This window comes from Taudactylus pleione, unplaced genomic scaffold (genome assembly GCF_031769625.1).
Source record: "Taudactylus pleione unplaced genomic scaffold, aTauple2 ptg000462l, whole genome shotgun sequence".
NCBI lineage: Eukaryota > Metazoa > Chordata > Amphibia > Anura > Myobatrachidae > Taudactylus > Taudactylus pleione.
The window spans coordinates 1,798,690-1,942,868 of NW_028284864.1; the positions used below are offsets into that span (position 1 = coordinate 1,798,690).

Genomic DNA, 144,179 nt, shown 5'->3' on the forward strand with positions numbered 1-144,179 from the left:
ACGCTAAATATATAACTTATACGCACTAGTAAGCACAGCAATCCTCACTAATCACAGTACGCTAAATATATAACTTATACGCATTAGTAAGCAAAGCAATCCTCACTAATCACAGTACGCTAAATATATAACTTATACGCACTAGTAAGCACAGCAATCCTCACTAATCACAGTACGCTAAATATATAACTTATACACACTAGTAAGCACAGCAATCCTCACTAATCACAGTACGCTAAATATATAACTTATACACACTAGTAAGCACAGCAATCCTCACTAATCACAGTACGCTAAATATATAACTTATATTACACACTAGTAAGCACAGCAATCCTCACTAATCACAGTACGCTAAATATATAACTTATACGCACTAGTAAGCACAGCAATCCTCACTAATCACAGTACGCTAAATATATAACTTATACACACTAGTAAGCACAGCAATCCTCACTAATCACAGTACGCTAAATATATAACTTATACACACTAGTAAGCACAGCAATCCTCACTATTCACAGTACGCTAAATATATAACTTATACACACTAGTAAGCACAGCAATCCTCACTAATCACAGTACGCTAAATATATAACTTATACACACTAGTGAGCACAGCAATCCTCACTAATCACAGTACGCTAAATATATAACTTATAGGCCCTCATTCAGAGCCGTACGCTCTGAGCAGAGCGCACGCTCTGAATGAGGGCCGGGCTCCATTTTCATGGAGCGTCCTCCTGGACGCTCGTATAGCTGTGGGTCACCACCCACAGGCTATACGAGCGTGCATTGTGATGGTCGCGATGGTCGAGACCATCGCGACCATCGAATTTGCGAGCCGGAGCCTGCGGTTGAGGTTTTCAATCGCAAGCTCCGGAGTGATTTTGGCTCTATCAGAGCCAAAATCACTCCCACTGACATCACTAGTGATGTCAGTGGGCCGGTTTCTGACGGGAGGCGTTCCCTTAGGAACGCCCCCGTCAAGGGAGGCACGCCCCCGGCACGCCCACCAAAGGGGGCGTGCTGTCAAGCAACATTGACAGCACGCCCCCTTTGATCGGACACAACGAGCGAAGGACTTTCCTTCGCTCGTCGCGTCTGGCGCATGCGCACGACGGAGCTCCCTCCGTCGTGCGCATGCTCAGTCCATAACATCGACCCACTTGCGAGCGGACAGCCGCTCGCGAGTGGGTCTGAATCAGGCCCATACACACTACTAAGCACAGCAATCCTCACTAATCACAGTACGCTAAATATATAACTTATACACACTAGTAAGCACAGCAATCCTCACTAATCACAGTACGCTAAATATATAACTTATACACACTAGTAAGCACAGCAATCCTCACTAATCACAGTACGCTAAATATATAACTTATACACACTAGTAAGCACAGCAATCCTCACTAATCACAGTACGCTAAATATATAACTTATACACACTAGTAAGCACAGCAATCCTCACTAATCACAGTACGCTAAATATATAACTTATACGCACTAGTGAGCACAGCAATCCTCACTAATCACAGTACGCTAAATATATAACTTATACACACTAGTAAGCACAGCAATCCTCACTAATCACAGTACGCTAAATATATAACTTATACACACTAGTGAGCACAGCAATCCTCACTAATCACAGTACGCTAAATATATAACTTATACACACTAGTAAGCACAGCAATCCTCACTAATCACAGTACGCTAAATATATAACTTATACACACTAGTAAGCACAGCAATCCTCACTAATCACAGTACGCTAAATATATAACTTATACACACTAGTGAGCACAGCAATCCTCACTAATCACAGTACGCTAAATATATAACTTATACACACTAGTAAGCACAGCAATCCTCACTAATCGCAGTACGCTAAATATATAACTTATACACACTAGTAAGCACAGCAATCCTCACTAATCGCAGTACGCTAAATATATAACTTATACACACTAGTAAGCACAGCAATCCTCACTAATCACAGTACGCTAAATATATAACTTATACACACTAGTAAGCACAGCAATCCTCACTAATCACAGTACGCTAAATATATAACTTATACGCACTAGTAAGCACAGCAATCCTCACTAATCACAGTACGCTAAATATATAACTTATACACACTAGTAAGCACAGCAATCCTCACTAATCACAGTACGCTAAATATATAACTTATACACACTAGTAAGCACAGCAATCCTCACTAATCACAGTACGCTAAATATATAACTTATACACACTAGTGAGCACAGCAATCCTCACTAATCACAGTACGCTAAATATATAACTTATACACACTAGTGAGCACAGCAATCCTCACTAATCACAGTACGCTAAATATATAACTTATACACACTAGTGAGCACAGCAATCCTCACTAATCACAGTACGCTAAATATATAACTTATACACACTAGTAAGCACAGCAATCCTCACTAATCGCAGTACGCTAAATATATAGCTTATACACACTAGTAAGCACAGCAATCCTCACTAATCGCAGTACGCTAAATATATAGCTTATACACACTAGTAAGCACAGCAATCCTCACTAATCGCAGTACGCTAAATATATAACTTATACACACTAGTAAGCACAGCAATCCTCACTAATCACAGTACGCTAAATTTATAACTTATACGCACTAGTAAGCACAACAATCCTCACTAATCACAGTACGCTAAATATATAACTTATACGCACTAGTAAGCACAACAATCCTCACTAATCACAGTACGCTAAATATATAACTTATACGCACTAGTAAGCACAGCAATCCTCACTAATCACAGTACGCTAAATATATAACTTATACGCACTAGTAAGCACAGCAATCCTCACTAATCACAGTACGCTAAATATATAACTTATACGCATTAGTAAGCAAAGCAATCCTCACTAATCACAGTACGCTAAATATATAACTTATACGCACTAGTAAGCACAGCAATCCTCACTAATCACAGTACGCTAAATATATAACTTATACACACTAGTAAGCACAGCAATCCTCACTAATCACAGTACGCTAAATATATAACTTATACACACTAGTAAGCACAGCAATCCTCACTAATCACAGTACGCTAAATATATAACTTATATTACACACTAGTAAGCACAGCAATCCTCACTAATCACAGTACGCTAAATATATAACTTATACGCACTAGTAAGCACAGCAATCCTCACTAATCACAGTACGCTAAATATATAACTTATACACACTAGTAAGCACAGCAATCCTCACTAATCACAGTACGCTAAATATATAACTTATACACACTAGTAAGCACAGCAATCCTCACTATTCACAGTACGCTAAATATATAACTTATACACACTAGTAAGCACAGCAATCCTCACTAATCACAGTACGCTAAATATATAACTTATACACACTAGTGAGCACAGCAATCCTCACTAATCACAGTACGCTAAATATATAACTTATAGGCCCTCATTCAGAGCCGTACGCTCTGAGCAGAGCGCACGCTCTGAATGAGGGCCGGGCTCCATTTTCATGGAGCGTCCTCCTGGACGCTCGTATAGCTGTGGGTCACCACCCACAGGCTATACGAGCGTGCATTGTGATGGTCGCGATGGTCGAGACCATCGCGACCATCGAATTTGCGAGCCGGAGCCTGCGGTTGAGGTTTTCAACCGCAAGCTCCGGAGTGATTTTGGCTCTATCAGAGCCAAAATCACTCCCACTGACATCACTAGTGATGTCAGTGGGCCGGTTTCTGACGGGAGGCGTTCCCTTAGGAACGCCCCCGTCAAGGGAGGCACGCCCCCGGCACGCCCACCAAAGGGGGCGTGCTGTCAAGCAACATTGACAGCACGCCCCCTTTGATCGGACACAACGAGCGAAGGACTTTCCTTCGCTCGTCGCGTCTGGCGCATGCGCACGACGGAGCTCCCTCCGTCGTGCGCATGCTCAGTCCATAACATCGACCCACTTGCGAGCGGACAGCCGCTCGCGAGTGGGTCTGAATCAGGCCCATACACACTACTAAGCACAGCAATCCTCACTAATCACAGTACGCTAAATATATAACTTATACACACTAGTAAGCACAGCAATCCTCACTAATCACAGTACGCTAAATATATAACTTATACACACTAGTAAGCACAGCAATCCTCACTAATCACAGTACGCTAAATATATAACTTATACACACTAGTAAGCACAGCAATCCTCACTAATCACAGTACGCTAAATATATAACTTATACACACTAGTAAGCACAGCAATCCTCACTAATCACAGTACGCTAAATATATAACTTATACGCACTAGTGAGCACAGCAATCCTCACTAATCACAGTACGCTAAATATATAACTTATACACACTAGTAAGCACAGCAATCCTCACTAATCACAGTACGCTAAATATATAACTTATACACACTAGTGAGCACAGCAATCCTCACTAATCACAGTACGCTAAATATATAACTTATACACACTAGTAAGCACAGCAATCCTCACTAATCACAGTACGCTAAATATATAACTTATACACACTAGTAAGCACAGCAATCCTCACTAATCACAGTACGCTAAATATATAACTTATACACACTAGTAAGCACAGCAATCCTCACTAATCACAGTACGCTAAATATATAACTTATACACACTAGTAAGCACAGCAATCCTCACTAATCACAGTACGCTAAATATATAACTTATACACACTAGTAAGCACAGCAATCCTCACTAATCACAGTACGCTAAATATATAACTTATACGCACTAGTGAGCACAGCAATCCTCACTAATCACAGTACGCTAAATATATAACTTATACGCACTAGTAAGCACAGCAATCCTCACTAATCACAGTACGCTAAATATATAACTTATACGCACTAGTAAGCACAGCAATCCTCACTAATCACAGTACGCTAAATATATAACTTGTACACACTAGTAAGCACAGCAATCCTCACTAATCACAGTACGCTAAATATATAACTTATACACACTAGTGAGCACAGCAATCCTCACTAATCACAGTACGCTAAATATATAACTTATACACACTAGTAAGCACAGCAATCCTCACTAATCACAGTACGCTAAATATATAACTTATACACACTAGTGAGCACAGCAATCCTCACTAATCACAGTTCGCTAAATATATAACTTATACACACTAGTAAGCACAGCAATCCTCACTAATCACAGTACGCTAAATATATAACTTATACACACTAGTAAGCACAGCAATCCTCACTAATCACAGTACGCTAAATATATAACTTATACACACTAGTAAGCACAGCAATCCTCACTAATCACAGTACGCTAAATATATAACTTATACACACTAGTGAGCACAGCAATCCTCACTAATCACAGTACGCTAAATATATAACTTATACACACTAGTAAGCACAGCAATCCTCACTAATCACAGTACGCTAAATATATAACTTATACACACTAGTGAGCACAGCAATCCTCACTAATCACAGTACGCTAAATATATAACTTATACACACTAGTGAGCACAGCAATCCTCACTAATCACAGTACGCTAAATATATAACTTATACGCACTAGTAAGCACAGCAATCCTCACTAATCACAGTACGCTAAATATATAACTTATACGCACTAGTAAGCACAACAATCCTCACTAATCACAGTACGCTAAATATATAACTTATACGCACTAGTATGCACAACAATCCTCACTAATCACAGTACGCTAAATATATAACTTATACACACTAGTAAGCACAGCAATCCTCACTAATCACAGTACGCTAAATATATAACTTATACACACTAGTAAGCACAGCAATCCTCACTAATCACAGTACGCTAAATATATAACTTATACGCACTAGTAAGCACAGCAATCCTCACTAATCACAGTACGCTAAATATATAACTTATACGCACTAGTAAGCACAGCAATCCTCACTAATCACAGTACGCTAAATATATAACTTATACACACTAGTAAGCACAGCAATCCTCACTAATCACAGTACGCTAAATATATAACTTATACACACTAGTAAGCACAGCAATCCTCACTAATCACAGTAAGCTAAATATATAACTTATACACACTAGTGAGCACAGCAATCCTCACTATTCACAGTACGCTAAATATATAACTTATACACACTAGTAAGCACAGCAATCCTCACTAATCACAGTACGCTAAATATATAACTTATACACACTAGTAAGCACAGCAATCCTCACTAATCACAGTACGCTAAATATATAACTTATACGCACTAGTAAGCACAACAATCCTCACAAATCACAGTACGCTAAATATATAACTTATACGCACTAGTAAGCACAGCAATCCTCACTAATCACAGTACGCTAAATATATAACTTATACACACTAGTAAGCACAACAATCCTCACTAATCACAGTACGCTAAATATATAACTTATACACACTAGTGAGCACAGCAATCCTCACTAATCACAGTACGCTAAATATATAACTTATACACACTAGTAAGCACAGCAATCCTCACTAATCACAGTACGCTAAATATATAACTTATACACACTAGTAAGCACAGCAATCCTCACTAATCACAGTACGCTAAATATATAACTTATACACACTAGTAAGCACAGCAATCCTCACTAATCACAGTACGCTAAATATATAACTTATACGCACTAGTAAGCACAGCAGTCCTCACTAATCACAGTACGCTCAAGTTCACACCATTTGCCAGGCCAGGAATACAGGAAACTTCTCCATCTCAAACCTGCTGCTCCCGGTATGCAGTCAGGAAGCTGACGGTCGAAATGCCGACCGCCGGCTTCCCGGCTGTCATATCCCGGCAAGGTACTAATGATATGCGTCGAAATCCCGACGCCTATCATTAGCACTAAGCTGCGAGACCGACGCCCGGCATACCGAACGAAATGTAAGCCGGGCGGCGGCAGCGGACAGCCGCGGGGGGAGGGTTAGGTTAAGGGCTCCTGGGGGGTTAGCCTAGGGGAAGGGGGGTTAGGTTTAGGCACCCTTTGGGGCAGGGGCATTTTAAGAAGAGGGGGCCCGTGTGCAGCCTCCGTTTGGGCCCCCTCCTCTTTGACGGCGGTTCAGCGACACTGAGCGCTGTAGATGCTGGCTTCATGCCAGAATCTACAGCGCATGTGCGGGTCTCCGGGAAAATGGTGCCTGCGCCCACTTTCCCGGGGACATCTATTCTGCACATGCGCAGACCACTGAGAAAATGCCTGTCGCCATTTTCCCAGTGAGTGTTTGCTGCTCTACAGTGCCGGTCCGGTCCGGAATCGGCGGAGAGGTTAGTATAATTACCTATGGGTGCAGAGTGTGCGGTGTGGGCCCTCCTGGACCCGTGTGCTCCGCACACCCTGCTCCCATTATAGATATGCCCCTGCCTGGGGGGAGGTTAGGTTTAGGCAACCTTAAAGAAGGGTTAGGGGGGGGGGAGGGGAACGTTAGGGATAGATACTTACCGTGTCGGGGTCTAGTCCTGTCTAGCTTCCAGTGTCGGTATTACATCCGCCGGGCTGACGTCCGGCGGGATTTAATACCGATCCCCTGCTCCCAACCTGGAAACCACTGTGGTCGCTCTCACCCCTTTTTTTTATTTGAAACCATACATCTTTATTTTAAGAGCCCCACTTTAGTTGCACAAGAGGAACCATATAATTAAGTCTACAATATACAAAGACACTCCAGTTCTTGGGGACATACTGCCACCTAGTGTCCATAAAAACAATTTACAGGATATCAACCCAAAAGTGATGTATTCTTAAAGACGTAGCACTCATTTTCCCGTGAGACTAAGGGGTCTATGTACTAATAATCGTGGACCAGCCGCGATTATTATCTATCCATTTCTCCGGGAATATTTTAATTTTTAAAGAAAATATCCTGGCTATGTACAAATGGGAACTCGCAAGGACAGCGGTTATGGTTGTGCTCAGCAGAGGATAACAAGACTTAAAAATCTGAAATGAAGATCTTGAAATATTGACAATTGCGCAGCAACAAGAATAAGAAACTTACCAGAGACTGTAACCAAGGACAGCTTAGAAATGCATCTACAAGGACTGTTTGCAGCCATGGTCCTTGATCTGAGTTGACGTTTGAGGCCACTTGAGAGAGCTCATAGGTCCCTCAGCCTTAAACCAAGGGAAAATAAACCATCAATTATCGTTCACTCCCTGAGCTTTTGGGATAAATAACAAATCACGAGAGCAGCCCCAAGTAAAGCCCCCCATACATCTGCGATTAATTGGGGTAGTTTGGCGTTTTGCAGACGAATGTCTGCCCCATAAAATCGCCAATGTATGAGGTTCACTGATTCCGATCAAAAAGTGATTGGAATCGCTAAATCAGGTTGTCCAATTGAATTTCAGCGATAAATCGGGGCTGTAGATTGGTAGTGTATGGTAACAATCAGCCATTTGCCGAACGTTACTGGTAAAATTATGGGCCTTTCCTGATTGAGATCTGTGATTTGTGAAAATGATCTGCCAATCACTGAAAAATATCGGTAATGTACGGTGCAGATTGGTGGATTGGGGAATCTTAAAATCTGTGAATTGTTTTTTAAAATTGATGTATGGGCCCCTTAAGTCAGACATATTACACAAAAATGTTTTTTTCAGTTCAATCAGGACCAGCAGCGGCTCCTGCCCTCTTACCTGAGAGGGGCTGCCGCTGCTGCTGGTTTGCCCGTGGCCTGCCAGGTCCCGGCGTCTGCGCAATGAATCTGACAGACGCCGGGACTATCGGTGTTGCCGTGCATGAGCATAACACTGGCTTCTGGGAACTGCATTGGTTGCAGCCCAAAGAAACCCTGCAGGGCTGCTAATCGCGTCCCCTCTCCCTGGGGCTGCCTGTCCTTTGCGTGACTGGCAGATGGGGCTTCCAATGGGAAGCCACCTCCAGTCACAATGAAGCCAGTGCAGTCGCAGACTGCAACTGACTCACTGAAGTAGCGGATTTTACTGGGGGGAGCTGCAGCCACTAGGTAAAATCTTCCACTGATCAGGACCTATCCCCAATAACTATTACTGCGAGGAGTGAACTAAGGCAGGCTTGCCTACCCTACCGATTTGGTTGGGAGCCTCCCGAATATCGGGCGCCACTCCCGACCCCCCCGGAAAGGAAGGCAAGCCTCCCGGCTGCCGCCTACCACCCGGACTACTAGTAAAAACCCCCGCAGCGGGGGGGAGGGGGGGCCCGATGACGCGATTCGCGCTGAATCACGTCATCGTGGCTCCGCCCCCTGCTTCACAATGCCTTTTTTCGGCATTGTGAATAGGGGGCGGGGCCATGATGACGCGATCGTGTGGTCACGCCTCCCAAAACGGCATCATAGCCTGGTCACGTCCCCCGCAGAATGCAGGCATTCAGCTCCCTCCCCGAAGGAGGGAGCTGAATGTCGGCAAGTATGAACTAAGGGAATCTACAAGAGCTAATTGTTATAGGATAATCCGCTAGTGGGATCGTAGCTAGGGTAGTGCGGCCGGTGCCATCGCACAGGGCACCACAGGTCAGGGGGCGCTGTTTGGGCCTGTCAAATTTCTGTTTATTATCATTCTCACTTATAACCTCCTCTTATTTCATCCCCAGCATCTCCTGGCCTCCCCTATCTCTTCCCCATGAGACCATTACCCTTTTTTGGGGTGCATTACGTCCCTTTGAAAAATGAGGGGGGCGCCAATGCTCTTTCTGGCACAGGGCACCAAAAAAGTCTAGTTACGGCTCTGAGTGGGACTACCCTTTTAAACTAATGGCTGACCTGGAAGGAATGTCCGTTTTCTTAAAAGACCCCAGAGAAGTTAATGACCTGCTTACACATATTCACAAAGCCTGGCTTGCTCCACCAAACCAAACTCATTTCAGGCTCTAAGATTATTACCACAAGCTTGTAATTGAATCTCTCCCTGATAGCCTTCTCACATTCATGCTGCTATTCAGGCGAATGATTTTGCCAAATGACATAGATACTCTGGCTCAGTCATACACCAAATACTAATCAACAGATCTTAAGATGTTTCAGTGCCTTAGAATTCACAGACTGTAACCTTATGCCTAGGCTCACAATTTACAGGCTCCACCCACCATCCACCTCGTCGGTGGGTAGGGTCCCAAACTACCCACACTCACCTACCTTTAATTTGTAAGGCTCACTGTATCTGGAATAGTCATCAACAAACCCTTCTAGGCCAATCGGATCCACACTAACAATACAAAGATCAAGAGCAGGGGTGTTCCATGGGTGGCCGGCCGATGGTTACTGTAGCGCAGACCGCAGTAAGTGCAGTCTTCACTACAGACAGAAACAAACACACTGCAGCAGTGTGTTTGTTTTGACAGCCAGCCAATGAGAGTCAGACAGACTCTCATTGGCTGCTGTGCCCACTGCAAGTGCCGGGCTACAGCTCACTCATGAGCTCCATCTTCCGGCTCCTGCAGTGGGTAATGGGAGAGACGTCATGACGTCTCTCCCATAATTCAGAGCGGGCCGGCCCGGGAGGATGGAGGAGCGGACGACGGCAGGAGCGGGAGCGTGGATTCAAGTAATAGTGCATACACACGGTCAGATCTGTCAGATGAACGATTGAACAATTTTTACTAATGATTTGAACGATTTCAGACAGTATTAAAGTGAATGAAATCGTCAAAATCTGACTGCAAACACTGGGCCTGATTCATACTTGGGAATAGAGTGAGATATCTCTCTCCACTGTGAACCTGGACAAACCATGTTGCAATGCAAGGGGTGTAAATACATAATTTTTTTTACATGTGGGGTAAATACTGGCTGCTTTTACATGTAGCCCACAAATACTGCACAACTTTATTAGTACTCTATAATTTAGATGTCAGATTGGAAACACTCCTCCCAAATCTAAATCTCTCTGCACATTTTAAATCTGCCCCACATGCAGTGCAGCTCGGCTTCACCAAGATGATCAGTTGAGAGAGAGATCTCTATTCCCAAGTCTGAATCAGGCCCACAGACGATGTCAGATATGTCAGATTTTCTTTCAGATATGAACAATTGAACGATTTTTGAAATCGTTATCGTGCAGATCTGACACAAAATCTGACCGTGTGTATGCACCACAAGTGTTTTTTTTTTCTTTACGTGTGTGTGTCTGCACTGCTGGGGGGGGGGGGGGGGGGAGTAGTACTGCCGGGGGCACTGCATCTGGGGGACCACTACTGGGGACTCTATATAGGGGTGGAACTACTACTGAGGGCACTATATAAGGGGCACTGCATAGGGGGGGGACCACTACAGGGGGCACTGCATAGGGGGGACACTACTGGGGTCACTGAATAGGGAAGACCACTACAGGGGGCATTGTATAAAAGACACTGCATAGGGTGCATCACTACTGGGGGCACTACATAGGTGGCATCACTACTGGGGGCCTGTATAAGGGGGACCACTACAGGGGGCACTGCATAGGGGGCATCACTACTGGGGGCCTGTATAAGGAGGACCACTACAGAGGGCATCACTACTGGGGGCACTGTATAAGGGGCACTACTGTGGGCCTGCATAAGGGGGACCACTACTGGGGGCACTGCATAGGGGGGATTACTACTGGGGGCACTGCATAGGGGTGACTACTATTGGGGGCACAGCAGGGGGGACTACTACTGGGAGCACTGCATAATGGGGACCATAACTGGGGCCACTGCATAGGGGGGACCGCTACTGGGGGCACTGCAGAGGGGGGCAGTTATGGGACATAATTAAAATTGTAGGAGGGGGCAGTTATGGGTGGATAATTGTGTGAGGAGGGGGCAGAGTTTAAATGCCATAGTATAGATAAGTGGCCCTCGGCTTTGTTGAATTTTTTAATGTGGCCCACATTGCCTTAATGTGGCCCACATTGCCTTAAAGGTTGAAGGCCCCTGATCTAGAGCAAATCGATACTACCTGCAAATGTCAGTGTATTCTATTTTTAGAATAACGGGATCATCTGTTGGTATAATACCTTTTACTGTAATCGCTATTCAGCACAATTCTCAATCATCATACTAGACTCAAGTTCACAGAAATGACCAGGCCCGGGAACCTCTCCATCCCACAATACCGACTGTTCTCACCTTGGAACCCTCTATCATCACTGCTATGAGGATCTTACCTCATGGGAACACATCTCTATTTTAAGGCCCCAACATTAACTAAGGTCTAATAGAGTATAGAGACCATGGGGCGAGGAGGCCGCTGTCTGCAATTTGTCAGCCTGATGTAAAATGCTCTTTTTAAATTATTGTCACTTTAAATCTAACAGCTTAACCATCACAAACTTGCAGACTATGACATTCACTCCCATACCTCTCTAGAGTCCTGGCTGTTAAGCAGCTCCTCATAGTCTGCCCCACATTTAATTCAACCGCCAACCACACAAAATTAATCCTCTATTTGTTTGATAACCTTTAAAAGACCTGTAACAGGTTTGTATGGAACTACAGAAACATTGTGTATAGAAAGCTCTATTGGCCATGATCTATCATGGGGTGGGGTTGGATCTACCTTTATTTTGCAGATACTATAATGCCACATGTCTCTGCCCGAGTCAGGATGAGTCAGGGCAATTATCCAAATGCTGCCGGTGAGGCAGGAATACAGCGTTTGGTGGGCATGTACTTGATAAATTATATCTAGCTGGCTGCTATGGGCAAACTTCTCCACCTCCCTCTCTTTAGAAGGCTTGGTACATCTCCCCCTAAAGCTGGCTGTACACCTAAAGATTATCATTCCAACCATCCAACTAGTTGGCTAGTTGGAATGAAATCTGGTAATGTATGAGAGCAAAATGCAATCGACCAGTTGCTCCCAAACACGCACAGTCAAAATAGACAGTCAAATCAGCTGATTAGTAAATTTGGATGGTAAAATGTTTCCGGCGATGTCCAGTGATTAAGTTTACAAGTCAAACACGATTCTTAGTACATTTGCCCCCTAGCTCTTCCTGTAACCTGGCTTTGCTGTTTGACTTCCTGGACACCAGCTCTGTAAGCGACAGATTCCTGACTGGATACTTGTATACTGAATCACTGGCTTTGTCTGTGAATAACCCCTCTGGCTACCAGCAACTGGGAGCCATCCCTGAATTTACATAGTAGCAGCCTCTGTGTTGTTCTATTCGGGACAGTTTTCATGGCCATTTAGTTGCACCTTTACAGTATGCTACTATAGCACCTAAAGTGTGGGAATAAGGGAATTTGTAACTACCTGAATGCACATTGATGATATCACCAATTGTCTATCACAGAGAAGATGTTCACTAATCCAGGCTGAGAAATCATTAATGAGCCACCTGTATCTTATGGAGGCTCTATGTATAGAGGGGCTTTGCACTTGCCTAGTCAGTGCAGTATTACAGATTTGAACCCTGGATCTTGTTCCTAATCATGTCTTGCAACCCCAGTTCTGGTGTACAGTCCCTGATATTGATCCTCGGTATGGTGTTACAGACGCTGCAAGCTTGCCTGTGGCCGCTGACCCCCAGCTACCTCTGTCTATCACATCTCTGTCGCCTTGATTGGCCAGAAGAACTTACCTCTCCCTGCTCCAAGGTAAGTCTATTTCAGCAGCTGTTTCCTGTTTTATAGGTGAGTAGGGCAACAGCGTGGTTTTCATTAATATTGGTAAATAAATCCCAATGTGTACTTTCATTAAAGCATTTGTATATAGCTAGATCTGTACATAAAACATACATAACTATTTGGAAGATATAGGAAACACATTGGTGGGTGCAGGGGCATAGGAACCGGGGTAGGGGGGATGAATGAAATTAAAATGAGAAGCGATAATAGCTTTATCTGAACTCGCCAACTGTTGTCATTTCCGTTTACCAAAAATTAAGTTATCTTCATGTTTGTTCTACCGCTGCGCACATTTTCTTCTTGCAAACGCTTTTATCTTTCTTTCTTTCTTAGAAGCCCCACTCATTTTGCTATCACAACTTGCAGTAAGCATAAGCATGCACACGAGATCGGGAAGCTGCACTTCCCATTGGCTGTTCTTGAAAGTTATACAACAATGGAACAGAGAGCGCGAATGATTGTGGCCTGCGGAAGGTTTAAAGCGTTAGCAGCAGTCTTATTGTCGCCAGATCGTAGCACATACCAGATATTATAGCACATACCAGATATCATAGAGCATTCCAGATATTATGGCACGTACCAGATATAGCACATACCAGGTATTATAGCGCATACCAGATATTATGGCACGCACCAGATATTATAGCGCATTTCAGATATTATGGCACGTACCAGATATTATAGCACATACCAGGTATTAGCGCATTCCAGATATTATGGCACGTACCAGATATTATAGCGCATTCCAGATATTATGGCACGTACCAGATATTATAGCGCATTCCAGATATTATGGCATGTACCAGATATTATAACACATACCAGGTATTATAGCGCATTCCAGATATTATGGCACGTACCAGATATTATAGCGCATTCCAGATATTATGGCACGTACCAGATATTATAGCGCATTCCAGATATTATGGCATGTACCAGATATTATAACACATACCAGGTATTATAGCGCATTCCAGATATTATGGCACGTACCAGATATTATAGCGCATTCCAGATATTATGGCATGTACCAGATATTATAACACATACCAGGTATTATAGCGCATTCCAGATATTATGGCACATACCAGATATTATGGCACGTACCAGATATCATAGCGCATTTCAGATATTATGGCACGTACCAGATATTATAGCACATACCAGGTATTATAGCGCATTGCAGATATTATGGCACGTACCAGATATTATAGCGCATTCCAGATATTATGGCACGCACCAGATATTATAGCGCATTCCAGATATTATGGCATGTACCAGATATTATAACACATACCAGGTATTATAGCGCATTCCAGATATTATGGCACATACCAGATATTATAGCACATACCAGATATTATAGCACATACCATAACCAGTGAGGCAGTGACTATAGATTTGAAAATACTCTTACACTAATGAGATTAGGCGGTCAACGAAATCTGAATTAAAACTAGGTTAATGACTATGAAAAAAATTCAATTGTTCATCTTAAAAATTAATATATCTATCTTTCTAACAACAATTGGTAGTTAATATTAATAATATTTAATAATGTATAAATAAATGTTTATAGTAAAATAAACAATGAAACTAGGGTTGGCCAACCCCAAAAACAATGACGGAAAACAGCCGCGCTGGCGCTTCAGTCTGATTTTTCCTCAGGAGGGTGCAAGAAGTCCTTTAGTCGGACCAAACAGTGCACTGAATTCAGAACCTCTGAACTATGTACGGTCAGCACTACACGTGCAGCGCAGCTGTGTCACAGAGACACAGACTGCCCGTGGCCCACATGGCGCTGCGGCCCAGGGGGCACATGGCACTCTGCCCCCCGGCCCAGCCCGCCAGGCTGTCAGCTTAGACAGCTGCCGGGTACACAGCGGGCGGCGCCTCTGGACACCTTAATCGCCTGGAGCTTGCGCTACACTGGAACCGCCCTCTCTACGCCCCTGACCCCAGCTACCCCTGCCAATCACACCTCTTGAAGTGGACTCTGTCGCCTTGATTTGTCAGAAGAACCTACCTTTCCCTGCCCCAAGGTAAGTCTATTTCAGCAGCTGTTTCCTGTTTTATAGATGAGTAGGGCAACAGTGTGGTTTTCATTAATATTGATAAATAAATTCCAACGTGTACTTTAATTAAAGCATTTGTATATAGCTATATCTGTACATAAACATACATAAGTATTTGCAAGATATAGGAAACACATTCAGTGGGTACAGGGGTATAGGAACCAGGGGGGGGTGTAGTTGCCCCCCCCGCCCATTATTTTAGTTGGATGGGCAAAAACTGTGTTTTGCACACACCCCCCCCCCCATGAACTTCTACACAAAAGCTAATTATTCTATTTTATTTATTTATTGAATGGGGATGAATGAAATAAAAAGGAAGCGATGATAGCTTTATTTGAACTCGCCAACTGTTATTGTTTCTGTTTACCAAAAAGTTAAGTTATCTTCATGTTTGTTCATGTTTTTTTCTTGCAAATGCTTTTTTTTGGGTTTTTCTTTCTTAGAAGCCGCACTCATTTTGCTATCACAACTTGCAGTAAGAATAAGAATACAAACGAGATCGGGAAGCTGCGCTTCCCATTGACTGTTCTTGGAAGTTGTATGACAAAGGAACATAGAGAGCAAATGATTGCGGCCAGTGGAAGGTTTAAAGCGTTAGCAGCAGTCTCATTGTCGCCAGATCGTAGCACATACCAGATATTATAGCACGTACCAGATATTATGGCACGTACCAGATATTATGGCACGTACCAGATATTATGGCACGTACCAGATATTATAGCACGTACCAGATATTATAGCACATACCAGATATTATGGCACGTACCATAACCAGTGAGGCAGTGACTATAAAAAAAATGCTCTTAAACTAATGAGATTAGGCAGTCAACAAAATCCGAATTAAAACTAGGTTAACGACTAAGAAAAATTTAAATTTTTAAGATGAACAATTGAGTTTATCTATCTTTCGAACAACTATTGTAATAATTTGTAGTTAATATTAATAATAATAATATTTAATAATGTATAAATACATTTTTATAGTAAAATAAACAATAAAACTTGGCCAACCCCAAAAACAATGACGGAAAACAGACGCGCTGGCGCTCCAGTCTGCTTTTTCCTCGCACCCTCTAGAGGGTGCGAGAAGTCTTTTAGTCGGACCAAACAGCGCGCTGAATTGAATACCTTCGCGAGCTCCCTCCCGCGGCTATTCAGCATCGTGCTGAGTTGAATCGAGCCCTTTGTATATCTACAGTCACTGTTACAACCGTCGTAAAACGAGATACCAAACGTGAGTAAAAGGGGCTCCTTATCCTATAGTAGTCATTGGCCGAAAATGTCGTTCCTATGCCCCTGGCTGGGTGTACTGAAGAAGAGACTCTAAGGCTGGAGAAAGACAGACAGGGACACTCATAGCAAGTATAGCACAGGCAACCAGGCCAGAGCTGCCATTAGGTGGACCTAAGCAGTTGCCTAGGGCACCAATGTTTTCTGGGTGCATAAACCCTGAATAGGAGACATAAAGTGACCAATCTATTGTTTTAAATGCAGCCGCCGCACACCCCATGGAGCGCCAGATAGTGGTGTGACATGTGAAGCTGACAGCTGCTGCTCCCTCTATGTCAGTGTTATAATGGGAGTGTGGCGCTTGGCTATGATGTCACAGCCAAGCGTCGCCTCTTGCAGTATAGCGCACAGAGCATGTTTATAAAAGCTGTCCAAGCAATAGTTACACATATGGTCCTTCTTAGATGTTGCTGGATCTTTTCAGCAGGGCAGGTGCCAACCCTTTGGGGGTGTCCTAGGAGGCTCCCAGCCTCTGTCGGAAGCGGCACCCCATGCCTGCTACTTAATGTATCAGTTGGGAGGTAGGAGCCTTCTAGGGTAGCGGTGGGCAATAAGCGACCCCCAGATGTTGTAGAACTACACATCCCAGCATGCCCTGCTACAGTCTTGCTATTTGGCCATGCTAAAACTGTTGCAGGGCAGGCTGGGATTTGTAGTTCAACAACAGCTGGAGGACTGCTTATCGCCCACCCCTGTTCTAGGGCATACCACAAGGCTAGTACTGGCCCTGCTGAAAGGATACAGCAAGAACTAGGTACCACCATATGTATAATAATCACTTGTACGGTTTTTATAAACTCTCTGTGCGCTATACTAGGACAGGCCTGGTCACATGAGATATGCATAACCCGTACCTGTCCCAGTATAGTGTGGGCAAAATATACTCAGGAACTGGAACACGTACAATGACACCTTCCGAACTCACATTTGAAAGTCGTTTTAAATAAACAAATTTTTTTCCAACAATCAATATGAATGAAGAATTTATCCAGAAACTGAATGGTAATATTAGTCCTGAAAAAGGTATAGGGCTATCATATTGCCAAAGCTTTCGCAGGTGTGAAATCTCCGTAGACAAAAACTGTCTTTACCATTTCAGAGAAGGTGAAAAGTTGTGCAAAATCCCTATTTTTGTTTCAAAATGTGAGGACTTGGTTCAGAACCCCTTAGACACCCCCTCCCCCCCCATTTATTTATTTTTTTTTAGCTTAATTTGGCCAACAATGACATGTACATTTTGGGGTGGAAAATGGAATTAAAGTAGTGGGTCTGGTATTTTGGGGGGCTGTATGGATGGAACATGTTTTAAACGGAATGGGTATGAAATCCCGGCGCCGGAAGACCGAAGGGTGAAGATGCTGACAGGGTTGGTAAGTATGCTAATCCTCCCCCCTCTAACCTTCCCTTAGTGGGGCATAACCCTACCCCCCCGGGGGGGAGCCTAATGCAAGCCCCCCATTCCCGCACACTAAACCCTAACCTCCCCCTGTGGCCCCTACAACTAACCCTCCTCCCCCTGCGGCTAACAGCTTACAGGGCCCCGCTTACCTTCGTTTGGGATGCCGGCTGTTGGGATTTCATCGTCAGGATTTCAATGCCTATCTTTAGTCCCGGGTCGGGATCCCGGCCGCCGGTAAATTAACTACATCCCATTTTAAACATTGCAGGTGTCTGCACCTGGTGTATTTTCAAAGTGCACTTTTTTGACTCAAAAATATACTTTCACCAATTTTAATGTACGCCCATTTTATGTGCATTTATTTTGTCCCAAAAAAAATAATTTTTTATAATTTTTCCACACTTATGCAAATATGCATATAACAGCCATTTGACACAATTTAAGAACACCAAATACTTTTATTAGGGCCACTGATACACTATTATATTGATTTCCAATGTCAGTTAGGCTTTTTATGGGGTACAGACTCATTTCCCCACACTCACCAGTACTTTTCGTCAGTTATTCCAGGAACGGTTTTCGTGCGAATGAATTTCCACGTCTTTTGTAATTGGATCATGTGAAAAATGGGAGCGCGCAGAGACAAAAAGTGCGAAATATTGTCAACTATCGCTACCATAGAGATGACTGACCACTAAACAGGATGGGGCAAAATCATGTACCAATCTACTCTCAAAATATAGTGTGGACAAAACCAAAAGACAAACTATTTACTTTTTAATATGTGATTACTTAACATTCTCAGATTAAGGTAAATATCCAGTGTGGTTTGTATAAGTAAGTGATTATACTCTATATTCAGTATAAATATATTTGCTCATCAGTGTAAATTAGTGTGCTTGATTCCAATGGTTTATGGAACATTTCAGATATAAGTACTGTACTACGTTCTTAAAGCAGCAATCCCACATAGAAGGTTAATTTATTAATTTTTATTTGAATAGCAAGTACCCTTTAAGCATGAATACGATAGTCCTTTTTTCTTGGCTTTCCTTCTACAAATCTCCTATTTCAAAATCTATCTGGAAGTCACAAAATATGGCTGCCACAGGCACACATCTCACACATCTCTCAGTATGCCATGAGGAGGCAGAGGGTAGGATTTTACAATATACAATGCATACAGAGATCAGTGGGGCGTTCCAAAGCCTCTCTGCTCACTACCTCTTGTGCCATGTGACTGTGGTCATCATGGTAGTCCATGACACCGCCCAGAGTTATAAATCATTAATAGCAGCCTGAAGAAACAAACAAACAAGAGAAATAGTAAATAGGAGTAACCTGCTTATATTCTGTCAAAGTGAAGAAAAAAAAAAACACCCACGGCTTCAAATAAGTATTAGTGTGATTACCTCAGCTGGTGCTGACAACACGGACAAAATGGCTGCTTCCTACATTTTACTTTTGAGGATATATAAATAATTCTGTGTGGTGAGGCAATTGTAAAAGCTAATTAAGACTGATTTCATTTAAGGGTATAATGTTATTTAGAAACACTTCCTACTTATTTTCAGTCGTACGTTGCAATGCCACATTTATCTGTAGCATCGGATGGTTATGTCACTCAGCTCATAGGGCTACTAAAGATCACCGACACTGAAGACTTTGTGAGCCAAGTCAGGGGAGAGATTTACAAACCTGACAGGATTTTTGTGTTTTGTAAGTGTGTTTTCAGGTCAGACAGGCCCAGTTTGCTTTTCACCTTAAAGACACAACCAGGAAATCTAAGCAAAGGTAAATCAGCATGGAACAATGCTGTAGCGAACACGTAGCTGGTTGATTATGGTGCACCAAGCCCACTGTATTAAGTTGATGGTCCCATCGATTTTTATTATAGAGCAGTCTGACCATTTTCTTCTGGTGGGAGGCCTGCTGGCAAGACGAGGGCATGCCCGGGCCAAGGGATTCCATGTGTGGCAGCTCTTACAGAGCAGAGTAAGCCTCATGCCAACAAGAACTGCAGGTTGGTAAGCAGGAAGCGAATCCCGCTGGTCACCGTCACCACAGAGGTGGCTGGGTTTAATTTGAAGGTGTTGGCGTCCCCTTTCTTGTACTGGTCTCGGAAAACGTAAATGCAGCCGTTGCAGCTGGCGATTTTCCAGAGAGACGGCCGGGAGCTCCAGACGTCGGGCAGGCAGAGCCGTGTGAAGCTGTCCAAAAGCGGGTTGTAACAGACTAGCGAGTCTCCCTCTGCCACGATGAACACCAAGTCCTTGTGAACGGCCGCGTGCATGCGCCCGGCGAAGGGCAACAGGTAGGGTTTCACGTGGCACTTCTCAGTGTTAGTGTCAAAACACTGAATAAGACGCGAGGGTTTTGTGAAGAAGTCCAGGTCGTTCTCCTCCCCTCCCATCAGGTAGATAAGCCCATTGAGGTTCACACCTGCAGCTCCGGAGATGGAGACCTCCAGTTGGCTAGTTTCCGTCCACACATTGTCTTGTACTCGATAGTAAATGACCACATTAGAGAGCGTGTCCTGTAGAGTCTTACCACCGAGAGAGAATATAGAGTCCTTGCCTTGGACAGACACTAGCGTGTGCTGCAGGCGGTCTCTGGGGAGCGGTGCGCATCGCTCCCAGTCCATGGTCTCCATGTTACATTTCCACATGCGGCGGGGGATGGAGCCTCCCACCACGTACAGGTCGGCGCCATGCTTGCAGGCCGCTGTGATCTGGTGGCACAGGCTGTTCTGTCCACTTACACTTATGGAGTCATCCTGCGCACAGTGTAGGGAGACGGCGATGGAGTGCGTGCGAGACTCCTCCTTCCCAATCAGGTAGATGTGCACATTTTCCCCAATTTCCTTAAAAAGAAAAAAAAATGGACATTTAAACATTAATACTGCCATAGTCATTAGATTAAAGTAAACCAGGGGATGATTCCATGATGTTAAAAGTTCAATGTCCATATTTTAGTTTACGGTTATAAAAGAATATAAAAGGCGACCCAAGCAAAGTTCTATTATTAACATTCTACACCCCAATGCCCTCCCCCCGGAACACCGCTAGTAGTAAAACAATGCAGGTCCTATGCCGTGGTTTGAGAGATTCTTATCCCTGACTACTGTCTGCAGCCAATGAATCACTAGGCATAAAAATAGTGTCACGTTCAACAGGTTGCTTCAGGGGTATGAAGTTCAAATCCCGACGCCGGAAGACCGCAACTGAAGATCCCCACAGGTAAGTATTTTAACTATAACTAACCTTAACCCCCCCCCTAACCTCCCCACAAAGTGCATAACCCCCCTGTAAGTGCCTAAACCTAAACCCCCTTCCCCATAGCCTAAACCGAAAGTCTCCCGTGGGGGTGCAGAACACTGACCTCCCCCCTAGGGTGCCTAACCCTAACCCCCCCTTCCCCTAGCCTAACCCTCCCGAGGGGGTGCCTAACCCCAAGTCCCCCCGGGAGCCCCTATCCTAACCCTCCCCCACCTATGCGGCTGTCCACGCCCGCCGCCCGGCTTACCTTCGTTCGGTATGCTGGGCGGCGGGCTCCCGGAGTAGGTAAAATGACAGGCGTCTGGATTTCGACGCCTGTCATTAGACAGTCGGGAAGCAGACTGTCGACTTCCTGACTGCATCCCGTTCCAGGCACTTAAGCCAGGAGTGTTACCTGCTGCTGGCAGCAGGTGGGGTGCGAATCTAAGGAGCCAAGAGGAAGACAGGGATGGGTCTTCACAGTTCCACCGGAGATGGGCTCCAGGAGATAAACAGATTGTCTCGGTGTTGTATTTGGGTACTTTCAAGTTTATGCACTAACATTTCCTGCAGTATAATAACGACCTCAGGATCCTGTTTATCTGATGGTCATACTCTTATTAAAAATTCACATAGGCTCAGAAGACGGGTAACTTCTTGCAGGCTAAGCCATAGGAGAAGAAGCAACATGATACAACAGAAAAGATAATGGGGATATCTATGAAAACTGGTGCACGTCACAAATTTGGTCAATCTCAAATACAGATTACAAACTGTAAACTAATACCTGATTGGTCGCTACACATCAGTTCATCTCGTAAATGTTCCCCACGTAAGAATCAAATAAATGCTATTTTGCTAGACAATTGTTGAATTTAAAGGAATTGCGCAGGCAGAAATAGCCCGTGATAATTTACCTTCAGGCTAGAAAGCAGTATCTCAGAATATTCCTCCCGCTCTTCCTTATTGAAATTAATCCAGTTTTTGATGGCTACGGTGGGATTCTGTGAGCAGGGAACTCCATCTGTAGGGAAAAGACAACGGTTACCGAGGAATACCGAGCTATGACACAACATGGTGTTGTGAACATTATAATTCTTTATCTGGCTAAACAAATGCAATACACTTCTGAGCATTATAATGCTCTAGTATTCTACAGGTTGGTCAAAGAAGACTATGGAGCTTTTAATGCCCCGGTAGGCTATTGGTTCACTCAGTGATGTGAAAGTTCTTATTATCTCACTGGCTGCAGGTTGCTCCACCCCGGTGAAGAGAGTTACACATTGACTATCTCAAGACTGGTCTAACCTACGAACCTTATAATATTCTGCTCATAATAGAGATCTATGGCTACTATCAGGTGGTGTTTGGGGAGGAGGGGAGGGGGAGATAATGCTACAGTGGGCTACTAGACAACTCCACAGAGTGTTGCTAGACACACCCATGGCGTGTTTTCTGCTAAAATATTATTAAATACGCTATTACATAGATGTGATTTACATAATCAATTAATGAAAAAAATCAGATATTTTGGGGAAAAAGTTAGGCAATTAAGTAAATAAACCGATACACTAAATGTACGCGTGATGTTTCCGAGATCTTGGACATTAGGATAACACACTACAGGCTGGCTGCAATTTTGTATAGGACAAATACGGTTTACACATGCAGCAGTATCACTAGTGGTATCTGCAAACTGTCCTGATATTTGGAAATTAGCTGATGGAAATGAAAGAGATCATTTTGAGGAACACCAATAAATCTGGTCACTAGGTGACTATAGCCAGCATGCGTGTGGTGTCTTTTACTATTATTACACTTACTATTACTGATCGGCACATCAGGTAATAAAGCAGCATTCTGAATGGCCCGTATCAGTCCAAAGTGGCCAAACACGCAGGCCGAGCAACAGGATTAGCCTGCCTAAAACAAATCGCAGACCTAGTATGCTCAATTCAGGGGGCAGCAAAAAAAGCATTTTGGTACTTACCGTTAAATCCGTTTCTCCAATATCACAGGGGACACTGGAGATAAAGGGCCTGATTCAGAGCCGGACGCAATTAGCGCTCGCTCGTCCTGAAAATAGGGGTGGCTATTCAAATGAACCATTCGCTGTTTGCGGTCTGTTCACGCCTCTAGGTCTGAACGAGCGAACAAAACTTGCGGTCGTTTTTTGGGAAACTACGCCCCCTGGCCGCTCGCATCCTACGTCATGTCCGCTATTTATTAGATTAATCGAGTACATCGAACAGGGTATGAGCTGCTCGCTATTCTTGTGGTTGGTTTTTGCTACCACAATTTTGCGAGCAGTTCTGGCTTACAAAAACCCAGTGACGTGGTCAATGACGCTGCTGTTTTAAATATGCACACCCATAAAACGCCCGTTTTGACCTTTAAGCACGCCTGCGATCGGATCTCCACTCCCCGTTTTCAAGCACCTTCCCCTGTTACCACCCACATACGCCTCCTCCTGTCACTCAAATTAGCAGGCATTCGCTATTTTGCGAGCACATGAATTTCGGCCGCACTGACTGGTTCGCGCATGCGTATAACTATCCGTACGCATGCGCAGTTGGGCAAACATCGCTCGGAGCGAACGAGCTGCCGCTTACGAGTGGCTCTGAATCAGGTCCAAAGACACTGGGGTATAGATGGGTGGATGAGTGGAGCTTGCACTTTAAATTTAGAAGTGTAAGTAACTCGTCCCCCTCTATACCCCAGAAGCCCCAGTTAGAGAAATGGAACCCGAGGAGACGGAAACAGAATCAGAAGAAATAAACTGAGGAGCAAGAAACAAACAACAAGGGCGCAAAATAGCCGAATAGAAAACACACACATAACATATTTAAAAACAGAACACAATGGCAGGTAAAGCAGTGCTGGGAGGGCATCAAGTGTGCCCTTTGGAAGCTGAGAAACGGGTTTAACGGTAAGTACTGGAATCCACCTTTCTCCTTCATCCACCAGGGGAATCTGGAGATCAAGACACTGGGGACTTCCCAAAGACCCCCTCCCCCCCCCCCCCCCCCGGGTGGGAGAGGCCTAGGGAACCTGCAAAATACTTGCGACCAAAAGTAGACTCTGAGGCCGCAAAGGTATCAAACCAATAGAATCAAACAAAGGTGTGGAATAAGTGGCCGAACGGCACAACTGGGTAGCAGAAGTGCCCCCGACAAGCAGTCCAAGAAGCCCCCACGGAACAAGTGGAATGAGCAGAAATAGAGACCGGCGGAGGCCGAACATTGGCTATATATGCCTGTCAAATGGCCAGACAGATCCATCTGGCCGTCTGCTTAAAAGCAGGCCAACCTCATTTGGAAGCATCATAAAGAACGAATAAGGCATCCGACTTCCGTAAGGCCGCGGTACAGGCCACATAAATCTGGAGAGCCCGTACGACATCCAAAGTGAGTGATGTCTGAGAGTCGTCTGACAACACTGGAACTACAATCGGTTGATTGATGTGAAAAGCAGACACCACCTTCTGCAGGAAAGATGCTCTAGTATGAAATTCCACATGATCATCATGAAAAATTAGATAAGGAGGCCGACGAGAGAGCTCCTAATTCCGAAAACCCGCCTTGCCGAAGCCAGGGCCAAAAAGAGGACTGTCTTCCAAGTGAGAAGCTTGAGATCCACATTCTCCAAGGGTTCAAACTTTGAAGACGGAAGAAATGTCAGCACTAAGTTAAGATCTCACAGAGCTGTAGGTGGGAAAAACGGAGGCTGAATCCGAAGGACCCCCTGTAGAAAGGTCTGAACCTAAGGGAACTAGGCAAGGTGGCGCAGAAAAAATATTGACAATGCCGATAACTGGACAATAAGAGAACCTAGACGTAAACCAGCGTCCTGGCCGACTGGAGGAAAAGAAGACGATGGGACAATCGGAAAACAGTGGTGAAACCCCCGGTCCTCACACCAGGCTACATAAGAAAGCCAGATACGGTGATAATGAGCAGATGTGACCGGTTTGCGTGCCCAGCGCATGGTGGGAACTACAAAGTCTGGGATCCCTCTGCGTCGTAAGAAAGCGGAATAAACAGCCACGCCATTAAACGCAGCGAATAAAAGCCTGATGTGGTTCTCAAATTGGGACATGGAGATAAGCATCCATGATGTCCAGGGACGGCAGAAACTCCCCATGTTCCAGACCTGCAATCACCAAGTGAGGAGACTCCATCGGACCGGTAAAACGTCAGATAAAGATTTAACGATTTCAGATTCAAAATAGGTCTTACAGAGCCATCTGGCTTCGGGACTACAAAGAGATTGGAGTAGAAATCCTGACAACGCTGATGGGCTGGAACAGGTATCAAAACTTCAGAATCCACAAGCTTCTGGATTGCCTACAGAAGCACCATCTGCTTCTGTCGGGAGACAGGAAGACCTGTGGTGAAAAAGCGACGTGAAGGGGGGGGCTGCAAATTCTATCTTGTAGCCCAGAGACACCAGATTGTGGATACAAATCGATGAACTGGTGTGATACCAAACATACCTGAACTGCAAAAGACGAGCCCCCACCTTGGAGTCTCCGAGGTGGGCCTGGAGTCCATCATGCGGTAGGTTGTCTGCAAGTTTTTGATCCGGACTGCTGGTCGAACAAGGTTGGTGGCCTCTGCCCCTACCTCCACGGGCTGCCGAGGAGGCACCACATGGACGTCCCCGAAAGGATGAGGGGCCCGAAAGGAGCTAAAAGGATCAGCCTGAGTGCGACGTGGAATGGGAGAAGTGGAGGGCAAAAAGGTAGACTTACCACCTGTAGCCTGGTCCATTTGCCCAGTTCAGTTCCAAAAAGGATATCCCCAGTAAACAGAAGGCCCTGCACGGCCCTCTTGGATTCCGCATCCTCTTGCCAGGACCTCAGCCATAAGGCTCTGCGAGCCGCTATTGCTGGCGCTGAGATCTTGGATCCAGCATGACCAATGTCCCTGGAAGCTTCACGAATGTGTTCGGCTAGGATGACAAGGTCGGACCTAGGTACTCCCGATTCAAGGCCGCTGACCAACTCCTCCACAGCTTTGTTGACCCAGGAGCCAACCAAAGCCAGTCTGAGCAACACCCCTGCTGCTGAACAGATGGATTTTAAGGTGGTTTCCAACTTACGGTTGGAACTGTCCTTAAGAGCTGTAGCTCCAGGAACAGGCAACGTGGTCTTCTTGGAGAGCAGCGAGACTGACGGATCGACTGTAGGAGGAGCTTCCCATTTCTCAGTGACAGACTTAGGAAAAGGGTAAATGGTCAAAAACCGCTTGGGCACCTGAAATTTCTTGTCAGGATGCTGCCAAGCTGTAGACAATTGAGCATTTAATTCATGTGAAAAAGGAAAGAAAATTGTTAACCTCCTTTTTGGCTCCAAATAAGGATGCATCTGGAGATACCTTGGACTCATCGTCCCGCCAGGATGAGGGCCCCCACTGCCTAGACACCCGAATCAGAGGCCTGTTGGTGAAAGTCGTCACTGACTGAAAGGGTCTCCAAATCACCTTCCTCTTCTTCTTGAGAAAGAAGCTCTGCGACAGAGTCGTCCGACCCTAGAAGAGGAAGCAAAAGAGCCCATGAGCAGAGCCAAGCCCTCCACAGAACTGGCTAAGTCTCTTTCCCAACCTGGCTCTCTCTCGGTGGGACCTGAACCTGGTTCCTAGCCAATTCCCTGTCTCTGCGTGAAACGGCTAGTTCCGCAGAGAGATCGGACATGACGCCTGCCCAGGTGGATACCCAAGGTGGAGGAAAAGCTGAATCTGAAGAGGGTCCCACCACAACGGGTCCCCCAGAGATACATATATCACATAGGGCCGCTTCATCAGAGCGCGCCTGAGAAAGTTTAGTGTTACATTTAGAACAAGCAAACACCTTTTGTGATGCTTTTGCAGCTGCCCCTTTGCCTGTCATGATGTCTTAGACTACACAGACAGCAACAGATGTACCTCACTCACAGATATAGAGTGGAACCACCAGGTACAGAGGGAGAGGAGTCACTATATCCCTCTTAATGCAGATTACCCTCACTCAGCAGCCCAGAGAACACCCCAGTGCACTCACGACACTTGACAGGGTTGAATCACCACTGGAGTTTTGAGCAGGAGAGTGGATCTGCGATACGCAGCTGTCAGCGTTACTAGTGCAGAAGCATGCACACTAAGCACCTGTGTAAAATTGTACAGATGAGAGGGCTGATGGGCTGTTCCCCTTGCTGGGAGAGAGCCAATACGGAAGCTGCCTCGCAGTCAGAAGCACTGCCGAGGCGTGCTGAACACAGCGCCGAGGCTCTGCCCCCTCCCAATCCCGCTGGTGCCGGGGACATGGCTAGTGAGAAACTGAAGCTGCGCTGACTACAGCGCTGATCCGCATGCTAACAAGCGCTGTAGACTGATTAGCAGCGCTATTACAGAGAAGCACAGCAGGAGGACCCTGCTAGTCAGGGGAAGAGGTATACTTACCGCTGCTGGCATCAGGTCCTGCGGTTGCAACGCTGGCATGGACACAGCCTCTATAATAGGCAGTGGCATGTCCCTCCCTGAGCTAAAGCCTGGGACCCAGACACTCACTCTCGATTAGTCGGGGCGGGTGCCTGATGCCTCCATGTAGCAGGCTGACAGATGCAGCTCTCTGTCTGCCTGTCCTCAATGCTGTGTTGGAAACTAAAAATAAAGAAAAAATAAAAAAAAATACTAAGTGGGGGCTAAACTCAGCCCCAAGTGACAGGCTCCCTCTGGTACAATTCTAAAATGAGGCTTCTGGGGGATAGAGGGTGAGGAGTCACTCACACTTATAAATTTAAAGTGCCAGCTCCACTCATCCACCCATCTATACCCCAGTGTCTTGATCTCCAGTGTCCCCTGTTGGATGAAGGAGAAAATATCTTTATATTTTGTTGAGCCAAACTGTTACTACTACACACAAACCTACAGCATGAGTAAACAGCTGTATAGGTACTATTTTAGGGGCCGATTCAACTTCAAGCAGTGTGGTCGTGATCTGGCTACACAGTACGCACATCACCTAGACTTACGCTATAGCTTTTCTTAGGCACCCGTAAGGGGGTACAAGGCAAAGTAAGTGACATCGCCTGGAACTGAATCGCCCTCTAAAGGGGGGTATCCACTAGACGATAAAGTTGAACGATTGAACGATAATGATAAAATCGTTCAATAATCGTTCAAACATCGTTTGAACATCGTTTGCAAATCGTGCAGTAATTGTTTCTAACGATGTACGATGCGCGCTCCCGCTGGTCGTTTGATCGTCTCCTCCATCGACTGAACATGCAGGTCAATTTCACTTGATTGCTTACACATCGTTTACACATCGTTTACACATCGTTCACGCTGAACGATCAAACGATGAACCACTGTCTGCCCATTATAGCTGAAAGCTCTCAATCACAGATTAAAACAACATAGTTTATTGTTAGATCTTTTGCAAATCTTTTGCAAATTGTTCAGAGTGGAAGATCATATTTCAAGGGAAACTTCAAGGGAAAATCGTTAAGAGGTTGGACAGGGATAAAATCGTCTAGTGGATGCCCCCCCTTAAGAGTCTCATTTAGAGATATAAGCAAACCCTGATTTAGAAATGAGGAGAGGATGGCGCATCCTAAAACAACTTAAAAATAAAATAAAAAAACGAAATAAATTACATTTGCAAACCCTTACTCCTTGCATCCCAGCATAGTTTGTCCAGGTGCTAATCGGCACACTAAATGAGACCCTTAGGGAGAAATTAAATTCCTGGCAATATGGCGCCATAAATCGCTACAATGCGCGGATGTGCACATATCCGCCAGTTACATAAATCGGAAATTACATTTGTACCCCCTTACTCCTTGCATCCCAACTTAGTTTGTCCAGGTGCTGATCGGCACCCTATATGAGGTCCTTAAAGGGAAACTGAATTAATGGCGATGTGGTGCCAAAAATCGCCGCAATGCACATATCTGCCCGTTAGGTAACATCACGTTTTCCTGCATTTCTCTATGGGACTTAAATAAAAACTTTAGGTGTCGCTGAATGCAATTTGCCATTCCAAAGCGGCACATCACGTCCATCCCACCAAATTAAATCGCCCCCCCCACCTTAGGGTGTAGGTACTCAGTCTGGTAGCACAACCTTTATAATGCTTTTCCATTTGACGTTCAAATGCTGCTAGACATCTCCGGCAACTGACCTGCAATGACGTCCGTCAGCAACCGCAGAGGCAAGTTCAGGAACTCTTCTGTATCACACAGCTGGGACAGGTGGGTTTTGGCGCAGTGTTTAGCCGCGGTGTAGAGAGACGTATCGCTGTGCTGGTCCGCCAGCCACATGATCTGCAGGCAGTTTTTCACCTGCACCGTCCTCACCAGAAAGCGAGAACATTCTTCGAACAAGGCCGTCAGCTGGTACATGTCAGACACCTCATAGGTCTCCTGTAGCTCCTCAAGCCGCAGCTTCACCGTCCCATGGTAAATGTAATCCACCAGCAACTGGAAGACACTCTCACTTACATCCTGCAGCTGGATGACGCGGTTACGTCCCTCCTTCAGATTGGAGGCGAACATGGAGCGGAAAAAGCAGCTTTGGGCAGAAAGGACCAGTCTGTGTAGCTGGAACTCTTTTCCTTCCACTAGAATAGTGACATCAGCAAATAATTCCTCTTCCATGCACAGCTTCATGATGCTCTGAGCCACACGGCTGCTGTGAGAGCGGTCTGTAAATGTGTACGTCACAAAATAATTCTCCTCCGTGGAGCTCGTTAAGCCCTGAGCAGCGGCCTCTTCTGAAGGGTCCATGTTCTGTAATAAGCCGGAGTTTTGGGTGCCTGGGAGATGTAGATAAATCACATATGTAAAGTGACAATATACATTGCGTGAAAAGCTCTACCATACCCGTCATGAAAAGTTCACCAACCCAGGAGCTAAACCAGTGCGGAGGCCAACACCATGGGGTGATTTGGAGTTGAACGGAAAAGTTACAAACATACACCTGCACACCTATGTTACCACGTGTGCATTTTGAGTGACACACATCTTAAGATACTTGCATCTTTAAATCTTGCGTACAAAAGGTTCTGGGGCAAATATGCCTTATGCTGGGTACACAGTATACAATGTGTACCCAGCGCGATATCGCTAGCGACGGGACCCGGAGGGGGTGCCGGCATCGGCAAGTGTGTAAGTGCATACACACTTGCCGATGCCGACAGCGACGGAACGACGGCGGGGGGCAAGCTGCGTTCGGCAATCTTTAGCTTGGTACACACTGGGGGGGAATTCAATTCAACGCGAATTGAATAGCGCCGGGAGCAAGCTCCCGGAGCTATTGAATTCAGTGCACTGTGTTGACTGAGAAAGCCGGTTCTCGCGCCTTAACAAGGGTGTTAAGGCGCGGTAACCGGCATTCTCTGACCAAACTGCCGAGCGCGCGGCTGTTAGCGCCCCACTATGACGGAAAACAGGGGGGTGCGAAAAGAAATCCTTAGCCCACCCAAACAGCGCGGTGTATTGAAAAGCTTCGGGATCTCTCTCCCGTCGCTATTTAACATCGCACTGAATCGAATTCCCCCCATTGAGTGTTGCGTACCCAGCCAATATGTCGGCGCAACGGGCCCGAACAATATCTCATTCCGTCCTTCATTACCTGCAACAGGAGCGCTTGCGACAACGTCCGGTTGGACAAGCAGCACGGCCGACCGGACGATGTCGCAAGCGGCCGTGGGAGGGCGCATATTGGCCGTATACACTGAGTGATGCGGCAGATATGTCGTTCTGATACGGCCGGAACTACATATTGTGCCGACATCGCTCCAGTGTGTACCCGGCATTAATTAGCAGATAACGGGAAAACAGTAAAGTAACATTGGGGGCGATTCAATTCAACGCGAATTGAATAGCGCCGGGAGCGGGCTCCCGGAGCTATTCAATTCAGTGCGCTGTGTGGTCGGAGAATGCCGGTTATCACGCCTTAACAAGGGTGTAAAGATGCGTTAACCGTCATTCTCTGACCAAAGTGCCGGGTGCGTGGCTGTTAGCGCCGCGCTAAGCAGAAAAACAGCTGCGCGCCCGTCACTTTATTCAGATTTCTCCTCGCATGATTGTTTGATATGACCAACAGCAGCTCGTTTCCTTTCTACAGCTTCTCAGGAACATTCCCTGTTAGAATTCATATATATCAGTGTAAATTGTCTTCACCATATATCAATAAATGTCCCTAACATAACATAACTTAATAATCCGTTTTGTGTGTATTTGGGGCCTGATTCAGAGCCGGACGCTATTTGCGCTCGCTCGTCCAGAAAAAGGGGCTGGCTAATTAAATTAACCGTTCGATCTTTGCGGTCTGTTCACGCCTCTATGTCTGAACGAGCGAACAAAACATGCGAACGTAATTTTGAAAAAAACGCCCCCTGGCCGCTCGCATCATACGTCATGTCCGCTATTTATTAGATTAATCGAGTACATCGGACGGCGTATGAACTGCTCGCTATTCTTGTGGTTGGTTTTTCCTACCGCAATCATGCGAGCAGTTCTGACTATAAAACAACCAAGTGACTTGGTCGATGACGCTGCTTTAGTAATTATGCACACCCATAAAACGCCCGTTTTGTCCGTTTGGCACGCCTGCGTTCGGATCTCCACTCCCCGTTTTCAAGCACCTTCCCGTTACCACCCACAAACGCCTCATTCTGTCACTCAAATTAGCAGGCATTCGCTATTTAGCGAGCACACAATTTTTTGCCGCACTGACTGGTTCGCGCATGCGTATTAAAATCCGTACGCATGCGCAGTTGTGCGAACATCGGTCGGAACGAACGAGCGGCTCTGAATCAGGCCCTTGGTTCCACTTCAAACCTTCACTATGGGACATGAAATTGCTCAAGAAAATAACTTGCAGGGCAACGAAGTTGAACAGTTTTAATATACAACGTCCTTCTTTATTTATTGTTAAGACAGAAACAACAGCTGCACAGTACATGGAAATCTGTTTAAATGTTTGGTGCAATGTCCCAAAAAGTCAGGTACAATATATAAACTTTAATCATATAATTTTGGGCCTCATTCAGAGATGGACGCTAATGCGATTTTCAGGCCGATCGAGAATGTTTGCAATCGTGCATGCGTTTAAGCCGCACTGAGCGTGCGCAGTAGTCGCATTACGATTACTGACGCACAGAGGATCCCATCACAAAGTGATTGACAGGTTGTCAGCGTTTGGGGGTGGTAACGGGGAGTGGTCAGAAAAACGCAGGTAAACGCCCTTACATGGGCGTGCATAAATTAGCCACTGCGAGTGCAGGCGCAGTTCTGCGTGTTAGGAGAGCTCCCAAGGCTGCGGCAGGTCAGACCTGCCGCTAGGGTAAGATGGCCGCCGATGTGACCGATATTTATGCAGAAATGCGTCGTCGCATGTTGCACTGTACAATGTGAAAACAGCGTGCCTTATAGGGGGTATGTGGCGCTGTACAATGTGAAAACAGTCTGCCTGTGTGACATAATGGCCAACCTTACTCTCTGTTAGGGTCTGGCACATCTGCTCACTTTGGGCCTGATTCATTACCGATCGCTATTGTGATCGCAGCTGCGATTACTTACGCAGACCCGCTGTGAAAATATGCTAATGTTTGCAATCGCAATCGAACATAAGGACGCCCACATCCCCTTACTCACATCCATAATAATTATCAAATATGACAAACCATCGGTAACATCGAGCACCATCGGAGCCTCACGCACGATTACAACAGGTCTGACCTTACTCAGAATTTGCTACCCTCATCGCACGCAGGCTGCGTATGGCATCGCAGAGGCTAATTTATGCACGCCCCTGTAACGGTGTTCAAACGCAATGACACGCCTGCATTTCCCCGACCACTGTCCCGTCAACAGCCCCAAACGGTCACTTCCTGTCAATCGCTCTGCGTAGTCACTGCGATCGCCGTGGAATCTTCGCGCACTGCATACGCAGTACGCAATAGGCCACCCGTGTGCGTAATCGCAGTTGCAATCAGGCCCTATGTTTCACTAACTATACACCTGCATTTCACCCCAGTTTAATGTAGAAAATTTTTTTTTTAAACATCAACCACCAAATACAGTCCTCAGGTGAGGGCAATTGGCAAAGCAGAGGCAGGCTATTACCACAATGGGGGAGAGTTAAGATGACGAATTGGTGGCAGAATGTGCAGCCTGATGACATTATATGGAATATAAATATGAGAACATGAATAACATACAGTGGGAGGTGGGGAGACTCACTCACTGGGTCACATGCTGAGTAATACTCAGTGTTACTATACTGTGGCTATGGATAGAATGACCCCCTCCTGAGCACCCTCACACCCAGTGCAAAAACTGTGGTGGGTTTGGTAGGGGGGCTCGGTGTGCAAATACCTCCCCCAGTCATCGCCCCATGTGCTGTCCGCTCCTCTTACCCTCTACAGCCGGAACTCACCTTCTCACGCTCTCACGCACCGGAAGTTACCCGGAGCTCTTTGGCAGCCGCACCTGACACAGGGTGTGACGTCAGAGCTGCCCTGCTTGCCCTTGTTGCCTGTCCGTCCCGGGGAATGATGCTGGCTGGAGTGAGGGGGGCAGCCCGGGGCCTGCTCCGGAGAGGTGAGAGGGGTGGGGATACGATGGAGGGTGACATCCGGAACACAGCTAGGAGATGTACGCAACGACTAAGCAGAAGCCTAGTGTGGCTCTCTGGCGATCTGCTGTGGAACTACAAGTCCCAGCATGCCCTGACAGCCACTATAATATAATAAATAGATGAATTAATGTCGCTCTGAGTATTTTTTTTTTCCAACTTCAAATGAAATATTTAACTTGCAGCCAATAATAAATTATTTAAAAGGTAATTTGTAAAATTGAAGCATCTGCCTCTCATTCATACATTATATATATATATATATATATATATATATATATATATATATATATATATCTATCTCTACCAGGTGCCGGTGCCCTCCATGGGGTGATGTCCCATACGTATCCAAGCAATAATGGTGGCACTCGGCATCTTAATAATTCAAGCAAGGACTCTCTATTCCAATGTTTCCGGAACAATGCCCGTAGTCAGGGGTGTAGCGTTTAGTCATGGCACCCGGGGCATGTGTGTGCTACTGCGCCCCCACCCCCCAGGTGTGCCAGGTATGGGAAGTGTCCAGCATGTAGGGGCATATTAAAGGGAAATAAAAATAAACATTATGGGCAGTATCAACCTGGGACATGGAGGGCTAGCTATATATTCCAACCCACTAAAGTAATTCCACCAATTAAAAATAAACCACACAGTAGTGCCCACAATTCACATTACTCCACACAGTAGTGTCTTTTATTCATGTTAAGCCACAGTAGTGCCCCTTATTCACATTGTACAAATAATGGCCACAATGCACGTTATGCCCACATTCGTACCCATTAATTTGCGTCATGCCACAGTTTGGGCTATTTTCATTATGCTAAACAGTAATCCCCACATTTCATATTATGCCACAGTAATATCCATAGTTCACATTATGCCATAGTAGTGCCCCTTATTCACATTATGCCTTATACAGAGATCAGTGCGTCCTTGCTGGGGCATGGTCTGGGCGAAGCCACAAGATCTGCATCGTCCACACCATGCCCCTTTTCTGGAAGCACTGATCTCTGTGTTTCACGCTCAGCTCAGCAGGTGCTCTGCCCTTCCTCGGAATGGCTGATCTCCAGCGCCCTGGCCAGAGCAGGCGCCTGGAGCAGGTGCTCCACTGGAGCCACCCTCACTACTCCCCTGCCCGTAGTCAGGGACGTTCATTGCTCCCAAAACTTGGGAATAGAGCGAGTTATTAAGACGCTGAGTGCCGCAATTATTGCTTGGAGATATATAAAATCTCTTTTTAAATAATCAGGGAAGCGATTTACACCCCGCTAGCAAAGGAGGCGGTTTTGAAAATGGAAATTATTATTTATGGTGGTCACTAAACTTGCATAAACCTACATGCCAATGTTTCTTTCCCTCCCGGGACTCTTCTGGCTTCCGAAATGTTGCGTTCTCCAGTCGATGCATTAACATAAGTTTAACCCATCGCAGTCCATGGTGTGGAAAAAAAATCAAATATGTTTGCATTAGACAAGCAAACACTGGTGGGTACCTGGTCTAAGGAAGATAAATATAATACTGACATATAGAAGGGTGTAGGATCCATCATCCTGAATGCCATAAAAGCTGTCTTTTCGGTATTATCAAACACATACTGCCATATATTTGGCAAAGTTCATCACTTATGCGTAGAAACTGATTTTGATCCGTATGTCCTTTGCTGTCACAACATAAGCAGCCACAGACTTGTCCCCTATTTCCTGCTTGCACGTCATCCTTTATTAAAAATGGCAAGTGACACAGAGCATCTACTGTACTGGATCACATTGAGAGCACACTGGTACTGTAGTCGTAGTTCAGTAGTGATCAGACCACCATTAATTGCATTGTGTACAAACTACTAATATATATATATATATATATATATATATATATATATTCATTGCCAGAAATGTAGTTTCCCAGTAGTGAAAGAGATCACGTGACTGGTAAGTCAGTCAGCCTGGTGAGGGTACCATGGGTGAGGGGTAACATGGATGACAGGGGTAGAGAGACAGAACTCTTTGCGGTAGGCCTATTAACAAGAAGTTGTTGTTTTAGGCGTTATGTTAAAACCCAAAATGGTGATCTCTATTATGTTTATGGGGCTGTTATAGAACATATGAGAAGTTCTGTATAACTGGTCATATTCTAGCCGCCTTTTTTCAGCAGCAAACAGATGTATAGTTGCTATGGGTTACGTCACAATTTCTTCACCATGACCTGTCTGACAGTTTTTGTAAATGTCCTCATGTAGGTCCCAATGAAGTCCTGAGACACATAAGATAAATGTATTAATAACATTCAACTCGGCTGGCTGGACGCAATGTGCGAATCCGGAACAGAGTCTATCGGTTTTGCAAGTTTTCCCTTACACCCCATAGAGATGCACAAGGAAACTTGTGATGTCGGTGGTAGCGCTATATTTGTGAGAAGAGCAGTTTAGTATATTCCAGTGTTGGCTAACCTTGACACTCCAGCTGTTATGGAACTACATAACCCAGCATGCACTGCTACAGTTTTGCTATTAGGGCATGCTAAAACTGTGGCAGGGCATGCTGGGATATATAGTTCCACAACAGCTGGAGTGTCAAGGTTAGCCAACACTGGTATATACTAAGCTGATACACCTGGTATAAATATGTTGTTGGACCTTAGTACCACCCTCCCCGTTCACATACATGCAATCAGATACGAGTGACCTAGGATCGCTTTATAAACTGCTAAAAAGAACCACAGTACAAAAAAACAAAGCATTTACTTCTGGTGCCAGCACTGGGGCATATGATACATGAACTATTGCTGTTTGCCTTCATATATGTATATAAATCTCTTGTATCTGGTGGTTCAGGGTCACACGTGGCGGTTTCTGTTATGGCTGTGCGGCCTAATAACTCGATATATGAAAAAGCACTGTGCTAGTGTTTGGTATCAAATATAGGGGACAATCCAATTAGGTGCGAGTAGCGAGTTTGTTTTTTTGAAACACGCAGACTACGCACTAATGCGCGCTCCCGAGAATTCTCCAATCCAATTTAAAATGGCTATATGCGGTACTCGCAGGTTTGCGAATTGACTGCTAAATGAGATGTGAGAGTAGTGCATAAAAAAAGTGGGGAGACCCCCCATAATTGATAAGTTTTTTAGCAGGACCGTATATAAGGCTGTTTGTGGGCATTAGGAAGGTACTGTAGGTTTTTAAATGGTGTCAAATGGCTGATTTGTGCTTAAAAAAAAAAGAAAAGATAATCAAACATTTTTTCGTTTAATCTCAAACAAATTAAACAAAAAATGCAAAAAAAGTAGGAAAACAGGTGATGTTGGGGTACTTTGAGGGCACCTTGAAAAATTGTAAAAAAAAATATATATATATATGTTATAAATTAAAAAAATACTGTAATTAAATTTGGGGTGCATAAAAAATGAAAAAGTTGACTTGGGGGTAATTTGAGGACATTTTTTTTTAATTCCCCAAAATGATGTAATTATTGGGCTAATTAAGCTAATTGGAAACCTCCAATTGCCTATTTAGTCATTAGGGGGGTGTCCAAGGGGTTCAGCACAGATTTTCCTTTGTCTCTCAGGGAGTTGCAATTGGAAATATGCAAATTCACTCTGCTTCAGTTTGAGTTGCTAATTGGAAAGCAAAATGTTTTCGCTGTGCGAGTGTGAAGAGAAAATAGCAATTTGTACCTAATAGGATTGATCTATTAGAAATGTTAATAGCGGCCTTAAGTTAATGATCCAAATTCATAGTAAAAATAGTCCTATATAAAAAATAGGATATAATTAGCTCCGCTTACATGTCACTTGTGGTAATGCTGGTACTCATCAATATATGCAACACGCTTTCTTGAAACTGTCCGCAGTGACCTGAATGGTCGTGTTTCCTGTGAGGTTTTTATATTGTGGTAATAAAATCCTGTAGTATGGACAATATAAAGTACCTCCGCAATGTGCAATTGTTAATAGAGCAGCCTTCACTTGTAGTGGCGGTGCGGTAGTCTGATGTAGCCGATCCTGATAGCCAGCGGAGACCACAGCGTCCTGTAATCCCGCCTCGGGCTACTGCAATCGCTGTCAGTGTTCCACCATTTTGGGCTTGTCCACACTGAATAACTGCTCACTCCACGGGCTTTGCAGACAATGGTGTTATCCCGATCAAAGGGGAATTCATGCAGCTGTGGCGGTGAGCCTATGACATGCTGATAGAATGCAGCGAGATACCCACAAAGCAACCGGAGCTGGATAGTTACCCTTTTCGACGCGTTTCGCTCCGATTCTGGAGCTTTTTCAAGACCAGAGCTATTCACAATTCTTAAATGTGGCAGGAGCCGGATACATTGTGGCATTATATGTACTATCCGTTACACTTGACGTAAGCACAAGAATAAAATGTATGTTGTCTTTGTTAAAATAAATATTTATATTGGTTTTAGAGAAGCCTGTTTTATTGAAATCAATCAAGCACACTCCCACACTATTTATTTGATGCCAAACACTAGCACAGTCCTTTTTCATATTGAGTTTTCAGGTGGTTAGCATGTCTGCTTAGCCACTGACCTTTGGTCTAGTGTCAGTATTGGTTTGGTTGAAATTTGAATTTTCATATAAAATAATATATATTTTACCTACATAAGCGCCAAGATGTCTAGTATTGAAAAGCTTCATCCTTCTTCTCTTTTGTGCGGCCTAATAGCCTCCCTCTTGTCTTGCAGCCTGCGTTCTCCACCTGCAGCCACAAGTACGATGTGAGGGCACCACAGCAGAGACCAAACGTAAGTTCCCTTTCCTTGTCCATATGCAGAAATAAGCACCATTTAGGTCGCATAAGGACCCTACTCAGACTACGTCACATACATTAGTTTACAATGCATTATCGGTAAACACAGAAGTCCCATCTCTGCACTTTAATGGGTAGATTTACTAGAGCATGTTAGACAAGTGGTGGCGTTGCCCATGGCAACCAAGATCCATCATTTTATAGAATAGAGAAATAATAGACAGAATCTGATAGGTTGCTATGGGTAACACCACTGCTTGTCAGTTTTAGAAGCTTTATTAAATCTACCCCTTAGTGTCTTTATAGTGCCTAGAGCGCTGGGGTGGGCATGGGTGGGATGTCATTGGTATTTAAACTGTCCGGAGCATTCACTGAAGGTTAGAAAGGACACAATTGTTTAAATAGTTAGTTGGATAAACCTTTACTTACACAACTCACACCAGGTCACATGCGACTGATTTTTGTGCGATTAGTATCGGTAAGTTGGAAATTTCATTTCAGTGAAGAGTTTTAAGATTAATAAGCACAAATGAAAACAATTTGGGTGGTTGAACTTTAACTTTGTTTCCATATAGTGATGAGTTTGACAGCCAGTGTTCCCACATTAGCATGAAGGAAGCAGTACATTACTACACCCTTCTGCTGGGGGACACTGCTCATCCCAATCTCCGGGGCAGATTCAATTAGAAGCAGTGATTACTGCAGGCAGATAGCTTTGTGCTTTAACACCTGTAGCAATTCAATTAAATGCCCTTTACCGCCCGTGGTAAACCAGTGGCTAATGTGCGTTAACCTATAGATTCCCGGAGCTATGCATTAATGTGCTCGCGGTAAGGGCAAAAAGCCCTAGTTCTTGTAGATTTCTGTTCACACTTCAGGAAGGTGCGAACAGAAATCAGCGGTAAAGATACAAAAATGTGTCTGACCCTGGCGCTCACCATGTGATCTGTGTGGGGGTAATTAGTTGGTTGCAGCTGCCCACAAAGAAAAAATTGTGTATTCTTTTTCAAAAATGTATATTTAAAAAAAAAAAAAAGAAGCTGCGCAAGCCTATAATTATTACCCAACAATTTGTCACTGTATAGTCCATTCAGTATTTATTCCTACACTTTTCACACAAATAAAAGTAACTAAAAAGGTTAATCAGCGTATGCTGTAAAACACTTCATTCATAAAATGCACCCATAAGTACAGAACTGTACTTATGGGTGCATAGCAGAAAGCATCCAGAACGGGGCCCCTGCTCCGGGACCCTGTTCTGGATGCTTTCTGCTATGGCTGCACGTCAGGTGTGACCGCTGACAATCTAAACACGTGCAATATCACTGCTCCGGGACTCCGTTCTGATGCTTTCTGCTATGGCTGCACGTCAGGTGTGACCGCTGACAATCTAAACGCGTGTAATATCACTGCTCCGGGACTCCGTTCTGATGCTTTCTGCTATGGCTGCACGTCAGGTGTGACCGCTGACAATCTAAACGCGTGTAATATCACTGCTCCGGGACTCCGTTCTGATGCTTTCTGCTATGGCTGCACGTCAGGTGTGACCGCTGACAATCTAAACACGTGCAATATCACTGCTCCGGGACTCCGTTCTGATGCTTTCTGCTATGGCTGCACGTCAGGTGTGACCGCTGACAATCTAAACGCGTGTAATATCACTGCTCCGGGACCCTGTTCTGGATGCTTTCTGCTATGGCTGCACGTCAGGTGTGACCGCTGACAATCTAAACACGTGCAATATCACTGCTCCGGGACCCTGTTCTGGATGCTTTCTGCTATGGCTGCACGTCAGGTGTGACCGCTGACAATCTAAACGCGTGTAATATCACTGCTCCGGGACTCCGTTCTGATGCTTTCTGCTATGGCTGCACGTCAGGTGTGACCGCTGACAATCTAAACGCGTGTAATATCACTGCTCCGGGACTCCGTTCTGATGCTTTCTGCTATGGCTGCACGTCAGGTGTGACCGCTGACAATCTAAACACGTGCAATATCACTGCTCCGGGACCCTGTTCTGGATGCTTTCTGCTATGGCTGCACGTCAGGTGTGACCGCTGACAATCTAAACGCGTGTAATATCACTGCTCCGGGACCCTGTTCTGGATGCTTTCTGCTATGGCTGCACGTCAGGTGTGACCGCTGACAATCTAAACGCGTGTAATATCACTGCTCCGGGACTCCGTTCTGATGCTTTCTGCTATGGCTGCACGTCAGGTGTGACCGCTGACAATCTAAACGCGTGTAATATCACTGCTCCGGGACTCCGTTCTGATGCTTTCTGCTATGGCTGCACGTCAGGTGTGACCGCTGACAATCTAAACACGTGCAATATCACTGCTCCGGGACTCCGTTCTGATGCTTTCTGCTATGGCTGCACGTCAGGTGTGACCGCTGACAATCTAAACGCGTGTAATATCACTGCTCCGGGACCCTGTTCTGGATGCTTTCTGCTATGGCTGCACGTCAGGTGTGACCGCTGACAATCTAAACACGTGCAATATCACTGCTCCGGGACCCTGTTCTGGATGCTTTCTGCTATGGCTGCACGTCAGGTGTGACCGCTGACAATCTAAACGCGTGTAATATCACTGCTCCGGGACTCCGTTCTGATGCTTTCTGCTATGGCTGCACGTCAGGTGTGACCGCTGACAATCTAAACGCGTGTAATATCACTGCTCCGGGACTCCGTTCTGATGCTTTCTGCTATGGCTGCACGTCAGGTGTGACCGCTGACAATCTAAACACGTGCAATATCACTGCTCCGGGACCCTGTTCTGGATGCTTTCTGCTATGGCTGCACGTCAGGTGTGACCGCTGACAATCTAAACGCGTGTAATATCACTGCTCCGGGACCCTGTTCTGGATGCTTTCTGCTATGGCTGCACGTCAGGTGTGACCGCTGACAATCTAAACGCGTGTAATATCACTGCTCCGGGACTCCGTTCTGATGCTTTCTGCTATGGCTGCACGTCAGGTGTGACCGCTGACAATCTAAACGCGTGTAATATCACTGCTCCGGGACTCCGTTCTGATGCTTTCTGCTATGGCTGCACGTCAGGTGTGACCGCTGACAATCTAAACACGTGCAATATCACTGCTCCGGGACTCCGTTCTGATGCTTTCTGCTATGGCTGCACGTCAGGTGTGACCGCTGACAATCTAAACACGTGCAATATCACTGCTCCGGGACTCCGTTCTGATGCTTTCTGCTATGGCTGCACGTCAGGTGTGACCGCTGACAATCTAAACGCGTGTAATATCACTGCTCCGGGACCCTGTTCTGGATGCTTTCTGCTATGGCTGCACGTCAGGTGTGACCGCTGACAATCTAAACACGTGCAATATCACTGCTCCGGGACCCTGTTCTGGATGCTTTCTGCTATGGCTGCACGTCAGGTGTGACCGCTGACAATCTAAACGCGTGTAATATCACTGCTCCGGGACTCCGTTCTGATGCTTTCTGCTATGGCTGCACGTCAGGTGTGACCGCTGACAATCTAAACGCGTGTAATATCACTGCTCCGGGACTCCGTTCTGATGCTTTCTGCTATGGCTGCACGTCAGGTGTGACCGCTGACAATCTAAACACGTGCAATATCACTGCTCCGGGACCCTGTTCTGGATGCTTTCTGCTATGGCTGCACGTCAGGTGTGACCGCTGACAATCTAAACGCGTGTAATATCACTGCTCCGGGACCCTGTTCTGGATGCTTTCTGCTATGGCTGCACGTCAGGTGTGACCGCTGACAATCTAAACGCGTGTAATATCACTGCTCCGGGACTCCGTTCTGATGCTTTCTGCTATGGCTGCACGTCAGGTGTGACCGCTGACAATCTAAACGCGTGTAATATCACTGCTCCGGGACTCCGTTCTGATGCTTTCTGCTATGGCTGCACGTCAGGTGTGACCGCTGACAATCTAAACACGTGCAATATCACTGCTCCGGGACTCCGTTCTGATGCTTTCTGCTATGGCTGCACGTCAGGTGTGACCGCTGACAATCTAAACGCGTGTAATATCACTGCTCCGGGACCCTGTTCTGGATGCTTTCTGCTATGGCTGCACGTCAGGTGTGACCGCTGACAATCTAAACACGTGCAATATCACTGCTCCGGGACCCTGTTCTGGATGCTTTCTGCTATGGCTGCACGTCAGGTGTGACCGCTGACAATCTAAACGCGTGTAATATCACTGCTCCGGGACTCCGTTCTGATGCTTTCTGCTATGGCTGCACGTCAGGTGTGACCGCTGACAATCTAAACGCGTGTAATATCACTGCTCCGGGACTCCGTTCTGATGCTTTCTGCTATGGCTGCACGTCAGGTGTGACCGCTGACAATCTAAACACGTGCAATATCACTGCTCCGGGACCCTGTTCTGGATGCTTTCTGCTATGGCTGCACGTCAGGTGTGACCGCTGACAATCTAAACGCGTGTAATATCACTGCTCCGGGACCCTGTTCTGGATGCTTTCTGCTATGGCTGCACGTCAGGTGTGACCGCTGACAATCTAAACGCGTGTAATATCACTGCTCCGGGACTCCGTTCTGATGCTTTCTGCTATGGCTGCACGTCAGGTGTGACCGCTGACAATCTAAACGCGTGTAATATCACTGCTCCGGGACTCCGTTCTGATGCTTTCTGCTATGGCTGCACGTCAGGTGTGACCGCTGACAATCTAAACACGTGCAATATCACTGCTCCGGGACTCCGTTCTGATGCTTTCTGCTATGGCTGCACGTCAGGTGTGACCGCTGACAATCTAAACACGTGCAATATCACTGCTCCGGGACTCCGTTCTGATGCTTTCTGCTATGGCTGCACGTCAGGTGTGACCGCTGACAATCTAAACGCGTGTAATATCACTGCTCCGGGACCCTGTTCTGGATGCTTTCTGCTATGGCTGCACGTCAGGTGTGACCGCTGACAATCTAAACACGTGCAATATCACTGCTCCGGGACCCTGTTCTGGATGCTTTCTGCTATGGCTGCACGTCAGGTGTGACCGCTGACAATCTAAACGCGTGTAATATCACTGCTCCGGGACTCCGTTCTGATGCTTTCTGCTATGGCTGCACGTCAGGTGTGACCGCTGACAATCTAAACGCGTGTAATATCACTGCTCCGGGACTCCGTTCTGATGCTTTCTGCTATGGCTGCACGTCAGGTGTGACCGCTGACAATCTAAACACGTGCAATATCACTGCTCCGGGACTCCGTTCTGATGCTTTCTGCTATGGCTGCACGTCAGGTGTGACCGCTGACAATCTAAACGCGTGCAATATCACTGCTCCGGGACTCCGTTCTGATGCTTTCTGCTATGGCTGCACGTCAGGTGTGACCGCTGACAATCTAAACGCGTGTAATATCACTGCTCCGGGACCCTGTTCTGGATGCTTTCTGCTATGGCTGCACGTCAGGTGTGACCGCTGACAATCTAAACACGTGCAATATCACTGCTCCGGGACCCTGTTCTGGATGCTTTCTGCTATGGCTGCACGTCAGGTGTGACCGCTGACAATCTAAACGCGTGTAATATCACTGCTCCGGGACTCCGTTCTGATGCTTTCTGCTATGGCTGCACGTCAGGTGTGACCGCTGACAATCTAAACGCGTGTAATATCACTGCTCCGGGACTCCGTTCTGATGCTTTCTGCTATGGCTGCACGTCAGGTGTGACCGCTGACAATCTAAACACGTGCAATATCACTGCTCCGGGACTCCGTTCTGATGCTTTCTGCTATGGCTGCACGTCAGGTGTGACCGCTGACAATCTAAACGCGTGCAATATCACTGCTCCGGGACTCCGTTCTGATGCTTTCTGCTATGGCTGCACGTCAGGTGTGACCGCTGACAATCTAAACACGTGCAATATCACTGCTCCGGGACTCCGTTCTGATGCTTTCTGCTATGGCTGCACGTCAGGTGTGACCGCTGACAATCTAAACGCGTGTAATATCACTGCTCCGGGACCCTGTTCTGGATGCTTTCTGCTATGGCTGCACGTCAGGTGTGACCGCTGACAATCTAAACACGTGCAATATCACTGCTCCGGGACCCTGTTCTGGATGCTTTCTGCTATGGCTGCACGTCAGGTGTGACCGCTGACAATCTAAACACGTGCAATATCACTGCTCCGGGACTCCGTTCTGATGCTTTCTGCTATGGCTGCACGTCAGGTGTGACCGCTGACAATCTAAACGCGTGCAATATCACTGCTCCGGGACCCTGTTCTGGATGCTTTCTGCTATGGCTGCACGTCAGGTGTGACCGCTGACAATCTAAACACGTGCAATATCACTGCTCCGGGACTCCGTTCTGATGCTTTCTGCTATGGCTGCACGTCAGGTGTGACCGCTGACAATCTAAACGCGTGTAATATCACTGCTCCGGGACTCCGTTCTGATGCTTTCTGCTATGGCTGCACGTCAGGTGTGACCGCTGACAATCTAAACACGTGCAATATCACTGCTCCGGGACTCCGTTCTGATGCTTTCTGCTATGGCTGCACGTCAGGTGTGACCGCTGACAATCTAAACGCGTGCAATATCACTGCTCCGGGACTCCGTTCTGATGCTTTCTGCTATGGCTGCACGTCAGGTGTGACCGCTGACAATCTAAACGCGTGCAATATCACTGCTCCGGGACTCCGTTCTGATGCTTTCTGCTATGGCTGCACGTCAGGTGTGACCGCTGACAATCTAAACACGTGTAATATCACTGCTCCGGGACTCCGTTCTGATGCTTTCTGCTATGGCTGCACGTCAGGTGTGACCGCTGACAATCTAAACACGTGTAATATCACTGCTCCGGGACTCCGTTCTGATGCTTTCTGCTATGGCTGCACGTCAGGTGTGACCGCTGACAATCTAAACACGTGCAATATCACTGCTCCGGGACTCCGTTCTCATGCTTTCTGCTATGGCTGCACGTCAGGTGTGACCGCTGACAATCTAAACACGTGCAATATCACTGCTCCGGGACTCCGTTCTGATGCTTTCTGCTATGGCTGCACGTCAGGTGTGACCGCTGACAATCTAAACACGTGCAATATCACTGCTCCGGGACCCTGTTCTGGATGCTTTCTGCTATGGCTGCACGTCAGGTGTGACCGCTGACAATCTAAACGCGTGTAATATCACTGCTCCGGGACTCCGTTCTGATGCTTTCTGCTATGGCTGCACGTCAGGTGTGACCGCTGACAATCTAAACGCGTGTAATATCACTGCTCCGGGACCCTGTTCTGGATGCTTTCTGCTATGGCTGCACGTCAGGTGTGACCGCTGACAATCTAAACACGTGCAATATCACTGCTCCGGGACTCCGTTCTGATGCTTTCTGCTATGGCTGCACGTCAGGTGTGACCGCTGACAATCTAAACGCGTGCAATATCACTGCTCCGGGACTCCGTTCTGATGCTTTCTGCTATGGCTGCACGTCAGGTGTGACCGCTGACAATCTAAACGCGTGTAATATCACTGCTCCGGGACCCTGTTCTGGATGCTTTCTGCTATGGCTGCACGTCAGGTGTGACCGCTGACAATCTAAACACGTGCAATATCACTGCTCCGGGACCCTGTTCTGGATGCTTTCTGCTATGGCTGCACGTCAGGTGTGACCGCTGACAATCTAAACGCGTGTAATATCACTGCTCCGGGACTCCGTTCTGATGCTTTCTGCTATGGCTGCACGTCAGGTGTGACCGCTGACAATCTAAACGCGTGTAATATCACTGCTCCGGGACTCCGTTCTGATGCTTTCTGCTATGGCTGCACGTCAGGTGTGACCGCTGACAATCTAAACACGTGCAATATCACTGCTCCGGGACTCCGTTCTGATGCTTTCTGCTATGGCTGCACGTCAGGTGTGACCGCTGACAATCTAAACGCGTGCAATATCACTGCTCCGGGACTCCGTTCTGATGCTTTCTGCTATGGCTGCACGTCAGGTGTGACCGCTGACAATCTAAACGCGTGCAATATCACTGCTCCGGGACTCCGTTCTGATGCTTTCTGCTATGGCTGCACGTCAGGTGTGACCGCTGACAATCTAAACACGTGTAATATCACTGCTCCGGGACTCCGTTCTGATGCTTTCTGCTATGGCTGCACGTCAGGTGTGACCGCTGACAATCTAAACACGTGTAATATCACTGCTCCGGGACTCCGTTCTGATGCTTTCTGCTATGGCTGCACGTCAGGTGTGACCGCTGACAATCTAAACACGTGCAATATCACTGCTCCGGGACTCCGTTCTCATGCTTTCTGCTATGGCTGCACGTCAGGTGTGACCGCTGACAATCTAAACACGTGCAATATCACTGCTCCGGGACTCCGTTCTGATGCTTTCTGCTATGGCTGCACGTCAGGTGTGACCGCTGACAATCTAAACACGTGCAATATCACTGCTCCGGGACCCTGTTCTGGATGCTTTCTGCTATGGCTGCACGTCAGGTGTGACCGCTGACAATCTAAACGCGTGTAATATCACTGCTCCGGGACTCCGTTCTGATGCTTTCTGCTATGGCTGCACGTCAGGTGTGACCGCTGACAATCTAAACGCGTGTAATATCACTGCTCCGGGACCCTGTTCTGGATGCTTTCTGCTATGGCTGCACGTCAGGTGTGACCGCTGACAATCTAAACACGTGCAATATCACTGCTCCGGGACTCCGTTCTGATGCTTTCTGCTATGGCTGCACGTCAGGTGTGACCGCTGACAATCTAAACGCGTGCAATATCACTGCTCCGGGACTCCGTTCTGATGCTTTCTGCTATGGCTGCACGTCAGGTGTGACCGCTGACAATCTAAACGCGTGTAATATCACTGCTCCGGGACTCCGTTCTGATGCTTTCTGCTATGGCTGCACGTCAGGTGTGACCGCTGACAATCTAAACACGTGCAATATCACTGCTCCGGGACTCCGTTCTGATGCTTTCTGCTATGGCTGCACGTCAGGTGTGACCGCTGACAATCTAAACGCGTGCAATATCACTGCTCCGGGACTCCGTTCTGATGCTTTCTGCTATGGCTGCACGTCAGGTGTGACCGCTGACAATCTAAACGCGTGCAATATCACTGCTCCGGGACTCCGTTCTGATGCTTTCTGCTATGGCTGCACGTCAGGTGTGACCGCTGACAATCTAAACACGTGTAATATCACTGCTCCGGGACTCCGTTCTGATGCTTTCTGCTATGGCTGCACGTCAGGTGTGACCGCTGACAATCTAAACACGTGTAATATCACTGCTCCGGGACTCCGTTCTGATGCTTTCTGCTATGGCTGCACGTCAGGTGTGACCGCTGACAATCTAAACACGTGCAATATCACTGCTCCGGGACTCCGTTCTCATGCTTTCTGCTATGGCTGCACGTCAGGTGTGACCGCTGACAATCTAAACACGTGCAATATCACTGCTCCGGGACTCCGTTCTGATGCTTTCTGCTATGGCTGCACGTCAGGTGTGACCGCTGACAATCTAAACACGTGCAATATCACTGCTCCGGGACCCTGTTCTGGATGCTTTCTGCTATGGCTGCACGTCAGGTGTGACCGCTGACAATCTAAACGCGTGTAATATCACTGCTCCGGGACTCCGTTCTGATGCTTTCTGCTATGGCTGCACGTCAGGTGTGACCGCTGACAATCTAAACGCGTGTAATATCACTGCTCCGGGACTCCGTTCTGATGCTTTCTGCTATGGCTGCACGTCAGGTGTGACCGCTGACAATCTAAACACGTGCAATATCACTGCTCCGGGACTCCGTTCTGATGCTTTCTGCTATGGCTGCACGTCAGGTGTGACCGCTGACAATCTAAACGCGTGCAATATCACTGCTCCGGGACTCCGTTCTGATGCTTTCTGCTATGGCTGCACGTCAGGTGTGACCGCTGACAATCTAAACGCGTGTAATATCACTGCTCCGGGACTCCGTTCTGATGCTTTCTGCTATGGCTGCACGTCAGGTGTGACCGCTGACAATCTAAACGCGTGCAATATCACTGCTCCGGGACTCCGTTCTGATGCTTTCTGCTATGGCTGCACGTCAGGTGTGACCGCTGACAATCTAAACGCGTGCAATATCACTGCTCCGGGACTCCGTTCTGATGCTTTCTGCTATGGCTGCACGTCAGGTGTGACCGCTGACAATCTAAACGCGTGTAATATCACTGCTCCGGGACTCCGTTCTGATGCTTTCTGCTATGGCTGCACGTCAGGTGTGACCGCTGACAATCTAAACGCGTGTAATATCACTGCTCCGGGACTCCGTTCTGATGCTTTCTGCTATGGCTGCACGTCAGGTGTGACCGCTGACAATCTAAACACGTGTAATATCACTGCTCCGGGACTCCGTTCTGATGCTTTCTGCTATGGCTGCACGTCAGGTGTGACCGCTGACAATCTAAACACGTGCAATATCACTGCTCCGGGACTCCGTTCTCATGCTTTCTGCTATGGCTGCACGTCAGGTGTGACCGCTGACAATCTAAACACGTGCAATATCACTGCTCCGGGACTCCGTTCTGATGCTTTCTGCTATGGCTGCACGTCAGGTGTGACCGCTGACAATCTAAACACGTGCAATATCACTGCTCCGGGACCCTGTTCTGGATGCTTTCTGCTATGGCTGCACGTCAGGTGTGACCGCTGACAATCTAAACGCGTGTAATATCACTGCTCCGGGACTCCGTTCTGATGCTTTCTGCTATGGCTGCACGTCAGGTGTGACCGCTGACAATCTAAACGCGTGTAATATCACTGCTCCGGGACCCTGTTCTGGATGCTTTCTGCTATGGCTGCACGTCAGGTGTGACCGCTGACAATCTAAACACGTGCAATATCACTGCTCCGGGACTCCGTTCTGATGCTTTCTGCTATGGCTGCACGTCAGGTGTGACCGCTGACAATCTAAACGCGTGCAATATCACTGCTCCGGGACTCCGTTCTGATGCTTTCTGCTATGGCTGCACGTCAGGTGTGACCGCTGACAATCTAAACGCGTGTAATATCACTGCTCCGGGACTCCGTTCTGATGCTTTCTGCTATGGCTGCACGTCAGGTGTGACCGCTGACAATCTAAACACGTGCAATATCACTGCTCCGGGACTCCGTTCTGATGCTTTCTGCTATGGCTGCACGTCAGGTGTGACCGCTGACAATCTAAACGCGTGCAATATCACTGCTCCGGGACTCCGTTCTGATGCTTTCTGCTATGGCTGCACGTCAGGTGTGACCGCTGACAATCTAAACGCGTGCAATATCACTGCTCCGGGACTCCGTTCTGATGCTTTCTGCTATGGCTGCACGTCAGGTGTGACCGCTGACAATCTAAACACGTGTAATATCACTGCTCCGGGACTCCGTTCTGATGCTTTCTGCTATGGCTGCACGTCAGGTGTGACCGCTGACAATCTAAACACGTGTAATATCACTGCTCCGGGACTCCGTTCTGATGCTTTCTGCTATGGCTGCACGTCAGGTGTGACCGCTGACAATCTAAACACGTGCAATATCACTGCTCCGGGACTCCGTTCTGATGCTTTCTGCTATGGCTGCACGTCAGGTGTGACCGCTGACAATCTAAACACGTGCAATATCACTGCTCCGGGACTCCGTTCTGATGCTTTCTGCTATGGCTGCACGTCAGGTGTGACCGCTGACAATCTAAACACGTGCAATATCACTGCTCCGGGACCCTGTTCTGGATGCTTTCTGCTATGGCTGCACGTCAGGTGTGACCGCTGACAATCTAAACGCGTGTAATATCACTGCTCCGGGACTCCGTTCTGATGCTTTCTGCTATGGCTGCACGTCAGGTGTGACCGCTGACAATCTAAACGCGTGTAATATCACTGCTCCGGGACTCCGTTCTGATGCTTTCTGCTATGGCTGCACGTCAGGTGTGACCGCTGACAATCTAAACACGTGCAATATCACTGCTCCGGGACTCCGTTCTGATGCTTTCTGCTATGGCTGCACGTCAGGTGTGACCGCTGACAATCTAAACGCGTGCAATATCACTGCTCCGGGACTCCGTTCTGATGCTTTCTGCTATGGCTGCACGTCAGGTGTGACCGCTGACAATCTAAACGCGTGTAATATCACTGCTCCGGGACTCCGTTCTGATGCTTTCTGCTATGGCTGCACGTCAGGTGTGACCGCTGACAATCTAAACGCGTGCAATATCACTGCTCCGGGACTCCGTTCTGATGCTTTCTGCTATGGCTGCACGTCAGGTGTGACCGCTGACAATCTAAACACGTGCAATATCACTGCTCCGGGACTCCGTTCTGATGCTTTCTGCTATGGCTGCACGTCAGGTGTGACCGCTGACAATCTAAACGCGTGCAATATCACTGCTCCGGGACTCCGTTCTGATGCTTTCTGCTATGGCTGCACGTCAGGTGTGACCGCTGACAATCTAAACGCGTGCAATATCACTGCTCCGGGACTCCGTTCTGATGCTTTCTGCTATGGCTGCACGTCAGGTGTGACCGCTGACAATCTAAACACGTGTAATATCACTGCTCCGGGACTCCGTTCTGATGCTTTCTGCTATGGCTGCACGTCAGGTGTGACCGCTGACAATCTAAACACGTGTAATATCACTGCTCCGGGACTCCGTTCTGATGCTTTCTGCTATGGCTGCACGTCAGGTGTGACCGCTGACAATCTAAACACGTGCAATATCACTGCTCCGGGACTCCGTTCTGATGCTTTCTGCTATGGCTGCACGTCAGGTGTGACCGCTGACAATCTAAACACGTGCAATATCACTGCTCCGGGACTCCGTTCTGATGCTTTCTGCTATGGCTGCACGTCAGGTGTGACCGCTGACAATCTAAACACGTGCAATATCACTGCTCCGGGACTCCGTTGTGGATGCTTTCTGCTATGGCTGCACGTCAGGTGTGACCGCTGACAATCTAAACACGTGCAATATCACTGCTCCGGGACTCAATTGTGGATGCTTTCTGCTATGGCTGCACGTCAGGTGTGACCGCTGACAATCTAAACACGTGCAATATCACTGCTCCGGGACTCCGTTCTGATGCTTTCTGCTATGGCTGCACGTCAGGTGTGACCGCTGACAATCTAAACACGTGCAATATCACTGCTCCGGGACTCCGTTCTCATGCTTTCTGCTATGGCTGCACGTCAGGTGTGACCGCTGACAATCTAAACACGTGCAATATCACTGCTCCGGGACTCCGTTCTGATGCTTTCTGCTATGGCTGCACGTCAGGTGTGACCGCTGACAATCTAAACACGTGCAATATCACTGCTCCGGGACTCCGTTCTGATGCTTTCTGCTATGGCTGCACGTCAGGTGTGACCGCTGACAATCTAAACACGTGCAATATCACTGCTCCGGGACTCCGTTCTCATGCTTTCTGCTATGGCTGCACGTCAGGTGTGACCACTGACAATCTAAACACGTGCAATATCACTGCTCCGGGACTCCGTTCTGATGCTTTCTGCTATGGCTGCACGTCAGGTGTGACCGCTGACAATCTAAACGCGTGTAATATCACTGCTCCGGGACCCTGTTCTGGATGCTTTCTGCTATGGCTGCACGTCAGGTGTGACCGCTGACAATCTAAACGCGTGTAATATCACTGCTCCGGGACTCCGTTCTGATGCTTTCTGCTATGGCTGCACGTCAGGTGTGACCGCTGACAATCTAAACACGTGCAATATCACTGCTCCGGGACTCCGTTCTGATGCTTTCTGCTATGGCTGCACGTCAGGTGTGACCGCTGACAATCTAAACGCGTGTAATATCACTGCTCCGGGACTCCGTTCTGATGCTTTCTGCTATGGCTGCACGTCAGGTGTGACCGCTGACAATCTAAACGCGTGTAATATCACTGCTCCGGGACTCCGTTCTGATGCTTTCTGCTATGGCTGCACGTCAGGTGTGACCGCTGACAATCTAAACACGTGCAATATCACTGCTCCGGGACTCCGTTCTGATGCTTTCTGCTATGGCTGCACGTCAGGTGTGACCGCTGACAATCTAAACGCGTGCAATATCACTGCTCCGGGACTCCGTTCTGATGCTTTCTGCTATGGCTGCACGTCAGGTGTGACCGCTGACAATCTAAACGCGTGTAATATCACTGCTCCGGGACTCCGTTCTGATGCTTTCTGCTATGGCTGCACGTCAGGTGTGACCGCTGACAATCTAAACGCGTGTAATATCACTGCTCCGGGACTCCGTTCTGATGCTTTCTGCTATGGCTGCACGTCAGGTGTGACCGCTGACAATCTAAACACGTGCAATATCACTGCTCCGGGACTCCGTTCTGATGCTTTCTGCTATGGCTGCACGTCAGGTGTGACCGCTGACAATCTAAACGCGTGCAATATCACTGCTCCGGGACTCCGTTCTGATGCTTTCTGCTATGGCTGCACGTCAGGTGTGACCGCTGACAATCTAAACGCGTGCAATATCACTGCTCCGGGACTCCGTTCTGATGCTTTCTGCTATGGCTGCACGTCAGGTGTGACCGCTGACAATCTAAACACGTGTAATATCACTGCTCCGGGACTCCGTTCTGATGCTTTCTGCTATGGCTGCACGTCAGGTGTGACCGCTGACAATCTAAACACGTGTAATATCACTGCTCCGGGACTCCGTTCTGATGCTTTCTGCTATGGCTGCACGTCAGGTGTGACCGCTGACAATCTAAACACGTGCAATATCACTGCTCCGGGACTCCGTTCTCATGCTTTCTGCTATGGCTGCACGTCAGGTGTGACCGCTGACAATCTAAACACGTGCAATATCACTGCTCCGGGACTCCGTTCTGATGCTTTCTGCTATGGCTGCACGTCAGGTGTGACCGCTGACAATCTAAACACGTGCAATATCACTGCTCCGGGACCCTGTTCTGGATGCTTTCTGCTATGGCTGCACGTCAGGTGTGACCGCTGACAATCTAAACGCGTGTAATATCACTGCTCCGGGACTCCGTTCTGATGCTTTCTGCTATGGCTGCACGTCAGGTGTGACCGCTGACAATCTAAACGCGTGTAATATCACTGCTCCGGGACTCCGTTGTGGATGCTTTCTGCTATGGCTGCACGTCAGGTGTGACCGCTGACAATCTAAACACGTGCAATATCACTGCTCCGGGACTCCGTTCTGATGCTTTCTGCTATGGCTGCACGTCAGGTGTGACCGCTGACAATCTAAACACGTGCAATATCACTGCTCCGGGACTCCGTTCTGATGCTTTCTGCTATGGCTGCACGTCAGGTGTGACCGCTGACAATCTAAACACGTGCAATATCACTGCTCTGGGACTCCGTTGTGGATGCTTTCTGCTATGGCTGCACGTCAGGTGTGACCGCTGACAATCTAAACACGTGCAATATCACTGCTCCGGGACTCAATTGTGGATGCTTTCTGCTATGGCTGCACGTCAGGTGTGACCGCTGACAATCTAAACACGTGCAATATCACTGCTCCGGGACTCCGTTCTGATGCTTTCTGCTATGGCTGCACGTCAGGTGTGACCGCTGACAATCTAAACACGTGCAATATCACTGCTCCGGGACTCCGTTCTCATGCTTTCTGCTATGGCTGCACGTCAGGTGTGACCGCTGACAATCTAAACACGTGCAATATCACTGCTCCGGGACTCCGTTCTGATGCTTTCTGCTATGGCTGCACGTCAGGTGTGACCGCTGACAATCTAAACACGTGCAATATCACTGCTCCGGGACTCCGTTCTGATGCTTTCTGCTATGGCTGCACGTCAGGTGTGACCGCTGACAATCTAAACACGTGCAATATCACTGCTCCGGGACTCCGTTCTCATGCTTTCTGCTATGGCTGCACGTCAGGTGTGACCACTGACAATCTAAACACGTGCAATATCACTGCTCCGGGACTCCGTTCTGATGCTTTCTGCTATGGCTGCACGTCAGGTGTGACCGCTGACAATCTAAACGCGTGTAATATCACTGCTCCGGGACCCTGTTCTGGATGCTTTCTGCTATGGCTGCACGTCAGGTGTGACCGCTGACAATCTAAACGCGTGTAATATCACTGCTCCGGGACTCCGTTCTGATGCTTTCTGCTATGGCTGCACGTCAGGTGTGACCGCTGACAATCTAAACACGTGCAATATCACTGCTCCGGGACTCCGTTCTGATGCTTTCTGCTATGGCTGCACGTCAGGTGTGACCGCTGACAATCTAAACGCGTGTAATATCACTGCTCCGGGACTCCGTTCTGATGCTTTCTGCTATGGCTGCACGTCAGGTGTGACCGCTGACAATCTAAACGCGTGTAATATCACTGCTCCGGGACTCCGTTCTGATGCTTTCTGCTATGGCTGCACGTCAGGTGTGACCGCTGACAATCTAAACACGTGCAATATCACTGCTCCGGGACTCCGTTCTGATGCTTTCTGCTATGGCTGCACGTCAGGTGTGACCGCTGACAATCTAAACGCGTGCAATATCACTGCTCCGGGACTCCGTTCTGATGCTTTCTGCTATGGCTGCACGTCAGGTGTGACCGCTGACAATCTAAACGCGTGCAATATCACTGCTCCGGGACTCCGTTCTGATGCTTTCTGCTATGGCTGCACGTCAGGTGTGACCGCTGACAATCTAAACACGTGCAATATCACTGCTCCGGGACTCCGTTCTGATGCTTTCTGCTATGGCTGCACGTCAGGTGTGACCGCTGACAATCTAAACACGTGTAATATCACTGCTCCGGGACTCCGTTCTGATGCTTTCTGCTATGGCTGCACGTCAGGTGTGACCGCTGACAATCTAAACACGTGTAATATCACTGCTCCGGGACTCCGTTCTGATGCTTTCTGCTATGGCTGCACGTCAGGTGTGACCGCTGACAATCTAAACACGTGCAATATCACTGCTCCGGGACTCCGTTCTCATGCTTTCTGCTATGGCTGCACGTCAGGTGTGACCGCTGACAATCTAAACACGTGCAATATCACTGCTCCGGGACTCCGTTCTGATGCTTTCTGCTATGGCTGCACGTCAGGTGTGACCGCTGACAATCTAAACGCGTGTAATATCACTGCTCCGGGACTCCGTTCTGATGCTTTCTGCTATGGCTGCACGTCAGGTGTGACCGCTGACAATCTAAACACGTGTAATATCACTGCTCCGGGACTCCGTTCTGATGCTTTCTGCTATGGCTGCACGTCAGGTGTGACCGCTGACAATCTAAACACGTGCAATATCACTGCTCCGGGACTCCGTTCTCATGCTTTCTGCTATGGCTGCACGTCAGGTGTGACCGCTGACAATCTAAACACGTGCAATATCACTGCTCCGGGACTCCGTTGTGGATGCTTTCTGCTATGGCTGCACGTCAGGTGTGACCGCTGACAATCTAAACACGTGCAATATCACTGCTCCGGGACTCAATTGTGGATGCTTTCTGCTATGGCTGCACGTCAGGTGTGACCGCTGACAATCTAAACACGTGCAATATCACTGCTCCGGGACTCCGTTCTGATGCTTTCTGCTATGGCTGCACGTCAGGTGTGACCGCTGACAATCTAAACACGTGCAATATCACTGCTCCGGGACCCTGTTCTGGATGCTTTCTGCTATGGCTGCACGTCAGGTGTGACCGCTGACAATCTAAACGCGTGTAATATCACTGCTCCGGGACTCCGTTCTGATGCTTTCTGCTATGGCTGCACGTCAGGTGTGACCGCTGACAATCTAAACGCGTGTAATATCACTGCTCCGGGACTCCGTTGTGGATGCTTTCTGCTATGGCTGCACGTCAGGTGTGACCGCTGACAATCTAAACACGTGCAATATCACTGCTCCGGGACTCCGTTCTGATGCTTTCTGCTATGGCTGCACGTCAGGTGTGACCGCTGACAATCTAAACACGTGCAATATCACTGCTCCGGGACTCCGTTCTGATGCTTTCTGCTATGGCTGCACGTCAGGTGTGACCGCTGACAATCTAAACACGTGCAATATCACTGCTCCGGGACTCCGTTGTGGATGCTTTCTGCTATGGCTGCACGTCAGGTGTGACCGCTGACAATCTAAACACGTGCAATATCACTGCTCCGGGACTCAATTGTGGATGCTTTCTGCTATGGCTGCACGTCAGGTGTGACCGCTGACAATCTAAACACGTGCAATATCACTGCTCCGGGACTCCGTTCTGATGCTTTCTGCTATGGCTGCACGTCAGGTGTGACCGCTGACAATCTAAACACGTGCAATATCACTGCTCCGGGACTCCGTTCTCATGCTTTCTGCTATGGCTGCACGTCAGGTGTGACCGCTGACAATCTAAACACGTGCAATATCACTGCTCCGGGACTCCGTTCTGATGCTTTCTGCTATGGCTGCACGTCAGGTGTGACCGCTGACAATCTAAACACGTGCAATATCACTGCTCCGGGACTCCGTTGTGGATGCTTTCTGCTATGGCTGCACGTCAGGTGTGACCGCTGACAATCTAAACACGTGCAATATCACTGCTCCGGGACTCCGTTCTCATGCTTTCTGCTATGGCTGCACGTCAGGTGTGACCACTGACAATCTAAACACGTGCAATATCACTGCTCCGGGACTCCGTTGTGGATGCTGCCGTGTGCTGGGACTGCTCGTCTCTAACTGATATGACCGCAGTCTGTGTGTGGCGATTCTGGATGAATGTGATGCCGCTACTTCTCCCAGTTCTCAGCCGCTAGCCAGCGACTGGCCGCAGTGTAGGTGCAGTGCGTGGGCCAGTGTAATGCGATTGTATACTCTCTTCCGGCAGAACAAATTGCGGTCTATCCTCTGATGGCTATAGTCACTGAGATCTAACACTAAGAGCGGTAAGTACTGGGGTTTACCATGAGCTGCAGATGAGTAGCCCCTGGGCACAGCTCCTCGGTCTGTGGTTTCCTGCCTACCACATGATCTTCTCACACCATGACACTGCACCTGTCACAAGGACACGCTGAATGCGTAGGAGATTGTTTATAGTAAGGTGCTGTCACTCTAATCAAATGCACATTTCAAGGGAAACGTGACGGGGACCGAAAACCGAACATGAGCTGACTGTTTTACATCCATAAATGTACCCTTATTTCCTGATTCATGTCCTTTCCTAGTGGAGCGCTGCGTCTTAGTGCAATGTTGACGTTTCTCTGTAATAGAAGGAAAGAGTTACTTCCTTTGTGACCGACCCCTGTGTTTTGTACTTTCTCCACCTGCAGCGACTGTTCGTCCGAGAGATACAGTGCTGGAGAATCAGCTCTCTGCATTTGGCGAGTATGTGGCAGAGATTCTGCCCAAGTATGTTCAGCAGGTTCAGGTGAGAATAAAAGTGCCCTATATACACACACCACACCACACCACACCACACACACACACACACCACACTACACACTGTTATTCACAGAATTGTTGGTAATCGGTATGAAATACCGACAGAGGAGGCAGCGACATCCTGATGGTTCAAATCCCAACAGGGGAACAGTGAGTACTGTCCCATTTGCCCCCTAACACTCCTTTTTTGTACCCTTATACTAATCCTCCCGGTAAGTGCCTAACCCTAACCTCCCCCGGTGGTGCGTGAACCTAACCCTACCCCCCGTTTGGAACCTAACCCTAACCTCCCCCCTCCCGCAGCCTAACCCTAGGTCCCCCAGGGGGTGCCTGAACCTTCCCCTCCCCGCAGCTGATACTTACCTTGACCCGGTCTTCTTTGGATTGGACTGCCGGGATTTCTGCGTCTGCATCCCCAGTCACGTCGGGATTCCGGCGACGGTGTTCTCTCAGTGAACGGGATTCCTGCGCTGGGATTTCGGCAGACGACATCCCGATCGTCCGGGATATTAACTACATTCCAATTGTTGTGCATACATTTAGAATTGGACTTTGTTTATGTTCAGTTCCTTTTTTTGCTGATTGAATAAACCCAATGCATAATGGAAACTTGATCAGTAAAGTCAGCGTCTTCCAATATTTACAGATCAACGCAGTATACACTAGGGTACAATAGAGCGTCTTCCAATATTTACAGATCAACGCAGTATACACTAGGGTACAATAGACTGAAATTAATGTACATTATTATTAAAAAAAAAAATGATGTCAAGCTATTTCACTCCATTTGAGGTGTATACTCTGCCCCTGAATGACTAGTCCTAAGGGTATATATTTACTAATGGTCAATTTTAATTGATTTTGATCAATTTAAAATCGATGAACATTGATCAACATCGATGTTGTGTTTCTGAGGCTAAACCACACATTTAATGCTACTTAAAAAATCAGATCAAAAATGGTCTGTTAGTGAATGTGATTTAGCCCAAGAAAACACAACATAGATGTTGTTCGATTTTGATTGATTTTAAATCGATTAAAATCGACCTTTAGTAAATATAGCCCCTAGTGTCTTATAAACAAAGCGAACATATGGTTCCTTAAGAAGTAGATAAAACTAGTTGAAACAAAAGTATTAGGTGTTAGATACATTACTGCATGAGACAGAACCATATATGGTTCCTACAAGAATATCTTCTAAATTATTGTTTTAATTCTGCACATAGTAAATAGTAAATCTTCACAAACCGCACTGCCATAGACTTCAGGTCATCCTTTCTCCTTGCGATGCTGTAGCCTCTCACCACTAGATGGTGTTATCGCACCACTGCTCCTGAACTTCCATTCAGCTGCTACAGTCCCATAAACAGAAGAGACATTAGATTGTGAGCTATTTTATACTGGATGTAGTCAGCTTTCCGACGGTTAGAATAGTGACTCCGGAATCCTGACAGTCATCAGAATCCTGGCTCCATAATACCAACGGTAAGTGTTAGGCTGTGGGATGGGAGGGTCAGTGTTAGACATCGGGAAGGTATGGTTAGGGTTAGGCTGCAGAAAGGGTGGGTTATGGGGAGAGTTGGGTAAATATGCATTGCTATGATGATTGGCAGAATTCCGGAGCGGGTCTGACCGCCCGGATCCTGTACCCAACCCATTTTACAGCTGTCATTTATTCACAATAAGATTTTATTTTAAATGTTTTCATTATTTTATGAGCTTTTCTGATATGCCTTATTTTGCTACAAGCGGCGGATATTAAATATATACACTCTAGGTTGTAGTTTTTCCCAATGTCTTCTCCGAAATCTGTGTTACAAGTCTTGTTCACGTGAAACGTTATCCCATGAAACACACAAATAAAACACAAACATTCCATAGGTAAAAGTAAAATACATTCTTCAGTACCAACCTGACCTTCCAACGCTAATAAAACATAACATATAATAGTGTGTGACTATTACGGATAGTTGAAGCCACATCACACATATTAAGGACAGAGGGTGATATTTGAAGCCCCTGACTCAAGCACAGACTGTAAAATGACAGTTAGAAGCTGATTGGTTGGTACTTTATATCTCTCCAACTTAATACATCTGCCCCAGTGTCCTAATAGGATCTGAAGACATTTGTACAGTGCAAGTCTGCAAGCTTGTTGTCCACACACTGCTGACTCAAATAGAACGGCCCTTTATGCCAACTTGCTATGGAAATAGAACATAATGGACATCTGCAGTTAATATAATGATTTCAGTTATTTCAGGCATATTATTCAGCTCAGTTATACAGAGCCTATGAAATATAAATATATATATATTAGTGTATAAACAGCTCAGTTTGCTAATAAAGAAAAAATTAAGCAAAGGATTGTTCATCTGCTTTTATATTCTTGCTCTGTTACTGCTTCTTTATCCGTCCCTGTTCCACCTCAACGTTAAACCAGGACCAGTGTTAATTTATGTAATGTATATAATACATGTGCTTCCTGCTGCCTTCTGTGTGATGACCAATGTCTGATAAATGGTGCCTTCCATAGATAACATGCTATGGGGAATTGGAGATTATGATCCATCCGGAGGGTGTTGTACCAGTCATGATATTTCTCCGCGACCACACAAATGCGCAGTTTAAATCCTTGGCGGATCTGACTGCAGTCGATATCCCAACAAGGGAAAACCGCTTCGAGGTAGGTACTGGAGTGAGCCCCCCTCATTCTCCCCTGTAATACATGCATCACCTGTATCAGAAGGCCAACAACGTCTGTTGACTGTAAACTTACAGCAGGTTTATGATTGCAGTTTTATTTAGGGTAGGGATGGCCGGTCGCCGATTCAGTATCAATATTCCTAATCAATACGGAATCAGCTTGTGTGAATCATTTAAGAAGATATACCGTCACAAGAGATCACAATATATCTGTATGAAAGGGATATTGTACTCCGTGTATGCAGCAGCAATATCCGCTAGGAGGATAGGAAAAATCTGCTGGGTGTCACCTAAAGACATCTGGCAAATTTAGAATCGATCCACCCAATATATAACGCCCATCATATATCGGATCATGCAGAAATGTTAATGTTTCAGAAACATCGGGAATTGATGCTCATCCCTACTTCAGGGTGTCTCGTGCATTTTATATATATATATTAAAATAAAGTAATAAAACATTGTTTCTTAAGTCCCATGGTAGAGTGCACTGTCTATGCTTATCGCCTAACTCCGCTTGTTAATTGAACTTCAGGTTGCGATATATACGCTTCCCTGGGCTGGCTTTGTCCATTCTATACAGCAGAAGAGCACTGCGCAGTTTCTTACAAAGACTATTGATATCAAATGCCGTGCTAGGAAATACAGGATTACAGATACAATGTTGCAACATATTGCCTTGTTAGATGTACATTGTCACCAAGGCACTCTTTCCCGGAGGCCTAATACATACCATGGCTTCCTAGGGCTCTCAAGTTGTAGAGCAAGAATATATTTATGCATTAATAGCTATATACTTACATTTGAAAATAAAACAAAATATGGGTAGAGTTCTTTGAAGAATCTAGGCCAAATGTAATTGACTCCGGCAAGATAGTCACTAGATTTAAATCATAATTAGTTTAAGTTTACCGGGTTTGTTTTGCCTTTAAACTAATTGGTGCTTTTAAATCTAGTGACTATCTCACCGGAACCCGCAAATCACAGGCTATTTGGTATTTCAGACTTTGATAAATGCACTGTATTCCCTCTGAACGGGCGGACTTCACACACCCTTCTTCTTCCATTCATTAGTTGGAAGGGACGGCATAGATTTCCCAAAATTTTCTGCCCTGTTCTGAATAGTTACACATTGCGGTGTTGCTAATCATTACACATCAGTGTTCCCAGAATATGTTGCCAGGTGGTTAGCATGGAAAAGTAGCCAGGTGAGGGCAGTGTAATACCTGGCAATAATGGAAAATATAGATATAATTTTTAAAGTCTCTTGCAGACATTGCCTGCTTGCTTGCTGGCTGGATACAGATATAATTGTGTCCAGCAATGCACTCTGCGCTGAGACACGCCGTCTGTGCGATGTTCCCGCCGACCCAAACCACATCCTGCCCCTTAAAGACAGGGGAGGGATTTCTGATAGGCTGTGTCTCTGTGGCTGCCTGTCACAGTAACGTCAGTGAAGCACGAGTCTGGTACTCTCTGATAGGCTGTGTCTCTGTGGCTGCCTGTCACAGTAACATCAGTGAAGCACGAGTCTGGTACTCTCTGATAGGCTGTGTCTCTGTGGCTGCCTGTCACAGTAACATCAGTGAAGCACGAGTCTGGTACTCTCTGATAGGCTGTGTCTCTGTGGCTGCCTGTCACAGTAACATCAGTGAAGCACGAGTCTGGTACTCTCTGATAGGCTGTGTCTCTGTGGCTGCCTGTCACAGTAACGTCAGTGAAGCACGAGTCTGGTACTCTCTGATAGGCTGTGTCTCTGTGGCTGCCTGTCACAGTAACGTCAGTGAAGCACGAGTCTGGTACTCTCTGATAGGCTGTGTCTCTGTGGCTGCCTGTCACAGTAACGTCAGTGAAGCACGAGTCTGGTACTCTCTGATAGACTGTCTCTCTGTGGCTGCCTGTCACAGTAACGTCAGTGAAGCACGAGTCTGGTACTCTCTGATTGGAGGAAGATTTATGACTGTGTCTGTCACACTGACATGATACACAGCTCTGATCAGAGGCAAAGTCACAAGTCTCCCTCCCATCAGATGGCTCCCTTGTCTTTTTAAGAGACAGACCCCAGTCAGATAGCTCCCCCAGAGTGAGCGAACTGCAGAGCGTAACAAACTTTGTACCTATGTGACAGACAGAGCTCAGCCATTAGCGCTACATTGCTAGGCTAGCAGTGTGGCTCTTTTGACTGAGCTCTGTAATGCTAGTTACGCACTGCCGATGGCTCACCCTGGGGGCGCTATCAGGTACTGTCAGAGTAAAAAGAGCTGGGTGGTCACCCATGGAGGAGAACCCTGCACATGTTTAACGGAATGAGGACATTGTATGGTTATTGGAATCTTTTTTGTAACTTTTTTTTTTTTTTTCCAGATTGTTTACAACTTGCTGTCTTTGCGCTATAACTCCAGGATCCGCGTGAAGACTTATGCAGATGAACTTACGCCGCTTGATTCAGTTGTGTCCGTCCACCAATCTGCAAACTGGTATGAGAGAGAGGTGAGCATCTGGTTACCATGGTTTCTCCCTTCTAAACAAACCTGGGTGCAGAGACCTCACTCATATCCGTAGACAACGCGGCTGGCGTCCACATTGTTCATTGTAGTGCAGCTTCTCTGTATAGATTTCATACACCGATACATAATCGCGGAGTGCTGTTCCCTACAGGCACAGTGAGGAGCACTGCTTAACATTTTATTTGATTCATTTTGAGATTTGTCCCAACGTTATCGATACAGCAGCCTGCCAATTCACCAGGGCCTGGGGACATTACATGACTGAAGCCGAGTAGAGATCAAAGTGATATTATTGGGGTTTCATCTTGAGAGTTGTAGACAGAAGAGGAGCCAAAATCTAGGTTCCCCTGTGCCCAAACTCTAGTGCCTGCTTGTATTAGGCCACTATAGCTAGTTATGTAACATTGTTAGGTTGTAGATGTTCTACCACCCTTCCTCTGCCATACCACCGGGCGAACACACCACCACCCCTCCAATATATGTTTTCAAGTATAGAATTGTTTCATTGCAATAGTGATGATATATTTCTTAAACATGTTCTTGCTTGTTTAGGTCTGGGACATGTATGGAGTATTTTTTGCTAATCATCCAGATCTAAGAAGAATTCTCACAGATTACGGGTTTGAGGGGCACCCATTCCGGAAGGACTTCCCTCTCTCAGGCTATGTGGAGGTAAGTCGTCTTTAAGGAATATTAAACTGATAATTCTTCCTGTGAAACAGATAATGGTTATTGATGGATAAAGGAATTCATGGGACAGGATCCCGGTAGAGGGAATCTACTTGCAAGGATAGGGACCTATGGGACAGGATCTGGTAGAGGGAATCCAGTTACAAGGAGAGGTGCAAATGGGACAGTATCTGGTAGAGGGAAATGTAAAGTGATCCAACTGAGAAAGCGTCAGTGAAACGTACGTCTTGGATCACCGTAACTACCGCTGTGCACAAGCGGGACACCTGTCTGGCAAAATGTTGTGATCTACCTCTATCCAACGGACACCATCAGCCGCTGCCTGCTCACGAGTAGCGCAATCGGGTACCCACTCTAGACTAAACTTTTTCCTTTTCCTAGCGCTTTGTGTAACCAACATACTGGGAAAGATTTAGGGGTCTATTTACGAAGCAATGTTAGGAGACACTGAAAAGTGATAAAGTGCCAACCAATCAGCTCCTAACTGTCATCTCACAGGCTGTGTTTGAAAAATTACAGTTGGGAGCTGATTGGCTGGCACCTTATCACTTTTCACTGTCTCCTAACACTGCTTAGTAAATAGACCCCTCAGTGTTTCTGCAATACTTAGTAGAGTAACAGAGCCTTTATCTACCAACAGTGTGTTACCTATGCAGCTACTGTTTATCTTTTCTTCTTATCTCTGTGTACACGGGACCTGGCTTCTCACCAATACTACTTGGTATGTGATTGGCAGCAGCTCAGATCCTGATTCTATACTGTTATTTATCTTACACTATGCTACAATGGGTGCTCTCATTAGACCACTGTTAGGGTAGGTTCCTGCACTGTATTATCAGGCTCCTCCCTCTGGCTGGGTCTAAAAGAAGAGACTCAGAGGGGTCTATTTACTAAGCAGTGTTAGGAAACAGAGTGAAAAGTGATAAGGTACCAGCCAATCAGCTCCCAACTGTCATCTCACAGGCTGTGTTTGAAAAATGACAGTTGGGAGCTGATTGGCTGGCACCTTATCACTTTTCACTCTGTCTCCTAACACTGCTTAGTAAATAGACCCCTTAATATACTTATTCTCACCCCTTGGTGAGCAGGCAGTACGCTCACATATAATTCACTAATTACTATAATGATATGCAGCAGCTGCTGCCCGCCCACTGCGCAAAGGGAGTAGCATTTTACTTTGACTGCTTCCTACTATCTATATACTGTCTATTCAGGGTACCTGAGGGAGATACTAAATATGGCTGTTTTGGTGTCTCTCTCCTATGACCAATTTTGGGTATCAAGGAATACAACAAATACTCGCATTCTGATATGCTAGTACAGCAATCTATATTTGTTATATATATGTGAATTTATATGTATTTTATATTTCAGCTATTGCCAGTCTTTCTGAGGAATCACAGTTCCTCTAATTATAGTACACATTGAATGACGTTTGCCTATGATACCGTGAATACAATATATATTTTGATTGTCAATTGATCATTGCACTTTGAATATAATTTTATTTTTTTTCCCTGTTGCAGTTCTAATTATTAGGTCACAGCACCAAAACCGTTCTATTTAACCGTATAACTGTGACTGTGGTATACTTAGATTCAACCAATTGATCGTTGTCAAATGATCACCTGTTCATATTTCACTAGCTTTCTTCTACTTATGTGAATATGATTCTTTGGTGTTTTAAAATAAGTATGTGCTCTTGATTTGTATATCTGTAGTAGGTCGTTTATTTTCATATTTTTAACATAAATCCAATAAATGCTATGTTTTAGGTTTTCATAAAATAATTTTTTCAAAGAGTGTCCCAAAACACGCTTAGAGGGGAAGCATGTTATAAGGAGAGGAACCCATGGGACAGGATCTGGTAGAGGGAAGCACGTTATAAGGAGAGGAACCCATGGGACAGGATCTGCTAGAGGGAAACACGTTATAAGGAGAGGAACCCATGGGACAGGATCTGCTAGAGGGAAACATGTTACAAGGAGAGGAACCCATGGGACAGGATCTGCTAGAGGGAACATGTTACAAGGAGAGGAACCCATGGGACAGGATCTGCTAGAGGGAAACATGTTACAAGGAGAGGAACCCATGGGACAGGATCTGCTAGAGGGAAACATGTTACAAGGAGAGGAACCCATGGGACAGGATCTGCTAGAGGGAAACATGTTACAAGGAGAGGAACCCATGGGACAGGATCTGCTAGAGGGAAACATGTTACAAGGAGAGGAACCCATGGGCCAGGATCTGCTAGAGGGAAACATGTTACAAGGAGAGGAACCCATGGGCCAGGATCTGCTAGAGGGAAACATGTTACAAGGAGAGGAACCCATGGGACAGGATCTGCTAGAGGGAAACATGTTACAAGGAGAGGAACCCATGGGACAGGATCTGCTAGAGGGAAACATGTTACAAGGAGAGGAACCCATGGGACAGGATCTGGTAGATGGAAACATGTTACAAGGAGAGGAACCCATGGGACAGGATCTGCTAGAGGGAAACATGTTACAAGGAGAGGAACCCATGGGACAGGATCCGGTAGAGGGGAGTCCAGGGGAGTCCGACTCATACAAGATCTCAGTTAGTGGTAGACAGGGGACAGGGAAAGAGGTTCTCAGGAGACAGTGTGGGGACAGGATTTCAGGGAAAGCGAGAGCAGCTTTGTAATCACAGCTCACTCCGAGCATTAAGGGCATCTTCCCCTCTTTCCTGGCACTTAATTATTCAAGCTGTCTGTTACCCCAGAGTTATTGCTCTGTTATATGAGCAGGATATCTGCTTAATGTTTCATTATTGCAACTAATTGCAGTGGTATCAGGACATAGTGACCCCAGCTTGTGTGGGAAAGTCTTTGGGATTTCCTGGGATTCCTCCTAAGGCCATTATATTAACCAGATTAGTGGTGATGATGAAATAGGAAATGGATTTGCTACTGTTTCAATAGATAGACCAGTAGGTACCCATTATCATTTAATGACACACGGCAATGCTACTTCAATGAGGACTGCATAGGAAGAATAGCCCCTAACCCTCTGTCAGTAAAACCCCCCCCCCCTCCCCCCACAGTGGCCATGAATTCCCCATAGTCATGCAGCGAGTCACAGGGAGTACTGATCATCAGAGCCGTAACTAGACTTTTTGGTGCCCTGTGCCAGACAGAGCACTGGTGCCCCCCTGCCCTCTCCCCACAATTTTTAAATAGGGACATAAGATAGTGCACCTGAAAAAGGGCCTTGGCCTCATGGGGAAGGGCCAGGGAAGAGATAGTGGAGGCCATTAGATACTGGGGATAAAAGAAGAGGAAGCTACAAGTGAGAGTGATAATAAACAAGCAAGTGGACAGGCCCAAACAGCGCATTCTGCCCTGCGGTGCCCTGTGCCAAGGCACAGGTCGCACTACCCTAGTTACGGCCCTGCTGATCATCTCCTTCCTGTACTGTCTGTGATCACTGTCCCTATGTGACAGAAGATGCTGCCTGTGATCACTGTCCCTATGTGACAGAAGATGCTGCCTGTGATCACTGTCCTTATGTAACAGAAGATGCTGCCTGTGATCACTGTCCCTATGTGACAGAAGATGCTGCCTGTGATCACTGTCCCTATGTAACAGAAGATGCTGCCTGTGATCACTGTCCCTATGTGACAGAAGATGCTGCCTGTGATCACTGTACCTATGTGACAGAAGATGCTGCCTGTGATCACTGTCCCTATGTGACAGAAGATGCTGCCTGTGATCACTGTCCCTATGTGACAGAAGATGCTGCCTGTGATCACTGTCCCTATGTGACAGAAGATGCTGCCTGTGATCACTGTCCCTATGTGACAGAAGATGCTGCCTGTGATCACTGTCCCTATGTAACAGAAGATGCTGCCTGTGATCACTGTCCCTATGTGACCGAAGATGCTGCCTGTGATCACTGTCCCTATGTAACAGAAGATGCTGCCTGTGATCACTGTCCCTATGTGACAGAAGATGCTGCCTGTGATCACTGTCCCTATGTGACAGAAGATGCTGCCTGTGATCACTGTCCCTATGTGACAGAAGATGCTGCCTGTGATCACTGTCCCTATGTGACAGAAGATGCTGCCTGTGATCACTGTCCCCATGTGACAGAAGATGCTGCCTGTGATCACTGTACCTGTGACAGAAGATGCTGCCTGTGATCACTGTCCCTATGTGACAGAAGATGCTGCCTGTGATCACTGTCCCTATGTGACAGAAGATGCTGCCTGTGATCACAGTCCCTATGTAACAGAAGATGCTGCCTGTGATCACTGTCCCTATGTGACAGAAGATGCTGCCTGTGATCACTGTACCTATGTGACAGAAGATGCTGCCTGTGATCACTGTCCCTATGTGACAGAAGATGCTGCCTGTGATCACTGTACCTATGTGACAGAAGATGCTGCCTGTGATCACTGTACCTATGTGACAGAAGATGCTGCCTGTGATCACTGTACCTATGTGACAGAAGATGCTGCCTGTGATCACTGTACCTATGTGACAGAAGATGCTGCCTGTGATCACTGTCCCTATGTAACAGAAGATGCTGCCTGTGATCACTGTACCTATGTGACAGAAGATGCTGCCTGTGATCACTGTCCCTATGTGACAGAAGATGCTGCCTGTGATCACTTCCCTATGTGACAGAAGATGCTGCCTGTGATCACTGTCCCTATGTGACAGAAGATGCTGCCTGTGATCACTGTCCCTATGTGACAGAAGGTGCTGCCTGTGATCACTGGCCCTATGTGACAGAAGATGCTGCCTGTGATCACAGTCCCTATGTAACAGAAGATGCTGCCTGTGATCACTGTACCTATGTGACAGAAGATGCTGCCTGTGATCACTGTCCCTATGTAACAGAAGATGCTGTCACTGGCTTCTGCAAACTGTCATTTCTCTATTCTTTTTCAGATAGAGCACTCTAAATACTCAGTGTCTGCGTGGGTGGGAAGGATACTAAGCAGACAGAGTTAGCATGAGGGGTCCAGCTGTGGAGGAAATACTTTGCAGAGAGCTGTAGACATTCTTTGCTCTAGTCACTCTCCATGAGATAATGTCGCTTAGTTGGAATCAGATCTATCAGATTGTATTGATGTATATATATATATCACTTCCATCTGCTTCTTATTGGACGAGGTTCAGAGTGTGTTTTTTTTAAAACCATAACCTTCCCCCCACCCTCCCTTCCCCCTTATCTCTATAGTGGGATCTATATTTTTCTGCGGTGGGCGGCTATGAGGAAGCTTACAGAACAGATTGCAGATGCTCCCTCTGAGAGCCTCCCCTTACACTGCATAACATCATAAATTTTTTCGGACTTGGGGATGGATGTACGAAACCTGGAGAAGGATACAGTGGAGAGAGAGAAAGTACCAACCAATCCGCTCCTAATTTTCTTTTTTTTTTCATACACAGCCTGTAAAATGACAGGAGCTGATTGGTTGGTACTTTACCTCTCTCCAGTTTATCCCTCTCCAAAGCTTAGTACATCTCCCCCTTGTTCTTGTTTGCAAACATTTAGCTCTAAATTCACGCTGTGTGCATCAGGTGCCGGTTGCTCTTGGAGATAATTACATGCGATGTCCTCTTGTCTCCCAGGTGCGTTATGATGATGAGGTAAAACGCGTCGTGGCAGAGCCAGTGCAACTGGCGCAGGAATTCCGAAAATTTGATTTGAGCAGCCCGTGGGAGACCTTCCCAGCTCACCGGGAGGAGCAGGAGAGCCCAAAGCTAGAGGCAGGAGAACCTAAGGGGGAGACAAAATAGAGGCAGCATGTGTTGTGCAATTCTGTGTCCTTGTATGCAGCCTGTAACCTATTTATGTACATAAAATAAACACCTACTGTAAATGTCTGGCTGTACCAGCAAATTTGTCTGAGAATCAATGTGAAGTCTTAAGGATTTTCTTTTAAAAGGCATAGCCAGGCAGGATTGCCCTCTTAGTAAAATAGCCCCTTTGAATTCTGCAGCAAAAGTCTGTGATTATGGTGAATTGGAGCTCACGATTGTTCCCCTATTGTCTTGAGGAATTCTGTTTATATTCCTCAATGTTCATCCGCATTGAGGGCATATGAAGCAAACTGCATCTGAAATTGGGTTCTGAAAGGGTGAGAGGTGAAAGCTTCCTGGTTAACACTGACCAAGTATTTACAGGAGAAGGTGACATGTGTGTACATTGTAGATTGCTTCCTTTCATATATTAATCACCCATCACCCCCCCCCCCCCCCAACAGTCCCGATTTTTCAAGGCTGAGTGTTCTGAGCTTATATAGGCAGCTTGGTTGCACAGTCAGGTTGTTTCCTTTTGCTATTGTGTTTCTCCTGCTCATCCGGGATGTCCTTCGATTTAAAGTGAGCAGGGATACAGCAACCTGCAGCCAATCGGATCATCAGACTACAGGCAGTGGCCTTAGCAGATCATCAGAGTAGCCATCTACTCTCCTAGGCATGGTCACAGCACACAACTCTCATGTACTATACACTGAGAGGCCAAATTATTATGCACCAGGCGATTTTATGCAGAGTAGCTATTCCGCAGATATTGCTGACGTAGGATGTCTGAATCTGTATAAGACCGGAAAGGTGGTGGTATGCAGTGAAGTGTATCACTCATGAAATAATGGGTAAAGGACACGATCTGACAGACTTTGTACGTGGAATAATTGTTTGGCAGTATTGGTGCAAGTATTCGCAAAACAAACGCACTGGTGACTTTTTCGAGCCCGGCAGTCGGTAGAGTGTGCAGACTTGTTCAGTCCCATAGACGGGCAACAGTACATTAAATTACAGATAATCTGAATCGGGGGCCAACTATATTACTACATCCTATGGCTACAGAAGCAGGAGGCCTGTCCGCACGCCATTCTCAGCTGCTGCAGACTGGTTGAAACGCCTCCAGTTTGCTCAGGAACCAGAGGAATTGGACAATAAATGATTGGAAATGAGTCATGTGGTCTGGCGAAAAACACATCTTCAGTTACACCATGCAGATGGTTGGGTGAGGGTATGGAGACAATCGCACTAAAGCATGGATCCTTCTTGCATTGCCTCGACTCACATTTGGGCTAATATTCACCTTGAAAACATGCTGACAATAGAATCCAGGCCTCGAAGAATTTCAAGCTGTATTAAGAACAAAAGAGGTGGCCCAACACCGTTCCAACCAGGTGGGCATAATAATTTGGCTGCTCAGTGGATATCCATCCATGCTTTGTCCCATAATATCATGGCATTTCTGTTACACTTTATACTAATTATGTTGGGCAGTGACTGCTCCTTGTCTATATGGCTGGTTATAGAAAATATAGTTACAGATGAACCTGCCGGGTCATTGTGTACAGTAATATGTCTCCATTTTATAGTTTGAATCAAATGGGGGTTTGTATTTACCTGTTATTAATTGCAATCCCCTACTCTGTATTGCTGGGACTGAGTAACTAATCCCTAGCATGAATATATAGTATATGTGACAAGATGCCGCACACATGTGTTACCCATATTGTTCAAATAAGCCTTGGTCATGTTCTTCCCAAACCATGCGCCAGTCTGCCTAAAACCGCTCTGGTGAACCAGCTACGACCATATTTTTTTAAGAAGACCCAGCCGCTTCTATAGGGTAAGCCGTTTTCAGGGTCAGGAAATTTGTGTGGGGTATTTTTTTTTTGGGGGGGGGGAGGGGAGTAGGTACTTACCCCAATGACCTCATCGCAGGGCACCAACAGTCCATTATGTCATAATAATTTACTACTTTAAATTACATGATTATCAAACATTATATCCCCTCTAATGTTTCCAAAGCAAAATACTTCTTATGGTGCGAATTCCATTTTTTTTTTTTCACACGTTTATTTATGCACTAAATTTTACAAACGTCCACTCTATGTGATGGATGTGGACTATTTGCAGGGAAAGTATCGGTTTGCCAATATTTATCCGTGGAGATATCCCTATTATATAAGGAAGGAATAACTGCACAATACGATTATTCTCTTTCTGCATGCTGAATTCAGGGCCTGATTCAGAGCCGCTCGTTCGCTCTGAGCGATGTTTGCACAACTGCGCATGCGTATGGGTCGTAATGCGCATGCGCAAACCAGTCATTGCGGTCAGAAATCGTGCGCTCGCAAAACAGCGAGGGGCTGCTAATTTGATTGACAGAATGTACCGTTTGTGGGTGGTAACAGGGGAAGGTGCTTGAAAACGGGGGAGTGGAGATCCGAACGCAGGCGTGCGTAATGGTCAAAAGGGCGTTTAATGGGAGTGCATAATTAGTACAGGAGCGTAATCGACCACGTCACTTGGTTGTCTTTTAGCCTGAACTGCTCGCAGTGATAGCGGTAAGAAAATCCTACCACAAGCACTGCGAGCAGTTCAGATGCCTTTCGATGTTCTCGATTAATCTAATAAATACTGGAGATGACGTGTGATGCGAACGGCAAAGGGGCGTCTTTACAAAATAGCGAGCGCATTTTTCATTCGCTCGCTCGCACATAGAGGCGTCAAACCGCAAAGAGTGAGCGCTCAATTTAAATAGCCGGCCCCTTTTTTGGAACGACCGTCCGCAAATAGCGTCCGGCTCTGAATCAGGCCCTCAATTCTTACAATCTATACTTCTTCCATGAATTGCACAATGTGTATGTAGTGCTGTCATATGCACAGTGAGAGTAATCGGTAACTGTCAGAAACTGCCCCCTATGTTTCAGTTTCACCCTATATTGCCCCCCAGAGACTGGCTTGGAGAGGAGTAGCTGAGCCCACTGTATGATCTGGAGGCGTTCGGAATGAGCGTTGTAGACCTGTCCCAGCAGCGGTCTCTTTATATCGCTTATTTTCTCTTCTCACAAAGTACAAATGTGATACTGAAGTTGTATCTGCAACTATGAAGTTGATTGCTCTGGGGAACAAAAAAGTGATTTTCCCCAAAAGGAATCTATAGAATAGGGCACAGGTTCTCAAACTGGGTCCTAAGGACCCCCTCACAGTGCATGTTTTCCAGGTCTCCTCTAAAAATCACAAGTGAAAAATAATTAGCTTCACCTGTGGATCTTTCAAAATGTGTCAGTAAGTAATGACTACACCTGTGCACCTGCTGGGTGACCTGGAAAATGTGACCTGTGCGGGGTCCTGAGGACCGAGTTTGAGAGGTATGACCCGACTGTCATATCCCGGCTAGGGTCTAAAGACAGGCGTCGATATGCCGACGCCTGTCATTAGACATACGCCGGGAGACCGACGCCCAGCATCCCGATCAAAGAGATGCCGGCCGCAGGGGGGGGGAGGGTTAGGTTTAGGGCTCTCGGGGGGGACTTAAGGTTAGGCACCCCCCCTGGGAGGTGAGCTTTAGGCTAGGGGAAGGGGGGGTTAGGGTTAGGCACCCCTTCGGGGGACTTAGGTTTAGGCAGCAGGGAAGGGGGGGGTTAGGTTTAGGCATTTAGAGGAGGGGTTAGGCACCCCAAAGGGAGGGTTAGGGGGTAGAATTAGGTTAGTACTTACCTTTAGACGATCAGGTTTTCTAATGCTGCCGGGATGCTGGTGTCGGGATTCCAATCGTACCGATTCCGTTTGAGAACCTGCAGAATAGGGCATTACAGTCCAGTTTTAAGGATATCCAAGCTTGAGCACTAGTGAGTTAGGGCCTGATTCATTACAGATCGCAGCTGCAACAGCGTACCCAGGATCCGCCGATGGTGCGTACTGCGTATGCAGTGCGCAAGCACTGATTTAACCATTTAGACTCAAGCATGGATAACCTTAAACCCTGGACTGTAATGACGGAGTTTGGGAAACATTGGAATAGGGCATTCTCTTGTAAGAGATCTGGATCTAGCAGTTGGGTAGAACGAAAATAGTTTGGGGTCATCCATGCTCAGTGACGACTTGGATGGTCTCATCTGGTGCCGTCTTCACGCCCCTAGTGATGCTACTGCCGCACATGCAAAAATAATGTATTTGCACCCCTTGCAGTGCAACAAGGTTTTACCAAGGTGCAAAGTTACTTTTAAAATGGTAAATTAATCCAGAATCGAGTTCTTGGATTTGCCTCCAGGATACTAGAATGGATAAAGGTTTGGCTGAAGGACAGAGAGGCTCATGCAGAGTTGAAGGCATGTCGGTTTTGCATATGGATTTTGCGTGGCTTCACCCTGCGCATTCCCGAGAGTGGAGCAAAAGTATCTACGCAGATGCCGAGTGTGAATCTCGATCGCATCTTGGGTGGTGGGATGAAACTGGGAGGCAACATATTGGCACATAGGCTAGGTTTAGTTAGGGCTTATCATGGGCATGTGGACACAAATGGGAGCTATGCAGTCGTACATATGCAGGCCTCAGTCTGCTTCCAAATGCATCTCCTGGTCAACTCTGTATACACATCTAGATCCGTGCATACAATGAGGGAGCAATTGCGACTGACTGGCATGTAACTCTGGATCAACAACAAAGTGTTGTAGTCTGATGTAAGGTCGCCCTTGTTTAATGCATTCATTACATGTTGGTTATACATTTAAAGCAATAATCAGTTATAAGGCTGTTTTTTGCCTTTATATTTAGAGGTAATCTTGCGAAATGACGCCAGTTGTGTAATCTCAGAACCTATTCCATAACCCCCCTAGTTATTATTTAATTACCACCAGTTATTTATATAGCGCAAACATATTCCGCAGCGCTTTATATAGACTATTTTAGCCATTCACATCAGTTTCTGCCTCAGTGGAGACAGCAATCTATGGGGTCTGTGTACTAAACCTTGGAGAGAGATACGGTGGACGGGAGATAAAGTATCAACCAATCAGCTCCTGTCAGTTTACAAGTTGTGGGGCAGATGTATGAAGTTAGGGGAAGTGATAAAGTGGAGAGTGATAAACGACCAAACAATCAGCTGCCAACTGTCATTTTTCAAACGCAACCTGTTACATGACAGTTAGGAGCTGAGTGGCTGGTCGTTTGTCACTCTGCACTTTATCACTTTCCAGAGCTTCATACAGCCATGGCCAAAAGTTTTGAGAATGACACAAGTATGCCATGAAGAGTGATCAGTTGAATTGCAATTAATTGCAAAGTCCCTCTTTGCCATGACAATGAACTTAATCCCAAAACAACATTTCCACTGCATTTCAGCCCTGCCACAAAAGGATCAGCTGATGACATGTCAGTGATTCTCTCGTTAACACAGGTGAGAGTGTTGACAAGGATAAGGCTGGAGATCACTCTGTCATGCTGATTGAGTTAGAATAACAGACTGGAAGCTTTAAAAGGAGGGTGGTGCTTTAAATCATTGTTCTTCCTCTGCTAACCATGGTAACCTGCAAGGAAACACGTGCAGTCCTCATTGCTTTGCACAAAAAGGGCTTCACAGGCAAGGATATTGCTGCTAGTAAGATTGCACCTAAATCAACCATTTATCGGATCAAGAACTTGATGAGAGGTTCAATAGTTGTGAAGGAGAGAGGTTCAATAGCTGTGACGAAGGCTTCAGGGCGCCCAAGATTGTCCAGCAAGCGCCAGGACCGTCTCCTAAAGTTGATTCAGCTGTGGTATCGGGGCACCACCAGTGCAGAGCTTGCTCAGGAACGGCAGCAGGCAGGAGTGAGTGCATCTTCACGCACAGTGAGGCAAAAACTTTTGGACTTTTGGAGTATGGCCTGGTGTCAAGAAGGGCAGCAAAGAAGCCACTTCTCTCCAGGAAAAACATCAGGGACAGACTGATATTCTGCAAAAGGTACAGGGATTGGACTGCTGAGGACTGTGGTAAAGTTATTTTCTCTGATGAATCCCCTTCCAGATTGTTTGGGGTACTGGAAAAATGCTTTTCCAGAGAAGGAAAGGCGAGCGCTACCATCAGTCCTGTGTCATGCCAACAGTAAAGCATCCTGAGACCATTCATGGGTGGGGTTGCTTCTCAGCTAAGGGAGTGGGCTCACTCACAATTTTGCCTAAGAACACAGCGATGAATAAAGAATGGTACCAAAACATCCTCCAAGAGCAACTTCTCCCAACCATCCAAGACCAGTTTGGTGATGAACAATGCCTTTTCCAGCATGATGGAGCACCTTGCCATAAGGCAAAAGTGATAACGAAGTGGCTCGGGGAACAAAATATCGAAATTATGGGTCCATGGCCAGGAAACTCCCCAGAACTTAATCCCATTGCGAACTTGTGGTCAATCCTCAAGAGGTGGGTGGACAAACAAAAACCCACAAATTCTGACAAACTCCAAGCATTGATTAGACAAGAATGGGCGGCCATCAGTCAGTATGTAGCCCAGAAGTTGATTGACAGCATGCCAGGGCAAATTGCAGAGGTCTTAAAAAAGAAGGGTCAACACTGCAAATATTGACTCTGCATAAACAATTTAATTGTCAATAAAAGCCTTTGACACTTATGAAATGCTTGTAATGTTACTTCAGTATACCATAGTAACATCTGATAAACAGGTCTAAAAACACTGAAGCAGCAAACTTTGTGAAAACTAATACTTGTGTCATTCTCAAAACTTTTGCCCATGGTTGTACATCTGCCCCTGTGTTTGAAAAATGACAGAAGCTGATTGGTTAGTACTTTATCTCTCTCCAAGGGTTGTTACCTAGATCCCAAAATTACCTACAGTACCACCTGTACACACACACGGGATAATTTGTCAGTAGCCAATTAATCTACCAGTATATTTTTGGAGTGTGGGAGGAAACCCACGCAAGCACAGGGAGACTATACAAACTCCCCACAGTTAGGACCATAGTGGGAATTGAACCCAAGACATCAATGCTGTGAGCCATTAATGCTAACCATTACACCATCCATGCTGCCTTAGTTTGCAAGGAAAGGGGTATATCCTATTGCATGATATAAAGATTTATTATTGCTCAGTGTCACGGAAAGGGAATACATTTAAGAAACTAAAGAAATGTGGACTTTTACAATTAATACAACAAGTGTAAAATAAATGCATGTGGCACACTACTGAAGTATGACCATGCCTAGCATATATATATATCAAAGCAAATAAGTGTCACTCTTCGGACTTAACAATAAGATATCACACTTAGGTATCAAGGTCAACATTTCGAGTTTTAATCCAAACTCGTATGTCCCGATGACGAGTTTGGATTAACTCAAAATGTTGACCTTAGGACCTAAGTGTGATATCTTATTGTTAAGTCCGAAGTGTGACACTTATTTGCTTTGCCGTCTGCCTTAAAAAGTGAGCACCTCGGCCAGATGATTGTCTAGGGAGTGCCTGCATCCACAGAACTGTGTGTGTGTGTGTGTGTATATATATATATATATATATATATATAATGTATATACACACACAAACACACGTGCAGAGTTGAAAATTATTTTTTTCCACATCATTACAGTATTTCATGAACGCACATTATCACATCACCTGCAACAGTGATAGAATTTGATGTCAGTGCCACTGAGATTCTGCAACACTGTGCTGTGGATTTTGCCGATCGGTGATATGTGAGTTCATTAGCAGCTTTAATCAACTGCTAGATTCAGAAATAAGCTCCCCCAGAGGATTCCATGTAAATTAAATCGCACATATTTTAATAAACAGACACTGTTAATGACATTAAAAGTAACAAACACATGTTTATTAGAAAACAATTTTATTATTTCTTGTTTTAATCCCTTAATAGTGTTCTCTGTTGCTTACTGGTGTATCTTACACTGTGCTTCCCTGTTTGTATAGGTTCTTCCTTCTGCTGCTGCTTGTATTCCTTATGCGATCACAATTAGTTATGGCAAATAAGGGGGTGCATCACCCCATTCATGCAAGTACACTGTTTTATAACATGCTCACCGACAGACAAATAAAGAGGGCAAATACAGAGCTTCCAGGGATAGAAATATACAGGTAAGGACAAATTTACATTTGAGTTGGGCCTAGACATCACTACGGATGCAGCCAATGTTATCCCAAAGTGATTTCTATAATCTTACTCCTATTATACTTAGTAATTTCAGGTTCAGAGATAACCAAGATATCACTTCTGGATAATTCTGGCTACATCCCGACTTAGGTCCTGATTCAGTACTGGTGCACACCGCAGCACGTGTGCGTGAGTTAGCATTGCGATCGCTCTGCGGTCACTCACGCAGAAAGAGAGCCATCGCAGAGTGAGTGACGGGAGGTCAGCGTTTGGGGGCGGTGACAGGGGAGTGGCCGGAGAAACGTAGGCGTGCCTATAGGTTTGAACGCCGTTGCATGGGCGTGCATAAATTAGCCACTGCGACGGCATACGCAGCTTGAGTACTCACTGCGTACAACGAGGTTAGCAATTTCTGAGTAAGGTTAGACCTGCTATAATTGTGCATGAGGGGCCGATGTTACTCGATGTTAACGATGTATACGCAGGACTGCAAGGTATTACGGATGTGAGATAGTGGTAGTGAGCGTCTCTATGCTGGCTGTGCGATGGCTTTGCAATGGCTTTCATTAGCATATTTTTTGCAGCAGACCTCCGGGCCTAATCGCAACCGCGATCCGTAGTGAATCGGGCTCTTAATCCATCAGCCAGGGCTGAAGACCAAATAAGTGACGTTGACTTCAGAGGGTGCAGACGTTGACAAAATGAGCAGTGCTACTAACACGAGGGCTGTGATCGGTAATGTGGGTAGAGTTGACACACGCTTAGTGCCTCTGTTATTATTAGGGTACCAGTAGGCATGTGCCTAGATCACCTAATATCAAATCAAGCCTTGTTTACAAGTCAAAATTTGGTACTGTCACAGTATCCGTCAAATCTCTGTAATTATTTCTGGTTTTTGGTTTGTTATTGGTATATGTTGCTTGGGAGCTGCTTCTGGGTACACCAAGAACCCAGTGAATGTAATGTATTTTCCGTGATTACTGTAGGCTCCGTAGCCTTCATGTCTGTAGCTATAGAGCCACACTGTGTCTCCGGGTTGCAGAGACAACATCAGGCTTTGGCTCTGCATCTCTCGCTTTTTGGAGTGGCTGTCATCATAGATCATGGCTTGGACCTCATTCTGGTTCTTCATCAGCTTGACGGACATGGTTTTAGATGGCATTTTCCCGATGGTGAAGGAGAAGTAGTACGCACCAGCCATGCGGCACCGAAATTCTCCAGAAGACAGGTTGAAATCTCTTCCAATGTTCACAAACTCTGTGTCGAAGGTGATTGGCTGGTGCTGCGTCTTCCTGTCCTCTGTTCCAATGAGACTTTGGGTTCGAGCAACTGAGAAAGCCGACCTAGGGTCTGCGTCTATGGCTGGTTGGTCAGCTGCCATTGTATTCTTTCTGTAGACTTCATTCTGCTCCGAGGACCCCTCTTTAGATGTCACCATGTTCTGGGAGTTTTGAAGCTTGTAGGAGTCACTGCCACCTTGGAAATAGGATGTATCTGGGTAGATTAAATAGCCATTAAAGGTTGTATAAGGCCCAACATTACTGTAGAGGGCATATTTTGGGTCTCCATGGAGCCGAAGCCAAACTGTGTCTCCATAATCGAGTTGTAACATCGCGCTCTGACTTGCCACCTTTCTCTCTTTGTGGTGATGCTCATCATAGACAATCACCTGGACCTCATTCTTGTTCTTCATCAGCATGACTGATAGGTTTTTCTTGGGGAACTTTCCAATGGTGAAAGAGAAATAATAAGCTCCAGGAATACGACACCTGAAAATCCCAGTTTTGGGGTCAAAATCCCCTCCAATATTTACGTACACCTTGTCAAATGTGATGACCATCTCAGGGCCTCCTTCCATACTGCTGGTACGGGCAACGGAGAAAGCAGAACGGAAGTCTGTGCCGAGGGCCGCAGGATAGAGGAGAAGGAGATGGGCCATTAATCCAAGGAGAGACGGAGTAATCGGGGGAAACATTCTGGCTGGGTAAAAGAGAACAAAAAAGCTTAATGTAAGCAATACAAATAATATAACTTCTGGGAGAACACTTATAAATGTACAAAAATATATATAACGCTATTATAATATAATGTATTAATCAAAATTTATAAATACACAACATTTAAAATCACATAAAAAAAGAATATGTATAAAATATTTTATAATATGCAGTGGGGCAGTAAATAGGAGATCCAAGCAAACAGCATAGTATACATAAAAAAAAATAAAACTCTAGCAAACAAACATACCCCTAACGCAGTGCAATCCTTGACTAATATATTAAATAGCTATTATATTGAAAACTAAAGGCAATTAGCAGCAGGTTAATGAGAAAAAGGGAACAATTTTTGAGGCATAAACGAGATTAGATTGAAAACCTAGACTGCAGCCCTTAAAAATTATACACACTCAGAAGTGCCACAAATACAAATATATTTATTACTAACTAGCGTTTGCCCGCAGCTTCGCTTGCGTAGATGTCTGGTATTGTTCAGCGGAACTAAAAGGATTTTATTGGTTAATCACAGTGTTAACCTATTGACATACAATGTTAGCATGCAGGGGGACGGGTACACATGTCCTTATAAATTGTGTACAGTCTCTTATACCATTCTCTAACCAGCATACGAGACTGTACACAATTTATCATAATACTGACTGCTCTGAACCACTATCTGTAGACAACTATTCCTGTCATTTTCATTTTTCATACTCAGTGTTTTAAGGTTTGTGCTTTATTGTGTAGTATACTGCCTACACCTACCCCCACCCGCAATATGTCTATTGTATAAGGAGTAGGACACACCTGGTTTACCACCACACACATACAAAGATAATCATAAATTACATATACAGTATAGGGGCTGAGTCGGGGGTAATGTAGTCGGCATCCCGGTGCGCGGGTTGCCGATGGTCCTAATACTGGCGCGGAAATCTCGACCGTCGGCATCCCCAAGGTAAGTATCGGGGTGCACGGGGAGGGTAGCATTAGCTAGCGGGGTTACTAGGGGGAGGTTTAGGCACTGGGGAGGTGAGGTTTAGCCACTGCGGAGGGAGGGTTAGGCACCGAGAAAGGTGGGCTTGGGCATTTCTAGAGAGGAGGGGGCCCCCTCCTCTCTGTTCGGCAGCCGGCAGCACACTGATCTGTGCGCGGACAGCGCCGGAGTTATAGACTCTGGGCACTAGAGTGTGTCCATAGTCTATATAGTGCATGCGCAGGTCCCCGGGAAAATGGCCGCGGCGTCCATTTTCCCAGTACTGCGCATGCGCTAACGACAGGGAAATGGCCGCGGCAATTTTCCAGACGTTTCTATAGCGCCTGACCCCCATGTCGACGTGGGACTCCGGAGAGGTAAGCATATTATGGGTGCAGAGTATGCGGTGCGGGGCTCCCCTGGACCCAGGGGCCCGTGTGCTGCGCAGACTCTGCACACATTATAGATACGCCCCTGAAGGTGGGTTAGGGTAGGGCTTACAAAAAATACTTGCGTGTTGTGATTCTGTCTGTCGGAATGCAGCTTTCGGTATTCTGACTAGCAGCATCCCGACAGCCGGGATATCATACCCAACCCGCTGAGTGCGATAACCCTTGAAATAATTAGAGTTCATAAAGAGTCCCTAAAAGTATATGTCCCAAATTGCCTTTATTGCTTTATTCCTTTATTGCTCCTCTCCCTGATGCCACATTGAGATAATACATACCTACGTTTCTTTCTAGGTGACTTAGGCTATACAATATTGAAAACGCAATCCAAATTCATCCCGTAGTTTTTGTGTGATGCCGGAACGAACAGACAAACAATAATTCTGATTTTTTTTTTGGTCTCTGTAGTTCATACACAGTCCCAAGGAGTACATTTCTCCCAAAAATTCTATATACAGACACAACCATTACAATTTAGTTTATAATAGGTATAGATCGGCATCAGAAAATCTAAAAATACTTAAAATAAATAATCATAAAATAAAAATAAACATTAATAAGTAAAAATGAGCCTCTAATTCTAGAAACAATGTATAGCACTAATTGGGTTTATATTTTCTGAAACGTGTCCAGAACAGTTCCTGATAGTGCTAGTACTCAGGGGGGTGCATATGTAGGTCCCAGTATTATGCTGAATAGCCCGGTTCAGTGGCAAACGCAGGATTTCTAGAGGGGGGTTTCCAAATGCTTGATTTTAAAGTGAGTGTGGACAGTCCATGAAGAGGGCAGAATTAGCACTTATCCAGCTTTAATATGTTACATAGAAAGTATATTGTGTTGGATAATTCCAGCATATACAGGACCAGCGATCACAGTAAGCCATTAGATGTAGCAGTAGGTCCATCCTGTCTGAGCAGAATCTTGTTCTTCAGATGTGGGCACCATTCCAGAGCATTAGAGCAAGTCCGGGTGTCTGGAGGAGCAGCAGAAGAACTTAGCACTGCCCTGGACATATATATGTACATATTGGTCTCCTTATGTACTGGATAGTGTATTAATATACAGAATTAATAATTAACCCTATTGAGGGTCTATAGCAGTGCACCCCTAACAGTGCATGTTTTCCACATGTCCTAGTTGGTACACAGGTATATTTATTACTAGCTGACACATTTTAAACGCACAGTTGGTGCTAATCATTTCATTTGTGATACTGAGAAGAACATGCAGCGCTAGTAACATTCTATTATATTACTATTTCTATTGTGGTCATGGTGTGTGCTGGGGAGGGGGGTTTCCAGGCAGACAGAAACCCCCCCTGCGTTTGCCTATGCGGTTTATAGTTAGTTTGTAGTTTGATATAATATACCTTTCAAATCAAAGGACTGTGGCCCTGATTCAGAGCCGGATGCTCTGACAGAGCGCTCGCTCTGAATCAGGGCTGGCCTACTTGTTTTTAGAGCGACCTCCTGGCTGCACGCATAGCTGTGGGTGACCACCCACAGCTATAGCGAGCGGCCAGGAAGATGGTCGCACTGGTCAAGACCATCGCGACCATCGGCCTTTTTTGGTAGAGTCTCGTTTCCGCAAGCCCCAGAGAGATTTCGGCTCAAACAGAGCCGAAATCTCTCCCACTGACATCACTCGTGATGTCAGTGGGGCCGCCCCCAGACAGAGGCGTTCACATGGGAACGCCTCCGTTTGGGCAGCCACTCCCCCGGCCCGCCCACCAAAGGGGGCGTGCTGTCACTCAACATAGACAGCACGCCCCCTTTGGTACGAGTGCCCATCGCTATCCGGGTCTCGCGCATGCGCACGACTGGGCCACCATCAACCCGGTTGCAAGCGATCAGTGCTTGCGACCGGGTCTGAATCAGGCCCTGTGTCCATATAGTCTATAGACAAGAAGGCGCTAATTATTTATTGCTGTTCCGTGAGGCTCTCGAGATGCTTTGTGAACTTGTGCTGCTAATACAAGGATCAAAGCAAGATTCTCAGGCGCACAGTGTGTTAGAATTGAATTATGATTGCAGAGTCAGTTTCACCAGGGTCACGCTGGAGGAGCCTGTATACAAATCATGTTCTATGTTACAAACCAGAGGAGGTAATTTATGAGGTGCAAAGCAGACGCCTTGATTTGCACGGCTGTGTCAAGATTTCTACCAAGGGGCATAGGTTTCTAGAAAATAAAATTCCTATTAGCGGAGGAGCCGCAGTTTACACACACAGGGGGGAGGGGATGGGTGTACCTAGGGCATTCCAAACAAAGTATGGAGTTGGTGCTCCAGTGCGCGGCAATTGGCAGAGTAGAGAACAGAAACCAGTCAGCGGGATTATGGAAATGGGGGAAGTGGATGGAGAAGGAACATTTATCTTTGCTATGCTGCTCTACTCCAATTATGCAATGGAATAGAAATTTTGCTCAGAGCTAGCAGAGATAGGTTCTCTCCTTTGTCATAATACCAAGGAGAGAGGGCTTTCATCGGGGTCCAAACATCATGGTGGCCTCCTCAGTGATGACCGAGCAGGACCCTCACTGCAGTAGACGCTTCAATGAATTACAACACATACTGTAAATAACAATAACTACCATAACGAATAGAACACAGTGTAACTCAGTAATTTTACTAAATATTCCCACTGCTATTGGGTAGGTCCTCCTGGCATACAGTAGTACAGTTACACTCCAACTGGTAACAGGCCACTTAACCTCCTTGCTTTAGACCAGTGGTTCTCAACCTCAGCCCTGAAGTTTTCCCAACAGGTCGTGTTTTGAGGATTTATCTCTCTGTGGAAGCAGGTGGGATAATTACTGACCCAGCAAACTAGAACCCACCTGTACATGATTTAAGACATCCACAAAATATGACCTGCTGATGGTAACTGGGACCAGTGCACAACTCTAAATCACTCCCTAAATGTTGTAAGCACCTCTGTGGTGGGACCGATCCTATACGTACCTTGGTTTCATCAATGTCATCATTATCAACGTGTGCTTGCACAAACACTGGAGCTAAAGATCCACCTGAAAAGCGTAATGTCTTGTATGCACAACTTTGCATAGCCTGCAATTAACATGTGAACGCCAAGTAACAACTCATTTACACCCCTCCAACAGTACTTGGCGATGCGGTGCGACTGAGTTGCATAACTCTGCATCATGCCTACTTGCATACTATCCGCTCTTCATCCTGCACATTGCAGGATCATGCCAGGTACATTCACAAAACCGACTAATGTTCACTCAAGCATCGAACCCAACAGTTCTGCAATGGAAGTCATTGTCGTTTTCCCCCCTCCCTCACCTCAGACTACCAAGTCCACTGTCTGTCATCCTCAACTCTGCTCGCTCCTTCAACCCCAACACTCAGTCCCTCTCACAATCCTGCTGCCTCCATAATATTTCCAGGATCAGGAACTTTCTTACCATGGAGGTCACTAAAACTATCATTCACATCCTTATCATCTCTCATGTAGAATACTATAGCTTCTTACTCACTGGTATACCAACTCCATCTTCACCCACTCTTCTACCACTTCTCCTATGGAACTCTTGAGGCACCATATAAATGAAAGATATTATTAATAACTAGCAAAGGTACCCATCACCTCGGTCTGACCCCCTTCCATACCGCCCCCCAGAGGGTTCTCCTCTTCTCCTAGATAGGTGCTGTATAATATAATATACATTGGTATAGATAGACACTCAATAGGTCTACACCACAGGGTCGATAGGCAATAGGTTGACTGGATTAAAAAGGCCGCCAAGGTCAAATGGTCGATAGTTAAAAGGTCGAAATGAACTAAAGTCGACAGTGTCAAATGGTCAAAAGGTTGACATGGTTATTTATGTTTTTAACCCTAATCCTCCCCCTCCCCCTAGTGCATAACCCTAACCATCCACTTCCGCAACATACCCCGACCCCTCCACCAAGGGCCTAACCCTAAAAATCATGAAAAACCATAAGTAGACCTTTTCTGTGACAATGTATGTGATGACCTTTTGAGCACGTCGACCTTTTAACTGTCGACCATTTGACCCTGTTGACCTTTTGACCCTATCGACCATCTGGTTTCAACCTATTGACTGTCTATCTAGACACTGTAGATCTATTCGGATGCCTTCTAGATCTGTCCCGTCTCCCTAGCAGTGGGAGCAATTGGAGGAATGGCGCACAAATATTGGAGGCGGGACAGACCTTACGGAATTATTATATAGATAATAATGTTGCCTACCTCTATAGCTGACTTACAGCATCTTTCACATTGCAGACTATTATTACCTTCACTCCAGACCTAAGCAGCTTAATGCACAGTTCTCTTCCTAGACACTTTTATATGTATTGCCATCATGAATGTGTACAGCTGAGTAGCAGAAGATTTATGATCAAAGGCGTCATTTCCCAGGTGAGTCCCAGGCAGTGGCAGAAATGTGAGTGAGCCCGGAGGGGAACGTAGAATGTCTCCAAGGCAACAGGCAAACTGGTTCAGAGTTTAATTCTTACAGTCATAGGAGAGGAGCCAGGAAAATATGTTCAGGATTGTACGGAAAACAGCCTGGCCAGTCATTGCGTAGACGGGATAGTCTTACAGATATTTTCTCCTGACATTCAGAGGAGAATATTCTCTCTGTGCCTCTCAGGCTTATTAAGAGATTAGGTCACACATTTCAATGGTTCCTCCGTTTTGCCATTTGACAGAGTGACATTATTTGCAGACAGTGAAAGTTCCCATTCATTGATGGTGAAGTATGGGAAAAAAGTAATATACTGTGCATTCCAAAGGCCAATCGGTCCTGTGTTAATCCTCCAACATGTGACATAGGAAAAGCTGGATAGTACAGATGCTGAAATTGTTTCTCAAGCAGGTTCATCCAATCGGCTGCACAGTTAATAATAAAATGTATCAAAAATTCTTCAATTCCAGATCGACCAAAATTAAATTAGCTAAATTCAAGCAAGGCAAAAAGTTTGATCAGGTTTAATAATTTAACTGGCTAACCCCCCCCCCCATGTCCATAGGCACCCATTGTAACAGTACCTCCCTCTCCCTAGTGTCAATAAATACACAAGTAGTTTTACCCTCCATTCCTTAGTCAGGGGCGTATTTATAATGGGTGCAGGGTGTGCGGAGTGTGCGTGAGGCTGCGATTGTGCTCGATGTTACCTGGTTTTGCAGTTTTGCTAAACATTACGGATGTGTGTAAGGTAAGATGCGCGTCCTTATGTTATGCTGTGCCGGCATAGCAATCGCAATGGATTAGCATACTATCGCAGTGAGACTGCGTGCGTAATCACAGTTGCTATTAGTAGTGGATCAGGCCCTCAGATGGAAAATCTGCACCTAGCATGTGGTTTTACGTAGACACCCGGATTTACACCAGAGAAGGACTTATAGCGGGCGTACACCAGGAGGAGAGATAATACTAGCATTAGCGTACAGTCACAGAAGCTGCTACGGCGGACAATGCTAAAGCGGTCGCAGCAGCGTGTAACTGTGGATCAACCCATAAGGGCCTGATTCAGCGGTGGATGCGATGGCGATGTTTCAGCAGTTGGACGGTGTTTTCCGTGCTGCGCCTGAGACGCACTGCGCAAGTGTCGCGATGGATTGCTGATGGCGATCGTAGTGAGTATTTGTATGCAGAGTGATCGACAGTTTGTGGGAGGTTCCCGGGGGGTGGATGGTCATGTCGCATCACTGGACCTAGCGGACCCTTACTTCCAACGGGCGTTCTGAGCAGCTGTAGGGTTGCTCAAAAGTTCGATGGAGCGGCCGATGGTGGATCGTTATATGCAAGGGGCGGATTAGAGATACAGCCATTAGGTGCGGCTGCGGCATTAGCATAACTTCTTCACTTCCGCTGCGTACCACCTTTGACTAAGGCCCTAAGGGGTCTATTTACTAAGCAGTGTTAGGAGAAGTGAAAAGTGATAAGGTGCCAGCCAATCAGCTCCCAACTGTCATCTTACAGGCTGTGTTTGAAAAATGACAGTTGGGAGCTGATTTGCTGGCACCTTATCACTCTTCACTTTTCACTTCTCCTAACACTGCTTAGTAAATAGACCCCTAAAGGTGCATACACACACAACAATTTTTTGAACTATTATCGTTTAACGATAATTGTTTGAAAAAATTGTTCACTTTCTGAGTCAAACGATGAACGATTATTGTTCATGCGCGTTCACGTTTGTAGTTTGTAGTTCAGTCAGACTTGTCAACTCAACGATTTTCATTAAGTTAATATGCAAAAATCGTTCATTACATTTAAATGAACATAGTAAATGAACAACTTTAGTAAACGATTTTAGTTCATTTTTTCAAGGTAGAAAATCGTTTACTAAAATCGTTCATTAACTCAGTCGTTGTGTGTGTATGCAGCTATAGTCTCTTTACGATGGACAATTGCCTGGAACATTCAGATAAAATATTGTCACTGGACCATAAAAATTCTGACAGATAACTGGGGAGAGGAGAATCCATACAAATAATCTAATCTCAATGACATAGTGATATTTAAACAATAATGCCTTAGGAAAATATATATACTGTATATATTTCTGTTAACATAAACCTCTGTGGCAGGCTGTAAGAAGTGGTTTGGCAATTATTTTTTCTTCAGGCTACTATTAAAGATTGATAATTCAGCACATTTACATGACTACCATGGCAACCACAGTCACATGACACAGCATAGTGAGCGAAGAAGCTTAGGAAGTGCATTTCACTGTGACATCCTCTCCTCTCTTTCACCCACCCCTCTGCCTTCACATGACATGCATGAGAGTCTATGTCTGTATAACAATGGTCCTGATGTAGTCACAGGAAATGCATACATTTGCACATATGCATAGTTACACAGATTTATTATTTATTATCTTGCATTGCGTCTGACCCCTATCCATACACTTGTTTTGTTACTCGTCATAATCATCATCACTGCAGACCTGCACCAGCCCTATACAGATGCAATTCAAAATAAGCATATTTATGTTAGCAACTCTTTATAGTCTGCTGTTGTCAACACGCCATCTCTATCTCTGCGTATGCAAGAACATCCCGTTACAACCCGAGTAAGCCTACTCAGTAGCAAGTGGACATGCAATTGAAATGCATATATCTCTGCATTGCTGGAACTTGTGCTTGGTTCTGGAGCATGTGCACAGTGTACTTTCAGGTCTGCTTTGTGCACCGTGACATCCTCCCCCTCCTTCTCCACCCTCTCCTGACATGAAAGGACAACCTGCACCAGCCATATTTGTTTGCCCTCCAAAGAGATATTGTAGTAGGATCAACAAGTACAATTATATACAGCATTACAGCACTGAAAAGTTGATGGCATTTATATGATGTTTGAAGTGGTTTGTTATAGGCGAGTGCTGCACCTATGACATACTGTATGGAACTCTTGTGAAGGCACCGTCTGCAGCTAAGTGGCTTGTTGTTTGGAGTGCTGAACCACACAATATTGTATATACAGTATATATATATATATATTAGGGGTGAGCGGGTTCGGATTTCAGAAATCCGAACCCCCCCGAGCCCCCCCCGATCCGAGGCCGATCCGAGTCAGGCTCGACTTTTCCCGCCTGACTTTTCCTGCCTGACTCAGATTTGAAATCGAGGCAAAACGTCATCATCCCACCTTCCAGGTCTCGCGGGCTATGGATTCTATATAAGGTACCCGCGTCGGCGCCATTTTCTCACTCGGCTGTGGACAGTGAAGAGGGAGGGTGGGAGTTAGGGCTGGCTGGGCTGTGTAGTGTAGTGCAGTGTAGTGTTGTGCTGCGCTGTGCTGCTATTGTCCATAGGGGCTGTGTCCACTCCTCCAAAGTTCACAGGGGCTGGCTGTACTGTATCAATATAACATAAATGGAGGACCAAACTTTCTCCGATAAAAATAAAATAGGGAAAGATCAAGAACCACTTCATCCTAGTGCTGAAGCTGCTGCCACTAGTCATGACATAGAGGATAACATGCCATCAATGTCGTCTGCCAAGGCCGATGTCATAGTAGAGGGCACATACAAAGTTCAGGAAAATGACCATAAAAAAAACATTTAAATCATCTGAGGAGAAACGTAAACTTGCCAATATGCCATTTACGACACGGAGTGGCAAGGAACGGCTAAGGTCTTTCCCTATGTTCATGACTAGTGGTTCAGCTTCACATGACGATGGAAGCCCTCCTCCCGCTAAAAAAAATCAAACGAGTTAAGCTGTCAAAAGCACAGCAAAGAACTGTGCGTTCTAAGAAGATATCACAAATCCCCAAGGAGAGTCCAAGTGTGGTGGCGGTTTGCGATGCCTGACCTTCCCAGCACTGGACGGGAAGAGGTGGCTCTTTCCACCATCTGCACGCCCCCTGCAAGTGCTGAAAGGAGCACCCACAGTCCACTTGCTGATATGCAAATTGAAGATGTCACTGTTGAAGTACAACATAATGAGGATACTGGTGTAGCTGGTGCTGAGGAGGAAGTTGGCGAGGAGGATTCTGATGGTGATGTGGTTTGTTTAAATCCGGCTCCGGGGGAGACAGTTGTTGTCTGTGGGATGAAAAAGCCCATCACGGTCATGTGTGGGCAGAAGACCAAACATTCCACCTCTTTGGTCTGGCAATATTTATATCCAAATTTGGACAACTGTCTTGCCATATGTACCATATGTAAAGGTGAAATAAGTAGGGGTAGGGACGTTAACCACCTAGGAACATCCTCCCTTATACAGCACCTGCAGCGCGTTCATAAAAAGTTACTGTCAAGTTCAGAAACTTTGGCTAAGACCGAAAGCAGTCCAGGGACACCTAAATCCCATTGTCCTGTTGTATCCAAGCACCTGCAAACCACACCGTCAACTCCCTCCTCGTCAATTTCCTCCTTAGTCAGGATCGGAAGCAGTCCTGCAGGCCATGTCTCTGGCATGACTGACTCTCCTATCCGGGATTCCTCCGGAGGATCCTGCATTGCTACGCCTACTGCTGCTGCTGCTGGGAGTCGTTCATCATCCCAGAGAGGAAGTAGGAACACCACTACTTTTACTAAACAATTGACCCTCCAATAGTCCTTAGCGAGGAGGATGAAGTACGACAGCAGTCATCCTGAAGCAAAACGTATAACTGAGGCCTTGACTGCTATGTTGGTGTTAGACGTGCGTCCGGTATCCGCCATTAGTGCAGTGGGCTTTAGACAATTGATGGAGGTAGTGTGTCCCCGGTTCCAAATCCCGTCTAGATTCCACTTCACTAGGCAGGCGATACCGAGACTGTACAGAAACGTCTGAAAAAAGTGTCCTCAGTGTCCTGAAAAATGCGGTTGTACCCAATGTCCACTTAACCACGGACATGTGGACAAATGGAACAGGGCAGACTAAGGACTATATGACAGTGACAACCCACTGGGTAGATGTATCACCTTATGCAGCAACAACAGCAGCGTCACCAGTAGCAGCATCTCAGAAACGCCAGCTCGTTCCAAGGCAGTCTACGCTGTGTATCACAGGTTTCAGTAAGAGGCACACCGCCAACAACCTCTTAGAGAAACTGAGGGAAATCATCGCCCAGTGGCTTACCCCACTTAGACTCTCCTGGGGATTTGTGATATCTGACAGCGCCACCAATATTGTGCGGGCATTACATCTGGGCAGATTCCAGCACGTCCCATGTTTTGCTTACACAATAAACTTGGTGGTGCAGAATTTTCTGAAAAGCGACAGGGGTGTGCAGGAGATGCTTTGGGTGGCCCGAAAAATTTCTGCCCACTTTCGCCATTCAGCGACTGCGTGCCGAAGACTGGAGCGCCAGCAAACACTTTTGAACCTGCCCCGCCATCACCTGAAGCAAGAGGTTGTGACGCGGTGGAACTCAACCCTCTATATGCTTCAGAGGATGGAGGAGCAGCAAAAGGCCATTCAAGCCTATACATCCACCTATGACATAGGCAAAGGAGGGGGTATGCACTATGCACCTGACTCAAGCGCAGTGGAGAATGATTTCCGTGTTATGCAAGGTTCTCCAGCCTTTCGAACTTGCCATACGTGAAGTCAGTTCAGACACTGCCAGCTTGAGTCAGGTCATTCCCCTCATCAGGCTTTTGCAGAAGCAGCTGGTAAAAGTGAAGGAGGAGCTAAGATGGAGCGATTCCGCTCGGCATGTGGGACTTGTGGATGAAGCCCTTCATTCGCTTTGCCAGGATTCCAGGGTGGTCAATCTGTTGAAATCAGACCACTACATTTTGGCCACCGTGCTCGATCCTAGGTTTAAAGCCTATGTGGTGTCTCTCTTTCCGGCCGACACAAGCCTGCAGAGGTGTAAAGACCTGCTGGTGAAAACACTTTCAGCTGAAGCGGAACGTGACACGTCAACAGCTCCTTCTTCATTTTCTCCCGCAACTGGGGCTGCCAGGAAAAAACTTAGGTATCCTAAGCAACCCGCTGGCGGTGATGCAGGGCATGCAGGACCAAGTTTGGACATCTGGTCCGGACTGAAGGACCTGGCAACAATTTCTGACATGTCTACTGTCACTGCATATGATACTGTCACCATTGACAGAATGGTGGAGGATTACATCGGTGACAGCATCCAAGTAGGCATGTCAGACAGTCCATACCTGTGCTGGCAGGAAAAAGAGGCAATTTGGAGGCCCCTGTACAAACTGGCTCTATTTTACCTGCGTTGCCCCCCCTCCAGTGTGTACTCCGAAAGAGTGTTTAGTGCAGCCGGGAACCTTGTCAGCGAAAGGCGTAGGAGGTTGCTTCCACAAAATGTGGAGAAGATGATGTTCATAAAAATGAATTATCAACTCTTCCAGGGAGACCAGCCTCCAGAACGTACAGAGGGACCTGTAGTGGTGGATTCCAGCGGGGACGAATTAATACTCTGTGAGGATGAGGATGTACACAACACTGAAGAGGGTGAGGAATCGGTGGATGAGGACGACATCTTGCCTCCGTAGAGCCAGTTTGTGCAGGGACAGATTAATTGCCAGCTTGTTTTGTGGGGGCCCAAACGAACCAATCATTTCAGCCACAGTCGTGTGGCCGACCCTGGCGCTGAAATGATTGGTTTGTTAAAGTGTGCATGTCCTGTTTATACAACATAAGGGTGGGTGGGAGGGCCCAAGGACAATTCCATCTTGCACCTCTTTTTTTTCTTTGCATTATGTACTGTTTGGGGCCTAGTTTTTCAAACTGCCATCCTGTCTGCCACTGCAGTGTCACACTTAGATGTGCCACGTGTTTGTGCCGCCCACTCGTGTCGCATAGCATAGTCATCCAGCTACCTCGGTGCAACCTTTTGGACATAAAAACACTATTGTAAGGTGTGAGGTGTTCAGAATAGACTGGAAATGAGTGGAAATTAAGGTTATTGAGGTTAATAATAGCACAGGAGCAGAAAAACCCACAAATTCTGTGATTTTAGCTGTTTTTATGCTTTATTTAAAATAAATACAGATCCAAAACACAAAACCCAGAACCCAAAACACGGAAGGGTGGTTTTGGCAAAACCAATCCAGATCCAAAACACGAGGAAAGATCCAAAACCAAAACAAAACGTGGCCCTGCACACCCCTAATATATATATTATATATATATATATATATATATATATATATATATATATATATATATATTTACAATTTAAAAAAAAAAAGTTTAATATTTCATGAATACACTCTTCATAAACAGTATTTTACATGCACTTATACCAAAGACTTTTCTTAACGTCAGAAGGATAATCTTCTTACTGTTTCTATGAGCCCTTTGATGAACATTCTAAAGAATTATAAACGTAGGCGTTTGATCTCCTGCCCATATAGCATCGCTTTTGTGGAAAAGCAAGAATTTACTTAATAGGGAATTACATTAAATCAGTTAAAGTGTATTTATTCTGATACCGCTCTCCTAGAAATTGGAGCCATTTATGTCCTACAAAGGTCATTTGTATGACGGTGTTAATCCATCACTGCGCATATTAAGGTGCACCATCAGTCGCTGCTTCGAAGTTTGCACCAGCCCCATGGAGGTGCAATTTCTCCATCAAAGCTTGACTGCCTGTGCCACTGCAACTGCATCTTCACACGCAGTCGCCGACTGTGACACACCCGCGATGTGCCCGGGTCTGAATAGCCAACTCCCCTGTGACCACCCAAAAACACCCACCGAAATTCTATCGCTCTGCATCTAAATTTGCTCTGCATCTCCCGGTGGTAACCATGGGGATACATGTGTAACGAGACTCAGGCGCGTGAGTCTCGTTACACATCGCCCAACTGCGTGAATATCTGCATTGCGTGCCCCTCCGAATGAGGCCCTTTGCGTGCAAATGCATGACGTAGAGGGTCTGATTGTGAGTGGGATGCTGCAGCGGTCGTCTGTGCGGCTTTTGCCCTATTGCTTCTGCGACTTTATGCACATAACGTAACAAGTCCTTCCCCGGTGTGCAGCCGTGCATCTGTGCAAGGATTGAGACGCCCACTTTCCGCATCTTTAGACGCCACCATCAGTCGCGTCGTCCTAACTTGCCCCAGCCCCATGCCAGGTGCAGATCCTCCGTCAGAGTATGGCCTCCAGTTTGAACCATTATGCGGCTGAGTTTGCAGCCACTTCCGTGACACACCCATAACATGCCCATAAGACGGACCTATACACTGTGCGACCAGGGGCGCCGAGAGGGGGGGGAGCGGGCTTCCTGAGGGGCCCGGCGGGGGCCCGTGTCCGGCGCAGCTCCCCCTCCCTCACAGCAGCCCAGCACACAGCGTGTGGTGAGCTGTAGTGGAGACTGCTCGTGGCTGCTGAGTAGCAGCCACAGCAGTCTCCTATGCCTGTGGGGGGGAACGATCACACTGATCGCACCCCCCGTGGCTTTGAGCAGGGCTGAGGGGGCCCAGAGCGCCCCCCTCCCCAGCGTGCAGCGCCGCTTCGCGGCACTGCAAATCTTTTTTTTTCCGGGAAGGGGGCGTGGCCACGCCTCCCACGATTAGGCCACGCCCCCTATTACACAGGCCCGCCGCTGCTGTCAGCGGGTCTGTGTGCAACTTTATAGTGGCAGATTCACGCGTAGTAGTAAATAAATTGCTTAACTCGGTGAAGCTCTGTGAGGCATAGCGTGCACCTCAGAATCAGACCCAGAGTATTAAGAGGACAGCGAGGGGCTGATTCAGAGGCGAGTGCAGTGTCAATGTCGGACGCAAGCGGACAACGTTTTAATTCTGTGCATACGGCTGAGCTGCACAATGCATGAGTCCCGATGGTTACTGCCAGGGGACGCAGAACAAATTTGGAAGCAGAGAGAAGCAACTTCGGTGGGCATTCCTGGAAGGTAATGGGGTGGCTAGCCAGACGCGGGCATATCGCGGGCAGCGACTTTGGGGCTGATTCATACCCGCTCGCAAGCGCTATGCACTCGCAAGCAGGTCAATGTTTGCCCCCTGCGCATGCGCCTCCTCCGGCTTGCGCATGCGCGAGACCCGGCCAGCGACGGGCGCTCCGTCGCTACGGGTCTCACACCAAAATGGGGCGGCTGTCGATTGTGATTGACAGCTCGCCCCGTTTTGGAGGTGGGCAGGGGGGGTGGCTACACAAACGGAGGCGTTCCCGAAGGAACGCCTGCCATTTGTGGGAGGCACCACTGACATCACCAGTGATGTCAGTGGTGAGCTTCCTGCTCTATTTAGAGCAGCAAGTTCACTGGGGCTTGCGGGGACGAGACCCTACAACAAGGGTCTCGTCACAAGCCACGATGGTCACGACCATCACCTGGCTGGTCGCAAAAGCTGTGGGTTGTCACCCACAGCTTAGCGAGCGGCCAGGAGGCCGGCTCCATAAAAAAAAAGCGCCCTGATTCAGAGCGAGCGCTCTGAATCAGGGCCTTTGTCTTTTTCTGCAGATACAGAGGTGAACCCATATTCAGATGGACATTCTGCACCTCCATAGGGCTGGTGCAATGACCGATGTGTGACTGATGGTACGTCCTTTGTACGCACGGTGGCGGATTAGCTAAGGAGCCAGTGGACATCTCTGGACAAAGCCCATCGGCTGGAGCGGTAGCATAAAGTCACACTCGTGCTGCGGAAAAAGACACTGCATTAGCGCCTACCGCTGAATCAGGCCCTGAGTGCTTTCCTGACGGGCAAGAGGGGGCAGATTAGGATATTTCTTGCTGATTGTAGTCCAGCCACACCGTGGCGTCACAAGGCGGGTGCTGAACTGTAGCATTACATGCAGCACTTGGATCCTGTCACAGTGAGGGAGCCAGCACTCCCCCCGGAGAGACTGAAACCGGGATTTGGGTGCGTGGCCCCACCTCCATCCACGAGGCCACACCCCATTGCAATGAGGCCACGCCCCATTTGTCCCGGCCCACCCCTACCCGCACCAGGTGTATCAACAGGTAAGGACGCCACTGTAGCCACAGCTTTCACCCAATTTAAAAAAGGAGTTTTTGTGCCCCAAGCAGAGTGTGGAGTAAGCATTACATTATTCATAACCAGCATGCATGGATAATTGATAGATATGTGTAGAGCAGTAAGCGCTTAGAGATGTGTCCGCTTCTCTCTATGTAGCATATGCATCTGCTTTACTAAGCAAAGTCTTCATCATCTATATTTACATCAGCTCTATACTAGGTGCAAACGATGCGCCACCTAACCGGCATACAGTATATTCACTTACGTGCTATTCTGCCTTCCTGCCCTTTGCCTAGGGGTTTGCCCAATCACACTCCCGTTCTGCTTCTCTATCCGTAAGCGTAGATTCAAATCTGCATTTTCCATACTTGTGCACACCCATTTACTGAGCATGTACAATATGCAAACGGGAGAATGTTCAGCTTTGCGTCAACCTCTGTTGTTTTGAGACAAGATACTCTGGGTAACCTCAATATTTACACATTTAGGGCGAATTCCATTAGGCGCAGGACTTACCGCGGGCTTTTAGCTTACGTGCTAGGTGCCTAGAGCTATTCAATTATTGCCTGCAGTAAGCCCAGAGGGTGTCCTTAACGTGGATTTCTGCTGGCACCTCTGGAGAGGGCAGTGACAGTGACATATTACTTCTGCAGCTTGTGCATTCCCATCGCAGAGTGCAGCCAGGCAAATCATTGTCTAATGTCAACTTAAAAATACAGATTTGGGCTGCACACAGCGGACAAACAGGCGGCTTAACCGGGTTGGGTAAGTGATCCTGGTGCACATAATGCAGGCGATCAGAATCCCGGCGGCGTTATCCTGACGGTGGAAATACAGACGCATGTAGGTAAGTAGTCTAACCCTTCCCCATACCCTACCCCACGTTTTCCTGCAGCCTAACCCTAACCTCAAGCCCCCCCTCCCGCAGCCAAACCCTAACCGCCCCCCCCCCCCCCAGCCTACAGGCTCATTCACACTTAACGATATGCATCATAAGCGATATTGTTAAGTGTTTCCACTACACTGCCGGCTCAGTGTTGTTAACGATGTCTTGCATACACACTGAACGATATTGAACGCGATGAACGATATCGTTATTGATCAATTTATCATCTAGTGTATACGCGGCTTTACCCTAACCCTTCCCTCCCGCAGCCTAAACCTAACCATCCCCCCCACAGCCTAACCCTAACTTCTCTCTCCCCCATAGCCTAACCCTAACCCTTCCCTCCCGCAGCCTAACCTTAACCATCCCCCCGCAGCCTAACCCTTCCCTCCTGCAGCCTAACCCTTCCCTACCGCAGCATAACCCTTCCCTCACCCAGGCTAACCCTAACCAACACCCCTGCAGCTTAACACTAACCTCTGTCTCCACCATAGTCTAACCCTAACCCTTCCCTCCCGCAGCCTAACCCTAACCGCTCTCTCTCCCATAGTCTAACCCTAACCCTTCCCTTCCACAGCCTAACCCTTCCCTCCCGCAGCCTAACCCTAACCGCTCTCTCCCCCATAGTCTAACCCTAACCCTTCCCTTCCGCAGCCTAACCCTAACCCTTCCCACCCGCAGCCTAACCCTAACCGCTCTCTCTCCCATAGTCTAACCATAACCCTTCCCTCCCACAGCCTAACCCTAACCATCACCCCCGCAGCTTAACACTAACCGCTCTCTCCCCCATAGCCTAACCCTTCCCTCCCGCAGCCTAACCCTAACCCTTCCCTCCCGCAGCCTAACCCTAACCGCTCTCTCTCCCATAGTCTAACCATAACCCTTCCCTCCCGCAGCCTAACCCTAACCATCACCCCCGCAGCTTAACACTAACCGCTCTCTCCCCCATAGCCTAACCCTTCCCTCCCGCAGCCTAACCCTAACCCTTCCCTCCCGCAGCCTAACCCTAACCGCTCTCTCCCCCATAGTCTAACCATAACCCTTCCCTCCCGCAGCCTAACCCTAACCATCACCCCCGCAGCTTAACCCTAACCGCTCTCTCCCCCATAGTCTAACCATAACCCTTCCCTCCCGCAGCCTAACCCTAGCCATCAACCCCGCAGCTTAACACTAACAGCTCTCTCCCCGATAGCCTAACCCTAACCATTCCGTCCCGCAGCCTAACCCTAACCATCCCCCCGCAGCCTAACCCTTCCCTCCCGCAGCCTAACCCTAACCCTTCCCTCCCGCAGCCTAACCCTAACCATCCCCCCGCAGCCTAACCCTTCCCTCCCGCAGCCTAACCCTAACCATCCCCCCGCAGCCTAACCGCTCTCTCCCCCATAGTCTGACCCTTTTCACCCGCAGCCTAACCCTAACCCTTCCCTCACGCAGGCTAATCCTAACCATCACCCCCGCAGCTTAACACTAACCTCTGTCTCCACCATAGTCTAACCCTTCCCTCCCGCAGCCTAACCCTAACCGCTCTCTCCCCCATAGTCTAACCCTTCCCTCCCGCAGCCTTACCCTAACCATCCCCCCGCAGCCTAACCCTAACCGCTCTCTCCCCCATAGTCTAACCCTTCCCTCCCGCAGCCTAACCCTAACCCTGCCCTCATGCAGCCTAACCCTAACCGCTCTCTCCCACATAGTCTAACCCTTCCCTTCCGCAGCCTAACCCTTCCCTCCCGCAGCCTAACCCTAACCGCTCTCTCCCCCATAGTCTAACCCTAACCCTTCCCTTCCGCAGCCTAACCCTAACCCTTCCCTCCCGCAGCCTAACCTTAACCGCTCTCCTCCATAGTCTAACCCTAACCCTTCCCTTCCGCAGCCTAACCCTAACCGCTCTCTCCCCAATAGTCTAACCCTAACCCTTCCCTCCCGCAGCCTAACCCTAACCCTTCCCTCCCACAGCCTAACCCTAACCGCTCTCTCCCCCATAGTCTAACCCTTCCCTCCCGCAGCCTAACCCTAACCATCACCCCCGCAGCTTAACACTAACCGCTCTCTCCCCCATAGCCTAACCCTTCCCTCCCGCAGCCTAACCCTTACCTCATGCAGCCTAACCCTAACCCTTCCCTCCCGCAGCCTAACCCTAACCGCTCTCTCCCCCATAGCCTAACCCTTCCTTCCCGCAGCCTAACCCTAACCCTTCCCTCCCGCAGCCTAACCCTAACCGCTCTCTCCCCATAGTCTAACCCTTCCCTCCCGCAGCCTAACCCTAACCATCACCCCCGCAGCTTAACACTAACAGCTCTCTCCCCATAGCCTAACCCTAAACCTTCCCTCCTGCAGCCTAACAATAACCCTCCCCCTAGTATCTAACCCTAATCCTCCCCTAACCGCTCTCTGCCACACAGCCTAACCCTATCCCTCTCCCTAGTGCCTTACCCTAAACCTCCCCCTAACCGCTCTTACCCCCACAGCCTAACCCTTTCCTCCCGCAGCCTAACAATAACCCTCCCCCTAGTGTCTAACCCACCCCTAACCGCTCTCTGCCCCACAGCCTAACCCTATCCCTCCCCCTAGTGCCTAACCCTAAACCTCCCCCTAACCGCTCTTACCCCCACAGCCTAACCCTTCCCTCCTGCAGCCTATCCCTAACCCTCCCCATAGTGCGTAACCCTAAACCTGACCCTAACCCTAATACTCACAGTCGGGATCGCAGCCATCTAGATTCTGGAGCCGGGATTCTGACTGCTGTCGGGATTATGGCCGCTGGCATTGTGTGTGCCAGGATACCAACTACATCCCACTTTACCTTCTTTTGAGTTTATGGACACATCAATGTAATTTTACCATTTATAATGGGATTTCAAACACAAGTGCGCAGTGTTATATGTACGTAATTATGTAATTGCACTCATTACATGTGATCACAAAAAGTGCATAATAACTTTGGCTGGCAGTGAATGCTAGGACTTGTAGTTCCGCAGCAGTTGGTGAGCTACAGGCAGTCTACCTCTGAATCAAGGCCTAGCTCCCACCTAGCTGCGCATCGTTCTGACTAGTGCATACAAATCAGCAGGTCATGCATGGAACCTGTCTCAGATCACGAGTTCCGAGTTCCGCACAGCATGATATGTTCCTCCCCACCGAGAACTGAAGTTATTGTGATTAATTGCAGCAGGAAATCCCTGTCTTAACATTTTTTTTTTTTGGTTGAGTAAGCAAAGCCAACACCTCTGCTGTCCTACTTGCACTAATGAAGACATATCGCTGTGATAGCAGAAGTGACACACAAAGGGGATTATTTATCATTTTAGGTGCAGACTGCAGTAGCCAATCAGCAATTATCTTTCATTGGTCTCTAGACCAGCGCTGCTTATCTTAGCTGGAACCCTAAGCATAACTCCAAACTTTAGTTTTTTCCGAACAAGAAGGGGGTCCCGTTTCCCTCCGATGAAATCAGCCAATCAATGCCATATGCATTGGTCATTTCTACACATGACACTGAAGAGGCAAGCAGGAATGAAAACATATCTCCTAACTGACCTGGAAACAGGTCAAACGCCCTGATTCGCAGGACGGCAGGACAGTTCACTCAAATTGGGACTGTCCTGACCGATTTGGAACAGTTGGGATCTAAGCTTTAACAGGTATATTTACTAAGCCGTCGTTTGTTAAAGAATCATGGGTTTTGAATTTGATATCGATAGTTTTAAAACACCAATAGAAATAAATGCTAAACAAGCCTGGTTTTGCATTTATTATTCTTGCCGTTAAATGTATCAATCAAAGTTGCAGATGATCGTCAAATTCAGACGGATCTCCTGCACCAAGAATAGAGGTGGTGTAAATGCAGATAATAGTAGTTTCATCTGCACTCACAGACTGGAGGCTGGGGGAGGTGCGGTTGCATAGATGTGTACGTCTCTTAATACATGCCATGACGCATTTCACATAGTTGTGCAGTACAATGCGGTAGTGTTTATGTAAAACGCGTCAATGCATCCCCAACATATGTCCCTAAGGGGTCTATTTACTAAGCAGTGTTAGGAGACAGAGTGAAAAGTGATAAGGTACCAGCCAATCAGCTCCTAACTGCCATCTCACAAGCTGTGTTTGAAATATGACAGTTAGGAGCTGATTGGCTGGCACCTTATCACTTTTCACTCTGTCTCCTAACACTGCTTAGTAAATAGACCCCTAAGACTTTCCCTGTGGGGTCTCCCAGAGGGCAAAGAGAAGACAAGGACGAGCAGAGAAAGCAGAAATGTGATTGGTTACCATCGTTTCTGCATTGTGCAAGTTTGTACCTACATTATGTTATTTCCTGATGCTGATTAATCTCATGCATTATAGAGAAAACTGGTTATTTGGTACTTGATGGTGCCTAATCTGTCCTGTGTATGAGCAAGATAGCAATTATTATACTTGGCATATATATCACGTTATATGTAGATATATAATTTAGGAATGCATAATTTAGGATTTAAATGAACACTGGGTCTGATTCAGACCCGGACGCTATTTGCGTCCGCTTGCTGGCTAAAAGGGGCCGGCTATTTAAATCATGCTCTCGAACTGCGTCGCATAAAGCCGCAGACCAAGGAATAGCGAGCGGCCGCACTATGCGCTCGCACCTGTATAAAGACGCCCATTTGCCACTCGCAACACACGTCATCTCCGGCAGTTGTAGGATTAATCAGAAACATCGAGAGCCATCGGAGCTGCTCGCAGCGCTTGTGGTAGCCTTTTCCCACCACAACATTGAGAGCAGTTCAGGCTAAAATACATACAGCCCAGTCACGTGTGTAATGACGCTACTTTGCTAATTATGCACACCCATTAAATTCCGTTCTGACGGTCGGGCACGCCTGCGTTCACACATCCAAACCCCCGTTTTCAAGCATCTTCCCCTGTGACCACCCACAAACGTCACTTTCACTCAAAATAGCAGCCCGACTGTGGGCTACGGGCGAGCACTTTCCTATTGCAATGATTGGTTCGCGCATGCGCAATGCGACTCATACGCATGCACAGATTGCGAAAAATTGCTCAATGCGAGTGAGCGCAGCATAGCGTCCGGGTCTGAATCAGGCCCACTGACCCAAATCCTTATTGCTATTTCAAAGGGGCCGATTTATCAACGAGTTTTATCATACGAAACGAGTTTTATCATACAAAACGAGTTTTAAAACTTGTTGCGTATGATAATGGTGCTCCAGCCAATCAGCTCCTAACTGTCATCTGATTGTAAAATGACAGCTGATTGGCTGGAGCACCATTTATCATACTCAACGAGTTGGGCCCCTAAGAATGATAAATCATATTTTGACTTCTGAAAGTAATAGATCTGTGGGGCCTATTTATCAATATTGGTCAGAACTAACATTTCTCTATAGTTGCTTATCACAGCTATAGAAAAAGCTCTTTAGGGCAAAGCAATAAGAGCTTTCTTATGCCTGCCAGTCAGTATCGCCAGGTACCCGAACAGCTCTCAGCAACCCAGCAAACTTTATTTGGTAGATTGTCGCAATAGAAGATTTTCTGTCCCTGCGAAGTGTGTGAAAGTGACGCAAAATTATAAATAGTCTGGTTCTGAATTTGTAACGATTTTATTTTAATACATTCCATTTCTGTAAGATAATCTCTCCCTAACACCAACAACCATATGGGACAAAATAAAATATATCAGCCCTAGAAGCTGTTACAGTACCCTCCTAGTTTCACAGCTATTTCCTGTCACCCGGTGCAGCGCCAGCTAATGGGGGAACATAACAAGGGAGGGTTTGTTAGTGTTGCCTTCATGTCATGAATTAACCATAAGTTCTTCTTTTTAACCTTTTCAAGGTTGTAAAGTATCCGACCTCTTCCTGCATCTTTCTCCCCTTGTCAGACAGGGTTCCGTGTGAGAGTGAGAGAGGCATTATATATATTATATACAAGGATGCAATTAGGAAATGAAGGGGTTCAAACTAGCAAACAGTCCCCTGAGGCACTCAATGTTAAGATTGTTTAAGATGCCTGTTAATACTATAAAAAAAAAGTATATATATTATAATATATATATATATATATATATATATTAAAATACTGTACGTAATAATATTATTATTATTATTATTAATAATAATAATAATAATAATAACAATAGTGAGACAGGTAACGTACTATGCAGGAACATGGTGCAAATAGAAATACGCACTTTACATTTGCTACAAACACATATAAATCTCAATATTGTTCACATTATACACAAATGTACACGGTCACTGTATACAAATAGTACATAGTCAAAATTTGCAGAAGAATACTATCTACACAGCAAATTATATATATATATTACACACACTATATACACACACAGATAGATAGATAGATAGATAGATAGATAGATAGATAGATAGATAGATAGATAGATAGATAGATAGATAGATAGAGATATATAAATGTTCTATGTTCCTATGGTAAATGATCCTGCGCTGTACGGTTATACTTATGCAGAGTCACAACAGACGACTGTTCTCATTATCAGAATAATATTATTCTCTAGAAATGAGACCATCTGGGACTCTGTCCCTGGGTACCTTGCCTGTGCTGTGACTCTGTCCCTGGGTACCTTGCCTGTGCTGTGACTCCGTCCCTGGGTACCTTGCCTGTGCTGTGACTCTGTACCTGGGTACCTTGCCTGTGCTGTGACTCTGTCCCTGGGTACCTTGCCTGTGCTGTCAGACTGCAATGGAAGATGGCATGTGGAAAACCTGCTGGACAGAAGGGTGAATAGAATGTGACACCAATCAATGCCAGATGTCTCCAGAGAAAATATCTCTCTACCAAGGAGGGAGTGAGGCTGATAAGAGGGGGCAGCCAGCAGTAGAGATGCGACAGGCATGCAAGGAACAGACAGGGACAGGATCTGAGCAGGATAAATGCAGGATGAGGGGATTATGGAATAAAGGGATGAAATGTGGTCGGTTACCTGGTTCAATGATGAAGGTTGGATGCTGTTCATATAAGTCTCCTCCTTGGGCAGGTGCCACCGCAGAAACTAGTCCTACAGTCAGAGCATCCTCGCAGCTCATTCCCTGCCCCCTCCCCTTAAACCTGCTATCATCACTGTTTTGATGCTGTCTGCCTCCCTGATCCTCATCCAACACTGCCCTCCTGCATCCCTGGTACCCCCCAGCACCCTCCCCACTGCACCTACCTGTCCTGCTCCTGGCTGTCACTTGTCTTCTGTCTTATCTGTAGTTAGTGTCACGGGGAAGAAGGATTTGGTGCAGGGGCTGTGAAGGGGGGCGCTGGAGGGGAGAGGGTGCAGTGAGGGGGGGTCCGGCTGTACAGAGCACAAAATCATGGACAGGTAATAAAGAGCTGGAGTTTGCAGACGTCTGAGAACATTCTTAATAGAAAAATAATGTAATTAGCCCCTTTCATAAATCTGATATCATTTAAAAAAAAAAATCTCACAGCCGACCAAGAGTCTACCTCACGGCTTCACCTCATGGCTTCAGATCTTTTTTTTTTTTTAAAGGAATGCACAGAATATAATATAGTAGCTCCTTCCTATTACTGCATACTAACATAGGGAAATAAATGATTATATATTAGGGTGATGGCAATAGTAGTCGCCCTTGGTGGTGGCACATTATAACACATTGGGTGTGATATCCCTGCAGTTGGGATTCCTGCTGTCAAAATGCCGACAGCGGCATCCCGATGCTCGGAATCCCGACAGGGGTCGAGTAAATATACTAACCCTCCCCCCTTCTCTTCTTAACCCTAAGCCTCCCTTCTTGCACCCTTACCCTAACCCTCCCCACCCTAAAGGCGCATATCCATCCAATTGTAAAGCGCAACGGAATATGTTGCGATATATAAGAAACTGTTAATAAATAAATAAATATCCACTACACGATAAATTGGACGATTTTAACGATATCGTTCATCGTTCGCAATATCGTGCAGTGGATATGCCGTCAACCACCATTATCTTGGACTCCTCATAGGGAAGGTGTGAGGGTGCGACATCAAACACCATCTGAAGATGGCGAATGCCCCCTATGCATTTTAAGTTAAGCTCTGAAAATATTGTATTTTCGGAGCTTGATGAATTTAGGTCCCCATACTAGAATCGGTATGAATGACCGCCGGACCTATGCCCGGTGGTTCAAATACCGACAGTGGATGGCCGACGGAGGAGATCCCGACAAGGTAAGAATTTAACCTATCCCTAACCCTCTCCCCCCCTAACCCTCCCTTAGGGGTGCCTAAACCTAGCCTCCCCCTAGTGCCTAACCCTAATTCCCCATGTAAGTGCCTAAACCTAACCACCCCTTCCCCGCAGCCTAAACCTAAGTCTCTCAGAGGGGTGCCTAACCTCCCAGGGAGGTGCCTAACCCTAAGTCCCCCCCGGGAGCCCTAAAACCAAACCCCCCCCAACGGCTGTCTGAGCCCGACTGAACTTTGTTCGGTATGCCGGGCATCGGGCTCCCGGTGTAGGGATAATGACATGCGTAGGGATTTCGACGCCTGTCATTAGTCCCGTCGGGATAAGACAGCCGGGAAGCCGGCGGTTGGCATTGCGACCGTCGGCTTCCTGACTACATCCTCCCGTACTAGTGTATGGGGACAGTGTGCCAGATTGGGGCTGAAAGTAATGATGAATATGGATCTTCTTATGCTCGGCCTTTTCGGCTCACGCATCCATTGCGCATGCACAGGCTCTCTGTCCTTTGACTGTGTACTATACATTTACATGGTTCCTGCCTCAAAACCCTATTCTGGAGCATTACGCTACTGGTATCAGTTTTCAAGGACCTAAGGCATAGCTAAAGAGGAACCTTACGTATCAAAGAGGAAACATTGGAAACATCGATCACACATTGAACATCTGAGCAAGCCTATGTTGTATCAGAATGAGTGTCTCACCTAAGAGGCTGTGCTCTCTCCAGCTGCATACAAATCCGCCGAGGCTCCCTAGCGCACGCCCAGAAAACGGACCCAACACGCCTGCATTTTTGTGGCCACCCCCTGTTACCTCCCACACATGCTGACTACCTGTCACTCGCTTTGAGAATTAAACCTCTCTACAATCTCTGCGTGTGCGTAATGCGATTGGTGCATGCACAGTTGCAAACTATTGTACCACTGCATCCGACATCGACATTGCGTGCATCTCTGTATCAGACCCAATATAGGGACTCTCATTATTTAGAGTTTTAACCACTCTTAACAGAATCGCTGTGATGTTAATAGGGCTACCTCATCCCTAGGTGAGGGGAAAAGGTTAGAAACATTGGAACTGTTACCCCTCAGAATAAGACAACCTTAGATTTGTTGTTAGTGCAGCAAATGAGGTGTGTACCTTAATACAGAGCTGTAACTAGACTTTTTGGTGCCCCCCCTCCTCATTTTTTAAATAGGGACATAAGATAGTGCACCTGAAAAAGGGCCATGGCTTTATGGGGAAGGGCCAGAGAAGAGATAGGGGAGGCCAGGAGATGCTGGGGATAAAGGAAGATACAAGCTACAAGGGAGAATAATAAACAAGAAAATTGAGAGGCCAGAGCAGCGCCCCCTGCCCTGCGGTGCCATCTGCCATGGCACAGGTCGCACCACCCAAGTTACGGCCCTGCCTTAATATGTCAATAATCTTTTTTTATGTGTAATAATTCTGCAGAAAGTAACAACCTTTTAATAACATGGAAAAGAAACTGTGGAATGAGATGTGCAGGTTCTGACAACTGAGGCTTGTTTATCCTTGTTTGGAGGACTAGAACCCAAAATTGTTCAGAAAGTTGTCCGCGGCTTCACTCATGATTAAATCACTTCTGACAACATTTTTATTTGAGGTGTTGTAGTTGCATTGCTTAGCATAGGGGCCCTGTCGCCGGAGTGGCCCATGTGACAGGCAGCGCTACACAGACTGGGGGCACCAGCGCCTTCACCCACCACTCACACCAATGTCACTGTGTGCCCTGTGCACAGACTGCTATGTAGCCTATCCTATTCACCCACCACTCACACCAATGTCACTGTGTGCCCTGTGCACCGACTGCTATGTAGCCTAGCTATTCACCCACCACTCACACCAATGTCACTGTGTGCCCTGTGCACAGACTGCTCTGTAGCCCATCCTATTCACCCACCACTCACACCAATGTCACTGTGTGCCCTGTGCACAGACTGCTATGTAACCTATCCTATTCACCCATCACTCACACCAATGTCACTGTGTGCCCTGTGCACAGACTACTATGTAGCCCATCCTATTCACCCATCACTCACACCAATGTCACTGTGCCCTGTGCACAGACTGCTGTGTAGCCCAACCTATTCACCCACCTCTCACACCAATGTCACTGTGTGCCCTGTGCACAGACTGCTGTGTAGCCCATCCTATTCACCCACCACTCACACCAATGTCACTGTGTGCCTTGTGCACAGACTGCTGTGTAGCCCATCCTATTCACCCATCACTCACACCAATGTCACTGTGTGCCCTGTGCACAGACTGCTGTGTAGCCCATCCTATTCACCCACCATTCACACCAATTTCACTGTGTGCCCTGTGCACAGACTGCTATGTAGCCTATCCTATTCACCCACCACTCACACCAATGTCACTGTGTGCCCCGTGCACCGACTGCTGTGTAGCCTAGCTATTCACCCACCACTCACACCAATGTCACTGTGTGCCCTGTGCACAGACTGCTGTGTAGCCCATCCTATTCACCCACCACTCACACCAATGTCACTGTGTGCCCTGTGCACAGACTGCTATGTAACCTATCCTATTCACCCATCACTCACACCAATGTCACTGTGTGCCCTGTGCACAGACTACTATGTAGCCCAACCTATTCACCCACCTCTCACACCAATGTCACTGTGTGCCCTGTGCACAGACTGCTGTGTAGCCCATCCTATTCACCCACCACTCACACCAATGTCACTGTGTGCCCTGTGCACAGACTGCTATGTAGCCTATCCTATTCACCCACCACTCACACCAATGTCACTGTGTGCCCTGTGCACAGACTGCTATGTAGCCTATCCTATTCACCCACCACTCACACCAATGTCACTGTGTGCCCTGTGCACAGACTGCTATGTAGCCTCTCCTATTCACCCACCACTCACACCAATGTCACTGTGTGCCCTGTGCACAGACTGCTATGTAGCCTCTCCTATTCACCCACCTCTCACACCAATGTCACTGTGTGCCCTGTGCACAGACTGCTATGTAGCCTATCCTATTCACCCACCACTCACACCAATGTCACTGTGTGCCCTGTGCACAGACTGCTATGTAGCCTATCCTATTCACCCACCACTCACACCAATGTCACTGTGTGCCCTGTGCACAGACTGCTATGTAACCTATCCTATTCACCCACCACTCACACCAATGTCACTGTGTGCTCTGTGCACAGACTGCTATGTAACCTCTCCTATTCACCCACCACTCACACCAATGTCACTGTGTGCCCTGTACACAGACTGCTATGTAACCTATCCTATTCACCCACCACTCACACCAGTGTCACTGTGTGCCCTGTGCACAGACTGCTATGTAGCCTATCCTATTCACCCATCACTCACACCAGTGTCACTGTGTGCCCTGTGCACAGACTGCTATGTAGCCCATCCTATTCACCCACCACTCACACCAATGTCACTGTGTGCCCTGTGCACAGACTGCTATGTAGCCCATCCTATTCACCCACCACTCACACCAATGTCACTGTGTGCCCTGTGCACAGACTGCTATGTAGCCCATCCTATTCACCCATCACTCACACCAATGTCACTGTGTGCCCTGTGCACAGACTGCTATGTAGCCCATCCTATTCACCCACCACTCACACCAATGTCACTGTGTGCCCTGTGCACAGACTGCTATGTAGCCCATCCTATGCAAGTAACCGCGGGCCCAAAGCCAGTGACTCCCTTACCGGCCGCGCGCATGGTGCCACACCATTCTCTTGCATTGATGATGCCAATACATTTTGCTTTTGTTATTGCTCAGCTTTAACTTGACAGATGGAGATGACACTAAGTGCAGGTTATTTCTAGGAGTTTCCACTACACAATGACGCAGTGTTCATGAAAATTGGTTCAGTAGTTTTAGCACCAGCTTGGACCAAACAGACAGACGCAGCGTTCTTATAATATTACCATAGATTATGCTCTTTAAGGGCCTGATTCTGAGTCGGATGCAGTGGCGTCCATGTCTTTCTGCCAGGCGCACAGCTGCGACTTTATGCAGATACCGCTACATAGCCCTTCTCTGGTGTGCAGCCAAGCCTATATGCAAGCACTGAGATACCCACCTTGAGCGTCTTTAGACACTGAAAAACCAATTGGTGCATCTGTAGACACCACCATCGACCTGATGCTAGATGCAGATTTTCCATCTGAGTGTGGTCTCCAACGTGAGCGATGAAGAGTCTGGGGGCCTGATTCAGAGGTGTATGCTAATCGCATCACCCTTGTGCATTTGTACATAGCGGTGATACAAAATTAGGCTAATGTGCAGGAGGCGTCTTGTGTATATAGAAGCTTCTATAATCCGCCGCTGTGTCTGATCGCTCAGCATCGGATCACTCTGCTTGAACACCGGCCATCTGAGTAACCTTCAGGTTATTCACATTGCCGGGGCCAGTTAAGCGGAGTTGGAAGACGCAGTCACTGGCCTCAGCACAGTCAGAAAATGGGGCTGAAATGCCCCCCGTTTTCTGGGATGCTGGCCGCCGCCTCTCCCTTCTCTCTCCCAAATGTCCGCAACCTGTCAATCATACTGCAGTTTAGGGGGCACTGCGACCTTCATCGCAGATGCCAATCGGCACATGCGCAGTACAGATCCTGCCGCATGTGCAGCTCGACCACCATCGGAGTTGGCACGTAAACCATCGTGTTCGGGTACATCTCTGAATCAGAAATGTGTACGCAACCACTTCAGTGCCATGGCTGCAACACGCCACAACACACCCATGAGACAGACCATCACACTGCGCCTGAACAGCCACCTCCCTGGCACCGCCCAGCAATGCACAATACATTTTCAATACACTTTTGCATGCGTCTGAAATCGCTACTGCGACTCTATACAAGCACAATCAGGATGCGTCCGATATCGACACAGCTCACAACTCAGAATCAGGCCCTAATTGCTGTATTGCTTCAAAAATGTAAATGATATTGATGGAAACAGAATATTGATGTATAGCTGAATGTAATAATTTCTGTTTGAGTACAGAAGTAGTGAAATGGAGAATAAGCCTATAATTTAATGTATTTCAATTTAAGAGTGCACCTTAAGTTGCAAATACATCCTTGTGGAGCTCTGTATGTCTTCAGGTCCTCCTAGAAAACCATTAAAAAATCTTAAAAGACCGCTACACCCTAACGTTTATTCATTTTATTCTAGGAGCATAAATGTTCCGTCCTTTATTCATATTTCTGAAAAATGTCAATGTTGGTCTTTGTCCTAAAAATGAAAGTTTACACTCTATTAAAGATAGCTAAAGCCACATCTCACTTTAGTACCTGGAGCCAGTAAAGCTACATACAAGGAGGCAGTCACTGGCTCCAACACGCCCCTGAAATGGTCGGACACACCTGCGATTTACTCGTCACCCCCCCCCTGTTACTTCCCACAAATGCCCACTACCTGTCAATCATTCTGTGTGCAAATCCACACTACAACCGCCATCTTAAATCCATCACACATGCTCAGTGCGACTCGGACGCATGCGCAGTAGAGAAAACATTGGCAAACTGCGAAAACATTGGAATTGTGTCCACCATGGCATTGTTTGGATTATACAGTCAGGTGCATAAATATTGGGACATTGACAGAATTTTCATATTTTGGCATCTATTCACCACCACAATGGCTTTGAAATGAAACAAACAAGATGTGCTTTAACTGCAGACTTTCAGATTTAATTTGAGGATAATTACATCCAAATCAGGTGAACGGTGTAGGAATTACAACGGTTTCTATATGTGCCTCCCACTTTTTAAGGGGCCAAAAGTAATGGGACTATCAACTCAAAATCTATTTCATGGACAGGTGTGGGCTATTCCCTCGTTATTTCATTATCAATTAAGCAGGTAACAGGTCTGGAGTTGATTCTAGGTGTGACATTTGCATTTGGAATCAGTTGCTGTCGACTCTCAATATGAGATCCAAAGAGCTGTCAGTATCAGTGAAGCAAGCCATCATTAGGCTGAAAAATCAAAACAAACCCATCAGAGAGATAGCAAAAACATTAGGTGTGGCCAAATCAACTGCTTGGAACATTCTTAAAAAGAAAGAATGCACCGGAGAGCTCAGCAACACCAAAAGACCCGGAAGACCACGGAAAACAACTGTGGTGGATGACAGAAGAATTATTCACCTGATTTGGATGTAATTACCCTCAAATTAAATCTGAAAGTCTGCAGATAAAGCTCATCTTGTTTGTTTAATTTCAAAGCCATTGTGGTGGTGAATAGAGGCCAAAATATGAAAATTCTGTCAATGTCCCAATATTTATGCACCTGACTGTATGTGTGGCAGAGTTATATACCATATTTGCCTACCCTCCCGAATTGGCCAGGAGCCTCCCGAAAATCTCCGCCACTCCCGGCCCCCCGAAAAGGCAGGCAAGCCTCCCGGCAGCTGCCAACCCCTCCTGCCCTCCCCTCCCCCCATGATTATATAAGAATCCTCTGCAGCGGGGGTGGGTTGGCGGTGACGTGATTCACAATGCCGAGTTTCTCGGCATAGTATAGTGGGGGGCGTGGCCAAAATGATGCAAATGCGTGGCCACGTCCTGCTCCACCCACACCCGCTGGCCACGCTTCGATTTTGCCGATCTTCCCCTGCCTAGTCCTACCTTACCACAGCTGTAATCAGTGCCGTGCATGCGCTCTGCATGCCGTGCACGTTCACAAAATCAGTGCATGCGCAGCACTGCCTACAGCTGCGGTAATTCTGCCCCCCCCCAACACTTACCCCCCCTCCACTCACCTCCCTGTCCCCCACCTTCTGCCGGGAGAACACAGTCGGAGCAGCTGCCGGAGCCTGAGGAGGGACGAGGGAGCGACGGAGCAAGCCGGAGGAGGACCTGCCCAGCTGAAAGCAGGTAAGTATAACCCGATATACACCACCTGAGAGTGGCGTATAGTAACACCATCAAATTCCGAAAATACAGAATTTTCACAATTTGATGAATAGCCAAATTTCTACATCCCTATACTAATGTACTAATGTATGGGGAGTGTGGAAATTAACGCAGGTGAACTTAACCAGGAGAGATCAGTGATATATCTTGTGTTAAGTGTGTTAATGAATACTAAAATAACGGTAATTAAGGGAAATATCCTAAAAAACGTTATTTTAGTGTTGATGAATAGGCCCCTATGTCAAACCTCTGGAGCATGACAGGGAGTATGATGGGGAGGGAGTATGAGCTCTGCCTCCCCTGCTCACCCTGACTGCACGTCCTTATTAAAAGCTCCCAAAGACCAAGGTTCAAATTATTGTTTTGCAAGTTGCAGACCTATTGATCATTCTTTTTTTTTTTTACTTAAAAATGTGAAAAAAGGTGTCTTCAAACCCTTTTCACATTATTTTAGTATCACATAAATGTATTAAGGGGCTTTTGGAGCAGTTTTCATACAAAACTACTCCAAGCCCTTCAATTCGCACATTTTCAGTAAGCAAATCACATTTCCCATACTTGTAATGGGAAATGTGAACTGCTCAGATTTACAAAAAATTAATTGTAATAAAATACCAGGGAAAGCCCTGAGATAATAATGCCATCTTCAGATGGCGTCATCCAGGCTGTCCCGTTTCCCGAATCCTGCTCTGCTCTGGCAAACAGAGCGGAGCCGGCCCCTGTGATCCACTTTGTGGTAGAAACAGATCACAAGGGATCAGTGATCAGTGCTCCGGTGAGGTCCTCTGGGGCTCCAGTCAGTTGGTCTCCGGGATCCTGCACTATGTCCCCGACTGTGACCGGCGTCCCAGTGTACAGCATAGAGCAGCTGACAGAAGTCACAGTTCAGCTGACCAGAGCCCTAGAGGACCTCACTGAAGCGCCGATTACAGGCCAGGTAAGTGTAAAGGCCCCCATACATCAGAGATTGATTGCAGCAATCGTGCAATTTGCAATCAATTGTGTATAAAAATCTTTCCCTTTTTCAATCGATTGTGGCAATTCTGCAATCTGCAATCGATTGAAAAAGGGAAAGATTTTTATACACAATCGATTGCAAATTGCACGATTGCTGTAATCAATCTCTGATGTATGGGGGCCTTAAGCTGAGTGGGGGTGAACAAGGGAGAGGGAGGTTTCTTGCAAACTCTGTCAATCCATGCGACATTTGTTCGTTGTTTGTCTTTTTATTAATAACTAATCAAACAGGGATGATTATCAGTCTACTTGGAAACATTCTTGGAGGATGGTTCACAACCTTCTAGTGCATTGGTGCAGCTCAATGATTCACCCAGCCAATATATCTGTATATGAATGAATGTGATATCTGTGGAGTGGTGCACTTTATGTGTTAAGGCCCCCATAGATCAGCAATCTTAAAACCACAATTGAACAATTTGAAGATTTATTGCCCGAATTTAGGATTTCCCAATCTAGCAATCTGCGCCCATACATTACAGATCTTTTCAGTGATTTGCAGATCAATTGCAGCAAGTCAATCTTGAAAGGCCCATCATTTTACTGGTAAAGGTCTGCAAATCTGCTGATCATCTCCATACACTAGCAATCTACAGCCCCAAACCATCTGTGAAATCCAACATGTTGGACAATCTGATTTATCAATTTCAATCACTTTTTGGTTGCAATCTGCGATCTGTGAAGCCCATACATTGCAGCAAGGGCGTTTCTAGAGAGGAGGGGGCCCGTGTGTAGTCTCCAACACGGGCCCCCTCCTCTCCGCCCGGCAGTCAGCAGCGCACTGACATGTGCGCGGCCAGCGCCGGAGTTATAGACTCTGGGCACTAGAGTGTGCCCAGAGTCTATAGTGTATGTACAGGTAACCGGGAAAATGGCCGTGGCGGCCATTTTCCCTGTACTGCGCATACAATGGGAAATTGGTCGCAACGGCCATTTTGCAGTTGTTTTACAGCGCCGGCCCCCCGCGCCGATGTGGGACTCTGGAGAGGTAAGTAATATTATGGGTGCAGGGTGTGCGGTGTGGGGCCCCCCTGGACCCAGGGGCCTGTGTACCCCGCACACCCTGCACCCATTATAGATACGCCCCTGCATTGCAGATTTTTATACACAGTCGATTGCAAATTGCAGAATTGCCACAATCGATTGCTGATGTATGGGGGCCTTTAGATACACACTCACACTCTCTCTCTATCTCTCCTCAACTTCCCACCTAATGAATGATTGCAGTCACCTGTATTGAACTAGGTAATCGATGAGACAGGTGTTTCAGCGCAGGTGTCTGCAATCATAAATTAAGAGGGAAGTCCAGGAGCAGACCCACAGCTAGTGCAGAGACAGAGACAAGACTGTCTCCGTCTCTATAAAACAAATTTGGTCTGATGGGGGATTTCTGGGTACTCAGAAACCCCCCATGCGTGTGCGTATGAACCCATCTGCATCTCAGCTGCGGATTGTGATAACTAAAGCACTAGTGATTACAGCAATGCATTTGTGAACTGTAGGACTGTTTAAACCTTTTAGCTTTTGTAACATTGAATATTTAGTTTTGCAGCTTGTTTGACTGAGAGGAGTGAATGACAGCTGGTTCTACCTTTAAATGACCCCTCTGCAATGCTGCTGCGTTCCCTGGGGGAGCGAGATACTTGCAGGCAAAGCTGGTGACCTAATAATGTGACACAAGGAGGGATAAACACAGGATGCTAGTTGGAGACCACCCAAAGCCCAGGCGGATTCACCGCAAAACAATTCCGCCCACGGCAGCTTCCTAACATCCGAGCTCTGGAAATTGCACGTTACCATGGCAACCGCAAATCTCAATCCCAATAAAACACAATCGTTTTTTTTTTGACAGGTACATGGAGAGTATGACAAACAATACAGGGCCTGATTCACTACGGATCGCTATTCTGCTTATACGCACGCAACGCAGTTGCTAATATCAGCGGTGATATGTAAATGAGTGCATTCACATTGCGATCGCAGCCTAACATAAGGACGCCCACTTCCCCTTACTCACATCCGTATACTAGGGGAACATAGCAAAACCATCGGTAACATCGGACCCATACGCATTACGCACAGTTAAGGCAAGTCAGACCTCACTCAGGAATTGCTTATTTCAGCGCACGCTATGAGGCCTCAGACTGCGTATGGTATTGCAGTGGCTAAAATATGCATGCCCATGCAACGCCGTCCCAACGCACTGGCACGCCTGCATTCGCACAACCCTCCCCAATCACCACCCACAAACAGCACTTCCTATCAATCACTCTGCCATGGGTCTACATATCCTCTGCGTTCGCAGTCCCAATCGCAGTGGCTAGTTCGTGCACGTGCACTGCAATGCATACGCATGCGCAGAATGGAACAATCAACCGATTGCGTACGTATAAGCGCCTGCGATCCTTGCTGAATCAGGCCCACTGTTAGATTGTTCCAATGACGGTACCAAGAACAGACACATTCATTCTATTACCAATAACAAAGACAGGACTTAAAGGAAGTGCAACATGGGAACACGACAGATACGTTTTACCTGTTGTTCGGGTATAAAATATAGAAATAGTAGTTTTAGAATAAAATATACAATTAGCCTTCTTCATCATTCTACTCCAACTAATTATTATCCTTTAACTATTTAGATCTATTCAGATCCGCCCACACAGAGTAGAAAAGCATTGTGGGAAGATGCCTAATTGCTGCCTTGTGGAGAGAGCTCAACTGTGGGCTGATGAGAAGGCAGACCAGTCAGGCTGCTGCTGGAAACAGTCTATGTGGGACTGTGGCAGCCAGAGAGCCCAGTGAAGCTAAGCGAGCCATTGGGGGCCAGGAGGCCTGTGTCTGGACCTTGCAGGAGACAAGGGGGGACCATAAACCTCTCAGACTGTGTGACATTGAAGCAGCGGGGCTGGAGGCTGAGGAAGCCAGGACCTACTGTATACCTGGAGGATACAGGGAAGGCACAGAGACTGTGAGAGACTTTATTGGCAGAATAGCTGCACCCTTATAGAGAGGGTTTAAGAAGTGAGTTAGACGCCCTAAATAGGGGCTAGGTTGTTTATTATTTTCTATCTGTTTCTTGACTTTCCATGCTGGAAAGTAAAGCATCATCATCAAGCTGTGTGTGGACCATCATTAAGCATTCAAACACTGCACCAATCCACCCTCTGCTGAGCTAATTACCCCTAAGATATCACATATGGTGGAGAATGTGGGCATAAAGATTCTACGCAGAAGATTCTACACAAGAATACAAATGGAAATATGGATGCTTATTGTACTGCATAATTGGATTCTCCTAGAAAGCCAAAAGGAGACTCACGGCACCTGAATGGTGGAATGCTCGTCAAGGTGGTGAGTGAAGATAAGTTTGTTGTGAAGTGTTGTTTAAACAAAAAAATTGTCTGCAAGTGTACATCTTTTCCTTGGAAGGGAAGATAAATAAGTGTTACACAAGTTGCTGGAGAATTGTTTGCTTATGAGAGATGCAAAGTTTGCCAGAAACAGAAGTACAGTATTCAATTGTTTTGCAAAAGTGAAAAGTGCAAGTATATTGTCTGTGAAGAGCAATGTGCACTTCCTCAGCATTGGAAGGGTTAAAAGAATTGTGTGGTTTATCCTGGTGAATTGCTCATGCTCATTAAGTCAAGGTGTGTTACTGAGAGAGCAGAGGTTCCTATTGAAAGGCTATTGAGACTGTTTGATACATGCTGGTAATTGTAGTGCCACATGAAGAAAAATGTTTTTGCCGTGTTGAAAATACTTTTGAAGACAAAGTGGGATACAGTGAAAACAAAAACAAGTTGTTCCTGTGTATTTTGTGCCAAGAATCATGGGAAATAAAATGAAAAATTCTAAAGGCAGAATTCTTGCTACAAAGTTTAATTCTCAGTCTAGAGAGATGGAAAACCTGGGCTGGAGTTTACAGTCTGAATGTAAATATGTCAGTGTGTATGGTCAGTGTATGGTGCAAGGTCCACTAGGAGAGGACTATGTCAGCATGGGAAAAGTTGACTCTGTGTGAAGTTTGGCGTGAAACATTTATGCACTATTGTGACCAGATAAGTGACTTGGAGGTCAAGTCTACAAAAGAGAAGCTTTTGCATGCGCAAATTGAAAAGACATTACAGAGTGAACTGTCGTCTTTGAAAATAGCATTGGTGCAAGAAGAAGAAAAAAGACTTGACGTTCTTAAAGAGACAGACCTCAAATTAGCAGTTATGTCTGAACACCTTGAGGAGGCTAAAATGTTCCAATGTGTTACAAAGTATGAGAATGACGTGCTGCTAGCAAAGAATGATGTATTAGAGCAAGATATTGTTGAAGTGCAGCAAAAGTGTGTGGTACTACAGCAGGAATTGGAAGATTTGAAAGAATGTGTCCAGAGACATCAGAGTGATGTAGAGCGCACGCAAGTGAAAGTGGTGGATCTGACTCTGGTGTTAAAAGAAAAAGACTATTTAATTGTGTCCACTCAAGTAAAGCTTAAAGATTGTGAATTGGAGAAAAATTCTTTGGCGGAAAAGTTTTGTGAAGTAAAAGAGAAGTATCTCCAGATGCTGCAGACTCGCGCTCGGTGGGAAACTGACCATGAAGGAAATGAGATGGAGATGGTCCGTCTTAAAGTCAGCTGTAAGGAGCAAGTACAAACTCCAATTAAATTTAGCTGCAGCTAGAGCAGTTTCAGAATGTCTGACGGAAAGAAATGTATTCCTGGAGGAAAGTCTGCATAAAGCCGCCAAGCAAAGTGAATCTGTGGAGAGAGAGCTTAACCTTGCCCATGGCATGGCTTGGAAGTTGCAAGAACAGATTGAGAACCTTGAGAAGTGTCTGCTAAGTACACAGGACCAGTTGGAAAGATTCCAAGTGGAGAGGAATACCAAAGAAATGGAGTTGCAATGTGAATTAAACATGGCAGAGTCTGAAATAATTGTACAAAAGTTGAGAGTTGCTGAATTTGAAGTCGTGGAGCGCAATCTACTGCAATCCGAGAGCAAGTTGGAAAGCGCCATGGTGAAAATTTCCCATCTGGAAGAGCAGCTGTCTGTGTCTCAGAAAACGTTCCACATGGTAGTGGGAAAATTAGAGGGAAAGAAGTTAAATAACATTCTGAAGTTGGATTCTGGACCTAAATGGCGTCCGATGTCTTTGTTGAACCCAGTGTGGCAGAAGTACATAACCACAAGCAGCAATTGGTTCAAGTTGATCCTGAAAAGGCTGGCGCACACAGTGATATGCTTCCGGTACAGAGTGTCTTGTGTGATGACCAGCGGACAAACAGTGAATTGCGGGAACTAAGTAAGATATTCCAGAATGAGGTCTTTCAGCAGCAATGTGATCATAGAGATGTCCTCATTAATGATACCGGTGTATAAGAAGGGACAGAAGTATCGGAGTTGGGAAATTCCCTAATGGTCCGTCTTGGAAAAGTGAATGAGATTCCTTGCAGTGACTTTCAGCTTACAGTAATAGCTGTGGGTGTGAAGCCCTCCTAAAGGGACACAGGTCCAGGTTGCAAAACCGTGTCTGAAATTGGCGATAAAGAAATAACGTATACAGATGGTGATCGCATAACCCGTGAGGCAAAGGTACAAGATGTACAGAACTCTACAGGTATGTTGATGACTTCCAAAGATGAGACTCTGATGTCGCTATATGAGCACAGTAATGTGAATGTGCCCAAGTCATGCATTTTTGCAGTGGAAAATAATTCTCATGTATATGAAGTAATGCCATCATGCAACCAGGATAAAACTTGCAATACACCTGAATTTATCTGTGAGGAAGTGAAGTGGTCTCAAATTACAAAGCTTGAAGCAAAATGTCCAGCTAAAGTGAATTGGAAAATAAAGACCTCTGTGGAAAGTGAACTTCAACCTGTGCTGGTGGAACATGTGGAAGTTCATTATATTTTCAAGGAGCAAAAATCAGGAGCACAAGAAAATCCAAGAGATCTATGCTTTAATGAAGTGGCAGATAGCCATCAAAGCCGTGAGGTAAATTATGTGGATCAATGGAGTAAATATTCAAGTATCCTATGTGGACACACACGGGAGTCCAGAATCTGAGGGTGACAGTGCCAGTATGTTGTCTGTTGACATAAAGCCAAGGTCCAGAACTTGTGATGCTGATGACTCCCGAGATACTGATAGCTCCTCTTCTTTCAAAGGGCCATCAGTGAAGTATGCCAGTAGCCAATTCAGGGCTTTAAGGCTGAAGATTAAAGATGTGACAAGTAGAAGTTGGCCAAAAGATGTACCTTTAATAGGTTTAAGTGGCAAGAGTAAAGATGAAGTATGTCGCTTTGGAAAAAGTTACTTCAAGTTTTTAATGCCTGTTTGCAGTACCCAAGGATGAGCCTTAAGTACTGCATAAAGAAAGCAAGTACCACCATTGGTACCATAAAGTTAGAAAAAAAGTAAGGAGAAAAATTACCTCCGGAACTTGGAGGATGTGACCCCCAGAAATGACCAGAGTCTGGATGATCTTGGATCTGGTGGATGGTTCTGAGAGTAATGAAGAGGGACTTCACGATGAGAATGCCTCGTCCCATGTAGCTGAACCCAGGGGTTTCAAGCTGGGGAGGGGGATATGTGGCAGTATCACCAGAGATGGCACTGGTGAGCAGCTGATTCTGTGTGGGGCAGGACAGATCCGCCCACACAGAGTAGAAGAGCATTGTGGGAAGATGCCTAATTGTTACCTTCGGTAACATCGGACCCATACGCATTACGCACAGTTAAGGCAGGTCAGACCTCACTCAGGAATTGCTTATTTCAGCGCTTCCTATCAATCACTCTGCCATGGGTCTACATATCCTCTGCGTTCGCAGTCCCAATCGCAGTGGCTAGTTCGTGCACGTGCACTGCAATGCATACGCATGCGCAGAATGGAACAATCAACCGATTGCGTACGTATAAGCGCCTGCGATCCTTGCTGAATCAGGCCCACTGTTGTTCCGATGACGGTACCAAGAACAGACACATTCATTCTATTACCAATAACAAAGACAGGACTTAAAGGAAGTGCAACATGGGAACACGACAGATACGTTTTACCTGTTGTTCGGGTATAAAATATAGAAATAGTAGTTTTAGAATAAAATATACAATTAGCCTTCTTCATCATTCTATTCCAGCTAATTATTATCCTTTAACTATTTAGATCTATTCAGATCCGCCCACACAGAGTAGAAAAGCATTGTGGGAAGATGCCTAATTGCTGCCTTGTGGAGAGAGCTCAGGTGTGGGCTGATGAGAAGGCAGACCAGTCAGGCTGCTGCTGGAAACAGTCTATGTGGGACTGTGGCAGCCAGAGAGCCCAGTGAAGCTAAGCGAGCCATTGGGGGCCAGGAGGCCTGTGTCTGGACCTTGCAGGAGGCAAGGGGGGACCATAAACCTCCCAGACTATGTGACATTGAAGCATCGGGGCTGCAGGCTGAGGAAGCCAGGACCTACTGTATACCTGGAGGATACAGGGAAGGCACAGGTGCTGTGAGAGACTTTATTGGCAGATTAGCTGCACCCTTATAGGGAGGCAGGGCCGCCATCGGGGGGGGACTGCCGGGCCTTGAGTCCCGGGCCCGGAGAGAGCTGAAAGAGAGGGGGGCCCGGATGCAGTGGTGTTGCGCTGGAAGCCAGGTACAATTGCTATACATTGCCAGCGGCATGTATGGTGCACAGCCACAAGCAATCCAGATCACTCAGAACGACAACCAATCAGGAGTGGCCGCTCCTGATTGGCTGCCAGTCCACGAGCTGTGATTGGCTCATGACCAGCACCATATTAGAATGCCGCCGCCGATGCAGCGCTACTGGCAGAGCCACACCCGGGCCCCCTCTCTCTCTGCGCTCTCTTCAGTCGGCTGCAACTCTGGTTGGCTGGCTGCGCTGGCGCGCAGCAGAAGACATTCTACAGGTACACTACCAGTATTGTAACATAATCCCTGAGTTAGCTCTATGCTCCCCCCCAGTCCAGCCAGCCGTCCCTGCCCTGTCCACTCCGTTCCAGCCATTCATCCCTGCCCAGTACTTCCCCCCTTAGTCCAGCCAGGCTGCGCTGTCTCCCTCCTAGTCCTGCCAGCCTTCCCTGTCCTGTCCCCCCCAGTCCAACCAGACTTCTCTGCACTGTGCTTCCCCCACTAGTCCAGCCACCCCTGCCATGTCTCCCTCCTAGTCCTGCCAGCCACCCCTGTCATGTCCCCCTCCTAGCCCTGCCAGCCACCTCTGCCATGTTCCCCTCCTAGTCCTGCCAGCCACCTCTGCCATGTTCCCCTCCTAGTCCTGCCAACCACCCCTGCCATGTCTCCCTCCTAGCCCTGCCAGCCACCTCTGCCATGTCCCCCTCCTAGTCCTGATAGCCATCCCTGTCACGTGCCTCTCCCCCCCCCCCCCCCCAGAAATCAGGACTCAACGTTGCTTTACAGCTTTTTGAACAAATTTGTGGACCACCCCCAGTGTAGCTCCGCCCACCTCTACCATACCCCCCTTCCCTTTCCCGTGGGGGGGCCCTTGCCTACTTTGTCAGTCCCGGGCCCCATAATTTCTAATGGCAGCCCTGTAGGGAGGGTTCAAGAAGTGAGTTAGACGCCCTAAACAAGGGCTAGGTTGTTTATTATTTTCTGTTTGTTTCCTTACTTTCCATGCTGGAAAGTAAAGAATCATTTATTTACTTGAAAGTGGCATGTGGACCCTCATTAAGCACCTAAACACTGCACCAATCCACCCTCGGCCAAGCTAATTGCCCCCAAGATATCACAATATATATATATATATATATATATACATACACACACACACAATAATATATATATATATATAGATATATTGCAAGTGGAACGGCAGGCAGACATGTTCAGATATAATAAGACAGGTTACTTACAGACTGTCAGCTGTCACACTGTGTGACAGTCAGAATTTGCAGGCTGCTGCTATGCCCGGCATTCTGTGTGCACAGGCTGCTTGTTGTAGCAGCCAGCATGCACGTTCCATTAATCCTGGATGGAGGCCGGACGCAGAAAGCCTGGAGGCAGAGCTGTCAGTGACAAGTTCCGCAAAGGCTTATGGGAGGAGATGCTGCGGCTGTGCATACGCAACAGCTCCCCCGGCGACCATTTTACTTTAGGTATAGTCAGGGCTGCCATCAGAAATTATGGGGCCCGGGACTGATAAAATAGACAGGGCCCCTCCCCTTAGGTGGGGGGGGGGCAGTTTGTCAGAGGCGGGCGTCGCTGTGGATAATGTGTGTGAACAGCATGATGGTGATGGTGTGAGGGTAAAGGTGTGAGAGCAGGGTGAGGGTGTGAGAGCAGGGTGTGAGTGTAAGAGCAGGGTGAGGGTGTGAGAGCAGGGTGAGGGTGTGAGAGCAGGGTGAGGATGTGAGAGCAGGGTGAGGGTGTGAGAGCAGGGTGAGGGTGTGAGTGTGAGAGCAGGGTGAGGATGTGAGAGCAGGGTGAGGATGTGAGAGCAGGGTGAGGATGTGAGAGCAGGGTGTGAGTGTGAGAGCAGGGTGAGGGTGTGAGAGCAGGGTGAGGGTGTGAGTGTGAGAACAGGGTGAGGGTGTGAGTGAGAGAGCAGGGTGAGGGTGTGAGAGCAGGGTGAGGGTGTGTGTGTGTGAGAGCAGGGTGAGGATTTGAGAGCAGGGTGAGGGTGTGAGAGCAGGGTGTGAGTGTGAGAGCAGGGTGAGGGTGTGAGAGCAGGGTGAGGGTGTGAGTGTGAGAACAGGGTGAGGGTGTGAGTGAGAGAGCAGGGTGAGGGTGTGAGAGCAGGGTGAGGATGTGAGAGCAGGGTGAGGATGTGAGAGCAGGGTGTGAGTGTGAGAGCAGGGTGAGGGTGTGAGTGTGAGAACAGGGTGAGGGTGTGAGTGAGAGAGCAGGGTGAGGGTGTGAGAGCAGGGTGAGGGTGTGAGAGCAGGGTGTGAGTGTAAGAGCAGGGTGAGGGTGTGAGAGCAGGGTGAGGGTGTGAGAGCAGGGTGAGGATGTGAGAGCAGGGTGAGGGTGTGAGAGCAGGGTGAGGGTGTGAGTGTGAGAGCAGGGTGAGGATGTGAGAGCAGGGTGAGGATGTGAGAGCAGGGTGAGGGTGTGTGTGTGTGAGAGCAGGGTGAGGATGTGAGAGCAGGGTGAGGGTGTGAGAGCAGGGTGTGAGTGTGAGAGCAGGGTGAGGGTGTGAGAGCAGGGTGAGGGTGTGAGTGAGAGAGCAGAGTGAGGGTTTGAGAGCAGGGTGAGGGTGTGAGAGCAGGGTGAGGGTGTGAGTGTGAGAACAGGGTGAGGGTGTGAGTGAGAGAGCAGGGTGAGGGTGTGAGAGCAGGGTGAGGGTGTGTGTGTGTGAGAGCAGGGTGAGGATGTGAGAGCAGGGTGAGGGTGTGAGAGCAGGGTGTGTGTGTGAGAGCAGGGTGAGGGTGTGAGAGCAGGGTGTGAGTGTGAGAGCAGGGTGAGGGTGTGAGAGCAGGGTGAGGGTGTGAGTGTGAGAACAGGGTGAGGGTGTGAGTGAGAGAGCAGGGTGAGGGTGTGAGAGCAGGGTGAGGATGTGAGAGCAGGGTGAGGATGTGAGAGCAGGGTGTGAGTGTGAGAGCAGGGTGAGGGTGTGAGAGCAGGGTGAGGGTGTGAGTGTGAGAACAGGGTGAGGGTGTGAGTGAGAGAGCAGGGTGAGGGTGTGAGAGCAGGGTGAGGGTGTGTGTGTGTGAGAGCAGGGTGAGGATGTGAGAGCAGGGTGAGGGTGTGAGAGCAGGGTGTGAGTGTGAGAGCAGGGTGAGGGTGTGAGAGCAGGGTGAGGGTTTGAGAGCAGGGTGTGAGTGTGAGAGCAGGGTGTGAGTGTGAGAGCAGGGTGAGGGTGTGAGAGCAGGGTGAGGGTGTGAGTGTGAGAGCAGGGTGAGGTTGTGAGTGAGAGAGCAGGGTGAGGGTGTGAGTGTGAGAGCAGGGTGAGGTTGTGAGTGAGAGAGCAGGGTGAGGGTGTGAGTGAGAGAGCAGGGTGAGGGTGTGAGAGCAGGGTGAGGGTGTGAGAGCAGGGTGAGGGTGTGTGTGTGTGAGAGCAGGGTGAGGATGTGAGAGCGGGTGAGGGTGTGAGAGCAGGGTGTGAGTGTGAGAGCAGGGTGAGGGTGTGAGAGCAGGGTGAGGGTGTGAGTGAGAGAGCAGGGTGAGGGTTTGAGAGCAGGGTGTGAGTGTGAGAGCAGGGTGTGAGTGTGAGAGCAGGGTGAGGGTGTGAGAGCAGGGTGAGGGTGTGAGTGTGAGAGCAGGGTGAGGTTGTGAGTGAGAGAGCAGGGTGAGGGTGTGAGTGTGAGAGCAGGGTGAGGTTGTGAGTGAGAGAGCAGGGTGAGGGTGTGAGTGTGAGAGCAGGGTGAGGGTGTGAGTGAGAGAGCAGGGTGAGGGTGTGAGAGCAGGGTGAGGGTGTGAGTGTGAGAGCTGGAGTCTATGCACCTGGTTCGTCTCCAGCCTCTCCTGCTCCTGCCGTCCTTCCTCTGCACCACACGCGGCGGCTGTAAATAGCTTCTCTGCCCGCAGCTGCTGCTCCCTCTCTCCCCGGCTGCTGCCTTCCTTGCACAGCCTCACATCTACCCGGACACTGAGAGAGGGACCCGGGGGGCAGGCAACGCATTTTGAACATAGCACTAGCCGCAAGCCAATTAGAGCTTGCAGACCAGCAGCCAATCAGGAGCTGCAGCTGCGGCTGCTCCTGATTGGCTGCCAGTCCTCAAGCTCCGATCAGCTTGCGGCCGGCTACAAATTGAAAATACTGCTGGCACTTGTCCTCTCCGCTGCTACCCGGGCCCCCTTTCTGTCCGGGCCCGGGACTATAGTTCCGGCAGTCCCCCCCTGATGGCGGCCCTGGGTATAGTGTACGTAGCAGCCTGTAACTCTGGGCCTGATTCAGAGCCAGACGCTCTGACCAGAGCGCTCGCTCTGAATCAGGGCCCTCCTACCTAAAAATGGAGCGGCCTCTTGGACGCTCGCATAGCTGTGGGTGACCACCCACAGCTTATGCGAGCGTCCATGATGATGGTCGCGATGGTCAAGACCATCGCGACCATCGGGCTTGCGACGAGACCATGCGGTAGGGTCTCGCTGCTGCAAGCCCTGGAGTGATTTTGGCTCTCTCAGAGCCAAAATCACTCCCACTGACATCACTAGTGATGTACGTGTACGTGATGTACGTGTACTAGTGATGTCAGTGGGGCCGGACCCAGACGGTAGGCGTTCCCATGGGAACGCCTCCGTCTGGCAGCCACACCCCAGGCACGCCCACCAAAGGGTTACAATTACACTACAATTATCATGCCACTCCTGATAATTTTCTGGCCAGCCGGGTGCTTCGGGCTGACAGCTGACTGTATGTGGCTGCGTGGCCAGGTCCCAGATGATGCCAGCAGCTCACCCCGTGACCGGCCTCTGCTCTAGAGCCAGGGCACATGCCCCTCTAGCGCCCCCCCTCCCCCGCCCAATTTCGGATCTGATAGGACACAGCATTCAATTACAACAGAATGTATTTTTTCTACCAGTAAATTGATGTTAGTAAGGAAATTCCGAAGGCAATGGCTCAACTCAACTATTCTCCCTGCCATGATATTTACATTGATACATACGTACAGTACATAAATATATCTATTAATATCATGAACTTCATTGATTTTTTTTTTAAGCCATCAGCTTTCTGTAAGGACACAGAGGGCCTAATTCAGAGGCGGGTGATGATGCATGCACAAGGAACGCAGCGGCACCAATATGCAAATTATAGTTTCAGCCTTTTCCTTGTGTACTAGCATGTGCCGGAGAGTGCAAGCCCTGAGACGCCCTTTTTCAATGCCCGTAGACAATGCGCACTTTCGCCTACACCATCGACACTTGCACCAGCCTATGGCTAGCACAGTGTCTCCTTCTGAAACTGCTCTACACATGGCTTCTGTGGCTGCTTCCCTATATTTGGCAACGTAGCAGCGCTCACTGACACGCCCGTGACACCTCCATAACACGCATATGGGACGGCCTTTTATTTGCATTAACGTCAGACCACCTTCCAGACACCACCCAGGAATGCCAATGTTTTTTTGCCTCACTGGTCCTAATGCCAGCGCCTCCATATACAACAGTGGTCTCTGCATACACTCAGGGGAACACATGCGCCATAGGAGTTTTCAGGATTTTTAGCGCATGCGCTGAAACAAAATAATTGCTCAATTGCACAATCATCGGCACTGTGTCCACTTCTGAGCCAGCCCCAGAGTCTCCATTCTCCATGTCCAGTACAGAATATAGCTCAGCAGCAGATATTGTATTGGCGCAATCCGATATCTCTACACCAGCAGAAATTACAACATCTGTGCACCAAAGCCAGAGCTCTCACCAAGGAAGAGCAAAGAAAAGGCAGAGAAGCAGTGGACGGAATGGGTATGAAATACCACCGGTTCAAATCCCGACAGGAGAAGCCTGACAGGACAAGATGCCAACTAACGCTGGTAAGTACCCTAACCCTCCTCTCTGCCCCCCCTAACTCTTCTTTAGTGGTGCCTAACCCTAAAACTCCCCAGGGGTTACCTAACCCTAAGTCCCCCTGGGAGTCTCTAATTTCCCCGCGCGTGCGGCTACTTGATAAGATGCTCGGACTTACCTTGTTCAGTCCGGCGTCTGTCTGTCTTCCGGCATCGGGATTAAGATAGGCGTAGGTATTTTAACGCCTATCTTAAGTCCCCCGTCGGGCTTTAGCAGTCGGGATATAGGCCGGACTACATCCCGCAGTGGACAGTGCCGAGGCCATAACAAAACAGGTCTGTGCACCAAGTGTTTTAGACAGTGGCGGATCTAGACTTTTCTTTTAGGGGGGGCGGTTTACTGTTTAGTCCCGACTCCTCCCATCTCCAGTCCCGACTCAGGCATGACCATCACTTTTGGGCAGAATGAGAGAGGCGACCACGATCTTTACAAAGCAGAATGCCATATTTGATATATGCTATGGTAGGCCAACATACATCTCGGTGGTACTTAATATTTGCTGGTACCCCCAAAAATGGGTGTTTTCGGGAATATACCGCAAATATTTGTTGATAAATAGACCTCTATATAAAAGGTATTTATATAAAATACAATTTATATAAAACACAATATAATTGAATTATACATATTTAGAAATATATATATATATATATACATATATATATATATATATATATATACATATATATATATATACATATATATATATAAGACCCTCAGTGATGCGGCACTCCAAGCAAATAAACACACTATAGACATGGCTGAGAAAAGTCAACGTTTCAATACCTAGAACAGCGGTATTTTCATCAGGACATACATACATATATATATATATATATATATACACACACATGTATATACACATATATATATATATATATATGTATACACATATAAATATAATGGTTTGCTTAATAATTAAAGTTAATTATTAAAAGTTACAAACGATTTGCAGGAGAGGAATCTTGGGAGCAGCTGTCGGTGCCATGTTGGAGTAAGCAGCATGTGAGTTTGTGTCACTGTGACAAACCAGCCGCAGGAGACGCCGGACAGAGAGGAGAAAAGATAGGTAAGTCGGGATAAAGAAGGGGAAGGGTGGGCCTGAAAATGAATACAGCCGATTGGTGGCCGGTCCCGTGGGAGGGGCCAAACACACGGAAACACAACAGAGTGACAGCACTAGAGTTTAGCTGCACATAAAGATCATGTGATCGCGGAATTGTGGCCGCGATCACAGAATCAGACTCCCGGTTTCTATGGTGGGGCACAAGTCCTCCTGCCCCCCAGGCCATCCGAGCGCTCTGCCTGTGAGCTGCTACAGCAGGAGGCTCAACGGGGGTTGCACAAACTGTCAGACTGCCGGGACAGTGCGTGTGTGCTTCCCATCAGTTGCACTGGAGGCAGCAGTGTGCTAGGGGGGGCGATCACCCCAATTGCCCCCCCTGGATCCGCCACTGGTTTTAGATCAGAAAATGCAACCTTGAACATTGCTGGGAAGCTGAGGAATGTAGATAAAAACACAAGGATAGAAAGAGAGGATTATAAAGAAAGTTCTGTACAAGGCACAATTGGGACTAATAGACAGGAATACAATTTTATGTTCAGAGTTGGCCAATAGACCTCCAACAGAGCCTCAAAGACATACATGCAGGGCCATCCACCACACCAAGTCCACATACCCCTCATGTTAACAGTATTTATGTTATCCACCCTCCTGCAATCTTCATACTCTGAACTTTATTCATTCAACTTATTTAAAGTTTAAATGTATGTGATATTTTAAATTGTTGCAACAGTCATTACCTATTTTTGTGATGTTGTCAGTGAAGCATAGTTTATGATGACATACAGGGCTGTTGTTTACATAGTCAAACACAAGGCAATTTAACACCTTAGGTCAGCTGGACATGTCTCAGATGTAGCCTGTGTTAATCAGCCACAGTATATCTTACGAGTCAGATCTAAGAGAGCTGTGCTTCCCATGAAGGAAGAATCTTATGCACAAAGTATCCAAAATGAACAGTTAAAAAACAGTTGAACAAACATTGAACAACATCAAAAAGCAGGTAATTTCTAAATGGAATCTATATGTATTTGTATTCTAATGATTTTCTATTTTTATTCTAAATCATCATGTACCAAATATTATTAATTCTTATTTGACTCCATGGCATGTTTTCTAAGGCTATTACATCCTTTACTCTCCCTGCAGCTCACGCCTCTGTACACATTGCAGTCTCAATAATCTACTCCCCTCTTGTGAACACACACAAGCTATTTACTTATCTTTCTAAATTGACAATAACATCCACAACCTGTTGCCATAAAAAACTTTCATACAAATCCCAGAACTACAGTATATTTATATATCTCTCCTTCTACTATTTCGATTAGCTGGTGGCATATCACCAAATCCAGGCCCTACACGCATGCCCTACTCACAACGGAATATAAATCCAGCAAACCTCAGACACATCACATGTCTCCCATCACCCTCCAAAACACTGAAATATGCCTTATGGAATGCACGCTCTGTCTGCAACAAACTAACATTCATCCATGACCTCTTTATTTCAAATAACCTCAACCTTCTGGCATTAACAGAAACATGGCTCACACAAACAGACACTTCTTCCCCTGCAGCGTTCTCAAATGGTGGCCTACACTTCACACATACCTCCAGGCCTGGTAATAGTAAAGGAGATGGAGTAGGAATACTACTGTCCCAATCTTTTACATACACAGTTATTCCACAGGTATCATCCCTTACATTTACATAATTTGAAGTACATTCTATTAGGACTTTCACTCCTTTCTTTCTGCGCATTGCTGCTATCTATTGTCCACCTGGACCACCCAATCAATTTCTGGAACATTTTTCTGCCTGGCTCCCTCACTTCCTATCTTCTGACATCTCCACAATTATCATCAACCTATACCCTCACAAATCAGTAAAGCTCTGTCTCCTGTGCTCATTCCACACTTAACTAAAATCTGTAATCTCTCTTTCTCTACTGGTATCTTTCCATCACTGTTCAAGCATGCAGTGATCACTCCCATTTTGAAAAACCCTAAATCTCTCTCAAATTACCTTGTCCCTCCAAGCTACTGGAGAGACTTGCCTACACTCGCCTCACACACTTTCTTAACACCCACAACTTATTGGACCCGCTTCAGTCAGGCTTTCGTTCCCAACACTCCACTGAGACAGCACTGACTAAGGTAGTAAATGATCTGGTCACTGCCAAGGCTAAAGGCCGTTATTCACTTCTAATCCTTCTAGATCTTTCTTATGCCTTTGACACTGTTGACCACTCTGTTCTCATACAAACACTACAATCCCTAGGTCACATCTGTGCTGGTCCGTGTCACTGAATATCTCTCTGCCATTTCATCTTGGATGTCATCTCGCCATCTCAAACTTAATATATCCAAAACAGAATTAATTATATTTCCACCGGCCAATAGTAGTTTCCAACCTGATATCTCTATTACTGTGGACAACTCGACAATCAACCCCACCCCACAAGCTCGCTGCCTAGATGTCATCCTTGACTCTGAACTGTCTTTTGTTCCCCAAATTCAATCTGTCTCTAAATATTGTCACATACATCTAAAAAACATCCAAAAATTCGACCATATCTTACGCAAGACACTGCAAAAACTCTAATACATGCACTTATTATTTCCCGCATTGACTATTGCAATAGTCTCCTTACTGGTCTTCCCAAAAACAGGCTCTCCCCACTACAATCCATTTTGAATCATCTGTGAGGTTGATCTTTCTCACCAAATGTTCAGTGTCTGCTGATCCATTCTGTCAGTCCCTCCACTGGCTGCCGGTCTTCTACCATATTCAATTTAACAAAACCACACAAATATACATCTCTTCACTTATCTCAAAATATCTACCAACCCGACATCTCCGCTCTGCACAAGATCTGTGTCTCTCATCCCCGCGCATTACTTGTTCCCATGCACTGTTGCAGGACTTTTTTCGGGCTGCACCCACCCTGCGGAATGCCCTCCCACGCACAATAAGGCTTTCCACTAATTTCCAAACTGTCGAAGCTGGATTATTGGCTGAGACAAGATCAGTTTAAAATTGAATCGCAGCGACACCATCTTGCGACTGGCCGCAATACGCCATCTTGGAAATGAGATCGCAAGACGTCATTTTGCGAATGGCTGCCTAAGCGCCATTTTAGATAAACTCACACTTTAGTACATGTGGCAATATTACTATTAGCATCATGCGATTGCATCTGTGACCATCGCCATAAGTTACGGCGATTCACCAAAAGCCCATTACAGTATGTCAAAATTGGATTGCATTAGCTAAACAGAGCAAATGGCCACGTGACAACTAGTCTGTGAAGACAAGCTTCATGGACATAACGTCTGCTCTCACTCCAGGTGGCCCTGCTCGAATACAGCAAGAGGGTCGTTTGTAGCACCTTACATTAGCAGGCTTCCTGCAATAAAATACCTTCAAAGCCAAGAGTGTTATCAGAAGTTTGGGTCTTGTAGCTGTGCTAATTTGCATTTACACAAGAACCTGGGAGAACAAAGGACTGTACTTTTGAGCCTGGGAAGGGTGGGGGCTGCTGAGAGAGGGGGGCGTGTGGAACTATAAGGCTCAGCATTCCACACTGTTAGGAGTTCACTTAGTTTAAGTGAGATTTAAGTGCACCATTTCTCATACACACATTAATACGCACAATTACATATTAGCGAATGCATAAGATCCTGTATGAAAACGCTGTTTATTAGCTTCATGCGCACGCATCTGCCCCAAGTTAACTAGGGTCTTTACATCACACTCCGCATACTTACACATTACATATTCACATAAAAGGTTTAATAAGCTTTAAATTATAAGATTTAAGTTTGTTCATTTAGCATAAATGCTGTGAAATAAAGATTATTTGGTAACTAAGGTTTTATACATGATAAGTAAGCCGTGATTGGTATTGTACTGATGCGTACTCTTTCAACAGTATTCCGGTACCATCGGTGTGGAGATCGCATCATGCATTCTCAACTTATGGACCGCAGAGACTTCAAGCAACATAATGTACATTATATGAACAACTGTTAGGATGATTGCATGAGGCAGGAAACCAGAGACCCCCAGTTGTTAGAGGCTGGGTTGTGTCTATTTGAATGAACCTGTTAAATGCCTTGTAACATATGGCCTCTCCTTTAGGACCAATGGTATTAGCAACAAACTTCTCTATTGTGTTGTTTATTTCTGGGGGGTATAAATATGTGTGCTCTGACCCTGGGTTCCTAGTCTTTTGTGCTGAATGCTGATTGATGAGGGGTTTCTTGTGTATGCCTAACATCTGAACCAGAGAGCGCTGCGTATGTATAATTGTACTTGGGTCTGTATAATCTCTTTGCGCTAAGATTATATGAGGATCATAGCGTGTAACTGCTGTACTTTACTTGAATAATACTTTGTGCTTTGGAACCACATGTTCTAAGTCTGGAGTCTTTATTTACTGGATGACTGCGTACGCAAATTAGCGTCATCCTTAGAGGTTTATAGGAAGGATATTAGAAGGTATAGGCAGGGGTATATACAGGTTCAAAGGCAGTATCCTTAGTTGGGGGCTCATAGTGAAGTCACTTACCTACTCACACGGCACATACGGTTATCGATATCTCAGCAAAGGGTGGAGTAGCCACATGCAGGGTTTACCGGCAACCGATTTGTGCTGAAAGATCGTTATCTGTTTTCGTGTGAGCCAAGGAAGCTGACTAGAATCCAGGGACAAGAGAGGAAAAAGTTTGTTTTCCTTTGTTGATGGAACCTAACATTTAAAGGGGTGCTGCAGTATTGAGCACACGGCTGAGTCGCAGTTTTGCGCACAGTAAAGATGCACTTTTGCGTACGCAGCTAAAAAGTTGTCATACGGTTGTGTGGTAGCCGCATTATTGTGTATGTGACTGGTCGCACAATAGCGTATACGTACTTCCGGTTGTGCTGCCACGTGTTTAAATAAAGCCGTTGAGGTTTACATTTTTCAATTGTTATCAATATCTGGGTTAACGTGTATTTTTCTGCGCAGGAAAAAGTGTGTAACAGTGAGTATTTGTTGGTAGGGGTAACTTGTTCCCTACAGTTAGAGGTACCATATGACCTTTAAGGGCTAAGTGCTAGTCGCTCGGTAAGCAGCTTACCGTTTTATACACAGTAGCAGGTGTACATGTTGTCGTTGTTGTAGAGAGGTGTGTGGAAGTAGCCTACTTAAACGTCCATAGGTGTGGAAGTTGCCTTACTAAATCTTATCCGGGTGTGGAAGTTGCCTTTTTCAAATCTTATCCAGGTGTGTGGGCGCTGCCGTTTAAATCGTCCACAGGTAAGTGAAAGTATCTTGATTGTCTTTCACCAGTTTAAATCTTTATTGAAAAGCATAGAAGTTGTCTCAGAATGGGGGCCATGCAAACAATAGAGATGTTAGACAATGATGTGCTGCTAATGGAAGCGCCGTTTGGATCGGCCCGTTGTATTATGCATACTAAGTACGGTACTTATGCGATAAGGTATTGTGATGTATGGTTTAAAATGACGATGAAGAGTGTTAGACCATTTCCCAGAATTGGTAGTTTTGATAAAAATGTACTAGATAATGTCCGGGATCTCATCAGTCTGATGCACTCCCGAGAGAAAAAGGTCAAATATTATGAATGTTTAAAGTTGTGGCAGCATGAAGGGGATGCGTGGCTTAAAAATGTGCAAGCGACGCAAACTAGCGTTGCGAGCACATTGCCAGAGAATAAATCCGCGACGCTAAATTGCAATACAGGCGAGCCGCAAAATGGCGCGCATGTGCAGCAAGGTAGCATTGTGGAGAGTATTGCCAGCAGTTCACGCTCACCACCCCCACCTTATGTGGATGGAGGTCCAAGTACAGTTACCAAAAATACCCATAAAACTGTAACAAGCAATTTGTACCCTTTCTTAAGCAACTATAAAGAAAATGTTCATGATGTGGATGATGAGCCTATTGTAATGTCTGCCATTTCCCATGCTGTACAGATGATAGATGCTGCATCACTACAATCACGAGTGGTGCCATCATCTTCATCAGTAACAGTAAGGGAAGTGCTAACACCCTCTGCACCCGTAGAGGAAGTTGTTAATACCATACATAGCAGCAACAGATTAAACCCCCAGCCAGGTAACAAGGTCAAAGGTAGCAGCGCTGCCGGTCTGCATCCCATTCGGACAATAACCGTTACGAATGGAAATGCAGATGCGAACGGTATGGTGCCCACGAGGGAAGTAGTAATGCATTGTCCCTGGACAAGAGCAGAACTAAATTCCATCATAAATGATTTCCCCGATCCCAAAAAGGAACTAGCCAAATGTCATAGATTTTTGAGAAATTTGAGTAGTTCTCATGAGCCAAGTAATAAAGATTGGCGTGTGGTGTTAAGGGCCAGTCTGCCACGCAATACCGACGTGACAAAATTTATCACGGATTGTGTATTGGATGGTGACGTTCCCTTAACAGACCAAGTAAACCAAGGTAACATTTCCCGCATTGTAACTCAATTGGGTATATATTTTCCGGTAGTAGTTAACTGGAACAAAATTTTCACCATTAAGCAAAAGGAGAGTGAATCTGCAGAAGATTATTGCGACCGGGCTCTGCAGGCTATCACCCAGTACACTGGGTTAGAAGTAGGGATGTGCAGGCTCGGATAGGTTCGAGTTTGCACATTGAGTTCGGATTTTTCCCTCCAAAAAAACGGAACTCAGAAAGAGGCAAAACGTCATCTTACATGGACGAACATCATCATTCCTGGACAAAAGTCCAGGAATGATGATGTTCGTCCATGTTTGATGACGTTTTGCCTCTTTCTGATTTCCGTTTTTTTGGAGGGAAAAATCCGAACTCAATGTGCAAACTCGAACCTATCCGAGCCTGCACATCCCTAGTTAGAAGATATTAAAGATAGCACTCACCACAGGGGAATGATAGTCACGGTACTCATGGACGGTCTGAAAGAGAATTTAAAGACTCGGGTTCAGACCTCACAACCTGGCTGGAGGGGAGTCACAATAGAAACTCTCATAGAATCTGCCATAGAACATGATAAATACATCTCAAAGAAGAGAGAGACCCAGAGCGAAAAACTAATGGCTGTCAGTATGCAATCTCTGGAGGGAATGACGGTAACATCACAGCCAACAGACACACTCGTATCTGCACACACACTTACACCTGAACAGTTATATGCCCTCACTAATCCCACACAACAACAAACACAGCTCTATTCCACAAACCCTATACAACCACAGATCCCATACTACTCACAAACCTCATATCCCCCACAATACCCTTACCCTCCCTATCCTTACCCATATCCACCACCTTTACCCTCTGCTCAAACCTCACAACAACATGTGTCTTCACCCGATCCACGAACATGTTTTAATTGTAAACAAACAGGACACTTAAGTAGAAACTGTACAGTAAAAAGAGTAGGAACCCCAAATCAGGGAAGACCTGGACATCCCCATAAGGGATATGCACAGAGACCAGCAAATTTCCAGCAGGCACTAGCTCCAATTGTGGCCATAAATGCTTTATTGGAGAATGGTAGCCAACGCTAGGCTAGGGGTCAGGTCATACCTGTAGTCTACAGATAGTCAGGTTAACGGGAAGTACTAGGGAAGAACCGGTCATGATGGTTGATGTAGCTGGTACTGAATATCCTTTTCTTGTAGACACAGGAGCGACCAGGTCAGTGATAAAATCTCCCGTTAATTTACAGGTGACCAACGAGACAGTACCAACAATGGGTGTAACAGGTAAAGTGGAACATTATCCTTTAACAAAGTCCACAGAGGTTACTATTGGACCGTTGCATACCAGGCATTCTTTCCTTCTGGCTGCTGCAACTCCTACCAACCTGCTGGGTAGAGACTTGTTATGTAAGATGGGATGTGTTATATATTGCACCCCTGATGGTGTATTTTTAGATATCCCAGAGAGAGTTGCACACGAGGTGCGGGATATGTTGGACACTCCCCAAAGGATAATGTATCACTCTACAAGTTTAAATGAAAATCCATCTCAGGTAGATGAAATGTTGTCCCAAATTCCAGATTCCCCTTGGACTAAGGATGGACAGGTGGGAGGGGTTATAGGCTGGTACAAGACCTTAGAGGTGTTAATAAGGTAGTAGAGAGCCAATTCCCTGTAGTGCCAAATCCAGCTGTCATCCTGATGCAGATCCCACCAAACGCAACCCATTTCACTGTCATTGACCTCTGCTCTGCTTTCTTCTCTGTGCCTCTCCACCCTGACTGTCAGTATCTATTCGTATTTACATACAGAGGTGTACAATACACATGGACACCAGTGGCGTAACTACTGCCCCCGCAGCCCCCGCGGTGGCTTTGAGGAGCTGGGTAGCTTGGGGGCGACGGGGGCAGTAGTTACGCCACTCAGTGGCGGAACTCCCGTAACTACGGAGGGTGCAGGGGGTGCGGTCACACCCCCTGCACCCTCCATCTGCCGGGCCCCCACTGAGTGTGTTACCAGCGGGCGACCGGCTCCTATGCAAACCCCCAGCGGCAGCCGGAGGATGGAGCTCCCTCCGTCTTCCGGGTCCCGCCGGGCACTGTGGGAGTGACGTCATGACGTCAATCCCATAGTGCTGAGGAGTGGACGCCGGGGTATGGATGGCAGCAGCACTGGAGCGGGGATAAAGGTAAGTGTTTTTTTTGTGTGTGTTTGTGTGCGCGTGGGGGGGAGAGAGCAACTACAGGGAGCTAACTACTGGGGGCAACTACAGGGGGCTCACTACTTGGGGCTCACTACTGGGGGCAACTACACAGGGCTCACTATTGGGATCAACTAGGTGCAACTACAGGGGGCTCACTACTGGGGGCAACTACAGGGGGCTCACTACAGGGGGCAACTACTGGGGGCTCACTACAGGGGGCAACTACTGGGCACCAGGGCTGCCAAGAGAAATCCTGGGCCCCGGTACAGCAACTTCCCAGGGCCCCCCGGAGGGGTGTGGCCACAGCATGTTAGGGACAGGGCTGCACCTATTTGGGGGCGTGTCTAGCATGTGAGAAGCACCCACCGGAGCATGACATGGCTACCAGCAGCTGGGACATAAGTATTCACTATGAAGATCATACCTCCCAACAATGGTGATTCAGCGGTCGCCCCAAAAAAGGGGTATGGTATGATGACACGTACTCGTTACTCCACTCCAAGGGCGAGCCCAGCATCCCCGGAGACGCTGGTCTTCCCCCAGGCCCTGCCTGCACAGTGAAGAGATGATGTGCGCATGCGCACGCCATTTATTCACCTGCCAGCAGTGAAATTCATTTCTACCAACACTGCGGCCCGCGGGTGGGACGGCGGGACCGTACCTAAATAGAGGGGGAGAGAGGTAGAGGGAGAGAGAGGGAAATCTATCCACACATATAAATTACATTTATCCACACATATATATATGCGTTTATCATGCACATATAAAATATATATTACACACGTTTAGATAGATATAACTATTATATACATATTAGACAGTATATATATATATATATATATATATGCACACACACATATTATATACACATATAAATATATATATTGCAACCATTACTGTGTATTAGATATATAATATATCATTATTAATATACACTAATGGTGATATATATATATATATATATATATATATATTATACAGTATTCATAAATTTACAACTTGCAACAGGATCACAGTATCAAAGTCCACTTACACAGATTTGCAGCGTCAACCTATCAGCCAGTCAGTGGCGCGCTTGGCTCTTCCCTTCATAGTGACAGTCCGACTCACTGTCTGTCACATACTGTAGTCTGCCAGCTGTCCCCTTCCTCCTTCCCTCTCAATATCAACTCCGCCCACCGCCCGGAACCTGGAACTGATACTGAGAGCCTTGCGAGATGATGACGTCATCATCTCGCGAGAGCACCAGCTCCACAGCAGCGTGGCTGCATTCTGCCCTGCAAGACAAGTGACTCGTGAGCAGTGGCGTAAATTCATCCCAGATGCCCGGAGGCAAGTTGTAATTCGGTGCCCCCCCTTATCACACTGATGCTGTAATTTAGCAATTTGCATGCAAACAGGCTATAGATAGACGAAGGCAGCAGCTGATGGTCTAACATGGAGCTGTCCACTAGTGTATGGTGGACAGCTCCAGGAAGGGGCGCCGGGAAGGGGCGCCATGTATTGGGTGGCTGGGTACATAGTTACAGCCCAAAGTGGGGTGAAAATGTTATGGGCAATGCAGGAGATGCCCCTTCAGAGCTGGGGCCCGGTGGCAGGCGCCTCCATTGTCTCCCATAGTTCTGCCCCTGCTCGTGAGTGATAGTGCACTGTCTGTGTGACCCTGTGACAGACACAAAGAGGGCCGGATTAAGGTCTGCGGGGGCCCCTGGACAACAAACTTGTGGGGGCCCCTATAACCACATATAATATATATACACAGGCAAGGGACTGGCGCTCCTCTCCAATTCAAATATACTTGGCCCTCACAAAGAAAACTCATGTGACCTCCAAAGGTGCGGCACTCGGACACAGATGCAGAGATGATGGAGGTACATCAGATGGGAATACTTATGATTAACCGGCGGATGGGATGCAGATGTCGGTACCTTGATCCCTTCAGGATGGCAGCATTGGCTTTCTGCCGGGCGTCAGGATTCCTGCGTCGTTATATTGACGTCCAGCATAACGTCTGCTGGCATCTCGACCACATCCCCATCAGATGTACTTCCTACATCTGTGTCCGAGTGCCACACCTTTGGAGGTCATATATATATATATATATATATATGTATATATATATATATATATATATATATATATATATACTGTATAATGAAGTGGCACTCTGAGACATAAAAGCAGGTAACGAATGATGTTTATTCCATGAGCTGGAAAAGCGACCAACGTTTCGGGGCCACACCGCCCCTTTGTCAAGGTGAGTAATAACAAGTGAACTAAAAGACATACCTTATATATCCAAGAAAACCCGGTCAGAGCGGAAGAAGCATGCCAGGAAGATGTGCAGGTGCGCGGCTGCTGTGTCTCGGAATGATGACGTCATCGCGTCGATGATGCCCGGTAACCAAAGACGCGGACCAGCCTAAATAGTAGATAGACAAAGAAGAGAGATCAGTGACGGCCGCGGGGTCCGTTATATATGCCCCGTAACACAATAAGACAAAACATGTACCCGACAGAGAGGAAAAGGATAGTGAAAAGAGTAAATTAAAGCCAATGGTTAAATGCCCCATAGGAAAATAATCATAATGAGAAAAAGACGAAATTTATATACAAGTATACACTTAAACTGTAATAATGTCATCAAACTAAACACAATAAACATGGATACTAAATACATAAATGGGAGAGGTGCATATTGGGAGCTATAAGGCCACTGACAAGTCAATGTATAGCGCAGTCTATGGACCCGTTAACCATAGATTAACAGAAATGTGCAAGAGTCCGTAAGCGAAGCAAACGGACCAATTCGGTTGATGGTCCAGCATGTGGGGTCCGAACCCTCAGAACACACTTCATGTGATCCTCTCATTCAACCCGTAAGGTCTAATGGTGTTCAAGTTGTACATCCATCTGGCTTCCATTTGGAGAAGCTTATTGGCCCGATCGCCACCTCTCAGGGACGGTGGCACATGGTCAGTTATCATGTGTCTAAGTTAGATGATAATTGACCATGTGCCACCGTCCCCTCTTGCACATTTCTGTTAATCTATGGTTAACGGGTCCATAGACTGCGCTATACATTGACTTGTCAGTGGCCTTATAGCTCCCAATATGCACCTCTCCCATTTATGTATTTAGTATCCATGTTTATTGTTTTTAGTTTGATGACATTATTACAGTTTAAGTGTATACTTGTATATAAATTTTGTCTTTTTCTCATTATGATTATTTTCCTATGGGGCATTTAACCATTGGCTTTAATTTATTCTTTTCACTATCCTTTTCCTCTCTGTCGGGTACATGCACTTTTAATTCTTGGTGCAAGCACTGTCTTTGTTTTGTCTTATTGTGTTATGGGGCATATAACGGACCCCGCGGCCGTCACTGATCTCTCTTCTTTGTCTATCTACTATTTAGGCTGGTCCGCGTCTTTGGTTACCCGGGTTACCGGGCGTCATCGACGTGATGACGTCATCATTCCGAGACACGGCAGCCGCGCACCTGCACATCTTCCTGGCATGCTTCTTCCGCTCTGACCGGGTTTTCTTGGATATATAAGGTATGTCTTTTAGTTCACTTGTTATTACTCACCGTGACAAAGGGGCGGTGTGGCCCCGAAACGTTGGTCGCTTTTCCAGCTCATGGAAAAAACATCATTCGTTACCTGCTTTTAAGTCTCAGAGTGCCACTTCATTATACAGTATATTTTCCTTCATTAGGAGGCACCTGAGCATTTTTTTGGATGGTGGATCTATTTGAGTTCCGGACTATTTGTTTGTATATGTGTATAGATAGATAGATATATATATATATATATATATATATATATTTCAAAACAAGGGGTGTAATCACCAGCCTTCACAGAAATAGTTTAAATACATCATAGTGGTTCAATGAGGTTACAGCAAATATGAGTATATAACCACACACATATATAGCTATACATATAGCTTTATATATATTTGTGTTTATGTACACACATATATATATATATATATATATATATATACACATGCACACATATAAACACACAGTATATATATAAATATATATATATATTTGAAGATGATATTCCAGTGATTATAAAATAAAAAGTAATAAACACACACATATATATATAATATATATATATATAAATACACATAGCAGTATATATTATATATAGCTATAATTACTATATATATATACATACACACAAACACAGTATATGTATATATATATATATATATATATAAAATATAGCCTCCAATTTGTTGTGGGACACAACAGGGCAGTGGTTACCTGTCTCTCCGCTCACCACTGTGCTGTACCATGTGGGTAGTGGGAACCCTGAGGAGGACGAGCCGCCGAGGTTGAGCCACAGAGGATTGCTCTCTGTCCTGCAAGTCACAGTCTCGCGAGATTTGACATCTTCATCTCGCGAGACAGTAGTGAAGCTCTTCGGCGGCTGCTGTAGGGTGACAGCTGAGCCGGTGAAGAGAACCACAGCGGAGACAGTGGTATGCTGTACTCCGTTTTTATATGGGCAGTAACAACACAAGTCCGGCCATGGCATAGACAGTGCGCCACTCCCCCCCCCCTACCGAACTGCGCTCGCCGCCACCCGAGGTGATTTTAGTAAAGTACTAAAGAATTTAAAAAAAAAGATGAAATAAAAAAAAAGTCGTGCTGTGGGCGGCCCGGGCCCCCTGCCATGCCCGGGCCCGGGTAATCTGTACCCGCTCCCCCCCCCTCTTGGCGCCCCTGCTGGGCACAACTACAGGGGGCACTTCTAAAATGGGCACAACTAATGGGGGCTCACTACAGGGGGCTCACTACAGGGGGCAACTACTGGAGGCTCACTACTGGGGGTAACTACTGGGCACAACTACAGGGGGCACTACTAAAATGGGCACAACTACAAGGGGCACTACTTTAATGGGCACAATTACAGGGGGCACTGCATAATGGGCACTACTACAGGGGGCATTGCATAAGGGGCACTATTACAGGGGGCATTGCATAAGGAGCACTAGTATAGGGGGCATTGCATATGGGGTACAACTACAGGGGGCACTACTTTAATGGGCACAACTACAGGGGCCCCTGCATAATGGGCACTACTACAGGGCACATTGCATAAGGGGCACTATTACAGGGTGCATTGCATAAGAAGCACTAGTATAGGGGGCATTGCATTTTGGGGCACAACTACAGGGGGCACTGTATAAGGGGCACTAACTTGATACACACTAGTTAACAGGTTATAAACTATTTTCCCAATAATCTGGTTCTACACAGACATAAAAACTGTGCAACCTGTCTTGAGCTGAGGTGACAGACTGGCAGGAGCAGAGAGGAGGGTTGGTGAAGTAGATCTGTCAGGGTGGGATGTAATGGGCATTACTGTTTGGCATAATGTGTATTTGGCATTACTGTGTGCACAATGTGCTATTAGGGGCATTACTGTGTGGCATAATGTGTTGTATGTGGCATTACTGTGTGGCATAATGTGTTGTATGTGGCATTACAGTGTGGCATAATGTGAAATAGGGGCATTACAGCATGGCATAAATTAGTTATAAAGGCTTTACTGTATGTCATTATGTGTTATACGTGGCATTATTGTGTGGCATGTGTAAGGCATGTGTAAGGGGCAGTGCTGTGTGGCATAATGTGTTGTAAGGGGCATTCCGGTGTGGCATATTGTGTAGTAAGGGGCATTCCGGTGTGGCACACTGTGTTATAAGTGGCATTACTTAGTGTCTCATAATGTGTAAGGCAAGTTGCTGTATCATGTAACCACACACCTTAAACGTTGTCTTCAGGTGTGCTTGATCTTTGGGCGGGGGGGGCGCCTGAAACTTTTTTGGCATGGGGGAGCAAAATTTATAGTTACGCCACTGATGGACACGGTTACCCCAAGGTTTCATAGACAGCCCCAGTATCTTCTCCCAGGCATTGCATGACTGTTTACATCTTTTCAATCTGCCAATGGATCTGTTCTAGTTCAATATGTGGACGATTTATTGCTATGTTCTGACTCATTTATGTCATGTTTGAATGATACTAAACTTTTGTTGCTTCATCTCTCGCATACAGGACACAAGGTGGCTAAGGACAAACTACAGCCGTGCCAATCCAGAGTAAAATATTTGGGACACTGTCTAACCCAGGGGTTACGACATCTTACAAATGATACAATCCAGGCCATACAGAACATGACACTGCCGCAGAATCAACAGCAAATTCGTACCTTCTTGGGAATGTGTGGATACTGTAGAATGTGGATCCCAGGTTTTTCTATTTTGGCCTTGCCTTTACAGGAACTAGTCTCTTCCTCAAAGCCCGATCATGTCATACACACAGAGGAAACAGGGCAGGCTTTTCTTAATCTTAAGGATAGTCTGACAAAAGCTCCTGCATTGGGAATACCTGATTATGAAAAACCTTTTGATTTGTATTGTACGGAAGCCAATGGTTGTGTTGCAGGCGTCCTTACACAAAAACATGGTGATGCCAGTAGGCCCATAGCATACTACAGTGCCCAATTGGACACTGTGGCAAGATCACTCCCCACTTGTTTGAGAAGTGTAGCAGCTACCGCTTTATTGGTGAGTAAAAGTGAGGACGTAGTATTGGGTCATGGAATGATTGTCTACACTCCCCATGCTGTATCTGCTCTGTTGAACTCAGTTCAAACCAGACACGTCTCTTCGGCTAGGTTTACCAAATGGGAACTAGCTCTAATCGCACCTGCAAACATCACTGTTAAACGTTGCAGCACGCTGAATCCAGCAACGTATTTACCATATGTACAACATGATGTACAAAGGGTGGAAGGAGGTGAGTTGCTGGCGGGAGGTGAGTTCAGTGGACATAATGACACGCACGATTGTATGGAATATCTGAATCAGACCTTTACTGCTAGACCTGACATACACGACACACCTTTAGAGAATGTGGATGTGACTTTTTATACCGATGGGAGTTGTCATAGACAAACAGACACAGGTGAATTATGTACAGGTTATGCTGTTGTAAATGACACAAACATCATAAAAGCTAAACCTCTTGGTCCTCCTCACTCAGCCCAGGTGGCAGAGTTAGTAGCACTAACTAGAGCGTGTGTACTGGCAGCAGGCAAATCTGCTAACATTTACACTGACTCGAGGTACGCGTTCGGGGTGGTGCACGATTTTGGGGCTCTATGGCGCCTGAGAAATTTTATGACAGCAGCAGGCACACCAGTTGCACATTCCCGACACATAAAACATCTTTTATAAGCAATCCAACTGCCCAAAGCGGTGGCAGTAATTAAATGTAAAGCCCATACATGTGAGGATGATCCGGTGTCACTGGGCAACAACAGAGCCGATGAAGCTGCAAAATGGGCAGCATGGTTAAAAATGTTTTCTCCCACTGAAAAAATTATGTCTTTCCAAACAATTGAAATTAATTGAGATGCAAAATTTGTGTTCAATTCAGGAAAAATCCATTTGGAAGTCCAAGGGATGTGGGCAAGAGTCCTCCGGGCTCTGGAGGGACGGACAAGGTAAACCAGTAGCCCCCAAGGCATATTACCCTAGCCTGGCTGAGGCAGCACATGGTCTGACTCATCTGGGAAAACAAGGTATGTGCAAGTTGGTGAGAGCATACTGGTGCACACCAGGTTTTTCTTCACAAGCAGAAAAGATAGCAATGTCCTGTCTGACTTGCTTGAGGAAGAACATAGGGAAAGTGATCCCTACCGAACCATCCCACATTCCACTGACTGATGGACCTTTCCAGGTGATACAAATTGATTTAATCCAATTACCACCCTGCAGGAAACTTAAGTATGTATTAGTGTGCACTGATGTATTTTCTAATTGGGTTGAGGCCTACCCAG

The 144,179-nt window shown here is 46.6% G+C and overlaps 3 protein-coding genes across 8 annotated transcripts; 1 reads left to right on the forward strand and 2 right to left on the reverse strand.

Annotated features, from left to right (window-relative positions):
- Positions 1–19,389: 19,389 nt before the first annotated feature.
- KBTBD4 (kelch repeat and BTB domain containing 4) lies at positions 19,390–34,248 on the reverse strand. 3 transcript variants are annotated; one of them, XM_088448658.1, is made up of 4 exons: positions 34,095–34,248; positions 29,833–30,465; positions 22,587–22,693; positions 19,390–21,275 (listed from the first exon to the last, which is right to left on the reverse strand). In XM_088448658.1, the coding sequence occupies exons 2-4, from the start codon at positions 30,434–30,436 to the stop codon at positions 20,415–20,417; spliced, it is 1,572 nt and encodes a 523-aa protein (XP_088304784.1). In that variant the 5' UTR covers positions 30,437–30,465; positions 34,095–34,248; the 3' UTR covers positions 19,390–20,414. The 3 variants fall into 3 exon arrangements, with proteins under 3 accessions (XP_088304784.1, XP_088304785.1, XP_088304786.1); XM_088448659.1 differs by having other exon boundaries at positions 34,075–34,110; XM_088448660.1 differs by lacking the exon at positions 34,095–34,248 and adding an exon at positions 33,903–34,032.
- NDUFS3 (NADH:ubiquinone oxidoreductase core subunit S3) lies at positions 34,087–70,160 on the forward strand. Its single transcript, XM_088448661.1, has 7 exons — positions 34,087–34,258; positions 38,987–39,046; positions 58,290–58,387; positions 60,938–61,087; positions 63,472–63,597; positions 64,167–64,286; positions 69,910–70,160. Exons 1-7 carry the CDS (start codon positions 34,210–34,212, stop codon positions 70,075–70,077), a joined length of 771 nt encoding a protein of 256 aa, XP_088304787.1. The 5' UTR covers positions 34,087–34,209; the 3' UTR covers positions 70,078–70,160.
- A 7,722-nt stretch (positions 70,161–77,882) lies between these two features.
- Positions 77,883–104,174, reverse strand: C1QTNF4 (C1q and TNF related 4). 4 transcript variants are annotated; one of them, XM_088448627.1, is made up of 3 exons: positions 103,863–103,999; positions 103,471–103,644; positions 77,883–80,168 (listed from the first exon to the last, which is right to left on the reverse strand). In XM_088448627.1, the coding sequence occupies exons 1-3, from the start codon at positions 103,963–103,965 to the stop codon at positions 79,057–79,059; spliced, it is 1,389 nt and encodes a 462-aa protein (XP_088304753.1). In that variant the 5' UTR covers positions 103,966–103,999; the 3' UTR covers positions 77,883–79,056. The 4 variants fall into 4 exon arrangements, with proteins under 4 accessions (XP_088304753.1, XP_088304755.1, XP_088304754.1 ...); XM_088448629.1 differs by lacking the exons at positions 103,471–103,644; positions 103,863–103,999 and adding an exon at positions 104,091–104,174; XM_088448628.1 differs by lacking the exon at positions 103,471–103,644.
- Positions 104,175–144,179: the final 40,005 nt, after the last annotated feature.

Coding starts and splice junctions, on each gene's coding strand:
- KBTBD4 (XM_088448658.1), bottom strand. CDS start 30,436: ATGGACCCTTCAGAAGAGGCCGCTGCTCAGGGCTTAACGAGCTCCACG. Junction 22,694..29,832: donor GCTGACGGACGTCATTGCAG/GTCAGTTGCCGG, acceptor TTTTCCCTACAG/ATGGAGTTCCCTGCTCACAG. Junction 21,276..22,586: donor TACTGCTTTCTAGCCTGAAG/GTAAATTATCAC, acceptor TTTCTTTTTAAG/GAAATTGGGGAAAATGTGCA.
- NDUFS3 (XM_088448661.1), top strand. CDS start 34,210: ATGATGCTGGCTGGAGTGAGGGGGGCAGCCCGGGGCCTGCTCCGGAGA. Junction 39,047..58,289: donor CACCACAGCAGAGACCAAAC/GTAAGTTCCCTT, acceptor CTCCACCTGCAG/CGACTGTTCGTCCGAGAGAT. Junction 63,598..64,166: donor CAAACTGGTATGAGAGAGAG/GTGAGCATCTGG, acceptor TTGCTTGTTTAG/GTCTGGGACATGTATGGAGT.
- C1QTNF4 (XM_088448627.1), bottom strand. CDS start 103,965: ATGAGCTGCGAGGATGCTCTGACTGTAGGACTAGTTTCTGCGGTGGCA. Junction 103,645..103,862: donor AACCTTCATCATTGAACCAG/GTAACCGACCAC, acceptor TCTGTCCAGCAG/GTTTTCCACATGCCATCTTC. Junction 80,169..103,470: donor AGAGTCACAGCACAGGCAAG/GTACCCAGGGAC, acceptor TCTTTTACCCAG/CCAGAATGTTTCCCCCGATT.